Genomic DNA, 144179 nt, shown 5'->3' with positions numbered 1-144179 from the left:
AGGCCGATAGAGAAGTCTCGTCATTGTTTCAAACCGGTTTAAATTGGTTAATGACTTTAATTAATAACTTAAAAATAATAATGTTCTCACGTGATAACTTGAAATTTGCGATCGTAGATTTCATTTAAATTTTTTTTCTGAATTGTTTATTTATTTATTTTGTCTAGTGTCAATTTAACATTCATGTGAAACAAAGTTATACATTTTTTTAATGTTTCAGTTATAAATTTCTTTCAGAAATGCATTGACCATTTTAAATGTAAGTTTTAGATTTAGAGTGCTCGGTGCGAAAGACTAAAATCAAGATTTTTTTGCTTGTATGTTTTTAAATAACAATTAAGATTTCATTTTGCTGAATAAAACGTTTTGATGTTGACAATTGTTTTTCACTTCGCCACTTCAATAATTTAATTAGAATAAGAAATATACAAATTTCAATTCCCATTTACTACCTAATCTTGCCTAACCCACCTATATAGTTGCTTTTGTGGCAGTCGTAAACTGATGAGCAATGAAAATGAACATGAATTACTCACCTCGCCTGCGATCGCTCTTTCGCGCTGAAATGTAATCACATCGGAGGTACGAATCGACATTAATACGAGTTGCTATTAAATTAAATCAATCAGTCATCAACGCTGAAGAGAGCCAATCTAAAAAAATACTAAGACATTTAATTAGTTGAAATTATTTTCAGAATTATATACAGGATTTTTAGTATAAACATATGCGGTGGAGCTGTAACACCACACATTGCAAAGTTTCCGAAGAAAGTTTCGATTTTGTTTTTAGGAATTCCAGGAGTTGAGTTGTCTCAGAAGAAGTGGAAGTGCTTTTCGTGACAGCTATTACAGTAGCATGGCTCTGGTCTGTGTAAAGAAATGGACATGTCACGAACTCATATTCAAGATCAATTATTGCAAGATAAACAAGTAGAAATACTTGCATGCTAGCACAAAGATGGCTACTACAGCTATTTTATAAAGTCTTCCTAAGGCAAACTTATACGCTTTTAGTAGATAATACAGTAGTAGTAGATAATACACAGAATCTATTGTGGGCGTATATAAGTGACTGGTAGTTAAAGGTTAGCACGTGTAGGAAATGAAAAATTACTTTCAAGAAGAGAAAATTCATGGGAAATATGGAATTTAGCTAAACTGCACCACCCTATTCATTGGAGGTTTGAAGGGATATTTACTACAAGTGTTGAAGGGAATGCATTAGAACGAAATTTAATTGCATTTTCCCTTTATGAGAAAATATACTAATGTTCCTAAATTAAGATGCAAAAACCTAGAAGAACCTAGACAAAAAAGAAAGAAATTGTATGTTAACAAGGTATAAATATTAAACTACGAACAAACCTTAAGTAAATGCACAAGAAAAAACAGTAATAAATTTTTGGAATATACAAGAAATCTATTTATGGATTTTGAAGACATAGATAAAATCTTTCCAAGAATTTGATATCACTTTCTTTTCACTTTTTGTGCATTGTCTTCCCCTCATTGCAATGCAAGCGTAGCATCGATTGCACATTCTCCGTACCAGATTATCCTTGACAGATCGAAGTGATTTCTTCCTTTTCTACTTAATTTCTAAACAAAGCTTTCGATGGATTATACTCGGCCATGCATTTCCTTAGGATATCTCATATACATTCTAAGAGATTAAGATTAGTTGAGAACTCAATCCACTCTATTCAATGTATTACTTCACTTTCAGTAAGATCGTAAAAAAAAAAAAAAAAAAAAAAAAAATGGCTGGTCAATGATGTTAGGTATTATTATCAATGAAGATAAAATTATTTCTGATAACACAGTAAGAGTTGTATATGTAAGGCAACATAATATACTGACAAAAAGTTTTTAAATTCACAGTTAATGCTTTTTAAAGTTTAAAATTGCGTATCCCCTTGAAACATTATACTTTTTCAGAAGGTAATACATCACCATTTGCAGTACTCAACTGCCGGCGTCCTGGCATAGGGGTAGCATGTCTTCCCCGTGCTTCCTTGATCTGGGCGTCTCGGTTCGGGCATGGTTGTTTTTTGTTTTGTTTTTTCCATCTGTGAGGTGTGTGAATGTGCCCTCCTGTAAAAAGGGGTTGTGCCACCGAATGTGATGCATAAAATAGCTAAGTCGCACTTCTGGCCTCAATTAGCGCTACTGAGAAAACAAGAGGCGCTCACTCGGTTTAAATCGCTGACAGATAATTTTGCCAGCGGGCTTTTAAAGTGCCATAACTTGCAAAACTACAACAACAAGTACTCAACTTGTAAGGTGTTGACAGAAAACTAGTCTCTTCTGAATTCACTCCAGATGTACTTGAATTTTGTATCGGGGAGATAAACAAAATCTGCTTTGATCTTTGAACTATGCATTTCTTTAGAATTTAGCCCAATCCACGTGTCCTGAAACCATTCATATCTCTTCTTTCTTTCATTCTTTTTATAGAAATATAGACAAAATAATGCAGTTTCATCTTTGGGTCAACATCTAACTTGGTAATTGAATGACCATATAAATTCGTATTCCTTGCATTAATTTGAAGCAATTATTCTGCAATTTACTTTAGCTCTTGCCATATATAACAATATTCATTTTCAATAGTTCTTTTTAGCAATACAATAGTACATAACGATATTCATTTGCAATAGTTTGAGTTGGTGGTCTGGAATTATATCTTGTTGTTGCTCAAGTTTCATAAAATCTTTTCTATAACTGCCCAATAACACTTTTAACAATTTCGAATTCATTAGCAACACGTTTGATTGAACAGGTTTCATCTAATTTATTCTCAATTCTTCCGAATGTCTTTGATGCATATCTTATCATTCTTTTGTGAAATTTCAACTTTGATCACATCACTCAAATTATTTACATATATTCATTGACCCATCAGTGACATATATTTTGTAGATTTTTGTAATTATGTCAGATTATTTCATTTAGAAATTATGCCAGATTGTTTCGGCCACTCACAACTTTTCTTTGTTTACAAAAATTAGAATTTTGCATTTGCCCTTAGTATAGAGACATCAGTCTATTATTAAGAATATATTTCATAATTATAGAGAATATATTAGAATTATAGAGAATGTATTTCATAATATTAAAAGAAGTTTAAACAAATGCTTGCATTTTCAATACTAACAGTCTGAAATGTTTATATTTATATATTCCAGGGATATAAGGATTATTTGTTTTAAAACAAAATTCGAAAAAAGTTATCCTATGTATTATTTCTGCAATCAACCTCCATTTTTCTCAATAAATACCAAGCTTATACCGCCGAATAAGTCATCAGTAGATAGGAATTTTCTATCGATTTTGATATATACGTTGCTTGTTTAAAATTTAAATGAAACATAAAATTAAAACAATGACAATAAAATTATGTGATCAAAATAAGTTACTTTATCAGCACAACCATATTAAGTTTGAAAAATGAAGGTTGATAAAAAAAATCAATGGCATTGTGCAATTGTAGAAGGTGACTACAAAATTTATTATATTTGTGATTTCTTACAATCCGATATAGGGACATTATATAGAGACAGAACGCCGTCTCAAACCCGATATCCGTGACCATTCTGGTCACTGAACGGTTTGGTGGGCATGTTACGGGAATTTTATATAATTATCATAACATTTACAGTAGGAAAACGAAACAAAAATAACTATTTACAGAATTTACAATTATATAAGAAATTATATTATGATGAGACCGTTTACATAATTTTTCAACTTAGAAATACAATTTGTAGTAATAAACTTAGAAATATAGTGCTGAGAGATAAAATGTGTAAAAATATACATATAATCTGTATTCAATTATTTTTTTATGATATAGTAGATCAGGATGCAGTTAAAAAAATCAGATGGAAAATAATTTGAGAAATGGAAATGAAGACAATCTCAGATTGATTGTAATATGTGACAGGAGACTGCAGTGCTTGTTTTTTCCCTTAGTCTTTTTTGGTATGAGACTTGATGTTGAGAGCTATGGGGACATTATATAGAACCAATGTATCCTCTAGAATTATTTTAATAGTTTTAACCCATCAGGCTTTCAAACGCATGATTTAATTTTGAAGGAAAAACATTGTTATTATGTTGATCAGAAGTTTAAATGCTTAACCCTTTAACTGTTTTGTCCGAATGCCGTGCATCGATTTATTGAATTTTGATAATTGTAAGCAAAAAATAAACTACTCATAACGATTATAATTCAATATTAAAATTACTTCGAATACATAGGTAAGTCAAGTATTCAATTGATTTGCATTTGAATCAAAATAAGAAAATATTCCTAAAATAGAAGGTGTCCTCTTATTAGATAGTAAAGAAAATAAAACAGTTAAGTGGTTAAGGCGCTTAATCAGTGACGAAAGAATAGCTGTCACGCTTCTCCATTTGTTATATTCTCACTACACATTAAAATAGAAACATAGTTACATATGGAAGACGTATTGCCATACCACAAATTAACCTCGCCCCTATCCCATCGATCCATGCCTTTCTAGATGTCAAGATGTCACTTCCCACTGAAAGTTGGTTTAGGATGATTATGAATAAGACTTAAGGAGAAATGAATAGCTAAATTATATTTGGCAAAGTTGCATTTACTTATATAAAATTCTATTCAGTTCTTTCAAAAATCATTATATCAGAAAATACTTTTTCGTTTCAGTTACTGAAAATGAGTAAAAAAAACTCATGATTGCATTCTGATATCAAATCTACGTATCTTTACACAAAATAAAAGCAAATGTGCATCCAAGTCTTGGCTCTTTACAAAGCAAATTATTAAATGAAGAGATAGATATTGGGACTATCATAGATCAAATTTTGGGAGATGGAGATTGATCACAAAATATCTCACTGAGAACAAGAAATTATTGTAAAAAAAACTATTATAAATTGGTATATTATTTTTTTAAATTTTTAATAAAATTTTTAAATACAGTGCACAATCTATAACTATGCTAAATTGCTAAATGGAGATTACGTTTTCCCGGCTTCTGCAGTTTTCAAAACAAGACTTTGTCATAATTCTTTAAACTTAGTCATTAGGAAATCTTGTTTTCAATGTATTCATCCATCATCATACTATTTGAACAAAACATTAAACATAGAAGTCAAGAGCATCTGTAACTATGTTTTTAATTTTATGAGGAAATTCAAATCCATTCACCACTGCATTCAATCGTGTGCTTTTGCTAACGTTGAAAATTCTGATTTAAAAAAACTGCTTCCTTTGGACATTAATTCCGAAACAGGCTTTTCATTTCCGCTTTTATTTAGTAATATATACACTCTTTAATTTGCACTCACAGTAGGATCGCAATTGATTGAATTAAATACATTTTTTCAGATACATTAATAACACGATAACTTGACAATACATTAATAACAACGTGAAATTTAAAAAAAAAAATATTTCTTATTTATGGTTTAACAATTTAAAAATTCAATCATCCGAGCGAATAAAGTGGTCACAAAAAGCGGCTAATATATTACAAAGCTGAAAATATCATTTATCTGTCTGTTTGTCTATTACAAGATCCCTTCTGAAACGTTGAACAGTAAATACATGTAATCTTCTTATGGCATTTCCGAGTGAACAAGACAATTTCAACTTTCGAAATTAATAAATGATTATTTAATTAAAAAGTAAAAATTAAGCTAAATTCCGAACCTTTGTGTTAAGTGTTTCGTCAAAATTTTCTAAAATTAATTATCGCAAGAAAATTATTTCTATACCATCTTGAAATACCATTTTATCTTCCTTATTAAGAGCAAATAGTTATTTTACTAGTGACATTAATTTAATATTCGATGTTTATTCAAAATCTCAGAAATTTCTGGAAGTACAGACATGGGGGAGGAGGAAAAAACAACATTATACGGTGTTTCTTCGGTCAGGCACATAGAAACAAAAGGAAGACAATTGAATCCTGGCAATGAAAGCAATCGTTTAAAGGGATTTTGTTTTTTTCTTAACAATGATCATACGGAGGGATTCTGTTTAACAAAGATGAGGTGAAAAAAAAAATGAACTACAAAGTGTTGTTAGATTCGTTGGTTCCAATTAGGCTAAAAATATAAGACAGAAAGGAAAAAGAGGTTTATCTGCTGGCCGAGGATTCAGCAGATGCATTAGAACGAACGTAAATCAACAAAAGACGAAGCAACAAAAATGTATTTTATTAAATTTATATTAATAATATGATTTATAGTTTATTTAACAAGATTTATATTTAAAAAGTGTTGTATTAACAATATTTTAAAATACTTCTATTATAACATATCAGGTGTAACGTCTTCTTACTGCATACGTTATATTAAAGTCAAAAGCAACTCTCTTCTTTGGGGAATTAAGTTTCCTTGTTTGGGGAAATCCGCGATGAAAGGGAAAAAAAAAAAAAAAAAGTATTTGCTGGAAGCAAGAGTATCACTTCCATATTGGCCGCGACTCTTTCCGGATTAAACGGAAGAACCAATGACAAGGATTAATTACGCATTTTTTATGATCATTGTATAGCGATGAACAATTAGATTTCTCGTTTAAATATGTATGTATACTGTTAATAATCAAGAAATTAAAAGTGTTAGACATTAACTGTCTGAGATTGTCACATATAGAATACAAACCAATGGAGTGGTCCCCAAAAACTTTCTTGCATATTCTCTAATAAACTTATCATGATAGAGAACGCATAACATGGCACTGACATTCAATAGTTACGAAATATTAACTATGGACATGAATATAGTATTTTTACTGAATCTATCGTATCATCCTTGGCGAGTTATTTGGCTATTAATTCCTGGCGTGCTTTAATGATATCCAAAAATTGAATTTGTTATTTAGGTATGTTTTCTCAACCGATTAAAGCAAAAGTTTGATACAAAAATGCACTTGCAATTATAAATTCCATACTTAAGTCGTTGCATTTTTGAATGATCGCATTTACTTATTTATGAAAGTGCAGACAGACAGGCAATCAACCCGTAGGTAGATTTGGCTCACAATTGGACAGGTATCTGCACTATAGATATTAAATCTTGGTACCGAATTTTTTCTATATAGCTCTCTTCGTTTTGTAATTATGTGTAAATATATATTCGAACAGCCGGATAGACGGACTTCCACTTTTAACAGATTTTACACAAAATTTGACAGAAATCTGCAAATTTGGTGTTAAGACGGTGTACCAGATTTCAATCGTCTAGCTCAAATCGTTACACAGTTATTTTGTCACAGACAGACATATACAAAACCGTATTGCTGACTATTTAATTTAACAACTCAATAAAAGTCTAAATGTTTTGTGAAGAATAAGGCATAGATTGAAAGTTTAAAAAACTTTGCACAGGTAATCAATCAGAATATAATTCTAAAAATTCGGAAATTTCATTTTGATAAAATAAAATTTCCGAAATCATATCAAAAACACTATTATTCCTACAGTTTAATGAAAAGAATTTTGAAACGATAATCACTTACTCGCAGAATTATTCTTTATCTATTGAAGACGAACTTCATTACAATCACTGAAGTCAACTTTGTTATCATTCAGCCAATAAAAACGTTTAAAGTGCCAATGCATCAATAAAGCTTTATTGTAACGTATGAGTTATTATTTCAAACATGATAAACTTCCTCAGAGTAGCGCTATTTCCACCTCTGTCACGCGTCTAGTTTTAATTGCTACAATTCACTTCACATTATACGTCGCTTACTATCGTTTGGCGCGCTTTTCGAACATCTATCGAACTGCAAGGCCACGGGACCGAAATGTCCGGAAACTTCCACTCAATGAGGGACATCCTTTCCCATATCGAAGGGTAGATGGAAGACGCACTCACACATTTTTAGTTTTATTTATTTATTTATTTCTCCTTTCCTTATTCCAGTAATTTATCGTTTGCATTATAATAAAATGTGTCGTCGTTTGTTCGGTGACGATTGTAGCAAGGAATTTAATTTGATTTTTTAAATTTTGAAACTTTTTTTTTTATTATTATTATTATTTTGTTTTGTTTTGTTTCTTTCCGTTTGCAAAATGAAGAATCCGAAGGTTCCTTTTCGCAGCAATTTATCGTTTGCATTGAAATAAAATGTAGATCGTCTTTATTGGAGACGATACACAAAATACAGCAAGGAATTTACTTTATGCTCTTTTAAATTTTGGAACTTTTTGTTCTTTTCTTTTTATTTATTTATTTTTGTTTCTTATCAATTGCGTATTAAATTATATAAATTTAACAAAATTTGCCATTTTTATAAAATTATAGATTTTCCAAATCCAGAATAATTTAGATATTCAGATGTGGTTGAAAGGATGAATCAAGAGAAAGAAATAATAAATTTAATTTAAAAACAATTTTTTTAAATCACTGTTATTAGAATAATAATTTCAAATTATTTTTTCCGTCAGAAGCCTTCTGCCTCATGGTTTAAATAACATATTTTTGAAATTTCATTTGGATCTGTTCAATAGAAACGGACTTAAGGGTCTTTGAGTACCGTCAGTTTAATTTTAACCACCCTGCATGTAAAAGAGAGATAAACAGGGTTTATTTTATCTGAAAATTAATTTCTGAAGAAAATACGTCTCAAATTTTAGTTGACTAAGAATAGTGTCATCCTATGGATGATAACAAATACGGATGAATAAAGCTGAAAGAGAAAGAAAAAAAAAAACAGCAAGAGTAATAAGAAATGCATTTATATTTCATTTTCCCCTTTTGTAGTTGTTAATTAATTCATTCCTATCGAAGTTTTGTTTAATTTTTTTTACATATTTGTTGGATTTGTTTCAATAATAAACACACCTGCCTTGTGACACCTTCCCAGATTAAAGTTCAAACAATGTGGCCATATTAAAATTAAAAATTAAAAGAAATCAATAAACATTCGAAGTAATTATGAAACTAACAATAAAGGATCTCTATATTCTACATATAGAATGGTTCAAAAGTCCTTTAAATTGTGCTTTATTATCGACACACTTTTTTGAATTCTGACTCTTCTACTTAATGAGTAAAACTTCCTTGACTAAAAGATATAGATTACAGGAAATGACATGAAGTTTTTGTTGGAAACTTGAAAGTTTGTAATTAAAATCTCAAGAACATCAATATTGCACTCAGATATTTAAAAAAAATTAGATCGAAAGTGGTGCAATTGACATCGACAGCTTGTGTATGCAAGAAAATAGCACACATCAAAAAATTTTTGTTTCCTTATTTCAGCGTCAAATGTGAACTACGAATAAGAATTCAAAGTTTTGATTCCATCTTTATTTTCAAAAGCAGTTTGAACACTAGTTTATGCTACATGAAAATACTGTGTGAAATAATGAATACTACATGAAATAATTAGTGAATACCCCTTCCAAAGGCAATTTCTCTCAGAAAATAAATTGTTGGCTCACTTCAGTTTTTCTAATTGCTCATAGATGGCGTAGTTGTAATTGCTCATAGTTCACTCTTCGGTTTTACTTTACACCTCCCTTTTAGATAAATCTCTTACCAACGATGGCAATTTATTTACCAGAGTAAATTTACTAAATAAAATCGATAAAAAAAAGAGAATTAAATCTACGACTGTGTAATTAAAGAACTAGCAGAGACGCTCTTTGGGTATGATCTAATTTGTCTTGCTTGTGCATGTTGTTATGTTGTTAGAGAAAGTAAAACTTGGAAAGAAAGAAGTGAGTTTAACTAAAATGTTTTGATATTGTAATGATTCAGCTTCTTCCCTGCTTGACCATGGTGACGTTTCTTTTTCCCACGCTCCATAATTAGCATCCAGACAGCAGTATCAGCAATGGCGACGCCCTACCGCAGTGTAAGTGCTTCCAGAAGTGGCAGGTGGTCAATCCCTTTAAAGGACATCTGAGCAATTAGTGTGAGTCTAGATAAGGGACCCCACCTGCATTGTATTTGAAACAGATGTAAACCTGCATTCCTTACATTGTGAAGGGTGTCTCTTCAACGGATTCCCACGGTCGATGGTAGACCAGTGAAGTTGTTGCTGAACGACTATTGGATAACCGGCAAAAATGGTCCGATGTGAATGAGGATGGGGACAAAATAAAAGTGCGAGGAGATTAGAAGATAGAGAAGAATTGTGGAGAAGGAGGCAGAGAGCAGAGTGTCCGACGAGAATTCCACCCGAGAAGATTCGGTGGATCCCTGGAGCTACGCCTCTGTTTGCGAGAACGCTAAGAGTCGGCTAGCAGTTCCCTAGGGAGGTTTCTCCGAAAGTATTCGAGGAACTCTCCTTGTTGTGTCGAATAAGAATACTAATCACTCATTTAACCTAGATGATGAACTGTAATTTTATATAAATAAAGCTGTAAATAAAGAATTTGATCATAACGCTACCTTTTATTGGATCGAGACTTTACAATATTAAAATTCAAGTACAAAAAAGCAGTATCAATTGACAGAAACTTTAATTTTATGCATTCGTTAAATTGGGTTAAAAAAATTGTGTGTGGGTTAATATTTGAGAAATTTTTTTGTTAAAAATAAACGTGTCCTTTTTTCCCCTCCCTTTTATTTCTGATGCGAGTTCTTTCATAAATCGTTCGAAAAGTGAAATCCAGCAAAATTATTTCAATACCGCTATCATGTATCGTTGAAGTCTAAAATTTTGTCAGAATGTCCAGCAGCTTACTGCAATGATCGTGTAAATTCCCAAAATCTTCAAAATGTAATTGATATTTTTAAAAAATTCTTAAAACCACAATATTCAGTAGTTTCAAATGCGCTTTTATAGAATAGCGCCATCTATTTGCAATCGTATTTCTGACTAAAGATAGGCGGCACCCTATGTACATATTTCATATGATCTGAAAGATAATATTGGAGGATTCAATTCCAATCATAACAAATGACCATTTCTTATCAAACATAAACATATTGTTACGAATCTGTAATGCTGCTTCCCAGCATAGTTGGTTCCACCATCGGAAAGATTGTTTTACAGTCATCTGTATTGGACGGAGTCCGTGTGTCGCGTCGGAGGTCCCGGAGCTTGGCGACCATTTGGCGACTTTGGTGCCAAAATAGATTATACCCGAAACATCGAGAATGTTCCCGATCCTTACAGTAGGAACCGAGATACGCCTCAAACGTCCCTGATTGCTTGAGAAGCTTCTAGTCCCTCCCCCTGAGACCTATAAAAGGAGGCGGCCGCGGCTGCCAGGGTCGTCGTAGTCGGGATCGACGATAAAGAACTGGCCTTCCAGGGATAAGCGGAGCAGCGACGGAGTGAAGCTAGTGCTGCACTAAGCTGTGCGCTACTGTCTACAGTAGAGATTTGCTGTATGCTGCTGTTTATGCTGTTTTGTATGCTGCACGTCTCGGCTGAAGATAATCGTCTTTTGTGCTGTATATAGTTGTCGTCTTTGTGCTGTCCTGTGTGTCCTCGTGTAAATAAACGCCGTTGTTTTATTTTCTACTGCCGACTGCTGATTGAGCGTTCTCCACATCATATAATTCCCACTATCCAAACGAACCCCGGAAATTTCGGAACAATATATAACCGTTTTATAAACGGACTTCATAAACGAGGGGGGGGAATGTTTTGAGATTGCGCTTATGTATAAGTAAGAAATCAGTTCCAGAACTCTTTATATACAAACTAATCTTCCTGATAAACAAATTAGCCTTCTGATAGATATTTTTCATATGATATATTTAAAATATTCAGTAATCTTCTGTCTCAAAACTTCTTTTAATAATGGGTATGATGATATTGTTCAAGAAAATTTAAATATTTTTCTCAGTACTTTTACGGCATGTCTCCGAAATAGTAAATGATTCTCTAAATTTCTTTACCTTATTTATTTACTAGTCAGAAATAATGGCAAACCAGCTAGCACCCCAAAATTTTCAATGAAATATTTATGTACCTTCATAGTCACATAACTCATATGTGACTAGTAGTCTCATAGTCACATAACTCATAACTCATATGTGACTAGTAGTCTCATAGTCACATATAACTCATAACTCATATGTGACTAGTAGTCTCATAGTCACATAACTCATACTATTATAGAAGCCTTAGATATTCCATATATTGTACTATATATTTCTCTAATCTTCTGCCATCTGCCTAAGATTTCAATTTCAGTTTGAAATGGAAGAGATAAAACTTTAGTAAACACGAAAATTTTTTTTACTGAAACCAAACATTTTTTTTTTTTTAATGTGACTACAGAAAGTCGAATCCTTCAACTTTGTAATCTTATGTATACTATAGAATATTTTTAATGATAATTTGCAACATTTCAAAGAACTAACTAATAAGGATCTAAGCACTCGTAGGATAGTTTCGGGTGAAATTGAAGTAGAAAACATTTTGGTAAACTCTGTAGAAATTTTACAGTTCTCAAAAGTGGATTTTTCAAAAAAATTTCTCTAAACATTCTGTTTTTGCGGTGAGTTTTATTTTCTGGACAGCTTTTTCTTACTTTATTTTGGATTAGACTTTTAAAACGTTTTATCAAATAGTGCTCTATGTAATGGGATAAACTTACTGACTTTTAATGGTCCGAATCATTTTAACCGTTGAACTGTTTTGTCCGAATGCCATACGTGCATCGATTTATCGAATTTTGATAGTTGTAAGCAAAAAATAAACCATTCATAACGATTATAATTCAATATTAAAATTAATTCGAATGCATAGATAAGTCAAGTATTCAATGGATTTCCATTTGAATCAAAATAAGAAAATACCCCCAAAATAGAAGGTGACATCTTATTAGACAGTAAAAAAATAAAACAGTTTAGGGGTTAACAGCCTGCCTCCTGGCATAGGGGTAGCGCTTCTTCCTCGTGATCTGGGCGTCATAAGTTCGATTCCCAGTTTGTGCATGGTTGTTCTATCTGTGAGATGTGTGAATGTGCCCTCCTGTAAAAAGGGGTTGTGCAAGCGAATGAGTGATGCGTGAGTAGCAAAGTCGAACACTTGGCCCTAGTTTGCGCTACTATAAATACGCTTCCCCTCCGGCTTAAATCGTTGTCTTCGTAACAGCGGGCTTGTCCGTGGCAAGTGCCGTAACAAACAACAATAATAGGGGTTAACACCTCTGTGATGAAAAATATTCACTTTCTGTACCAGTTGTGGTAGTTCTAGATCTAACGTTCTATCCTGTAGATCACCAACACGCCCTCGCACGTTCTGCTTTATTATTAATAGAAATTTAAAAGCTGCTTAAATAGATATTAACTTTAAATAAAAAGGGTTGTCTTTAGTACTTTGAAAAATAGAAAATGGCCGACGTAATTTGCATTACTTAGGCTCCTCAATAGAGCTAAATTCTCTCCTGCTTAAAATAAGTTTCCACGCGTGTATAATTAGACATGCAAATTTGTCAGTTTGCCGTCAAATATTAAGCCAAAAATTTCAGTTTTCATATAGACCTATACAGTGGTGTATCAAGAGTAAATGATGCGAGAGTGGTGGGAAGTATTTATTTATTCTGTTTATAAAATTTGCTTTAAAATGAGAAATAAATACGTTAATGCCAGCGTCCTTGCATAGGGGTAGCGCATCTTCCTCGTTTTCTGGACGTCCCGGGTTCGAATCTCGGTTCAAGCATGGTTGTTCTTCATCTGTGTTCTATCTGTGAGGTCCGTGAATGCGCCCTCCCGTAAAACGGGGTTGTGCAAGTGAATGTGTGAGTTTCATCTTCATACGAACTAGAAGTCAGACTTCTACCCTCGGGTGCACAGGGGTCTTTACCCTCAGAAGCTACTGCACCCCCTTTCCGTGGTAACGCGGACACGACATCATCAAGTGCTTTAATATTTTGCCTACGACATTCCCTTTCTTCAATTAACTTTCTAGACAAACTTAAAAATTATGCAATTTTAAATTTTACGATATTATAACTATGTAGTGAGGTAAAGGAAAATTGCGAATGAGAGACTTGATTTAAACTAAAAATAACAAATTCTTGAATAACAAGCTACTTATCAAATATAACTAAATATGTTATAAAATAAAAAAAAAACAAGTACCAATAAAATCAACTGTGCATTTTATTTTACATGAAAAGAATAAGGTTATAATATATATTTAAATCATTTGTCTAAAAAAAATATTTTTATTTATATTAAATGCTGTAAAAGATAAATAATAAAACAATAAAAAGGAAAATTTACTTGTTTAAAATTATTTTGGAGTTTTCAAAAGAAGAATTTTATTTATAGAAATACAGAAATAAAATGTCAAAAACTGAGTCTTAACAATTGGGACAACGAAATAGACCTCGATATAATTTGTCGAATATTAAAATAGGAAAACTGTTTAATAAAATGCATAGATTCAATTTGAAAACTTAAGCAAACTCAAATGCTTTAGAAAAAAAGAATGTTAAATATTTCTCATCTCCAAGTTATGATTTCATCAAAGTATATTTAACTCTTTTTAACAAAAATTTTAAGTTAATTACTAATTTTGAAAATATTTTTCTTAAAAATTTATCACAATGAATGAAATGTTATGAGAATTGACATCTTATTAGACTATATAAGGAGTGCATTTTTTGATAAACACTGTAAAATAGTTTTATTTTTGAATTTTTTTCTATAAAGTAGATTAAAAAACATCTCTAAAACAAAAATATACCCGTTAAATGCCTATTTTTTTATGAAAAGGGATATAAAGCAACAACTTTCTAGTTCAAAAGTGTATCAAAATGATTTGTTCAAAATCTTGCAAAGAAATAGTACAATTCGAGCAAAAAAAAATTTCTTTCCTCGCATTTGTGTATGCGATATTAAACTTTCCTGAAAAAGAACACATTTCTGTTTGAAAAATTTAAACTTTTTTTAAAAAAGAACACATTTCTGTTTGAAAACTTTAAACTTTTTTTTAAAAAAAAGAACACATTTCAATAACAAGGAATGTTTTGAAAAGCTATAAGCTTTCTTAAAAAAGAAAACATTTCAGCAACAAGGAACTTTTGAAAAGCTTTAAGCTTTCCTAAAAAAGAACGCATTTAAATTGCAAGGAACGTTTTGAAATGCTGGAAATTTATGCTGTATGTGATTGTAATGCAGCGGCTTGTATACACAAGTATTGATAAAAAAAAATTTAATTTATATGGGTGTCGGAAAAGCTTATTTGGGATACCTTTTTTAAATACTTCAATCAATGTAGTATTGGATCTTTCTGCCGACGTCCTAGCCTAGGGGTAGCGCGTCTTCCCCGCGATGTAGACGTCCCGGATTCGGGCATGGTTGTTCTCTTCCTTCTGTTCTTTCTGTGAGGTGCGTGAATGACCCCCCCCCTTCTAAAAAGGGGTTGTGTAAGCGAATGTGTGTGTGCTATCTTCATATGAGCTAGAAGTCAGACTTCTGCCCTCGGGTGCTCAGGGATCCTTACCCTCAGAAGCTACTGCGCAATATTTGGTTTAAATAATCATACGACAAAGAAAAAATGGATCTTTAAAAAATATTTTAATAAGTGCTTATAAGTGTATTATTATTTTCTGATTCCAATCTTTTAATAGCTTATTATTATATGTTATCATCCATAATTCATGCAATGGATAAACTCTTTCAAGAGCCATCCGGAAGTGAGTTATCTAAGTAAATAAACTTGCCTTTACTTATCTCTGCAAATTTCATAGATGAATAGAAGTGTGAAAATGTCTGTGTGCATACATGAATGAAAAGAACATATTTTACAAATTGGTATTTTTGTACTGTAAAGGCAGTATAAAAATTCATGAATTTTTTTATTATCAATCTCCCTAGAAGATGAAACATAATTTTGTTATTTACTTTATTCAAAAAAAAAAAAAAAAAAAAAAACCTTCTAGTTGGAAGTATAAGTGCACTTTCTCTCAAGAAATAAACGCTTTTCCCACTTTTTTGATGCATTCTATATATATTCATTATATTAAAAGGAAAAAATAGAAAATTAAAATGACATTTTTCTTTATTTTAAATTTTTTGAAGTTATTTACGTAGACTTAATAAGACCTTGAACATTTTAATTGTGATTGAAATAACTATTATTTGGAAACAACAGTAAAAAATAAGAATAGCAAAAATCTTTGCAATGAGTAACGAAGTGTCAAAGTTATATGCACCAAGATTCGATGAGAATCTTGCACCATATATCAGAATCAAGTGAATTTAAATAAGGTTGTTAATTTAAAGTAATTTTTTTTCTTTTTTGTTTGTTTATTTTGAATGAGATAGCATTGCCTTATAAAAAGAAATTTGTTGAAAAGAGAAAATATTTCGCAAGAGAAATTTCACAAAAAAGAAAAGGTTTTAATTCCATGAAAGAAAACGATCTGGTCCGCAAAAGAACGTGTTCTTAATTTGAGAATAAAATTGACAGAGGATTGATAATAATCTGGAATCATGTGAGGAAATGTAATAAAATTTTATTTACTTACTTTTGGAAGACTTTTTAATATGCTTCCATTCTTAAATATTACTACTCTTTCCTGTGATAAAATTGGATATATGAAGATATATGCAGAAAATTGGGGAAATGTCAAGTACAGGACGATGTAAGGCATCTTAAATAGTATTAGATATACGTCTATCAAAATTGGAAGAAAATTATTTTGCTGAGGAAACCATTAAGACCTAAATCAAAAAATATTTAATTGAAAGTTTTAACAACCATTAATCCATATGAAAAATATTATAAGCCAAAGGTAGCTAGCTTACAATATTTTTGCAGCATTGAATATGAAACCGAAGTTTTCAATATTATAACATACCATTTCGTTATATTTGATAATGGTGACAAACGCAGAATTTATAATATTGTTCTTGTTATATCGCCTAATGTGATATAATTTTCAGCATTTAAGAAATATTTATCGAAATGATTTATTTAAAAATAACTACTCATGCCAAATGATATCTAGAATTAAAATTAATATTTTTACATTAAAGTTTACTTTTATAATATTTTTAAAATTTAGAGTCGCATAAGCTATATTACATAATCTACAATGTTTCAATACAGTTATTCGGTTTTCTTTGGTATTCCTAATATTATATGTGCTTGTAGTGAATAGAATATAAGTCAGTTAATAACTACGCTACCCGAGCAATTGCTATGGTATCATGGTCATGTTACTGGATTGCGAAGGTCCCAGGTTCTATCCTCGCTCATTCTAATTCGCCACATTGTTGACCTCAGTCGATGAACTTGCAACCTTCGTACAGCTGTTGTGGCACCATCTACCCGCAGCAAACCAAAGTCGTCAGACTCACTTGACGCAGCAACAGCAACCACACACGCTCGCCATAACGCTTGGCGCTACTCCAAGGGGTACAGGCGCATTAGACTCAACGGCTACATCAACAGTCGTATCGTTCGCCTCACCTTCGACTCACTGGAGGAAGAGTCATTAGTGAATAGCATATAAGCCAGTTAACAAATACGCTACCCGAGCAATTGCTTTGGTGTCATGGTCATGTTACTGGACTTGTAACCATACGGTCTCAGGTTCTATCCTCGCACATCCCAATTCACCACATACTATCATAATATTCTTGTATTCTTTATAAAATATACAAGTTTCTCGTTTGATCAATACAGTCGCTTGCACGTAATGATACATAAATATCAATTTAGGGCTTAATTATACCAGTTTTTCATTTTGCTGTTTCTTTCCGTCATTTTTTAAAAGAAAAAGTAATGAGAGGAAAATTTTTTGAGAGAAATGGATTTATCATGCATCTAAAGCTGCAATGTCATAAAATAGCAGTCGGCTTAGCACCACATTGTACATCAACTACATTTTGATGCCGTCGCGCGTCTTTAGGCACGTGTAGATAGCCTCTGACGTTTGTGCTCACAGTTGGTCACCGTCTGTGGAAGAAAATGATTCTTTCCTTGAAGATTTTTCATGGGAAATCGACTTTTATTTTAACGCATGAAATAAAAAATCTCTTCCCAGTTTATCCAACCGTTAGCTTTAATTCAGAACAATGAAAATTGTAGAGATTTTATCATCTTGGGGAAGCTGAAGATTGAAACCAACATATTGATGCTGTCAGAGAAAAATTTAACTTTACCTTTCAGGTTTCGGTTTCGTTTTTGGCATCAAATCTGTTCCGTGTAACTGTGACATTGATTGGAACCGTGAGGTGGATGGTCTCTGTTGTTTAGGTTTATAATCGATATTTTGATTTGAGAAGATATGGCTACCAAACATTACTTAAATCACAGCGACCGCAATGAATCTGAATCTTTTGAAGATGCCGATGAAAAATCTTACAGAAAAACTCAATGGGTAAAATTAAATGTCGGCGGGACTTATTTCTTGACAACTAAAACTACGCTCTGCCGTGACCCCAACTCCTTTTTATACCGGTTATGCCAAGAGGACCCAGACTTAAACTCTGATAAGGTGATTGTTGTTATTTTGTCTTGTTTTGGAATTTGTCATTTTCGCCCATTTCGCTGGTAATTCGCTATATGTTTAATGAAATATGGAAGTGTTAAGAGAAATATAACGAAGTTTTATTTTCATTAATATATTTTTCCCCTGTTAACCTTTGTTTATTAGTTGAACTTGGAAAACGTGATCATATGCATATTTCTACAATCACGAAAGCATGTGGTTTTTTTAAAGATCAAATCTTAAATTGTTCATTATATTATTTAGCTACTCATTTGGCGAAAAAAAAAACTAATTATAAGTGGAATTAGTAAGTTATACTACTTTAAATTGGTTATAATTTAAATGACGATCTGTAGTTTTAAGAATTATAGCAAGAATGGCTGAAAAGTCTAAGAAATGCTTGTAAATTTAGTTCTTAAAGGAATTAAAAGTAATAATTAAGAAAAAAATCTAGAAATCAGAACTGTCATTAGATTAATGTATTCCACTTGATATAATATTAAAATCAGTCCTATTTTGTGTGATACAAAATGTTGGATATATTTTGAACAGAAGTTTCATAACTAACTTTACATATAAAAAGCTAATTCCATCAGCTGACTTATCTGGTATAATAAGGAATTTGTCAAAAATTGCTAATTCCTTTAGAATATTGTAATCTAATATCATTATGGAATCTCATCTCATTTATGGAATTGTAAGATTTAATCTTATATATATGTGAATTGGTTCAATGAAATGTAACATGTGTTACAAATTTCTTCATAGAACGAAGCATTTCATAGAAGTAATGAATTGTTCTGTTGTCCTGATAATTTATGAAAAAAATTCTTATGATGTTCATGTAAATAATACATCATAAATCCCATTTTTACTGATATTTTATGAAATATTTTATTAAAGTTAAGAAATGAATGATAAATTTATAAAAGTAAAGATTTCATAAACATTGACCAATTAGTTTATTTAATTTTGTTTCTTTGCAATTCAGAAACTTTTTTAAATTTGTGCTAATGTATAGGAATTCATGTTTTAACTGAATATATATACATCTGAATATTATCACATAATTTTTACATATTTCATGTCCATACTTAAAGGCAAGGTAATGTGTACAAATATCAAAAGCTGGCTACACAGTTCTAATCAAAACTGAATGAGGCATTTTTTTAGTAGGTCCAAAATTTATTGCAAGCATAACATATCATATGTAATTTGAATAATATTTATAGATTGACTGAGAACAATCGTATGCATGCAATCTGAACGCAATGCTAATACACACACAAAATTAAAAGTGACGTTGTGTGATAATATTGACTTACTTGTTTACTAAAGTCAAAATTTTCCATCGCTTTGTCTTAGAAATACAAATATCATAACATCTGTTTAAAAATAATTTATTTAATATAAATTGTATTACTTTTTTAAGATTGGCCATATCATTTAAGTTTGCATTTTCATTAAGATCTTTCACAATTATATGTGTTTAATTCAACTGAGCTAAAAGTTAATTTATTATGTTATCAGAGAATTTTTTATAAAATATGCAAGAAAATGAAACAAAAATCATGTATTGCAATTATATTTTAATAATTCATATACACAGTTATATTTTATAAATTTATGAAGCAATTATTTTTGTTATTTGAATTATTGTTAATAAATTAAATAGAATATTAGTAATAATTGAAATAACATAAATCATTTATTTTATGTTAGTAATATAAATTTTGCATCAAGCTGGCCCTGATTTGAGAATGAGGATTTCTGTAATTCTATTTTAATAATTTTGGTCAAAAACTGAATCTTGTTTAAAATTTGAGAAATTCTATTTATTCCCCTTATGTTAAGAATTTATCTACTGATATTATGTAAAATTATTTGCGGATAATACAACATTAGATGTTTTTGAAAATATAATGTCAATTTATTGAAAATATTGAATAATTAACATTGAAAAGTTCCAGATTTTTTTTATTTGATAAAATAAATACATATAATTTTATATCTTACAAAGGAAGATTTAATTCTCTCATTCCTGAAAATTTTCAAAACTACTAATCATATCTGGATTGGGACAGGTTAGTAGTGAGAGGGTGAAAGAAGAATATAGAAATGATCCTTGAAGAATATTATGAATATCTGATTCTGTAAAAACACAACTTTCATGATTATAATTTATCAAATTAGATTAATTTCAACATACTTTGAATAATTATCTATTAAGTGGCATACATTGATTGGTAGGATTTCTTTTGTATTAAAATATTTACCCATATTCATAATTCCCCCCCCCCCTTTATTTTTATAGGATGAAACTGGTGCATATTTAATTGATAGAGATCCTTCATACTTTGGGCCCATTTTAAATTACCTTCGTCATGGAAAACTGGTTATAAATAAAAATTTAGCAGAGGAAGGTGAGTTGCTGATTTTGATATTATAGAGAAAGAAGATTCAAATTGATTATCTACAGAAAGCTACAAAAAAACCACATTACTTGTACGTCAAATAGTACTAATAGTACTTCTTTCCTAAGCACCTTAAGATTGCACAATTCTTATCTGTCAAGATTGAACGATAACCTTTTGTGACTTTCACCAAATATACTGAAAAGAGTCTCTCTTTAATTTAAAAAAAAAAAAAAATGGATATTTGAGGTGCTTGAAACCATGGCCTGGTGATGTTTCAAGTTTATTTGAATTAAAAGTTGTGAACACTTTCTTCATCAAATCAAAAGTTGAAATTTGAATCAAAAGCTGCATATACTTCTGTGTATAGCAGTTTTTGCATCATACTATTTGCAAGAAAATGCCAGGCTGAAAGAATTGTGTAAAAAAAAAAAAAAATTATATAAAAATACACTTTTTCTCTAAATTTTATTTTTGTAAAAAAAAAAAAAAAAAAAAAAAAAAAAGACCCATGTGAAATGGTTTGAAATATTGTAGTTTTTTTTACGACAAATTTTACACATTTAAGTACAGTTGCCATGGTGAAGTTGAAAGTCATCAAATGATAGTTTATTATTGATTGCACTACGGTTTTTGTTATTTGCTTCTAAAAGATCACAAACAGATTAATCTTTTCCTTTTGTTTAATTTTATATGTATTTTTAGGAGTGTTGGAAGAAGCAGAATTCTACAACATCACAGAATTAATCAGATTAATAAAAGAAAAGATTAAGGAGAAACATGTGAAAATGACGAAGGTTATTACATTTCATACTTTTTATCTAGATATTAGAGTATTAGTAGACTTTGAAGGGTTCATATTATGTGGATATCTTTAAATTAGTTTTTTTAAAAAATATTAATGTACTGAATAAGCAATTAGGATAATATACCCAAATTTTGACTAATTAATTCTAAAAGTAGTAACATGTTTGTAATAAGAATTCTGGGTATTAAATATTAAAACAGCACCCATATTTATTTTTGATAACCTTAAAATTATACTAAGTTTTGTTACATGATGCAACAATTTTGTCAATATATTTTGATTGCTTTTGGCGGCTGAATCTTGGAACTGCTATAATACATATCAAAATCTTACATATACACATTGTATGACTTTTATGGAAATTTTATTTATTTTGTTTATTAATAACTAAACATTTTTATTGCATTAGGCGTGGAGAGAAAATCTTTATTCCTTGATAGTTCTTAAAATAAAAAGGAAATGTGAATTATGATAATTTTTTATATGTTGTGTGATGCAGAATATTATCAACAAAATTTAAGGGTAAATCAATTGCTTTGTTAGAAGCAAAAGTAGAATAGCTATTTAAACTCATAAATATTATATAAAGGGGCAATAGGGAATTACTATGCGGGTCCTTATAAAAAATCATGTCTATTTCGGTTAAACCATTGATTACTTATGAATAACGTGCAATATTTCTTGTATTGCAAACATTAATATTTATTTTATGCATGGCACTTTAATAAGAAGATCCATAGTAGCAATGGAATATGTTCAGAATCTGCTTTGAAATTTTTGAAAAGATGCTTTATGGATGTTATTTGTATGTCAATGCTTTTGGTAAATACTTTGAACCTGTCTTATAAGATTATTTTAAATACATGATATGCACAGAAACAATGTGTAAATCAAATATATAAATTTGTCATAAAGTCTTTGCAGCCTAGTAAACATAACAGTATATACTAAACTATGGGGTAATTATGTAATAATTTTGTAATTTTAATGTTCTTTTTAAATTGTCTTAATTATATGTAAGTATCAATAAAAAAAACATAAAGATAAATTTCTAGTCATGTTACTTCAACACACTATTTCCCACATCATTATTGGAGAATTTTTCAGGAGCCAATAATAAACACATTCCTATTATGCCATTAGTATACTATTGCTTTTGTTGGGGATGCTTGAAATCCTTTGCATATCTCAAGATTAGAAAGTAAAATTTCATGATGCCTAAATTTTGCAAATATTTGTCAGCCAGGTTTGAAGACACTCAAAGATTGGCATATGAAATTTCCATGTTTGGAAGTATATATTATTGCTCATAAATAGTTTATTCTTATAGAAATAAATAAATGTAGATTAAAATTGCTGACATTCACCTTGGGTCAGTTGATGAAGATAATCAATGCATATTAGATATTTCCTGAAGCAGGAAAGAAGGTAGCAAAAAGGTGCCAAGCATAAGGAAGAAAGCATTTTGTCAGTATCTTATTCATTTTTATATTTTGTTTTCAAAATAAGCCTTTGTTGTTATAAAATCTGAAGGTTTTTATTTTGGTACCCAATATACATATAATTAGATTTTATTTAGTTGTGGTTGCTAGTATTTAAGTTAGACATCCTTAGTGTAAAAGAAAATCTGTTAATTGATTTTTGTTTGTCATTTTATTCTGCATTACTTTTAAAACATTTAGCATCTACTGAAAATATTTGCAACCTCTATGCTTCTTTTATGATCTTATATTTAAAGTCATAGCTCTTTCAAGTTTTCCATTTAAGTTTATAATGTTGATAACTTTCACAATTTTGATTATTATAATATTTAACAAAATTTTCTTTTATTAGAATGATTCAAGGAAGCATGTATACAGAGTTCTGCAATGTCATGAAGATGAGCTCACTCAGATGGTTTCAACAATGTCTGACGGTTGGAAATTTGAGCAGGTAAGATTTTATTATGTTATATATTTAAAAAAAATAGTTTGCAAATGTTTTTTTTTTTTTTTTTTTTTGTTAATGATTATGGGATTTTTGGTACAGCCAAAAGAGAACCGGTTTAATAAAATTGGAGCAATGTTAAAAGTGGTTTCTGATTTTTAGGTTTTTGTTTGTTTATATGTATATGTGTGCTGGATATTCACATTCTATATTATCATTGATTAGATTTAATAGATTTTAATATTATCATTGAGCAATTCCTAGATTATTTGCAAACTATTTTTTAAATTGACATCCTGATCGTTTTCTTACTAGTAAATTTATTAAAGAAATTTCCAAATCTAAGCAGATGAAATTCATAATATATACATTTAATTATTTTCACTTTTAAAGATGGTTTCAGCTAATTCAAGTAATTTTAGAATTTGAGATAATTTAAGTAGTTTTTGCAATAAGTGATATAACATTAATTACTAATATTTGTCTATATATGTATTGATTTCTAGGTAAATTGATTACCTAGAAATACTTCATTTTAAAAATAATAATTTCTCTGAAATAAAATAAATTTTAAATAGGGAGCTTTAAATGATTTTTAAAAATTTTTGGTGTTTATTTGAATATTCAGTACTTTCCAGAGTGGACATTTTTTTAAATTTGTTTCTTTCTGAGTTTTACAGTAAACAAATTAATTTGGTTGCCGCTTATGTTTGAACATGTCTATCTTTATAAGCTGATATCTGAATACCTTTTATTTTTATAATTGTTAAAGAATTATTTTAACTGAAAACTATCTTATTTAATTCAGTTATGCATTTAACACATTTCTTAAAGTATTCATAAAATTAGATTTTATTAAGATTACAAATTCTTTGAAGTGCAATGCATTAAAATAAAAAGTGTAATTTTACCATTTATTTAATGCTACAAAATTTTTGCAGATTTAACATTTATAAATTTGTTGAATATTGTTATAAATTCTTTGCTGACATTCAGATTAATCAAATATTTCAAAGTTGACAAATATTTCACTCATCTAAAAAATTGTATTTTTTTTTATTATTGAATGAGCATTAATATTTTCTTTGTTTAATTTTATCATTTTTATGAATTTTTTATTTGTTGTATGTAATAACCATTCTGGCTGTTAAGAAACATTATTAAAAATCAATGTGTGAAAAAATTAAAATAATTTATTAAAAGATTTTATGGAGAAGAAACAACTTTGGAATGTATAAAGGAGAGAGGTGAATCCTCAATAATTGCGTTAATTTGTGTTTAAATTGTGTAATTTGATTCTTTTAATGATAAGGGTTACATATAGAAAATATATATATATATATATATATATATATATATATATATATATATATATATATATATATCAATCTCCATTTTTGTCATTTAGTTTCAGATTTTCAATATACCATATTTTTATTTATTTATTTATTTTATTTTATTTTTTTGAAGCTCATTAACATTGGTTCTTCTTACAATTATGGGAATGAGGATCATGCTGAGTTTTTATGTGTTGTGTCTCGTGAATATCCTGGCACATCATCCATTTCTTCAGATTTTGAACCTACCGATAGAGCTAAGGTAAGAATCTTAGTTCCTTTTTATGAAGAGATATGCAAGGAAATGCATTAAGCAAGGAATATCATTAGCATGCTGTATATCAAGAAGAAAAGCAAACACCATCTTTAAAAAATAACCTGCTCTAAAATAAAACATTTAATATCACTTTACACATGTTTTTTTAAGACACTAATGACTCAGTAGGAATTGATGAGGGGAATATGCATTTAAGGAAAGCTTCATTGACTTTCTAGTAAGCGCAAGAGTCCATAAATATTTTTTTCCTAATTCCCCCCCCCCTGCCAAACATGGATTTTACATTGATATTATGTGTCTATGTGAAATGACATTGAAAGATAGTTTGATTTAGTTATGTTAGATAGTTAATTATATTTTTTCTATCTTTTTTCTACTAACATAGGGAAACTTTTATATTCATATTATGCATATAAGTAATGAGACAGTAAAATATTGACTAAGGTGCAGAAATTGTATGACATTATTTCTAGCCCTTTTTGACATTTTCTTTATTTTGCTTGCATATCACATTTCGCTTCTACTTTAATTTATGTCCTTATTAACTTTTCATATTTTTTTTCTGTATTAAATTAAAACTAGCTGCTAATAATTAGAAAATAATAACTAGCTCTAAAATAATTAGAAAAACTCAAAAACAAAATCGACCACACTTGCATAAATGCTTATGGTTTTTAAATATGTCTGCAGTTGTCCCCGGTATTCCATCACTGTCCATTTCCGAGAGAAATCTTGCAAACACTAACTAAGTGTACATCCATTCTGGGAAAAATTAATAATTGAATAATTGTATGAAATGATTCTGAACTTGCACATATAAATTTAATCTGCAAAAGAAATCTACTGTTTTATATAAATGGAAAAATATATCTTTTTTCATTAGACTAACAGTTTTAGTAGTTGCTGTTTGAAATATTATATATATATATATATATATACTTATATTTCAAATTTTTTAGTAGTTGTGATATTAAATCAAAATGTAAATTTCTATTGACCCTTATTATTTAGTTTCCATTGCTAATTAGTATATAAGTAAATCGGATGTAGAAACTATTCAAAAGATATCTTAATGCTGATAAAAATAATATTTTGAAAAAGACTATCAAATCATAATTTTTTTATGTAGTTCCTGATAAATATATAAAAAAATGTTAAAAAAACTTGTTAATCTAATAACATCTCTGTTTAATTTGAAAGTTAGTACATTATATTTAAAAATAATTTTGATTTAATTTTTTATTAAAACTGTTGAATGCTACAAAATTTTGTTTTAGGCTTATGTAAACCATGTATTTATAGTAGCATACTGTGGATTAAATTTCTAGTGGGTTTGCAATTTTGGTCACTATGCCAAATACTTAAGTTATCTAACATATAATGATTTCTGGAAGCATGTTTTAATAGCAAATTTTTGGATTTTGAGTAATAATTCTTTTAATTTATTTTTTTTAAAAAATTCCCCTTTATTTTTTAAAATTAGGTTATACAGCAGAAAGCCTCACGAATGTGAATACCATCCACCTCCCCTTACTAATGAAGAAACGATGTTGTTGATGTGTAGACATCTGTGATAATATATTTCTGTAAATCTTCTGTCTTGGTGTTTTGCTCTGATTTTTTGGAATGTTATACTTTGTGAGAGACCATTTTCTTCTATTTAAAAGAATATTAAAGGACATTGAACCTATTTTTTTTATTTGTTAATGGGTAGTAAAACCAACTGTTCATAACATTGTATTAATATTTATACATGTTTACATATATTTGATGTTAAATTAAAACATTCTACCTATAGTTGACTCTATGATATTGATGTGTTTCTAGATCTTACAGCTTTAAATTTTTATTGTTGCCTTTGCAATATTAAATGGCTTTTTACCAGATGAGGCAAAGTATTTATTGTATTTTCAAGAATGCATTAATATGAAAAACAAGATGTAATATTTATGAAATGTGTCCATGCACAAATTTGTTATTGTTAAAGAATGTAAATGATAAAAATAAAATGATTGTGTGTATTTTAATTATGTTTGCCTTTTCCTTGCCAAAGCTTAAAAATAATGTTGTTGATAAATTCAAACTTTTTATATTTTTTATCATAATTATTTTTATAAAAGTTGACCCAAAACCTGATTAAAACATACCTTTATTTTCATTGCCTAATTGATGATTCACTTAAAGCATGTTTTTAAGCTTTGATAATAACTTATTTAATTTAGATGTCTAATAAAAATAATATGGGAAACTTTTTTAAAATTAATTTATAAATTTGTAGAACTTTTTCTTTAAATGCATTATTTAATAACATTTAAGATGAAAGAAAAAATTGATTGAAATAATATCTTTTGATTAATATTTTAAAAGGATTTGGATGCATTTTTGAACCTAGAATACTTAAAAATGCTTTTCAAATGGAGATCTTATTTTTAGAAAGTTTTTACTGTGGTTTAAGAAAAATTAATCAAGTTGAAATTATTAAATTTATAATTTGAGATTAAACTGATTAGATTACTTTAAAAGATTTTAGCATAAACTAAAATAGCTTTATAAACATAATGATTTTGTAGCCACAATATTTACTAAAATTTTTTATATGCTTATTTTATCTTTAAAATATATATTATTACTCTGTACATATTATTGTGTAATATTTTAAAAGCCATTGAAATTCTTTATAGGATATTTTAAATTGTATATTTTTAAAGTATTATACTTGAGTGTCTTATTCCTTTAATTGATAAGTTAAGTTTAAAACAAAAATTTCAAGATTATGTTAGTCCTTTGTACAGTCCAGTTTCAAAATTTTATTTTTATTCTCATCTTTAATAGTGATTTTTTTTATGTATCTAATCACAGTGTTTTGTATTATTTAAGAAATTATACATATTAAAGACTACAAATTTTCTGCTAAATCATAAATTTTGTGTTTATTAGATAAAAAATTTTACTTAAAAATGAAATTTCTGTCCCACATTTTTGCAGAGAATATATGTGAAACCTAGGCCGCTAAACTTATTAAAAAAGTTTTTTTTATGTCTGTTTATTAAGGTTTGAGGCAAAAGAAAATTGTAAGGGAAGCTTGATAAAGTACAAAAGTATGTACATATTCTGTGCAAATGTTAATCATCTAGCAGATGCCAATTTAAGTGTATTTCACTGTGTGAGTAGTTTTAGATTTAAAAATTTCAAGATATCTACAAATTTTGCTGTTGTAGTACTTGTATGTGTACTGTACAGATTTTTCATTCCCAGTTGAATAATCTTTAACGACCAAATGAACAAAGTCCACTTAAAATTTTGTATACAGGGTAATTGAAAACTTTTCCAAACTCTAAGGGTTGGTAGACTACTATATGACAAACATATTTGGTAGAGAAATTTAGAATTAAAGAGAATTAGAAAATAAGAATCAGAACTAGATGATAAGAATAGCTTTATAAAAAGAAGAAGTGACCTGTTGTGGCACAAACATACAAAAAAAAATCAGAAGAAACAAATTATTGAATCATAGCATCATTCGTAAATGTTTTTTCGCAACAACACTTGCAAAAATTAATCAAAATTGTATCCACCACCATTAATCATGCTTGGAAATGTTGATGGAGATCTTGATATACATTTTTGAGCTAACATGGTTGAAACTGATTTCAAGAAATATCGGGCACTTTTAAAATTATATAGCACTGCCAAGCATATGTGGATGCAGTTTTCAACTATTTTAGAAATTTTAAATAATTGTCATTGCTATAATTAGTAAACAATTTATGTTCTTGTTCATATTTTTTATATATTTGTGCTTTAACAAGTAATTTAATCTATACATTTTTATACAAAAAATTGACTAAATAAAGATCTGTTATAGTGTACTTTACAACCTTTGCAAGTTTTGTCTGTAAATTCTAAATCACCCTGTACATGGAAAATGATAGCATTTTCTTCATTACACTCACAAACAATACTGAGTAATCTGAATATTTTCTTCTCTTGGTAAATGTGTGTAATAGTTTAGTTCTCTGTACAGTGTATTGTCTTTTTTAAATTATGTGACATCAAGCTTTTGTACTGTCTTTTATACTGTTTTATTCTGGTGTGTGGTTTGTTTTTCCACTTCAAGAAATTAAATTTTATTGGAATATTTATATTGTATATTTTTACCAAAATTATTTTTTTTATGTTTACAATTAGTATTATATTGATTTATCAGATTGTTTCATAATTGCATGAAAAGTATACAAATTTTCCACTATTTTTATGCAATATAGGTATTTAAGTTAACAAAATACATGGAAGGTTTGATGAAAAATGCAGTAATATGTTATATTTTGCCTTAACAATGAAATTCTGGATTATTGGAGTTGACCATGTTTTCAATACAGATTATTTTTGTGCAAATATGAAATTCAAAATATTATGCTGAATAGGCACTTAAAGATCATGTCAGAATTTTCATTAGAATACAAGTTTATGAAGTATAAATAGGAAGAAAATTTAGTTTCCTATATGTTTTAATAAATTTCAACAAAAATAATATGAAAAGTAATTAAAAAGGTATATCTATTTTAAAAGTTCTTATGCAATTAAATCTTCTTTATTGATATATGACTCCTTTAAATATTTTTACTGAATATTTTCCAAGAAACAATTTCAAATCATTTAGCTATTTAGCAAAAGTAATTTAGATTTTCTGAGAACAAAATATTTTAGTTGTATATAACTCAAATTTTCTATAGGATTCACAACGGATTATTTTCAATATCCAGTGTATTATTGAGATTTAAGATTCTCTTTCTAATTTGAAATCAAATATTGCTTCAATTTAAATGTAAGTGTAGATTTTATATGTCGTTCTGCACTAGAGCCTGTGTATTTATTAGTGTTAAGTGTTTAAATGTTTTTCTTTTTATATAAGTGTGTATTAAAACTTCGAATTATTGAAATGCATACTTTTATTTTGGCTCAATTTTTTTAATATTTAAGTACATGCATATTATGGCATAGCTTGAGTGAGTATGTTCATTGCTTTCTTTGATTTTTCCTTATTGTTTGCTTATAGACAAATATAATTTTTTTTTTTTTTTTTTTTTCATTTTCAAAGCTTATCATAAAAATATTTGTCTCATTATCTATCATATTATTGCAATGTACTTTTTATCATCTTGTGGTAACTATGGCAATACTTAGCTTGTTTTATGTAGCTAAGTTGTGAAGTTGATTTTATATAATAAAGTTTTACATATTGACAAACATTTATTGATTAAATTTGAAATTAGAAAAGTGCTTCAGAAATTTTGTTTATATATTCTTATTAGTAATTTTGAGATTTATATATATATATATAATTATATATATATATCTATTTAATGCATGTTTTTTTTTAAATCATAATAGAAAGTGGAAACTATGTAACAGAAGAAAAATTATAAGTAGTGTGAAATTAATTAAGTTTGTGTAAAAAAAAATGTTGCAAAAAAGTGCTATTTTATTTTAAGACACTCTCATGCATACACTGAGTTTTGCAAAAGCATCTATACAATATACTGCCCATTTATATGTAGATAGAATATATTTAAATAACTCTTCAAATGCATTTAAATTATTTATATACATAAATGTGGCTTTGCCATCTCATGTAAAAGAAATACTCATTGTCTGTGGCTAATGCAGTAACTCTGTGTTTGGAACTTGTTCTATTTATTTTAAATAAGAATTTTGTTTTTTTCTTCTATACTTTTTACTTCTTTTAGCTCTAAAGTTCCAATCATTGAGCTTTGATTGTAGGTGATAACTTCACCTGCTTCAAACTTTTTGTATAGAATAAAGTTTACTTTCTAGGGTGAATGACTTGTTCATTTAAAAAAAAAAAAAAGAAGATTGCATTAGTATTCAAAATTTGCCTACCGAACATAAAGCCTTTTTTTTTTTTTTAAATACTAGTTCTGGGTTTTTGCTTGTTTTATTTATAATATATAGAAACAAAGATACTACAAAATATTTAATAAGCCTTGAATATTTTAATGAAAGATATGTGAACAATAATTATTTTGATATTTTTATTTCATTATTCAGATACATTTATAACTGTTATATATCAATACTTAAACCAAACTTTTGATTTAATTAAATCATACTTAATATCTTTGTAATATAATTGTTAATATTCCATTTAAATTTATATAGAATAAGTAATTTTTTTATAATCAACATTTATTTCAGTAATTATATTTTTTTATGATTAATGTAAAAACGATTTAATGAAACCTAGCTAAAAATGCTAATTAAGATTAAATTAAATTCTGTTAAATATCTTTTACCATATTTTAATTGGTTCTTTGTATTTAAATAAAGATTAGAGTTGTTGAAATACGGTCCCAAATTATGGAAAATATTATTCGGCAGTGTATTTAAAAAAATAATTGCATAAAATTAAAAAAAAAAAAAAACTATTGATTTTAAAGAAATTTTGCAAATAATTTACTTCAAATGATCAGAATGGTTATTTTAGGTAAATTTATTTGAATTCTAAGTAACGCTGCTATGAAATTATTAATTATCTATATTCAGTTAATATAATTATTTTTAAACACCAGTTATATTCTTAGCTGTAAATACTTTTGTTAATGTCTGATTTGTAAAATGTTTTAAGCATTCAGTTGAATGCAATTATATTAACCTACTTTCCCTAGACTTGTTATTTCTTTTCCATGAAATAGTATTTTATAAAATACTTTCCCCTTTTTATTTGGTAACAGATACACTAAAAGTCTTAATTAACCCATCTTTTCTATCTATGCTTATGATTGACGAGAAAAAAAAAATCTCAAAAATATACTCTTATTTAAACGTTCTATATTTAAAAAAAAAAAAAAAAAATACCATGCTTAATCTAATTACAGCAGAGTTACCCTTGCCATGTTTGGAGTAATCTGAATAAAATTAAAATGCATGATGCTAACCTCATGCTTTACTTAAGAATGTTAAGTATGATATAAGCCAACAGGATATTATATTCACTATTAGCAAGAATTATGCATGTTTTTTTATTGCCCATAAAATCAGAAATATATATAAACTGGATAGTTGTTCATATTTATTTCTGTTTGCCACCATAATACATAAAAAAAGGTTCAAATCAAACAACTTGAAGGAACAATAATTTTCATCAACTAAATTCAAACATATCCATGCTTATTGTTTTCATATAAAATTGGGAAATACAGTATTTTTGGAAGCTGAACAAACTTAACGTGAAAATTTAAAGTATTAAAATAAATATATAACTCAAATCATCCTCATTATAAATGCATTTCAAGGATGATTTCCTTATCTTAAACTGGTTTAAAATTTTAGTTTATACAAATCTGAATTTTTCTAACAAAGAAATTTTGAATTAATATTTACAGAATAAGTCTTCATATAAAATTACATCAATTAAAAGGAATATTTGACACAGTGGCCTCATGTTTCAACTTGATAAGAAAAGAAATGATGATAAATCCCTCCACAATTTATTTATTTTTGTTGTAAATACCCTTGGTGAGCTTGTCTATAAAATAAGACATTGGATCCCCCCCCCTTCTTTTCAGACAAAAAGGGGTCCTAAGAGGCAAAAATTTTAAAAAGGTTTTTTATTTATTAATTCTACAGTAAATAACAAAATTTATCTTTATGGTTACTAACATATTAACATTATGAACATAAATTGGAAATTAGGAAGCATCTTAAAAAATAACTGGGTTAATTCTATAGTTTTCCAACTTAAATTGTGAAAAAAAAATGGTCAAAAATGTAAACTAATATATATACATAAAATTTATTGCAAAACATAAAATTCCTGAATAATCCAAATAACTGAAATCAGTAATTCATTTGATTTAAAACTATACAATATATGCTCCTTTGCATAATTTTTCTATTCATTTGTTCAAATAAAGTTTTAGGCACTTTATAAATACATATTTTAAATATTAAAAGTAAACTGCTGCAGGTCTTGAAAATTTTTAAATAATATAAATAATAATTCTGATGCAATCAATCATTCTTAATTTAAAATAAAAATATATCAATCATAATTAAAATTGATAACTGTATATTATTCCTGTAAAAAAAGTCTTTTAATAAATCTAAAGAATTTTAACTACAGAACAATAAAATAATTAACTGCTATGAGGCAAATCTGTTATTATTAATGAAATTATATAATATAGAAAACATGTATACCTTATTAAATAAAGGAACATATCACAAACTTCAATCAAATTCTTTTAAAACTTACATCTTGGAATAGTTGATACTTTTTAAAAAAATTATAGGTATATGCAATAAAAATAAAGAAACAAATATTAATATTGGGAAAATCTTTCACAAATGTTTAGAGCGAAATTTTTGAAAAAACCTTAACTAGATTCACAACAAAGACAAAACTAAATAAATAATATTTTATGTTATACTGTATCAACCATAAATCTGGAATTCATAGTACAATAAGAGGAATTTAAGAAATATTTAATAGACTACTACTATATCAAGAATTGAAAGCAAACCAATTCTTTCATCTTAAAAAGGAAGAATATAATATTAATTATAGAAATAAAATTTAGTTTGCACTTAATAAGCCCTAAAATATACAAACCAAATTTTAAAAGAAGTGTAATACCAGTAATTACTTTGCAACACAAAACAAAATGACAATTGCATATCTACTGCAGCAGTTACCTTTTTTTAAAAAAAAGAAATATGTGGAAATTCAGTAAAAATACAGAAAATCTTTTATTTTTAATAATTTTTGTTTGAAAGATCAAGCTCTTTGGCAAATGCTAGGCAACTGAATAGCAGGCGGAAGACTTCCTTCATTGATACTATTAACATGTATTTTCATATGAATCCATTTGATTTTCCAATTGTCATTATAAGCAGGATTTTTCACCAATCCAAAGAAACAATCAAACAAACCAATACAATTGGACATTTGATGGACCACACCACTTACTAATATTCTAACCAGTCCATGAGGGTCCTGTTCACTTGTTACAGAGTCCTGAGAAGTGTTGGCATCAAAATAAAATTTGTCATTCATAATTAAACTTCTCAGAAAATTAACGACTTCATTGGCTCCGACAACAGTAACCTCTTTTCTATCTCTGGCTGTTTTAAGTTCACCCATTAATTTACAATCCGCCCAAAAATGTTCAGGACCAAAATCTTGAAGTGTATTATAAATTGGAAAGAACCACATAGCAAACTGTGTTCCCATGGCTTTCAACATATCAAAACTGTTTTGCTGTGGAAGTTGTGACACTCTTGAATTAGTGACAGTGGAAGTATTTTCATTATTTTCATAGTCAGTGTTCTGAAAAATGAAAAAAAAAAATGACTTAATTAAAAAAATAATAATTTAAAGTTTTTGAAAAGATGAAGATTTTAACATATTAGTAGTATTTTAAAGGATCATTAACAGTAACATAAATCAAATACATGTACCAGTAGGTATAGTATCATGCATACGATTAATAAAAATATTACTAGTATTCAAGAAACAAAACAAAAATTAACTATAGATAACTGAATAAAACTTAACTGAATTAAATTTGATTAATAAAAAAAAAGCAATTTCTGTGTTTTCAACTGTAAAACAACTTGGTTGAAAAATGAAATCATTTATTCCTAAAATTGTAGATTTTGTTTAAATTTTACTCTATAACTGGTAAATAGTATATTATGATAACCAACCATATATACCTTATTTAAAGATAGCATAAATAACAGTGCGAGAATATATTTTCCTATCTGACTTCATTCCATCGTTAAATGCAAATATACTTGAAATAAGTATTCATTCATAATTTGTTTTAACTAAAAATAGTGAAACAAAATAAATTTCCTTAAATTTTGTAATAATAAAAATAAAATTTAACCACATGCTTTGCATACTTTTGAGATTATAAAAAATATTTCATTTTCCTGATTTGTGATCTATCAGTTCACATATATATTTTATAAACCAAATTATTCCTACACTATTATTAATCATGTTAACAAATTCAATTTAAATTTTAAAAAATATGTAAATTTAACACAGACATAACAAATACTTGCATCACATAAATATTGATTGATTTAGAAGCACTATATACCATACATACAGCATCATATTTTATACAAGCTACCTTTGGCAAATAGTTTGATTGCTGGAAATTATAGTTGTATTTGATGTGAATTAAATCTCTTATACATAATTCTATATTAAATCTCTTGATATTCATAGTTCTCTGATCAAAATACTATTAACTTCAAATTGTTATTGACATTTAAGTCTTCAATAACCATATACCTGTTCAATTCATTATGTACCTGAACCTCTATAGAGGACATAATACACATGATGTCAAAATCAAAAATGTTACTACTCCCCATATAATTTAACATCAAATTGCATGTTACCTTATATGCTGCTGCAAATTCACTTTTTTCACTTTACTTAGCAATTAAAATGGGAGTGCATTTTATTGGTATTATACGAGAACATCTAACAACATGATAATAAGTTGGAAACATTTTAATTAAAAAAAATTACAGAATTGTTAATATAATCATTCAATGCACTGGATACATGTTAATAACACTGAGGACTTTTGAGCTACATAGGTTTTTCATCCCTTATGGAAGCTAACAGCTGTAAATTCAACTAACTTAAGCTTTCAAATAGTTAATGTCTTACTTCAATGAGCAATGCTCACATTTTAATTCCACTTTCAGAGAGGTTATCCTTTCTGCTATTTGATTTTCCTTAATTTTTTTTTAAATTTTTTATCCCAGATGCATTTAAAATTTCAGAATGATCTCGCTTCATTTTCTTTATTTATTGTACATATGCTCTTAATAGTAAGTGAAAAATAGTTTTACTCCTTCAAATTAAAATTAATAGAAAATAAATAAAATGTAATACCTGAAAACAAAACAAAAATCATTTTCACTCATTAAGTTTCATTTTTGTGAATATTTTTCTTTACAAATATATTAATCAACAAATACAACACGAAAGAGGCGTGCTTATCTAGGTGAGCATTCACCTACCCAAGATGAATCATTCAGCAAATATTCATATTTATAAGCTTTTTGTTCCAGATTTACTAAAGATATAATACAATATCACATACATATTGGCAAAGTGTTTAAGAATGAAATGATCAACTATGTTTCTAGTGGGCTGTTTGTTATTCTTACTGTTTTTTCTTACTGTTTGTTATTCTTACTGTTTTTTCTTACTGTTTGTTATTCTTACTGTCCACATCCAACACAAATCTAAACAATAATACCACAAACAAAAAAGGAGAAAAACATTCACAAATACGATATATATATATATACCATTCATTTTTAAACTAAAAGAAATATAGTATCAAAATAAAATAAATTATTCAATGACAGCAACATTATCAATATATATGCCCATTAGCCATTAAGAAAAAATAATTAGTCATTGAGAAAAGTGAAAAATGACCCCTTTCACCTTATATTTTCTTTGTTGCAAAAAATTAAAATCTAAATTAAAGAAAAGGCAGTTAGCATAGATTAATTTTGTAAATTTTTGTTACAAAAATAATTTTCAGATATATCAAAACTTAAAAGAAAAATTGTACGTTTCTTTTCTTAATTACAGGAGAAATATGTAATGTAATGTAATAATTTTTTTAAAAATAGAATACAATATTTAATAACATATAATAAATGTAAAAATGTAACTATAATGTAACAAATTTTTTTAAAAATTTATGTGCTTAGTACTATTTTAAAATTTAGTTGCATTTTGTTCAACAGAGATGGACTTTTTGAAGATATACAGAATAAAAAAATGTTGAAAAAAATAGGGGCAATAATATTCATACAATACTTTGAAGATTCCATAATTTAGCAAAAGATCTATATTCAACTCCCAATATTCAGAGAGAAAAAAAAATGCATGTACAAAATAAGCAAAGAAAAAAAAAATGCTTTAAAATATTAGCAATAGCTAATATTTCTTAATCAATACTTCAAAACAATTTTTAATACAATCAGATACTTTATAATTTCACAAAAAGATATTAAAGAAAAAAAATCTAGTATCACATGCAGTAATAGACAATAAATTATTTCTGGATTACAAAATAAGATCAATATTTTACACCTAATTTAACTAGAATATTTAAAATTCACAACTATTCATATTTTTGTCTGTAACATGTAGTTTAATTGACTTAACTTTAAAAATAAATAGAATTGTCAATTTTTTTCTTTCTGAATTAAAAAAAAAATGTTTATTATAGTTGAAAACGTGAAAATCATATAAGCAACAGGAATTGAAGCTTAATTATATATTGCCTTTTCCATCAATACAAAAACCTTTTTTTCTTTAATTATAGACATTCTGAGAAAAAAAAGCAAAGACTTTCAGAGATTATGTATGAAATATAAGTTTGCATATAGTTGCAAATGACCGAAATAAAGACACTTTCGGAATCAATTTCAATATATTTTTTTAGGTAGTTATGGTTTGTACACAGGGCAGAACAAAAAGATGTGTTTGTTTACATTACAACATAAGAGGAAAGTGAAACAAATTTCTCCTTTAGCATAATTACTTAGGGGTTTTTTACAGATTTCCTTGACATGAGTCAATTCAAGAAAGGAAATTTTAGGTATCTTTGAAAGGAATGAGTAGGTGTTATTAATTTTCCCTCTTTCTCTTGTAGAATGAGAATTAAAGCATCAGCAATTTTTTACAGTACATTTAAAAAATATTTACATAAAATAGTGGGTTTTGTATAAGGAAATTAAAAAAAAAAAAAATTAGAATAAAACCACATGGACTAATTTAAGATAAAAATTATTCATGAAATCAAGATAAAATAGTAAATTTTTTAAACAGTATATTAGTAAATCTATATCATTTAAAAGTAAGAGAATTAATGGGCTGGTTAATTGATTCAAAATAGCCAGTATAATTTGAAGCAAAATCCTTTGTAAGTAGATACATGACAGCTGTATTTCAGAATTGAACATATTTCTCAAATGTGGAGTTACAATTTTATATAGCCACAATTTTGGCAACTTCAAAATTTAAATGCAAACATCTCACTGTCTGGTGGATGTACAGAAATGTGGATGGTCTCCATTTCTCACTGTCTTTAAATGATTGATTTTCATTGGTTGTCAACATTGCTTTATAAGAAAAAAGAGCAAGACACTGTTGAGTCAGATAAACATTATTTTTTTTAAAAAATCTAGTTTTAGAATAGGCTTTCCTAATTGTTCCCAATCTCTAAAAATTCCCTCGATATTCCTAGTTAGGTGGCCCTTCTGGGTTTCTACCTGAAATAGAGAATTCCCATTCTGAATTGTTAAAAGGTTACCTAATTACTTTGATATTCCTTTATTGTGTTTTGATCTTATGGTTCAGACTCACGGGCATTAATACTCAAAAACTATAATTAAAATTCAGCTTTAATCCTTCAAATAAAATGAGTAATGGTTTTATGTTATGACCGCATTTTCTTCAAGATTCTAGAGCACAACATCATTAAGCATTAATCATATATATATTTTTTAATATAATTGTACATTTTTTAAATCAAAGCTTTATTTTTTTTTTCTTCATTATTAGACAAAATGTTCATCTTTTAGCAATTTTTAAAAATTTCTTTGTTGAATAATTATCAAAAACCAGAATTGTGTTTTCTCAACACAGTGCTAAAGGCAGCAAGAAAGTATTTAGAGTTTGAGTATTTATAAGTAAGGGGCTTTACTAAAAAAATTGCTCAGCAATAATTTCAACAGCATGTGAAATTATTCCTCAGCAATAATTTCGCGTTGCAACTCAGTGTTAGGCAATTAAAGTTATAGAATTGGAGGATTCAGAAAAGAAGGAAAGTTAGAAATCTGCACAACTTAGAAATTAAAATCCTTTTTAACTTTGAATTTAACTAGTTTAAAAATAATTAATTTTAAGAATGAAAATATATTATTATATACATACAAGAACAAATATAAATATTCAGAATTCAGTTACAAAATCATGAATCTCTAATCTGACGGCAGAGACTGTCACCAGACCCTGCAACCCTATTAACTTGTAGAGTTTTGTCAGGATGTTTCCTCCAGGAATGCATGTTTTTAATATAATTAAAAATAATAAACATATTTCAGTCAAAAAATATCCAATACAACAATTATATTCAGACAGCTAAAATATTTACTAAATAAAAAATAATGAAAAAAAATTACTTTGCATTCTTCAATTGAATGCCATTCTTTAAGACACATCTTCACCAAATCGGATTTAGTAGATTCTGGGGAAACAAACGGCTTTATTTTAAGTAAATAACTGAAGATTATTTTCTTTGTTACTTTCTGTCGTTTTAAAAGATCTGATGGCTTTTCTAAACATGACAATATTGCTTGGATAGCAGCTAAAACAGAAATAGAAATAACATCAAAACCAAATTTATAGGGATAAATGTAAAAAAATAATAACAAATTTTATATACAACATATAACAGTTAAATAAAGAGTTTAAATACAATTTTAAAAAATGCAACTTCATGGGTTCCCTCCCCTCTTCTTTACAGAAAAGTTACTGTGTTTTTATATTTGTTGAAGATTTTTTTAATGAAATTCCAGTACACTAAATAAAGAAAAATAAGTAAATTTTTTATAAATTTTCAATAAATGAATAAAATTAAATGGAATAACTTCTTGATATTTACTTTTATGTCCAATAAAATTAATTAAAAGAAAAATATCCCTTTTATACCATTTACAAAAACTTAAAATGAAGTTTGATTTACAAAAATCTCAAATAATTTACTGTATTTCAAGTCATGAACATGGAAGCTATAGAAAATCAATATCATGAACATGTCAATACAAATTAAAATATATATACAAAATAAATGAGAAAAAAATGACATATATTGCAAACATGTTCTTCTAAATTTCACGTTTGATAACATGTCATCAGAGTAATATTTTAAAATTAAGATGAAACATACATATCACAACATTTTGTATTTTTTTTAATGAAGTAAAACCTTATTAGATATAAAGCAGATCTAGGTGGAAGGATATTAGATATAAAGCAGATTTAAAAAGAAAAGAATCAAATCGCAAAAAATATTTAACTTCTTCACCACCATTTTATTTATAATGTAAATTCTATTCTATAAAAACACTTGAAGAGTTTTCTTCTTTATTTAATCTACTCAATGTTTTGTGATCTTTTTTTTTTTGAAAGTATGCAATTAATTAAAAAAAATTCATGAGAAACCTATATATGGGACAGTTATTTTTTAAAAAGTGGTTCAGGAATATATTAATCCCCTTTGCATTAACTCAGGTGAAAAATTAATTTAATCTTATGTACTTTTTCAAATTTTCATGGACTGTATTAGTTCACAGAGAAACTTCATATTTCTGTACAAGAATAGTATTCCAGTATTATAACAACCAAATATATATATCTTCAGAAAAATCGCAGATAATAAATTAAATAAATAGATGACAACCTGTTATATAGATTTTAGATTTATTGAAGAGAAATTAATGAATGGTGAAAGATCTGGATCTTGTTATTTCTTTACTGTTAAAATAGTGTATGATTATCCATCAACTTTAATACAAAACAAATAATGGCTCAGTGTTTTAAAAGGTTGTTATGATTATTTTTATAAGAATGGAATGAAAACTAATAAAAATTTGTTTATAAGAATATAAATAGTTAATAAATTTTTCTTCACAACTCAAGAAAAACTTTAACATGATAAGTAGAACAACTTTTTACTTTACAAGCTTAATTTTATATCAAAGATAAAAACTTGCTCATAAATTAGTGCATGATTATATTATTTATCAACATGTACATATTACTTTTCAATCACTTAAATTTTCACTTCTAGCTAATAAACTGCTAAAACGGCAGCTTATATACTGTCAGAAGTGTGAAATTTTATGCCAATATTTGCATTTGTAAACTATTATTTCTTCGCTATTAGTGAAGAACTATATTATTTTTTTAAGTAAACTCATTAGTAAAGAATTATTTTTTAAAAATTTTAACACCATGATAAACAAGAAATTTTTTGATAAATTTCGATTAGATTTCATCATATGAAATATTGTTTTTAATTGTTAGCAGGGTATGAGACAAGTATGAATAATCACTGCATTTTCTAGATTCAATAAGTCTAACAATCGTCGAAAATATTGCAAACCATTTCTATCTGTTATATTTAAGAGTCTCTTCGTCACCGTGTCTGCCAAAGAAAATAAATCAGAATCTGAAAAGTCGTTTAAAATGGTTCGAAGTCCAGATTCTTCAGTAGGAGTTAACATTTTTTTAGAATAAATATCTGCTAACTTTCTTTGTCATATTAAAAACAGCAGCTTCAAGATTTCGAAGATTTATTTTGCAATTCCCTTATCAAACCTTGTTTCGTTTCATGTTCAGTTATATCAAAACAATGGCTGGTTTCATTTCACTTCATATACTAACACATGAAAATAACTCCTGGGCAAGAAATACAGAAATAAAATTAAGGTGTAAAATTTTAAAACTTAAATAGGTGTTAGTGTTATTTCACAGAATTGTAATTTTTGTCATCATCTCAAGCATAGCATCATTGCTAGTTCTTAGCGACCGGGTGCAAAGTAGAGATGCATAATCCACGATTTTTTGAATAATCAATAATATTGCTATTGTTCGTTTTAAATCTGCTTTCCAAATATCTGTTATTTCAATCATATTATTAATTAAAAATTATTACTTAATATTAAATATAAAATTTATTAATTGTAATTAATACTTAATTTACTAATTTAAGTAACGTGTGATTGAATTAATTTATCTGTTTCAGCTTACTTCTTAAATTTTTTTTTCTCAAAACTATTTATTTAATTTATTTATTAGAGTGAACCATTTTCTGGAAAAGATGAGTTAAAAATATATGTCATTTCTTTAAAATGTTTACTTTAGTCCTATATTCTACCAATAGATGGCGCCAGCAGTAAACAGAGTACATGTAATCAAAGTCAATCATGTCACGAGCAATTAAAAATGATCTGTATGGAATAGTGCATCATCAAATACGAATATCGGTCACTCCCGTATAGTGGAGCGGTGACTTCGCACTTTCCAGTGAAACCTCGCACTTTCCGGTGAAATCCCCGCTCCGATAAATTTCAGTGATATGCAATTCAATGATACGATACGATAATTCCAATAACCGGTCCATTCACTTTTCAATCCAATCACAGATTTCTTTCGAGCGCTTCCATTGGACAGATCGTATCGATTGCTACTTTCCAGTAAAGTCACCGCTCCGGCAAATTTTAATGATATCGTATCGATTGTTACTTTCTATCGTGATCCAAAACCTGTAATTGAAATATCATCAGTAAGATCGTATCAAGGATTTGAATCACACCCCTCTTTGAAAAGTATTGATCACTTGTATTTGTGACTTTTTGATATTGGTTACTTAATAACCGCTCTGAAAATATTCGGCATCCCTAGTGCATAGGTGTCAAATTCTGTCGATACTGCTACGTTCAGTGGTGGCGGGGTGGTCGGCTGTACGCAAGAACATGAAGGGTGCAAAGATGTATAAATATCTCGAACACAATGTCGTGGGGAACTCGTGAGATCGAGAATATTATCACGATGTAAAGAGAAAAATAACAGAATGTCCTGAACAATACTTACTCACACTACGCCATTGAAAAGAAGTGAAAGAAACTAACAGTTTTGCAATTAATCAGTCAATAAAAAATAGGGTGAAAAGAGCTCTTTTTCAGGAATTAACTAAAGAAAAAGTATAGCAACGTAAAAGAAAGACAATAATGAGGGCAAAATTTAAATTTGGTGAGTAGAGGGCAGAGTTAATAAGATGGTTGAAGAATTCTTGCAAGCTCTATACACTATGGATATCAATTTATTTAAGATTACCAGTTTAATTTAATTTTGATTATATGAACATCTCCTTTCGATGTAGCACGAAGAGTATTTGGGGAAAAATCACGTAATTTTGAACCCAAGTTTGATAACAATAACTTTACCTGAATTGGCTCTCCTTGATGAAGTCACCCACCAAACCAACTGAAAGTCGCTTAACCCACAATGTCAGATTTGACATGCACCGGACGCCACAATGAAACTTTAATGAAATCAGTTTTTGAATCCGTATCAGTCCCGAAGCGAGGCCCTCTCTATTACCAAGATATACTTTACGATATATTCAACGAATTTGTTCGATATTCTAAATACCGGACAATCTTGGGAAGATATTGTAATGATGTTATTAGCATTTTGTGCTAATAAAGTTACTAATAAGTCAATGTGTGTCTTAATTCTAAGTACTTAGTTTTTTTTTTTTTTACGAACTTTCCTATGAAATTTGTTTTCTATATAAAGCCTCTTTTCAATAAACTGCATTTCAGAAATTAATCGACAAGGATAATATGATAGATCCAGTAAAAATACTGGATTCACGACAAAGTTTTATAATTCGCAACTATTCTACGCCATTGCCCTGCCGTTCTCTTCATACCGCAGGAATCAATGCTCTCTAGTAACAGGTAATAATACCTTCACTAGAGAGTGTGCGAGAACGTTTCGGGTAGACCGTTCCCACTGGCTTGAATTAGCAATTTCAAACAAGATGCTGTGGCAGCCAGTTATTGCAATTGTTTCTCTCCTATCTAAACTACTCAAATAGTGAAATTTTGGTTCAAGTATAACTGAATCTTTCATTTAACAATCATTTTATGGAAGCACTTTTTTCTCCACCTCTCTAATCATTTGAATCAAACGTTGGTTCAAATGTTTGTTTCCATGTTCGATACAAACCTTTTTTTTTTTTTTTTCATAGGAATCAATGTAAAATAGGATGATGCGTTCCATTCCGGAAAGAAACACTCAAATTAATTTATTTAATTTCAAATTAATTTTATGCTTTTTTAAACAGAAAATAGTTTGACTTTCTTTTTTTGGATACAATTCAAAATATGGCGGAAATGAAACACAGTGTTATTGTTAAATGAATTTGCTATGTCCATAGCTACTTCCTCATCAGGGTGATGCTTCTCAATATACGATGCAATAATTTCCTATGCTTTGACATCTCCCTTATTTCACTGGAAAGTTGTTGCTCTGATAAATCTATTGTTTCTTCCTTTTCTGATAAAATCCCTGCAACTTCTTGTTTTGATACAGAATACAGTTAGTTCCATAAGCTATTCAGTAGTTCTGGGAGAATTCTTACACCAACTGATTGATGGCGTTGTTATCAACCTCCTACCCCATAATCTTCACCAGAGATCAAATCTTGTCTCTATAGGCACTACTTGCTCAAACTCTTCGGACTTGCTCTCCACAACGCTATGCGGCTAAAAAACTTCTTTCATGCAAATATAAGACTATTCTTCGAACAAACGCTCAACATAAACTAATAAAACCAGTCAAACATGTGACCTCACAGTATCTCTTAGTCACTCCATTTTTGAAACATCGCTCGTTAAGCGAGTCACAATTTTTCATCTCGGTTTTCTAGGCAAGATTTTTTTTTTTTTTTTTTTTTTTTACATTTTGTTTTGTTCGTTATGTTAGTCATTTTTCTACATTTGCTTGTTATGCAATGCTTCTTGTATAATGTATTTGAATTTTCCTTATAAAGGTAACGTTTCTGAGGATCAGCATCACTGGTTGATTTCGCAAAAAGAATACCTCTTTAAAATAATCAATTCGAATATACCTACATTTGAAAACTCTATTTTTATAAAAATTATTAAATTATTTATCATTTTTCATTTTTAAATTATGATGTGCTCTTTTAATCCTTATTACGTCAATTCGTACAATATAATAAATAGCGAAATGCAACAAATTATTCATTAACTAACTAAAGATTTATTAAAAATCCCTAATTCCACTTTCCACGAGCTTCGCCTTTTGTACAGAACAGCACTACACTCAATCACTATCCACTGATTACAAGTAGACGAGTCTTTCCGTAGTCTACTTTTTTTCAACAAAAGAGAGCTTTGTTTTTAATATGATGACACAAATCCCTTTCTTTCACTGGTTTAAAAAATTTACTTTTTGAATTTGATTGGTAAAATTTATGGTTAAATCTATCTTAATAAAAAGTTATTCCTCATAGCAAAAATTTATAAATTTCGTTTATTTTCCTTTGGTAAAATTAAAAATTACATTTAAAATTGTTTGATTCTGATATGATGGTGCAAAGTATTTATTGAATCTGTACACTACAACTCCACTGCACGCTGCTTGAATTTAAATTGTACTGACTGCAGAAAAATATTAAATTTTCAAGAAGACAGAGAGGTTACCAGAGTTCAAATCTAGAATTTTTATAAAGAGTAGAAGTTATGAATCTCAGAATCTTGGACAATTTAAAAGGAAGTGTGATATAGATTCTTATTTGAAATGATTAAAAATATATGTCCCCTCAGAGTGCATTTCATTGTTTGTTCCTACTTACTTTTAGCAATTGTTTTGTTTTTGCTATTTTTCAGCAAAAATATCGTATGTAAACTATCATAATTATTAAATACCAGCATTTTGGAGTATCTTATTATCTCCAATTTCGTTCGGAAAAGCTGAGGAATAAAATTTTGCAAAAACAAAAATGGCAGAACATTTAAGAGTTAGAAATAGAAATTCGAATTAATAAAAAGGCCAATAGTACAATTTAGCAGTAGAAAGTAGAGCTTCTATTTCTAATAGAGTGTTCATTCCATTATTTAACTCATTTTTCTTAGACACCAACACAACCTTTAAAGACAAACACTTTCCTTTCAATCATATACTTCAACAATAAAGCTTAAGAATATAATTTTTATTCCATTGACGGAAATTGTAAATTGGGCCATGAAAACAAACTTTGATTTGGCAAAACTGGCGCTTCTGAAATCTGTCATATCCACTTCAGCACTGTCAACTCCATCAATTACTACAAATACACGAATAATAAGTTCGCTTTTCGACATTTTAAATGTTATTGACCAGCCACGTACGACTTGCAATAGGTTACTACTTTATCTCTACTGCCTCCATTTCTTGTTGAAAAGAGCCAAATTCCTTATCTTCTGATACTTGTATTAATATAACTCTTTCCTTTTTTTTTTTTTTTTTTTTTTTTTTTTATCATTTTCGCTTTAAAGGCATTCTTTCATATTTGACGTCAAATGGCTTCAAATTATTATTTACAACTAATCTTTATAATTGAAAATAATAAGTATATATATTGTATATCAGATTTTTTTAAAATCTTTATTCTTAATTCGACATACAAAAATGAACATTGATGGAAAAACGGAAATGTATTAATACACGATATTGTGTAATATCTCCACGATGTTGGCCATTATTCCGAATAATAATAGCTAATATTAAACGCTGTTGATTTCCTAGATTTAAAATTACAGCCTAATAAACATATGCCTAATATATGTTTTACTGTTATTTCAAGCATCAAAGAAGTCATGTTTAATTGCAAGCTTTTGAGGATTAAGGATGGTTCCTTTCGGTTTAATCATGCTTTATTTATCTCCGCCCATTCAAAATTCTTTTATGACTGAAAAAAAAAATTCTGAACCTATCTGTGTCTAAAAAAGTACTTATTTGTGCATGGATATAAGGAAATAAAATAAGCAAATGAAATACTATTCTAAGATAAAAATAAATTTGACTAACTAATAATATCTATTTTATGAAAATTTTTAGTGAAGCATTCAAATTTGTTATAATTTCCTGACTAATATTTGACTATTGGAGATTTCAAATCGAACGTATACCTATTGTGTTATCATAATAACAAAATACATCTACGATACTCTGGAATTTAATTAGCCGTAATTAAATTTCTGCTAAAAATAAGAATCTTGTTTATTTTTTGAGTCATTCTTTTAATTTAGAAATTTAAGAAATTAAGTGTAAAAAAGGTAATTTTTACTGTTGCCAAAAGTTTAAAATAAATTAAAACTATCTTTCTTGTTTAAACCATTCAAATGTCTTTTTTCGAAACCATTGGATTTTATTTCAGAATCTTTACTTTTTTTATTTTAATATTATAGAAATCTTTTAACTCTTACTGCAAATATTTTCCAATAGTTTGTGTATGTTCCTTGAATTCTAAAACACTGAATCTAATTTGCGAAATGCGTTGGAAGTTAAATTTCTGCGAATGTCTTTAATATTTTTATTCTAGCTCTTCGACAGATAATTCAATTACAAGTTGAAATAAAAGTCGTTCGTACCTTAAACTTAATTAAACTGTAACCGAAGGGAACGAAAGCCATTACATTAATTTTCGTTCCACCATCGATTGAAAATGCTTTGAATTCAGTTTACAGATACATCTTTGGAGGAAGAATCAAGCGTCTGAATATTCTTTAGAAGTGATTGCTTTGGAGGAAGAAATCACTTCGCTGAATATTCAGCACTCTTTAAAATGTTTATAATTTTTTCCGATTTTTACGTGCCATAAATTATCTAAAAAGTAAAATTTATATTTATAGACTTCTTTTAGGGTTTAAAGAATGAATTATTTCACTATTTTGTTATTAATCTTATTATTCTTATAAAACAATATACTTCTTTGAAGTAAACTTTGAAATCTTAGAAACGGCATAAATTAATATTAATCATCTGAAAAATGTCATAAATGCATAAATTTATTAAAAACTTCTGAATACTCTAAGTTATGGCTTTTGCAAATATTATCTTTCTCTTCTTTTTTTTACAATACCTTTATCAAGAGAATGTACTTATTAGGTTTATGATATCTTAGAAACTGCTGGATTTATTTCTCGATATATATACTGACTAAACGTCAATGGTTCCTTTTACCTTCTTAAAATGATAATATAATAAAACTGTCAACTATAAAATCAATTATCTGTAATAATCTGCTTATGGTTAAATTACATGTACATTGACAATTTTGATTCAATCAAATCCCATTTGAAAATAAGGTTGAATGGCTATTGAAAAGCCATTTAGAAATCCCTGAAAGCGCAATTGAAACAAATTTTGCTTTAAATACCGAAGCCATTTTTTTTTCTGAATCTTTTTTGGGCTATAAAACATTTAGATAGGAGTTGAGAGAAAAATGAATTCAATTCCAAAAGTTATCTACAAACAAGGTTACTTTTCGACATAATTACAATGACGATTTTAACATTTATCAAATCAGTTTACTAGATTTTCGATCCCCTTTTCAAAGAACAATGCCCCAACAATGTCAGATGGGCCTTAACATTTCTAAGAAGCTCTTCACTATTCTGCAGGCATTTAAAATTTTCTTTTATGAAAAGAATATAGAGAAGGAATGTCTATTAGCACAAGATACTGTGCGATGTTTCTTAAATGTTGTTCGATATTGTGAATGCCGGGAAATGTCATGAAGTTATCATAATAATGTTGTTGAGCATTTTCTTCTCACAGGGTAAACATTCAAACTTGTAAATAGCAACTTTGATGTTATTTTCATCCAGTTCTTTGCTTGGATTTCAGATAACCAACTTTTATTTCGAACCATGTAATCAGCTGCTTGTTTCCTATCTTCTGTTGCGACAGAACGCGTTCTTATTACCTTTCATCGAGAATGTGACTTAGATCTGAGCGATTTTGATCCCTTTCATGAATTGAAGTGTTGGTTAGGGCTAGGTGACAAAGCCTTCAGACGAATGATGAGTTTCAAAGAAATATTAAGGTACATATCACAACGCTGGTAAACTTACTTCGAAAAAGTGATCGAACACCTTGTTCACCAAAGCGAGAAATGTCTGGAATTATGCCGGAAAGAAACCATGTTTGTATACAACTTTTGGTAAAAAAAAAAAAAAAAAAATCAATTTGCTCTTTGCTGTTTTTTTTTTTTTTTTTTTATTGCCCATTGGAACTTGAGGGAAAAAAATCATGATTTTCGTGTGAAAATTGTTTGCTAATTCTTGATTAACTCCTACAGAAAATGGATTTATTGGTGAATAATTAGCTAATGAAACTCTTATTTATTCCTCTGTTTCTGTTCAGGTGCAGATTTATTGGTATAATTTTTGGTTATTTCGTTTTACGATGTATATTATCTTCCATATTTTTTTAGCCTTATGACACATATCCATCTAAATATGCTCTATTTTATAAATTTGACTCTTCTTTTATTGAATCTTAAAACTCCAATTCTAACTTTTTTGTATTATTGATTTACCTTTAAGAAATTTTTAACATGTACCAGTATAGAGTTCTACTATTAACTTTTCTTTTCCTCTCAAAGTATATTCCTACAGGTTCGTAAATTTTCATTTTTTTTTCTCATTCTGTCGCAATAACGCGTTTTTTGTTATCGTGACGAATTATTTTAAATTTGAAATTCCTAGTCTAATTTCCAAATACAGTTTTAGTATAATATAATTCTATGATTTTTATTTATTTATTTATTTTTGCTTCAAAATACTAAGAAATAAAAAAGAAAAACCAAATAAAATACACACAGAAAACTTTTGTTCGAAAACAAAATTTTATTTGAGGATACCAGAGAGAGCTTGGACAACACACAACATTTTAAGCAAGGAGAGGATTAAAGTCTGGAACCTCTTCTATGTAAATATGGAAAATAGAACACGAATTCTCAAATCAGAGCAAACCTGTTCCGATGTTACCATGGCAACGTCTAACGATTCGCCAATAATACTCGATTTACATTCGTATTCTTCTTGAAACTTATATTTATTTTGGAGAGAGTAAATAGTCCTTGTTTTGTTTAACTTAGTTATGAGCAGGTGGGTTGTATTTTCTGTTTTTTCGCACTATTTCTGTTCGTTCCACTTGGGAAATGAATAGGATGGTAGAAGAAAAATGCTGATAAAATTCTTATTATTTCTTCATCACTCGAATTCATGGGAAAAAAAATCTTTTAAATCTTAAGTAAATGATTCCCAAATAAGAAAAAAAAAAAAAAAAAAAAAAAAAAAAATGGAACGATTTTATGAGCTTAGTGAGTTTGAGAAGGAACATTGCGAAAAAAAGATTTTATAATTGATTGGGAAGGGAATAATTGCTGCATGAATTTGTAAAAAAAGTACTTTTTTGAATAAATATACTATTTGGAACTATTGACTGGCATAAAATATCCTCTGAGTACTATGCTCATTTTCTAAGAATACGTTTTATTTAACTCTCACTTTTTATTTGAGAATATTTAGAAATAAAAATAGAAAAAAAAAACACTTAAAAAGTAATTTCATTTTTTTTTTGAAGATTAAATTTATCAAAGTAGAAGGACATTGCTTCTTGGAAACTATTAGCAAAAAGTGGTTATTTTTTCAAACAAATTGCTTTGTTTTATTTTTAATAAATTTCACATTCATAAATCCCTTCAGATATTAAGATGGCGGTTTCTTCAAAATCACCAAACATCTAAAAAATACAAGTTTATAAAATTTATATTTAAGATAATAAAATTAATATCTATTTTATGAACGTTTTTGTATGAGAACGTTCTTTTTCGGCAAAATTGATTTTAATTTCAAATCAGTCTATATTAAAATTTTCCATTAAGGTAATTATTATAGTTCAAAAAAGTAATCGATGAATCAAACCTTTTGTTTTCTTACTTTTACAAGAAAATGCATAAAGCCATTGTCTTAAACGTGCATATTTGAAAACAGAAATTTTCTGCAGAGACTGAGACCGGCTTTCAAACTGGAAAAAGAAACATTAAAGGGGATTTTACGTGTTAAAATATTCTTTATTGAATATTAAAGAATATTAAACGATTAGAATGAAATGAAATGGGAAAAAAGCCGAATTAAGATGGATTTTAAATAGTCACTTTTAATGTAATAATAATAATAATAATAAAGACATAAAATTTCAGAACTTCTAATGAAAAAATCATTTTGAATTCTATATATTCCATTACCTTATATTTTATATTATAAATAATAAAATATAATTCTATATTCTTCTGATATTCTAAATCATGATTAAATATAATTTTGTGTTAATTCAAAATATTAAATAATTTCTTGCGTGAAAACACAACTGCATGCTACTATGAATGATTTCAAATTTTATTGAAAAAATCATATTTTGAAACATCGTCTTACAATAAATTAAATTTTTCAAAGCACAAATTTCTGATTCCTAATTTAATTTCCAAAGACTATCCTTTGGCATTTGAAAGACAATTATTAATTTTCTGATGCTTGAGATTAAATCCTCAATAATCATTTACTTTTGTCTCCCGAAGGCAACGTTTTTTAATATGAAACTAATAAAAAAAATTTCGTTTTCATTTCAGTTAAAAAAGCATCACAAATAATTTTGGCTTCAAAATCGTGTGGCATTTTTATTCTACCATCAATTCAATTACGTCATATTTAATTTTAGAAATGAGAATCCTTCGCTGCTGGTGGCGGGGAATGTATGATGTGTTCATGTTGAGTTGAACTTTTTTCGCTAAATTAAAACTGTCATTCTGTATCCTAACTGGAGATTGCAACTAAGTTCTATTTATGTTTAATAGAATTTAGCATGAAATCGATTATTTCTCTCTATTTCCGTTTCCATTTTCATCGAATTTACTGTTGCGGTTACAAGTTAAACTAAAGATTAAAATTATCTTACTAGAAAAAATTGTAATTTTTACTTTAAAGAACAAAATTGCTAGAAAGAAAGGTTACATTTAAAGAGAAATGGATACAACACTGTCTGAAAAATATAATTTTTATAAAACAAATTTCTGAATATTTAAGAAGAACATCTTTTCGAAACACTTCTTTTCAAATAAAATTTCAAAATCTTTAGTTTTCAAATTTTGCTGACGAATATTACTTTTTCAATTTTAAATACATTTTTTTTTATTGTCGAAATGTGAATATTTTGTTTCAGTACAGAATTTGCCTTAAATAGATATGTTTCCATAATTATTTTAATATTTATAACTATTTTTCGCAGAATATATAATCAAATAACGACATATGGAGCTAATATTTTAATAATTTTGAAAATACAAATTCACGACAAAATTTTTTATTGAAGTGATAAAATGATTGTTATTTACGAATTATATTGTTATACTCTATGTATTATTTAAATTATTATTAATTTAAAGCTTTGTATTCATCTCCTGAATATGCGGCACAGATTATATTTTATAGATATATAAACCTGTTGGAAATCTAACTTCTATTCAGAGCAAAAAATGGAGGCACAACTTTCAACAAATCAATTAGAAAAGGATTTTTAACATTACTGTCACAGAAATACGGGTACAGTCATTCTGAATGTTTAAAATAAATATGTAAACAAAAAGAAGTGGAGTATGTTTCTTGAATTAGAAATTAATCAATCTAAATCACAGCTGAAATGATCCACATAATAGTCGTGTGATTTTCAGACCGTATGTATCAGTTAATAATATGCAATTGTTGATATGCAATTAGATTTAGTAAACTTTTTGCTTCTTTAACTCATTCCATGATAATTTGATTGCCTCTCGTGAACAAAAACATGATAGCCTTTTAAACCTATCTTATAGATTGTGTTATATAGACTGTGGAAAACAGATTTTCAAAACTAATTTTTTCTATAATTTATCTTATAATTTTAAACAAGCAATTCTTGTATATATATATTTATTTCGTGTATCTCTTTTTTTTCTAGACATTTTTATATTAAAAGTAATAAAATCCATGCCACGTCTATAAGTCCCTTTTCAGCTTTTTAAAAAAATTCATGTTAAATTTATTCATTCATTAACCTTTTAACAAAGATATGATGCATCTGATTGCCCATAACCGCACGAACCATCATTATGAAATCATCTTCCTTTTTATGAAATATTAACTGCTCATAAAATATATTGTAGTTTTCCTGTTAAAGAAAAACAAAGGTTTGTTGGCTTTTCCTACAGAGCACCAGATGTTCATCTTATTTACAGAGTCGAGGGATTCTCATTTCGGCAGGGGAGGGGGACAATGGTCAGAGTCTGCAGTGATCCAGGCTGAGCTCAGTCTCGTTGTTCGAGAGCGCGCTGAGATCCCTGGCAGGTTTCTTGCGGAAGGACCGCCGTAGAGATTGATGAGAATGCGACTCCTGCGTGTAGTCGTAGGTCACGCCTCCAATTATGCCACCGAGCACTGGTGCCACCCAGTAGATCTGAAAATTAAAAAATATATATTATTTGGTGATATTTTGGCAATAAAATAATTACCAAACCATCTTTATAACATAAAACATATAGGTATTTACACATATTCTTCCAATGCTGGAATTTTATTAAGAAAATAATTAATAAATATGTTTTTGTAAATTAATTATAAAGCTATTTAATATACCTGGTGTTTTTCAGAGTGATAATATGTTCAAGTATTTTTTATCAATAAATAAAATAAATTATTTATCATTAAACTATAACTAACAGTTTCCTTTTGTTTTATTATTTGGGAGCAAAGTGTTTATAGCATAGCAAAGACTCGCATAAAATCAGCTTTAACTGGATACATGGTATAAACGCCATAAGAGAGAACGTGAAACAATGTTTAGTAATAGCATACGAAGAGATACTAACATTAACGTAGTTAAATACTTTATTATATAGAGTGTCCAGTTTCTTCGTCACAGAAAAGACCCTTTTTATGTATATACAGTGTCTCACAAAAGTGATGGGACACTTGTGCTTTACAAAAGGAAATTGTAATAAAATAAATTAAAAAAACATGTACACATTTTTTGTGGGTGTGTTTCATACTTAAATTTAGTAACAATTATTACAGAACATAAATTTTGTCAAAATATTAAAATATTAATTTAATAAAAATACAATTGTTTAAAACGGAGCAAAAAATAGCTCACATAAGTGATGGGACACCATTAGATATGCAACAAAAATCGTCTGAAATAAGCAATAAAAATATATTTGGTGGTTTTATTTTTACTCAAAAGCAATTGGCAATAATTTATAAAATCGTCTGCAGTATTTCTCTCCAGTTTGTTTTGGAATTTTTGTGTTTTTTAGCTCTGTGCAGCCATGAATGCTAAACGAAAAGAAACTTCACCTGAAATTCGAAAATTATTTATTAATTTGCATATTGAACGTGGAAAATCTATTAGAAAAACTGCTGAAACAGTTAACTTGAGTTATTCAACAGTTTTCAATATCATTAAACGATATAAAAATAATCATATTATTCAGGATAAAAGAAGACCTAGCCGACCATCAAAGTTATCCAATGGAATAAAGCAAATTATCGTTCGAAATATTAAAAAAAATCCAAGAAAGAGTGCTCTTAAAGTTTCTGCTGATTTACAAGCATTATATGGAATAATTGTTAATCCTGAGACTATTAGAAGAGTAATTCGATCTGCTGGATATCACGGTAGAATAGCCAGGAAAAATTCTTCGTAAGTGAAAAGAATAGAAAACTCAGACTAGCTTTCGCAAAATCCAACATAAATAAGAATTCTGATTACTGGAATAAAGTTATATTTGCTGATGACAGTAAATTTAATATATTTGGTTCTGACGGTAGAATCTTGGTGTGTAGAAAACCCAGGGAAGAATTTCGCAAACAGAACGTGGTGCCAACAGTAAAACGTGGTGGAGGAGGAGTTATGGTATGGGGGTGTATGTCGTCTGCTGGAGTTGGTAATCTTGTTTTTATTGACAATATAATGGATCTGATTACACAGCACTAAATTTATGTCGATAGCTCTCACATTATTAAATAATCACAACACAAGAATAAATTTGGACTCTTTTTCCTTTTATTCTGGTCATCATTGCATAGCAGGCGCAGCCTTGCTAACGCACACACACACACTCGCTAACGCTACACTGAAGTGTTTTTCCCTTTGCCGCAAGAGGGCAGCACAGTGACAGGTCGGAACATACCGCCCGCCTTGACATAATGTTGTCAACACACACACAAGGAAAAACTATGAAATATCACAATTCAATGCACAATGCTGAATAAAAACATACAAATTCAGATTTTAAACACTACACATTACAAGGTAATAACATTAATCACACAATAAAGAACACTAATATAAAATTACACATCAATAGGTAAAATACAAATTTTTGAAATGGCTCTTTTATAAACTCCAGATTGAGTTTTAACTTTTACAACTCTGACCCTTTTATCTTCACCCAGATAACATTCAATTATTCTACCTAATGCCCATTTTTGAGGGGGTAGGTTTTCATCTTTAAGAAGCACTAACTCATTGATTTTTACATTATCTTTTTATACCTTCCACTTAGACCTCTGTTGCAAATTATTAAGATACTGTATATGCCATTTTCTCCAAAACATTTGAAATAATTTTGTCAGTTTTTTCCAATTGGATAATCGATTGTCTTTAACTTCGATTAAATTTGGCTCTACAACAGTATTTAAGGATCTGCCAATTAAGAAATGAGCAGGGGTTAACACGTCATACACATCGGTATCGGACGACAGAGGTGCAAGTGGTCTAGAATTTAGAATTCCTTCTATTTGCGTAATAACTGTTAGGAATTCTTCATAGCTCAGTTTGGAATTACCTAAAATGCGTTTGAAATGATATTTAAATGCTTTAACTCCACTTTCCCAGAGGCCACCAAAGTTAGGTGCTCTAGGTGGAATGAAGTTCCAATCAATTCCCTCTGTTGACAAATAACTAGCAAGACTATCGTCGGGTTTTACAACTAAATTGTATAACTTAGAAAGTTCCTTATTTGCTCCTATGAAGTTTGTGCCGTTATCTGAAAATAATTTCGAACATAAACCTCTTCGAGCCACAAATCTCTTTAAACACGCTATGAAGGCATCTGATGTCAAATCAGTGACCATCTCGAGGTGCACTGCCTTAGTAACTAAGCATACAAATAAACAGACATACACATTATGATAAGTGCCCTTTCTTTGATGTTTATATTTCACAAGAAATGGGCCACAAAAATCTACTCCAGAGCAATTAAATGGGAAGTCAGGAGTCACTCTCTCTTTCGGTAAATCGCCCATCAATTGTTTAACTCCTATGGGTTTAACTCTGAAACACTTAATACAATCATGCACTACTTTCCTACACGTTGCCTTACCTTGAACTGGCCAGAAACGTTGTCTGACATAATGTAGTAAAGCAGTAGGGCCTAAATGAAAATATCTTTTATGAAAGAATTCAATAATAAGCTTAGTTAATTTATGACCTTTAGGCAAAATAATTGGGAACTTACAGTTAAAATTTACATTACTATGTCTTATTCTGCCATTGACTCTTAGTACACCAACCTCATCTAAAAAGGGGTTTAAACATTTGATCTTACTTTTGTCAAGAACAGGTTTATTTTTATTTAAACACCTTAACTCTTCTGAAAATTCCCTACTCTGGATTTCCTTTATTATGAAGGTTTCAGCCTTCCTAATTTCCTCTGTTGTCAAGGGACCCAGTCTCCTTTCAGTTGGACTTCTCAAGTTGTGGAGAAATTTGAAAACATAACTTATTACATGCAATATTTTATTATAACTATTACTACAATTAAGAATATCAGTAACACATGAATTGTTCAATGTAGTAACTAAAACACTTTCACAGTCAACTTTTTTGAGTTCACAGTCTACATCGTCCTTTATCACAGAGTCAGAGATTTCTCTGCACGGATACTCACTGTTTTTTAGAAAGGCAGGGCCTTCCCACCACAAGTGACTCTCGAGCATTTTGGACGGATTTACACCACGACTGATAAGATCAGCTGGATTATCTCCTGACGAAACATGTCTCCACTGCTCCTGACACGAAAGGTCTTGAAGTGTGGCTACACGGTTTGCCACGAAGGTTTTTAACTGGGACGTCTCTTTTTTAATCCATGACAGCACAATCATACTATCGCTCCAGTAATAGGTATTGGACACTTTCAGTCGAAGAGCCGACTGGATACGCTGCATCAATTTCACCAGCAGCACAGCAGCGCAGAGCTCCAATCTCGGGATCGTGAGCTTCTTCAGTGGAGCCACTCTGGATTTACTGGCCACCATCTTGACAACAACCTCACCAGCAGGTGTTTGGGATTTGCAGTACACAACAGCTACAAAGGCAGCTTCAGAAGCGTCGCTGAAACCATGAAGCTCTATAGCCTCGACGTCGGAAAATGGAAGAATACATCTGCTCACCTTGATGTTGTTAATGCACTGTAACTCGGTTGAAACCTTCTCCCATTCACTATGATTTTCAGGAGGAAGCTGATCATCCCATTGAAGATTCAGAAGCCACAATTTTTGTAGAAAGATTTTCGCTAGTGAAATCACAGGACCAAGGAGGCCCAGAGGGTCAAACAACTTGGCTATTGTGGATAGAACTGTTCGTTTAGTATGAACATCCGTTGAACTTATGGACACCTTAAACCAAAAACAGTCATTAGTATGGTCCCACGTGACACCTAAAGTTTTGTTATCACAGTCTGCAAAGTCGTAGTTGCATCCAGAAGTGGTAGACAACTGAGGATGATTGCCTCGCCATTTATGCAAGTTCATGCCAGCTCGTTTTAACATGGAAGTGAGCTGCTGTTGCATCTCTATGCATACGGGTAAAGTCTTAGCACCAGATAGCACATCGTCCACATAAAAATCTTTCTCAACAACGGGTGCTGCAAGGGGAAAATTGTGTCCCTCATCCCTTGCAATTTGAATTAGCGTTCGAGTAGCTAAAAATGGGGCACTAGTAGTACCGTAAGTAATTGTCGACAGTTCAAACGTTTTCACTGAACCATACTCACTGTCCTTCCAAAGTATTCTTTGTAGGTTTCGCTGACTGGGATGAATGTAAATCATCCTATACATTTTCTCAATGTCCGCAATAAATGCATATGGATGTTTGCGGAATCGCATCATAATTGAAATTAAGTCCTCCTGCACAATTCCCCCATTAAATTGTAAGCTATTGAATGATGTTCCATTCGTGGTTTCACTAGAGGCATTAAATACTACACGAAGCTTAGTGGTCATTTTCTCTGGTCTATATACTCCATGATGGGGCATGTAATACACTGTTTCTGGTTCTGTCTCATGCGTCACGTCTCTCATATGTCCCAACTTTTCATACTCATTAATAAATTCTTCATACAATTTTAAATAAGTTTTATCACTAGATAGTTTACTCCAAAGTGTATTTAATCTTTTTAATGCTATACTTTTAGATTCGCCTAAACAACTAGGTTCCTCTTTAAGTGGGATTGTGACTACATATTTTCCACTAGGCTCTCTATAATGAGTTTTAACAAAATGTTCCTCAGCGATTTTTGCCTCATGGGATTTAGGGGTCTCTAACTCAACAGTTTCTAGTTCCCAGAATTTTTTCATGGTATTGTTTAAATCTTCATCAATAATTACCCCACAATGAATTTTTGGGGAATCAAATTGCATTACACTACCGCAAGCCAAAAATCCAAAAACACTATTTTGAAAAAACAACTCTGCATTTGATGAGTAGATCTTTTCTGGCCTCAACAAATGATAGAACGATTTAGCACCTAGGAGACAATCAACTTTTTGGGGAACCATAAAATTATCAGCCAAATTAATATTAGAAGGAATTTGTTCTTTAACACTTAAATATTTAATTGGGGTTAACTCAGTGATTTTATCTACAACAAGAAACTCAAAATTTTGCTTAAAGCTCTTATCAGCATTTGAAATTTCAGCTTTAATAAATTTGGTAACAGTCATTGAGGAATTATTTAAACATGAAATTGTTACATTTATTTTTTCTTGTTTTAACCCTAATCTGTTTGCACACTCCGAAGTCATAATATCGGACTGACTTCCTACATCCAGTAACCCTCTAACACATTGCAGATTCCCAAATTTATCTCGAATATAAAATTTAGCCGTGCTTAACAATACAGTTCTCATTTGTTTATTTTCAACCGTACTCGTAGCTGAAAATGTCGATTGCACATTTTCATTAGTTGCGCAAGAAGTTGGATAAAAGGAATTAACTTCCGGGTTTAAAGTTGAACTTTCCCCTTTATTAACTATGGTACTAGTTTCGTTTTTACCACTCCCACTGAAACGATCAAACTCTCTGGGATAATGAAGTAACCTATTACGAGGTTTATTACAAAAGCAATTTCTTGCAGAACACTTTTTCACATTGCACATTGGTGAGAGGCATTTAAAACATAAGTTTTGGGATTTCACAAATGCAACTCTATCACTAACAGAAAGTTTTTGAAATTCCTGACATTTAAATATTGAATGGTTGTTCTGGCACATAACGCATTTAGAATTAGTATTCGATAAGAACACTTTAGAAACATTTCTATTACGATTTTCAAAATTTCCTTTACCGAAATTCCTTTGCTCATTTCTATTCGTAACGAATGCGCGGGAAAACGAAACGCACTCAGTTTTGGTTTTGGTTTCGGTTTTAGAAGCCACAAATAAATCACATTCTCTACTTAATTCCTGCACATTGAAAACAGATTCTTCTTGTTTAATACTGATATGACTTTTTAAATCTTGAGGAAGAGTGCTAAAAATCTGATCAGAAACCATTAACTCACACAATTTAGAAAAATCATTCACATTACGAAGTTGAATGTAATACTCAAAAACAGATCTAACTCTTGAAGCAAATTGCACATAATTTTCTGTTGGCAATTTTACTGCACTTTTAAATTGTTTTAGACATTCTTGATAAGTTGGTTGAAATTGTTTTAAGACAATAGATTTAATTTTTTCATAGTCACTCAACTCTTCTTCTTTGATATAAACCATTAAATTGCCAATTCTATCCCCTAATAGATTTAATAGAATTTCTGCTTTAAATTTATCACTAACTACTTTTGTTTTGAAAGCTTTTTCGAGCGAATTGAAAAAGAGATTAAAACATTCAGCATTTTTGGGAACAGGAATCGTCAAAACTTTGATACTCTTAATTAAATTCTCTAAACTAAAACTCTGTTCATTATCATTAAGCTCACACGATGAGGATTTGAGCTTTAAAAGCTCTATTTCTTTCTCTAAACGCAAAAGCGAAAGCCTTTCAATCTCCAATTTTTGTCCTAATGAACGCCTTTCGTTTTCGGCTTGATCCGAATTTTTACTTCTTTCGTCTGAAATCTCTTTAATTAAATTTTTCACAACCTCAATTTTTTGCTTATAAATGTCACTATTCTCAATTATACTTATCAAATCTACAACTTTAGCGGAAGATGCAAATTTAATATTTAATTCCGTACACAAACTCTTTAATTCGTCTTTCTTCAAACTAGACAAAGACATAATGAAAATTTAAGTAATTGAACACTTACCCACAATAATTATCCTTGAGAATTGGGACGAGAGAATACGCGAAAACACAGAGAACAGAAACAGAAAACACCACTCAAGCACAAGTTTCGTTTCCTAAGCCTACGCTAATCCACTTCGCATATTTTCACACACACACACACAAACGTAATCCATCGCTGATCACTATTTCAACTCCGGCTCGACGGACCATATGATTACACAAGCACTAAATTTATGTCGATAGCTCTCACATTATTGAATAATCACAACACAAGAATAAATTTGGACTCTTTTTCCTTTTATTCTGGTCATCATTGCATAGCAGGCGCAGCCTTGCTAACGCACACACACACACTCGCTAACGCTACACTGAAGTGTTTTTCCCTTTGCCGCAAGAGGGCAGCACAGTGACAGGTCGGAACAGGATCAGTACAAGTATATTGACATTTTAAAGCAAAATTTGAAATCTTCAGCACGAAAATTGAACCTTCATAACAATTTTAAATTTTACCAGGACAATGACCCCAAGCACACTGCTTTGAACGTTAGACTCTGGCTGCTGTATAACTGTCCTGAAATAATAAAAACACCACCACAATCTCCAGACTTAAATCCCATAGAGAATATTTGGCAAGAATCGGAATCAAGAATTCGCAAACACACCATTTCTTCAAAACAACAATTAAAATCGGTGCTTCAAGAAGAATGGGGTAAAATCACTCCAAAAATCACAAAAAAAATTAATCGAATCCATCCCAAGAAGATTAAATCATGTTTTAAAAGTAAAAGGAAATCCAACAAAATATTAAAACCTTTTAAAAAGTAAAATTTTAGGATAAATATTTGATGGAAAAGTAAGTGTACCATCACTTATGTGAGCCACTTTTGGCTCCGTTCTAAACAATTGTATTTTTATTAAATTAATATTTTAATATTTTGACAAAATGTATGCAATGTAATAATTGGTACTAACTTTAAATATAAAACACACCCAAAAAATTTTTGTACATGTTTATTTATTTATTTTATTACAGTTTCCTTTTGTAAAGCACAAGTGTCCCATCACTTTTGTGAGACACTGTATGTATTGTGACAAGCATATCATTATAACAAGAAAAAAGCTCTAAAATAATATAAAGAACTATGATTTTATGTCCGAGTCAATAAATATACTACTGAAAAAAATTAGGAAATCTAAATTTTATGGTATTCTCCCTTTCTGTCAGTCATAATTATTATATAAATTAATAAAATATTCTTTAGCGAGTAAAACTTTGAAAAAAAATAGTCCCACTCTTCAAATTGATTAAATCACCAATCTTTGGATATCCCTACTTTAGATAATTTCAATAGACACTTTTAGTAAGATTTGCCAGTGAATGCACAGAATTTTCTTAACATGACGTTGACTGGCTTAAAATATTGAAATTCAAAGCTCCATAACTTGACCAGTTTTAGTCTTAGATAAATGAAACTTTTTATTGTTCAAAATAGTGTGACTCGGATATTTTAATAAGTATGACTAACAAAACCAGAGTATTACATAAAATTTTTTTCATACTTTTCTCTACAGTAAATTTATTAATTCAAATAAAATAAAATTTAATTGGAATCATCTACTTTTAACAATTTAGAAATTAGCTGCTGGGCCACCATGAGGCTGTATATCCTAAAAAAAAAAGTATTCCTAGAAAATAAAAATTAATCAACAGAACATTATCTTTTCGTCTGCAATTTTACATTTAATGGAAATGCGAAAAGCATTTGCACCAAACTAATTTAAATCTCACAGCTTGCATAAAAAACACAGATTATGCCAAACGATTTTAAGGAAAATTGAAAAATTACTTTTTAAATTAATCATTACTTATTAAAGAATATTACAAATTTTAATTAGACATTGGTGTCTCAACTCGTAGATATATAAATAAAATGATTTAAATAAATATATTATTATATTTAAATAGGAACGGAGTACTTAAGATAAACTAATTTTAATTTAGTAATAAAGAGCTAATTATTTCATTAATTATTCCAAACGCTTCACTTAAATTTCCTTTATACTTCATAGTATGTGTGGATAAAATGTGAAGAATTTTTTTTAATCTATAGTTTAGATTCCTACTGCATATAAATTACTTTTTCTTTTCACTTTTATTTATATAACAAGCAAAAGAAATGAAAGTTTCTGCCCCATTTAGTACACCTATATATAAGCAACAGTAATTGCACGAAATAACAAGATGGAGCTCGAATTAATAAACATCTAGACTTTAATTATGATCTGTTGAAGATTACTTAAATATGAAAAGAAAATTACTTATGTAATTTTTAGTAGTAGTATACAATTTTTTAGAAGTAGTTCTATGCAATTTTTTAGTAATAATAGTAATAGTTTTTTATTAGTAGTAATTAGTAGATTAGTGAAATGTGGAAAGGAAATTACAAATACTTTTTTTAGAAACATGATAAAATTGACACACTTACCCAATGTAATCTCCACGTGTTCGTGACGATTGCTGGACCGAATGACCTTGCTGGATTGAAACTGGCACCGGTATAAGGAAACTGAAAAAAAAATCATAATTTAATTTTTTTAGCAAATTAAAAGCAAAATATTGATAGCTGAGTTTTGATTCCAATAATACAAAAGATATAGGCAATAAGATATCGAATTTAAAATAGATGATAATTAATGAAACAAAAATGGTATTTTGTTAAACACTATTATAGCTAAAATGTACGCCGCATATTCCTTATTTTTTTTTAAGCAGTTGCGGGATTCTGTATAAAAAGTATAGAACATTATGTTAAAAATTATATATTGAGCTTAAAACAGGACAAAACTTGAGACCTTACCTCTTCCATAAATATTTACATTTTATCTAATACACATCTGCAGACACAAACTGGACTCATAATAGGTTTAATGTGAGTTCTTTAATAATGTTGTTTATTCAACTAAGGATAGAAATTCTAAAATAAAAACAATTTTTAATTTATCTTTAAACTAACAAAAATAAACTAGGACTACAGTATAGGGTTTTCACATTTTTAAACATTACGGTCATTTCATCCTCTGCTCATTGAATTTTTCAGAGATGTATAGCACACATTTTACGCGAAAGAGATTGTGTACTCCAAAAGGAAACTTTCTCGAAGAAAAAAAAATTATTTTTAAATATAATTTTACGAATGTGTGCTTTGATGAAGAATTTAAGCCCACAACACATTTTTGAAATTTATGGAAAGATGCACATGCATTCAAGATCTTGTCACAACCGAAATGAATTGGATTTGCGATCCACAGTTTGGAAATCCTTTCTACAGACGATATTTTTAATTTTTGATTGTGAAATTCAGAGATCAGAAAGATAATTCGAATTAACGCCGAAATAAATTAGAGTCGTTTATCTTAATGAAATTTAAATTAACCAAATTTACAAAAAATTAATCAATACTAGTGATAATGATTTATTTCTCAAATTATTTATTTCTTTTTCATGATTAAATTCCTTTTCTTCTTTAATGATTTATTTATCAATTAAGACATAACTAAGACCGTAAGAAAAACTATAATTTAACCCTAGAATGCATGACTTTATATATATATTTTACAAATAAATAAATGTCTTTTGAAAAGCTGTGTAATATTTAGGAAAATTATTTTACAAAAATTATTAAATTGTTTTTTTAGAACTTTTAAAAAATTAAAATGGATTAAATGGTTGCATTACGAATTAAACAATATCCCAATGCCATAAATAACAATATAACAATTTTACAATAAAAATAAATGTCAGTTTTTACCAATATATTTCTTACAATGCAAAAAAATTAATATTTCGATAGTATTTTTAATGACAGAACTATTGATGCAACAACCATCTTGGTATTTTTCCAGTTTTCCAGTTTTAATTTAATACTGCTATTGCCATATATCAGTCTTTTCTACAACTGTTTGTCAAAAAGCAATTTAAAGAGGTTTCCAAACACTCATTGTTGCCAATTGGAACAATCATATGTAGCTTATAAATGGAAATAAAAACTTGTAACCATTTGGCTACACGATGCTCTGTAGGGTTAAACATAAGCAATACCCTCTAGTATTGTGTCATATCTTATATCATTATAGTTTGTTTTTCTAATGATAATGGTTTCTACGTGTTTGGAATTTGAAGTTCTTCCCCATTCTATATTTTAATGATCTAAATTATGTTGATTTTATTATAAATTGATTCGAATGTTTTAGAAGCAATTATTTTGGATGGATTTTGTGGCAAAGAATAAAACAAACCTAAACTGAAACTCACGTCAACGTCATAACATTAAACATTTTTTTTCTTATAATATCTGTCGTTCAAATCACCATCCAAAAAAATCAAAAGGAATAAATCTCTTTATTAATGTGAAAAAAATTGGTTTACAAATTTCAAACACGTGCTTCGGAAAAATAAGAAACAAGATACTGTTTCATTTGCATTCACTGCAAAAAGCTTTGTTCTATTCAAAGTATTTCTTCTGAGTTGGAGGAATATTTTAATAAAATTCTAAAAGCTTTTCATTCTTTCTGTCGTCTGTATGCTTTCACAAGCGTTCAACAAATATCACAAAAGTGTAAGTAATATGTATTTGATAAGGAAAAAAAGATGCACCGGATGGCATTTTCTTTCAAAATATTCTGACACATCGATGGATTTATTTACTTTTTTCTCATAAAAAAAGAATGCAAATACCGTAGCATTGTGTCATTCTTTTTTCAAAAGCGTTTTCGGACAAATTCAAGGAAGATGTTTCTTTTTTTTTTTTTTTCAGAACGCTTGCCACATCGGAAAAATGCATTAATATATATTTCTATCTTTTATACGATATAAAGCGAAATAAATGTATTTATATATCTTGTGTATATAATTTTATTTTTGTTTAATAAGATGAAGGAAATTTTTGAATGAAAAAGTAACAATTCTATTATTTTTATTAGATCGTCTTTGTTAGTTGCTTGATGTGACATATCTGATACAAAAACCGTTTAAAGCTGTATACAGAACAGATAGTTTGAGCTAAAGATAACAAATTTGTCATAGTTACTTTTTATGTAATATATGTTTATTAAAAAAAAACTTTTCCAAAATTTTAATTAATTTTTAAATTAAAAAGCAATCGAAATATTAACATTTTCTTTCATATATGTGTAATCGTAACTGTTTTCCTTGGCCCTCTAGCGGCCGCTGCAATAAACAGTTAGTACAAGTCTTAGAAGCAAACGGCAAACATAATGTTGCCTCGAGTATAATTTTAATTTATATTTGTAATTAAATGTTATTGCCCCAAATAGTTTTGTCCCCTTGTAAATCATGCCCTTTTATTTCCTTAAATGCATTTTGCCTTAATTTGCATGATTTGCTGATTTTAATCGTCTTCCCTGACAGAATTTAAATTTTGGTGCCCTTACGGCCACATATGTTAATATGAAAGAGATAATAATAATATGATTTAAATATTCATACTAATGAAAGCCAGGGCTATTAACAAGGCTATATCGACTTATTATTTTATATCAGATTGATATAGTACCACTTGATCTGAAACGAATTATGTCGAGCACACTATAATCGAGACCAAAAACTGACACCAAATCTTCGTTGCTGAAATTTGGCCACTTGTATCACTTGTTATTATATACTGTCAACGCCTTACTATTTTTGGTTCATATCATATTCAATAATGTTCATCAAGTTTCAAGACAGAAAAGCAGATGCAAGTTTTATTAATGGGGTATATATATTTTTTAAACTTATAATTTTGCTAAAGTATCTTTTTAAATGACTTCAGTTCATTATGATTCTCAGCAATCCCTAATATATTTAAACACTGAAAGAGTGAAGTGAATGTTTTTTATGTTACGAGATCACCTGAATTGATTTTTTTCCATAAAACAGCTGTCATATCCTTATAATGTAAACAAAAAAAAATCAAAGTAAAATTTTACAGCATCCTTTTATTTACACATCAGACAACAAGATTTTGTAAAGGACGAAATATGCTATCTCGCAATGCTGACTGTATGGCTGGGGCTGAAACAAACAAACAAAATAACAACAACCCTCAAGTAATTTTTACAGTTACGGCTGCTTGCGAATAAGATAAAACAGAAATAACGAAAATAAAGATATTTAGTACACGATATTTTCATAAAAATTGAAACTCCTTATTATAAAGTAGTTATTCTAGCTCCGTCTTGGCATCCGAAGTAATTAGAATAATTGCCGTAGCGACAGCATGTGGGAAAATTGTGAGTGGAGGCCAGTGGATGCGACTTGAAACACAAGCCGCGTTCACTGGCCAAAATCGAACCCTCCCAAATTCCCAAAGTGCATTACGTCATCAAAGGAGAGATAGCACGTCCTCAAACTATTACTATATTCACCAAGGAAACGAGATCCTGTGCCTATCTCTATGAGGAGTTTCTCTGGTTGATTTGATCTGTATCAAACATTTAATAGAATTGGTCTAAGGGATGTCTGTTCGCTTGTCTGTCCATTCTTGTACATAAAAATACAGGAACGTGAAAAAGTAACTATTTAATTCGATGAAACTGCATATGGTTTTAACCACCAAACTTGTTGAAATGCCTGAAGCTTTGTCTATATAGTATTTATTTTTGTGAAAATATAAGCAGTTGCAATGGTCCTCATGACGCGATTTCGGGAAAATATCTGTATATCATCTACGATCATGGTCCTTAAAATTCAAAACCTTCAAAATTTAAAAGTTATGTAATATATATCGTAAATATTTGATAAAAGTGGAAATAAGTTGTAAAACAGTATTTCTTCGTAATATTCACTTTTTTGTAACATAGATTTCTTCGTTTCTTTTTTCAGTATGTCAGAATGCCTCCACTTTTGATTTATGTACTTTCGTCTATTATGTAAGATCCACAGATCTTTGTCTATTATGCAATTTTCTTTTAAATTATTTATTTTGTATCCCAGTTTTCATTGCTTTTTCAGTTTTTCCATATTGATCTGCTATAGAATTTGGGATGAATATAGAATTCTTTCATTTAATTTTTTTAATACTTTGTATTAGAAAATTAAGCTAAGATAATTGATGTATAAGTTAACAAAAAATGCCATAATTTCTTTTGCATTTCACATAGGTTTCATTTCTTGATAAGCAATTAATGTATCAATCGTCTTATTTCACATTCTTTTTTAAATTTTATTTCCACTTTTTCTGTAGATATAAAATTTGTTTCCACAATGCTCTTCCTTGACTTGAACTGAAGACTTTTCGTTTCGCATGTTTTCTCCCTTTATTTTTATATGCTGAAGGCACTTTTCTTTATGTATTCCGTTTTACTCTCGGTTTTTATTTTTGTCGTTATATTTTTACTTGTATTTTGTCTTTCGTCTATATCCTGATCTACTATACAATATAGATTCACTATTATTATATGCATGTATATTCAAAACAGTATTATAAAAAATATAAAGAAAAATGAATAAAATCTAAAACATTATCATGCTGCGATTATATAAACTTAATTGACCTTCCCCCCCTTTCTCTTTCTTCATCTTGGAACCAAAGCGTTTGAAATTGGTGGTAAAAAGAAGGGAGTTTCCTTTTCCCTTTTTTTAAAAATGATTTTATATCTTTAGGACAAAGGAATATACTTTCCAGCTTGCTGAGAGGTTTCACAGTTGATTTATTTTGGTTAATGAACATTCCTGCTAGTAACAAATTCTGTATTGTCTTTCATAGTATACAGAATTTTATTAAGCGGATTACTTTTATGACAATTATTGGTTTTAATATATGGCACATTAAAATACGAAATTAACCAAAAGACTACACTTTTTTCATTACATAAACTTAGTGGATGCTAAGATGCTATTCTATGAGGAAGGCATTACATTTTTTACTAAAGTAAAATTCAACAAAACTGTCTTTTTTAATTTGTCATTTAGAAATCAAAACATAAAAGGAATAAAACTAAATCACCATACTCAAAACAAAAATTTTCAGTGAATTTTTCTTTTTTCAAAGCTTCCTAAAGAATTTCTTTGTTGCTTGACAGCTACTGAAAAGGATATATTTATAATTTGGATATATATTTTTGTACTAAAATAATTGATAGAACTGCAATATTCATGTTACGATATTTCACGAAATATCTTCAATTTGGCGGATTAACATTCAATTCTTTGAATTATTTTTATTAGAAAATAAGTATACGCGATTGCATTTGTTAAAGTATCAATTATCACAACATTCTATTAGCGGCTTGCAAGAAAAATGGAACTATGTGTAACTATGATAAAATCATGCTATTAATTTTAGCTAATTTTTACCAAATTAGCACAGATCCAGTTAAAAACATCCAATTTTCAAACAGTTTCTATTAAGATTATGTGATGTAAATATATAAAGAGAAAGTGAAGTACAGCACATAATTTTTTAATCCAAAAACACCATAGAAACAACCTAACATCGTAACCTTTAACAAAGCAGATAGCGAACAAATCATAAACCTTAGTTATCGCTACCAGTATACTTAAAAGAACGTCCGCGAGGGTCCGGCGGAGTCATCCGGAAGCTAATTATCCGGCAAGAGCACACATCCGGGGTTTACAGAGCAGCCACTCGAGTCTTCTTGCGCTTTAGAATGCCCGGGCACCGGAATTGCCCATTAATCCAATTACCCATTAGGGACTATTAAATTGAACGGCTGTTCCCTACTCAAGGGACCACGTACTGCAAAAATGGCATAAAATTTAAATGGGACTTGTGTATTTAGTGTACATTAGAAGCTATTTCGGCTTTTTTCTTACTTGAGTTTGGATTTTATTTAGTATCAGCTTTATTTTATTTTGATGAAGTGGGACTTTTTTTAATGATGAATTTTTGTTTTCGAGGGTTATTTATTTTAATATTGCCGGTGCTATTTGGAGTGAAAATAAAGAGGATTCAATTGATCGAGTCATGGAAAACTCTGAACAAATTCACGACATGCGGAATTGGAAGCGGCAAAATTAAATTTGCTCGGTATGACAGTTCGGAACGAAAAATTCTAATTATTATTAGAATTTGTATATCATATTTTATTTGGTTTAGTAAAGAAATCGCATGATTCATCAACAGTAGATCAGTGAACGATGAAAAGTCCATTTATTATTTTAAACCCATAATGAATAACATCAGCTCTTAACAGAGACACAGAGGAGGTAAATAGTTCTCGGGGCATAAAATTGTTACGAAAAAAATTCAAAAATCTGTCTAATGGGTGAACGGTAAGAAATCCAAATCCATACTGACTCTGCAGAAAGGATAAAGGCGTTTTATCTTGGTTCGTCTCTGCTTGTTATAGCCCTCATGACTAGAATAATCTAGAACAAATACAAGAAATCGAGTCCCAATTGAACAATCGAAAAGATTATAGAATATTCTGTGTCATTCATTTTGTCACCAAGTTGCTAAATGGTCAGCAATTTATTGCCAAAGCCAAGGGGCATCCATTCAGTAACCATTACTATTCCTGTAAAACTATATTCTGAAAAATCACTGCGTTAGAGTAATAATATGATTTTTCCGCCCTCTGTCGTTAATAATGATTTAGTAAGGATAAACGACGCACACAGAAGGTATTTTTTTTTTACCCCTTCTTCTAATTAAACTTCAAAAACTGGAAAAATTGCACTAAAACTTGGTTTTTATATCGCCTTTTTAATACTGTACCGGGTATCCATGCCCCAACACATCTTTTTGGAATGTTTTATTGCCTCAATTATAAAGAGATAATAAAATATTTAGATGCCAAGTTGGAAGCCCTCTAAATATAATCCAACATGCCTCTTGTAGAAATTTTGCCCATAGTAATCATACCATTTACCCCCCCCCCTCCTCCTCAGTAGTTCTTACCACTCAATGCGATTCCAGTTAACAGCATTCACTTTTGGGATAAAGAGAGGGAACAAAGAAATGAAGAAATTTACTGGAATAGCTGTACGTCTTAGATTGTAATAATATTCATTATTATTTTCTCGTAATGCAGGAAATAAATATAATGGAGTAACATATTCTTAACTAATCCCAATAAAAGCATTTTTAAAAAAGATTTGGTCATATTTACATCCAAAATCAACTGATCATTTGATAGATGAATACGAAATATGCACAAAAACGAAATTTACTGACTTGCACGCTACAAAAGTCAGTGCAATTTTCACAGATGCCTGCATCTGAAATGTACACAATTCCAGACTTCTGCAAACCCTTTGCTTTAATGCATATCAAAACACACTCTAGAAATAAAAGCAATCCGAAGATGAAATTTTTTTTCCCTCCCGTGTCTCTCTCCATCCTGCAATCCGTCCGCTCGGCGAGGTTTTTAGCTGTGCGGAAAATATTTGCGCTTCACGCACCGTTTAATATCCGGTTGGGGCCAAGCGGAGTGGTTTCGGTTTCTCGCAATAAAGCGGCGAGGAATTGTAAATATTTCGCGGATCTGTCACGAGAGAGTTCGGATGGGCGGATTCCGGAGAGATGGAAACGAGAAAGGGAAAACAATCTGCTCTGATTTATAAAAGAAATACGCTCCGTGAATTGTAAAAGCTGAGGAAACGGAGATGTTTTTCTACGACATCAAGAAAGAATTTGCAATTTACAAGATAGGGTTTCAGATTTTTGGCAAAAGTGCTACAAAACCAGTATTTATGACCTTCCCCATACATAGATAGTAGGGTCCTACAAAGTAAACAATTAAACCGACATCTAAAAAACGGTTAAAGTCATGGATGCATTTGTTACCATTGTCACAAATATATGATGCCTTGCATAAATATTAATTATTAATAACCTTTTAAAACAATTTTGAGCTTTTTTTCTAGCCCGAGACAAAAATTCCGATAAATCAAACAGTTAAATTTAACACTTAAACTAAAAACAGGATACATACTTCTCACGAAATAGAAAATATGCACAACAAAGGGATTTACTGATTCTAAAACTCATTGAATATTGTCCGATTGGTTCAGAGTTCTGTAGAAACTACAGAGAAAAGAACCAAAATTCTATCTCGTGTGTCAAATTCCATTAGATTGTGCATATCCTGCCATATATGAAAGTCATTAATTGACATTTTTTATAAACAATTCTAAAAAAATTAGATATTTGTAATACATTTTTTTTCTCTTTTACATTTTGATACCAGTGGGATCTAATAATCCCAACTTGCTGTAACAATGAGATAAATATATCCTCCTTTTAAATTCTTCCTCTATCCTCACAATATATAAATCTAGTAAAACTAACTTTAATGGAGTGTACCTAGTACATTCTTGCTGAATAAAGGTTCAAATTTAAAGAGGTTTCCAAATTTAAAAAAAAAATAGTATTCTAAAGGTTAACCATCAATATTAAGTCCAATCTGAGAAATTTTTAAAAAAATAGTATTCTAAAGGTTAACCATCTATATTAAGTCCAATCTGAGAAAATTTTAGTCAGCAACAGGAAAAAAAATCACAGAACCATATTTTTCAACTATTTAAAAAAATAGTATAATAGATTGTAGCGTAGCAATTTTCTTTAATTACTTAACTGATTTAGCTATACGCTTTACATGGATTGAATTATTATATTTTGAAACTCTCAAATTAAATTTGTCATGCATAAATGTCAAAATTCAATAGAAAACTGAAATGATATTCCTAAATATTTCGTGTTCTACGAAATTGCATTTAAATGAAAACACATCCTCAAGTACTTTTTCTATTATTCGATAGAAATGAACTTGTTAAACATTTAAAATAACTTAAGGGTTATTAGTCTTTTGCTAAATTATTTAATTGATGATGTAAGCAGAGATTTTCTAACTGTAATTATATAGCTCTCATAGTTCTTACACTAAAAAAATTAGTTCATAAACTACAGTTACATATTGCAACAAGGTTGTCTATTTTTTGGCAAAAATAATAAAATTGAGATTTTGATACCAAAAGTCCAAATTCTTTCATTCTCCTCTATTGTGAAAAAAATATTAATATTTCATATTATTTCAAATTCTCTCATGTTCAGAATTTTGGCTGTGATTTTCAATTTTTGATCATTTTTTTCCACCTTCTAGTACTTAAATAAATGAGAGGTGAAAAGTTAACAGTGCTCTATTTTATAAAGTCTTAATTTTTGCTATTTACTTTAATAAATTAGTAACACAGGAAAAAAAATAAACGTTTTCCCATTTTTTTTTTTTTAATTTTTCTTCTGACTATTAAAGCTTGCTGCTTAGTTGTAACAAAATTTCCGTGTCTAGGATGAAAACATCGGATAATTTTTTATTCTACTTCTAATTTTTTTTACTTCTTACTGAGAGCAGAATTACATACTGGAATTTTTTTATTTTATCAATTTACGTCAATTTCGTCATTTTTTTATTTTATCAATCAATCGACATATAATTTTTTGAAATACTTTCAAATTACTATTAGTAATTTATATTAACACGGTTCAGTTATACTAAAGTGTCATTTCAAAACAACAGTGGGGCTATTTTGGGACTGATCTCACAATTTTGAATCGCCATCAAATGATGAGGGCGACATTTGAGCTGGCACCCCTCACTCCAGCCTTCCGCATCACATCAGCGAGAGGGCGTTTGGCTGCTGCGGATTTAACATGCACCAGACCAGCTTCCACGATGGTTCACCAGTGGAATCGGGTCTCGAGCCTAAAACCCTCCAGTTCCGAAGCCGAGATCTTACAATCAGGCCACCGCGGCCTATATTAACTCGATAAATAATTGAATTCAATAGTTAACCTCCAGTTAATTTACAGTAATAAAATGAACACATTGAGCTTCATGCATTTTTCTTAAAAATACACGAACTTAAAATTTTGTAGCATTTAATACTTTAAGAAGGTATGAAAAGAGTGAAAAAAAATGCTATATATTATTTGAAAGTGCTTCAAACAACAACAAATTACCGAAGTTTTATTCCAAATAATCTTAAACCAGGCACAGATGTTCAGTTCGAGATTACCTAATAGTATTAAATTTTCTCCATCTTATCCAGTTTCTGTGAAATAAATCTGCACTCCACTTTTGAAAATAACATGATTTGCTCGCCCAACCAGAAAAATTCTCCAGTTATCTAACGCAATTTCTACGAGAGAAACCAGACACCTCTAGATCAAAGATAAAAGCAGTTTCGTAGCGTTTTTCCGAGGGAAAAACATAATCGCTTTTAGGTACGATTGTTATTTTATACCTCCATTTGCCAGCTGTGCGCCCCAAAAAGTGGCCGGGGCGTTTTTCCTGTTATTACCGCCATCTGCAATAAGGGCCCAGCCTTTCTCAGATGTTCTTTGAGAAGAGCACTTTAACCTTTCGTATTCCTTTCATTAATCGGATACTACCTCAAAGGTAGAGAAAGAGTGATTGTTGGAGATGAATTTAAGGAAGGGGCAGAATTGGTTTAGATATAAGAAAAGAACACCTCGTATGTGAAGTTAGTATTTATTGAATAGCAAGCCATCTGATACTTCCGTACGGGGGCTGTTATAATCACTGAATGCCTGATACATTTATACTAAACTGAACAATTTTATATAGTCTATTAGACATATATGATTATTTTTTTTACCTTTGATTATTTTCCTTTTTCTTTTTATATGAGTAAGCATTAGCAATTTAATATAATAATAAAGTTGAATATATTTTTTATATTATTATGATTATACAGGGTGATTATAAAAAAAGCTACTCTAATATATGAGACAGTAACTATCTTACCGTTCGCAAGAATGGAATGAAATTTTGGTATTTTGAAGTATACACTCAAAAATCATATACAAAGGAACAGTTAAGGTTGCAATGACAAAATTTCAAAATTTCCAAGTGGTAACACCAACTTTCTTTTATTGGAATGTATTCTCCATAGCAAAGCATAATAAATAGCGTTGGGACGGTGCATATAGTACAGAAATCACCGCCGTTAGACAGAGTAAGAAGAAAGAGAAAATAACCAATAACAGCAGAGAAACAACAGAAAAAAGAACATTTCATTGTATTTCTCAAATTTTCTTCTTTGCCTACTTCAACCACGATGATACTTTGCATGCGGCAGATGATGTCTAGAACCAAAGCACGTGCCATGCCGGAAGGAATCTGTTGAATTTTACGTCTCTGTTAAGTATACCATAGTTGTTAAGCATACCATATGCTTTTTTTAATAATCACTTTTTTAATAATTTCTCCTTAGTCTGTCTAGCGCTGATGACTTTCGAGCTACAGATATCATTCCAATGCTATTTATTATTTTTGCTATGTGAACACATGCCATTAAAAAAAGTTGGTTGCCAATTGAAAATTTTGAAATTTTGTCATTGTAACCGTAACTGTTAGAGCTTAATTGTTGTTTTTCATTTAATTCTTAAGTACATGCCTCAAAATACTTTGAAACAAAATATCATTCCGTTCCCAAGAATGGTATGATAATTACTGTGTCTTATATAGGGATGGCTTTTTTTTAATAATCACTTTTTTAATAATTTCCATTTCTTTTTAGGACTTAATTAAAAATAAAAGGCAGAGAAAAATTACTCTGCATATGACTCAAGAATTTTCTGCTCTATAAATGCGAACATACAAATATTAGGGATAATAATAAAAGTAGTTAAATTAAAGTTAAAGATAGAAAGTAATAATAATAATTACAGAAGCAATAATTGCACGAATTTTCATAAAACGGAAAATTGTGAAGCAGCATAAAAAATATTGTAAATTAGAATAATAATTTGATTAATAATTTTAAAGAATAGAATTTTATCAAATGAATATATGTATATAAATTAAATTATATATTCTTTAGCTATGATGAACCTACGATGTCCTTCTCTTAATCATCGAACCCAAGACATTTGTGGTTGGATGTAGGCGCTACTCACAAACTGGTACATGCCTAATGATCTTTTGCACTTAACTCTTAGGAAGTCATTGTTTATACTATTTGCTTTCCGTCGATGCAATAATAGATATTGTTGTATACGTATGTATTAAATGTTTTTTCTCCACGCGTTTTGTAGTCTTACTAAATAACTTCAATTTTCTTAGCTTAATCAGCTATTCCGTGCAAATTACGCTTACCCCTTTAATATCCAGAAATACCAATTATTTAAATTATTGTACACTGCTTCTTAATTGCAGGTATTCTTGTTTTGTAACTGTTAAAAACTCCAATTACTAATGTAGAAGCTTTAACAACAATTTGGCGCTCAAATGAAATAAATTCAATTCGCGTTCCAAAAGCTTATGAATTGAAAGTATCTAATATTTCATCTAAAAATAATATTAATCTAATCTTTTATCTCTCTAATTGATACAAAAACCATTTGAAGATTATAATACAACTAATTAATAATTTATATGCCGATTTTACTTTTAATTAACAATTAATTTTACTTTTGAGAATGAACTAATCATTTTCAACTATGTCTGCAATCTTATTTTGAGATAAATATAATTGGAATTCCTGTTTTTACTTTTTCCAGATTCAGTAAATATAATTGATTATTACTTTCAAGTTTCGCTTCTGAGCCGATTATTTCATTCAGAGATCAATTAACTTGGATATATCAAAATATATTGTATATTTGTAGTCTAAAATCTGTTGTATATTTGTAGTAAAAGTATAGTGAACTTCTAGTTATCTGTGGAACTGCATGGCAAAGCAACTGTAGATAGGTGAATTATAAGGTTAATCCACGAAATGAACAGAAGACAACATAAATCGACACAAAAATAAGGGGGATTTTTGTCTCCCGAGTTCCGATGTACCATAAAAAAAAGACAAGAGTAGAGAATAAAATGAATTTATTACCAATATTACAAACAAAGTTACTTTTAGACAAAAATTTTGTGAAAATTCAGGAACTTGTCATATCGATCGCTAGGTTCCCGTTTTCGAAAAACGTTTCTGCCAGTAATGTGAAATGGGACTTAACGCTCCTTTGAACTTCTTATTAGCTTGGAATTATTATTTTGGATTCCTCTCTAATGCTACAATTCAAGAAAGAGACGAAAACCCATCGGTTTAAGGTCAGGAGATTTTCACCGAAAAATAGGGTGGAATATTCTCTATGAAGGGGGCAAAGATGTAACATTGTCGCAACTGAAGATTTTATTCAATAAGATGATCAAGTCTTTATAATGAAACTGAAGATGCTTTAACAAGATGGCTGACAAGCATGCCAAAATTGCAATTTTAGAGGGTGAAAATTTAGAATTCCTGGTGCATATATATTTTTTTCTTAATGAAAAATTTAAAGAACTTTCGGATTAATTAGGAACTTCAAAGTAACGTTAAAACCCATCCCACATCATTGGTGGTAAGATTTTATGAAGATAAGAATTCGAAATCTGATCTATTTCACAATGATCATGTTAAAAAATAGTTATGTTTGTTTATAGCCCTTGGTAAAAAAAATTTGTTTTGTTTTATATACTTGACTTTTTTCATTTATCATCAGAGCTTGAAAAAAAAAACCATTAGGAAATTTATTGTAGAAACTACATTTTTAATTCCGATTCAAGGAACTGTATATTGCTGTACTTACAAGGTTATTATAACATTAAGTACAGAGATAATCAGTATTCTTTTGTGCATATTCTTTTGTGCATATAAAGATTTGTTTGTGAAATATTTTTGATAACATCTTGAGTGAAATAACTATAGGTAATAGAACATTTTTACATTTTTTTAGCATTAAGTTTTAATTTCGTATAATTTCAGATTTGTTGCGCTGCAATTTAGTGCTACACTTAAAAGATTTAGCAGGAAGTGACGTCAATGAATAATCAGACACGCTTTTGATGGCTAACTATGTTTCGGAATATCGAAAATATTCTTTTACCCGTCCCAAATTCGGTGATCAACACAAATTTTCATTCAACCGTAAACTTTTCCGTATAAGAACACTTATTTATTTAATAAAAATTGTTATGAAGATAATAAGAACGAATTGTACATATAGCATTCATTGATTCGCTAGAGCAAACGACAATTCTTCAGAATATATATTGAATTGTATAATAAGATATAGATGTAATTCAGAATATAAATAAATAAGAATATGTTCTTATTTATTTCATTTTCTATTCTCTTCGTCTTCATGACTCATGGAGAGGTAGAATATTTTGACAATTCCAAAATGAAGCGAAATTTAAAAATTTAAAAAAGATCAATACATTTGTAAAGAAGATTCATATTAATGGATAAAATATATCTCATGCAACCTTAATATTACACTCATATATGAAAGATAATTCAGAAGTACAAGAAAGTCTCAAAAGAAATAAAAATTCGCAAACAGAGGATATAAATATATCATTTATAATATAAATGAAAGTGAATGCATTTTTTGTCATGAAATTAGAAAAATTATGTTCTAAAATCTTATTTTAACCATCAGATGTTCTAACCATCGAACTGGAAACCATTGCTACAAGGAATTAAACAGCGAATATAATAATCGTTTGCTTATATATTAGTATTTTGTTTTTTTTATTATGATTTACAGCTAGTATGGTTTTGATAAATAATTGTTTCATTTAAAGTGAATTAAGGGTTTTCTTGTATTTACTACTTTATTTATATAAATTTACTTAATTTCTACAAGTAAAACACTTATGTCGAAAGTTAGTAATAAACAAAAGATAACTCTATTTTTCTATCGATTTCTAACTGTCGCGAAAATTACCATCGTTATTCTTAAAAGAACTGGAATCACGACTCATTCTTTATTTCCAAACGAACATGGAAATATTTTAATTAAAAATGTCCTCCATCATTATTATAAGAAGATAGCATCAATTATTACTGCAGCCATTATCAAAGCGAGCAATATTCATTAAAAGAATGGCATTCTTAATGCACCTCATTTCAGGAGGATTCGAAACCTTTCTGAAATGGTTTCATTTGTAGAAGTAGAAAATTTTTACGTTTTCATTAAAAGAAGATTAACATTGGTCGTAGTGAAGTAAAAGGTTATGTACCCAGCAATTTTCCGGTTATGCCTTCTAATGTGTGTTTTAAAATCCTTGTCTTTAAATCTAATGATTTTTAAAAGTAAAACGCAACTTTTCAAAGTACGGAACTCATTATTCACAGAATAGTAAACAACTTTAATTATAGCTACTTAGGATTTTATTGAAGATTAAGACACATTTACATTCGGCGGATAAAGTTTGATGCTTTAGTAAAATAAAGACTGGGATTTTTGTCCTTTTTTAATAAATATTTACATCATAAAAAGGTTAATCACACTCAATAACGAAAATAACCAAATTACTGCCAACAACAACAAAAATAAACTTTCCAAGTTTAGTCAGAAATCAACTCAAAATTCCACCAAAATGGATTTTAACATCTTAAATGATTGCTTTCTATACCATTTTACTTGATGTAGGCTTTCATAATTTTGGAACTGCGTTGTACTTATTCAACATTAATTTTATAAATGATTTATTTTTAGCTAAATAGTGTAAGTATAATGCACGGATACCACATTAGTATTCTTACGCTTCATTATGGAGTGATACCAGGGTTATTTTGGGACTGATATAATAATTTTTAATCGCAGACAGATGATGAGGGCGACCTCTGAGCAGGTATTACCTTCTCTAAAAGCAGGAGGTTGATCCTCAACGGATTTCATGTGTACGAACCCAACTCATTCGTGGCAACGAAATTTCGTTTCCGAGGTCCAAGCTCTACCATGAAGCCAGCACGCCACTTCGAATATGGAGGAAATTAAGAAGTAGAACTTGGTTTAGATATATTTATATCCAATTTTGAAAAAATCAAGGATTATTTGGAATGAAGCTTGAAATGTTGAACCGTTGTCAAATCATGAGGACAATACATTAACCATCTGCTCCAAATTGCTTTAATCGACAAGATTGTGTCGCTAGTGAAGATTTTGAGGTTAGAAGGGCATAGCAATGACACTAATAAACTAGTGGAAGAACATAGTTCAGAATTATCGAAGGACTTATAGAGATGCATTCTGTGTCACAACAAAAAGTTGCGTAGGAGATTTGCTTAGAAGAAGATGATATAACAGTTTTAACAGAACAACAAAATTCCAGCGAAATAAAGGAGACTATTACGTCGTACATTAAGAAGCATATCTAATAAGACAGTGGATGTGAGTGTTAAAACTTCATATAAATATAATGCCGAGTTTTATTTCCACCAAATTTTAAAGCATACCTAAAGACAAATGAATTCAAACAACTTTCTTGTAAATAATAATAATAATAAAATATACTGCAAATAAAAAATAATAAATTTGTTTGATTATTTCTTTTTGGAATGAAACGCATTGTGATGTTTCACGTGGACTCCTATGGAAACAAAAATGGTTTCGGTTAACGAATGTTTCGAAAAACAAGTGAAATTCGAGAACGAATTTTGCTCTTTAAATCAGGTTCCACTGTACACCATTTTGAACACGTCATTCGAACAGCATATTGTTTGACAACGGATTATAAAACCCTCCACGCTTTTGCGCATGCGTTAGGATGGATTTAATTCGTCAAAATAGGGGTGAGAGGAAAGATGAAAGGAGGAGATGTTTACATTTAACAATGCAGTCCAAGGTCAAACGTGAATACCGAAAATGCTCTCATTGTTCCGCGTCTCACTCCTTAATGAGATGGGAGCGTCGAAATGTGCTCGTCTCAGAATCCGTTGTCAAACAGTCTTTATTGAAGGGGTTCTACAGTATGTGTTTGTAATTAAAACCAGAATCTTGTGCTGTGTCTGCATGTTAACGAAAACAGGATTTCAACAGATCCAAACCTAGAATAATTTTTGTCTCTTCGACTTCTTCAATTAAGCTCTTCTCCAAGTAATATTTACTTTTCGTCAGTTTTCCCAAGCTCATATTCCTCTTTAAACACTTTTTTTTTATCTTTCTCGAATACGAAGTGTAGAGAAAGTATAGTAATCGGCGAAAAATTCAAACTCGAGATTTTGGAGAATCTCCACGTTTTAGAATTCCCTGATTCGGAAAACGCATTTTTGGAAAATGTCCGTCCGTGCGTCTGTCTATGGCAAAGATACTAAAAAACTCTTTGATCTAGACGGATAAAATTTCGCATGCGGTCTTAATACCAAATTTGTAAATTTATATCAAGTTTTAAGCAAAATCTTCTCAGAGGATGTCTGTCTGTCCAGTTGTTCGAATGTAATTTGACACAATATTTATTAAAACGCAGAGAGCTAAATAAATAAAATTTGATACACAGAATTAGCATCCATAGTCTAGACACCTATCAAATTTTCAGCCAAATACAACGATGGATTGACCGTTTATTGGTCTATACTTTTGGAACCATGTAAACACGACGACTCAAAATCGCAATTGTTGAAATATATCAAATCTGATATATGATTTTGTGACTGCAAGTGTAGTTTTGTATCAAATTTTTATTTCAGTCGGTTGGGAAAAATGCGCCAGTAACATAAATTCGATTTTCGGATATTATTACATATGTCAGGAATTAATCGCCAAATAACTCGCCAAGGGAAAGACCATAGCTTCAATAAAATGCTAAATTTACGTTACGGGCTAATATTTCGTTACTATGCAACTTGTTTTCTAGGATAACACCTTGATTATAGAGTATGCTCTACTCCCGCTTGTTTCATAGTTGCATTATCTTGAGTATAGTTGTTATGTTGTTACTTTGCGTACTGTATGTACACTTAAACACTTTTTTTCCGTGATAAATCTTTCAATGTATATCCATTCAACTGATAGAGAATTCCAAGAGATTTCAAATTCGGAGTATTCTGGGGCAAAAAGAAAATCAAACGAATGATCAATCATCGAATGATTATAACCCTTTCACTACTGATCCGTCCCAACCGGCCGTGCAAATTTTATCCTGGGAGGTCGGTTTCTATTTCAAACGAAAGGTGCAGGATGTAAAACGAGAACATGCTTAATGATACCTTTTATCGTTTTCCACCCTGCACTCCACATCTGAAACAGAAACTGGCTACCAGAATGGAATTTGTCTGGCCAGTTGGGCCGGATCAGTAATGAAAGAGTTAAAACTCTTATGCGAGATAGTTTCGGCTCTTTTACCTGAAAGGTATGATGATCCCTCCACTGAAGAATCCGAAGTTCGTATATCCGTGACTAATAGTACATCCTAACTATAAGCTTTTGAAATTCGTCTTCTGAAAGACGGCTAATTGCCGTCCGGAACCGAGCTGCAGAAGCTAATCGTGAATAATCGCTTTTACCGAGAGGGAAATCCCATTCGATCGCAGCGTGGCAGGCCAGATAAGGCCCCCCTCTTTCATCGGATTCTCATTTCGTCGCCATTCATCTCTTCTGGGACAATGGAAAGGAATTATAAGCGAACCTGACGGCCCACCATGGTCCGGGACGATAAACCGGAAATAATTATTATTTGTCCCGCTTTTGTGTGGATCGTGGATGCGATGCAATGAATGGTTTTTCTTGATCGTTAAATGATTATGCGATGAAAGAATAGCAAATTATTATAACGATCGAAACAGGTGTTTAAGAGAAGGTGGTTAATTCGTCTGGAAACTTTTATTATAGCATTAATTATGTTCAGGATAAGATTGATATGATGACCGGAATGGTTAGTTTAAAATTCTGTTATCAAAATGGGGCATTACTTAATACTCCCTGAAGATCACGGAATAATTTGTGCTTTCTAGTTCACCCCCTTTAAAAGCATCTTGTTATGATCTACAATTATTAGCCGTGCATTCAGGTTTATGAGTCAGTAATTATTGTATTAAACATGGTTCCTATCTAATTCGTCTTTTTCTTTCTTTGGCTTATTTTCCCTTTCTTTCTTTCTTCTTTTAACATATTTTGATGTCCCGAAAGTCACAATTGCTCTGCTACTGTCCAAAGTTGGGAGAAAAATGTTTGCCATTAATGTATTAATAAACATCAAATTTTTTTATATTAATCTTTAATCAATTTACTGCACGTTTCCATCGAAGCTTAATTAGTTCGTATTTGAAACTATTCAATGAACAAAAAATTTAATTCTTTGAAATAGTAGCCGTATATGCTTATGCAACAATTAATGCAATTAATATTTTAGTTGGAAATACTTACAGTATAATAGTGATAAGATAGATTCATGTCAAAATATTTAAGCATACACATTTAAAACCTAATGGTATCATGTCAGTAAAATGTCTAAAGCGCGCAAATAAGCTTTACTTTGAAAAAATGTTTCAAAATTATCAATTTAATTTCTTCAAAATTCTTTCAAAATATCTCAGGGTCAACAACAATCCTAGAACAACCAACTTTGGCATGTAGTTACTTCTTAGGCAGGGATGGCCTTTAAGAAAATTAACTTGAACTTTAAATCAGATTTTTATTTAAAAAGTATTTGATAATTAATAATTAAATCCGATAACTTCAAAGCATATTTCGAGCAAGAGAAAGTGCATCATTTAAAAAAATTTAATTATATTTTCAGTGAACCAATTCTAATTCTGTACAATTATTTTCTTTAATTTTGACAATATCTCTTATTGTTTTAGTCACTGCGTTTTTACACATACGCATTATTTAATACATTTTTTGTCCATATCATTGCTGCTATATAAATGAAATTAATTTCTAAAATAAAATAAAGACAGATAAATCAAGATAATAACATTATCATGCTATAGTAATTCGGGCTATAAATTCTAATCATTTTTAAAAATATTTTTAGCTAGTTGATAAAAGCTCTTTAGTTAATATTAAATTTTTTAGGTTAATGTAGACATCAAAAGCTTTATCCTGCTGCAAATGTTTCGGACTAGTTTGTAATGTACTTCAATTTTTCTACTTAATTCTAATCTTCTAGAAGATGTGCCCCTCTAGATGGCCTGTTATTCTATTAAAAACATCTCAGATCCGAGTATGATAGATTAATTAATGAAAATCGTGGTTGAAAATCTTATACACATAGATAGAAATGCGTAGCCGGCGTCCTGGCATACGGGTAGCGCGTCTTCCCCGTGATCTGGGTGTCCTGGGTTCGAGTCCCGGTTCGGGCATGGTTGTTCTTCCGTTGTTCTATCTGTGAGATGTGTGAATGTACCCTCCTGTAAATAGGGGTTGTGCAAGCGAATGAGTGATGCGTGAGTCGCAAAGCCGTACTCTTGACCCTAGTTGCTGCTACTATAAAAACACGAGACGCTTCCCTACAGGCTTAAATCGTTGTCTTCGTAACAGCGGGCTTGTCCATGGCAAGTGCCATAAGAAACAACAACAACAGAAATGCGTAAGAATTTTTAAAATTAAATATTATTTTGAGTACGATTTAGATGTAAATATATAGAATTTTTATTTCTTTGCATTGCGATTTATTTTACTTATAAAGTTCATGAAAACTAGAATCAAAACTAATTACTAATACCGAATTGAAGCAAATTATGCTTCACTAACAAAAAAAGTAATACAATAAATAGAACAAAATGTTTAAAAAAATGAAAGAAAATATTAGAAATAACCTTTAATTTGGTTCGTAAAGGGAGAATACAGTGAACCAACATAAACATTATATATCCATGCTTCGGTTATTCGTATGCCGATAGATCAGTCGCTTTACAGAAAAAAATCCTCTCTAAGTTGCTTATCGACAAAATAAAAGAAATTTACAAATCCAATAATGTCGAAGATGAAAAGAGTGGGAATACTTTTAAACTCCGGCCAGTGATACAGATGGCGGTGGACGATTATATATATCTGCTGACATTCTTTGACAGCCTTCTTCCTCTTCAAGGAAATGGCAGGAGGAAGGGATGGTGTTCCTTATCGTCGACCTGGGGACAATGGAGTCATTCTTTTGGCTCACGGAAGAATTTTTTAAACTATCCGATTCCTTCACTAAGCAATATATATATATTTAAAAAAGAGACCAGGAAAAGTTTCTGAAACTAGTTTCTCATCTAATTTGTAGGATGGAAATGAACTCAAACTTTTCTTACATAATCTACTTAAATAAATATAGAAAGAGAAAGAAAAAGAACATAAAACTAAACGGTGTATTTTCTACAAAGTTATGAACGAAAGGAAATGAAACTGTGGTGAAAGTTACCATCCAGAAGAAGGGAAATAAGAAAGAAAGGAAATGAATATGAATTCATTCTTCTCGATGAAAAAAGTGAATGAATGTTCAAAGAGGAAAAAGAATAGATAATTAAGTTAAGAGAGAACTCATAAAAATGGAAATGAGAACTTCCCCTAATCTTGAGAGATTCAGAAAAAAAAACCTAAACTTTCATTTACGCGTTCTTAAAGTAACTAAAGTAAAGTAAGTAAAGATTCCAGTAACTTCCATGGGATGGATATTTCACAAACTGCTTGGAATTCACAGAAACATTTTTCCAATTTACATATTTGTGATCGGAGTTCAAAGTTTCAGAAGTTATATAAAATTGCTAAAAAAGTTTTTTTCATTCAAAACGATTTTTTTTATTTTAAAAAAATCCATTTTAATTTTCTCATTTTATTTCAATGTTTATTTGTAAATTAATTTAAATTTAAGAAACACAAATATATTAAAATACAAATCGAGGCAATTAGATAGTAATTAAAATTTTTAATATTAATCTTCGGACTGTTTGATTCCTTTCTTTAGCTATTTAATTAGATAACATATCCTGTTCGGAAATTATCATATTATATACTTTGAGTATAACCACACAATTAGAGTTGCTTTCTAGGGACGAGACCAGGACTTTTCAGATTACCCTCATAGACATTTATTTTAGGTAACTACTCATAAGTGTATATGTCCTGTAAACTTTGAACAAAGCTTGTTATTTTCTTACTATGGGGCATATTTACTTTGGCATTTAACCCATTGAACTCGAGTATTTCCTCTCAGACAACATTCAATACGGTGCATTATATCAACGTGTTATTTATTTTGTTTGTTTGTTAAAAATACCTATAGAGGAATAAAAAGAAGAGATAGAATAATAGAGGAGAAATTCAGCTTAAAACCATTATGTATATTTATTTTTTCTGAGCAATAAACAAGTCCTTGCATTAGGCGAATAATTGTATACTGAATTACTCTCCGAGGGGTTAAGTGTTAAAACTAGATTAATTTTAGCGATGTGGCCGAGAGGAGTAGGGATATAGAGTTCTCTTGTACTTGTAGCTTGCATTCGGCAAAAAGATTTAAAGATAATATTTTTGTATTTATTTGCGTTTTAAAAGTCAGAACTTGATTGAGAAGACTAGAAAATGTATATGGAGAGATAAATAAGCCGCGAGTACCATTTAATTTTACTAAACCATTGCTATCTCCTTGAAAAAAACATTAAAAGAATTAATGAATTCATATATTATTTAGTTTCATTGATGTTGAATGAAATCAATGAAAATAAATTGACGCTCATTCTTACAACATACATCAATCACTGATGTTCATCGTCGCGAATTTTATATCGCCGTCACTTATAAAAAGCAAACATAATAAACAGGAAATTATGTCATAACTCGCACGTGACAATATTCATTTAAAATATTTCCGACATATTTAACCTGGGGCCGCAGGTAATTTAATCCTTTTCACTTAGAAAAGTAATTCGATGCATAGTTATTCACCTAATGCAAGGATTAGTTTATTACTTATAAAAATAAATATATATAGTTGCTTTAACCCTTTAAAGGGCCATTTTTTTTCAAGTCATATTATGTTAAAATATTTTTAGGCTTGAAATTAGAATAAGAAAATAATAATTTGGTGCATTAATAATTAAGTAACAAATCAAGATACATCATTTTGATTGAGATAAAGAACTGAAGTCTCTAAATTTCTGTCTTTCTAAAAAAATGTGTCAGAACTTATGCCAACCTACAAATTTCATACAAAGATTGATAAATTTGGTGGGAAGCATACTTCCCACGGCCCTAGAAAGGGTTAAGCTAGATTTCCGCGAAAAATTAATCCATCTGCTTACCCCTCTATAGGTATTTTTAGCACTAAAAACTGAATAAATAAAACGTCAAAATGATGCACCGACTTGAATGATGCATGAAAGAAGATCTCCGAGTGCAAATTGCTATAAAAGTGTTTCACTGTATAGGATATACACAACATTATTATTGAAATATTACTGTTACTTTGACATCTTATCTACAGCATTATTATATTGACATCTTGTCGTCACCTAACCAAAATAATGGAGTCATAAACAGTCGGCTGAAATTCGGATTATCATTGAATGTAAGAAGGCATTTTCTTTTTAGTTCCATCTAAAATTTTGCAGGAAGATAATAATGAATAAATATGTCCCCATTTGTATTAAAAATCAAATAGAGTCTAGTATATACAAAATGTCTAGTAAATATAAATGGAGAAGCTTTATTTCAATCAACAGAAACAAAACAAAAAAGATAATTACTAAAATTTCAAATGCTTGCAACAAATATCAGAAGAACTAATTTTAAAATAAATTGATCATGGAAAAGATTATCTTTTATTTTTAAATTGCGATGTAAAAAAGTTTATACTACCTTTTCCATTCCAATTTTATTTATTTTATTTTAAAAAAAAAGGTTCATTGGAAGAATGTTTATTCAAAAAAAAAGATTTTTTTTTGTAAAAAAATTAGCAATTTTTATGTATTCCAAAATGCAACAAAAGGTTTTAAATTAAATCTTTTGACCTTCACTCATTCTTTTAAAATATGAAAAACATCAGCAGTTTTGTATTTTTGTCAGCATTTGTGTGAAAATTTATTTATTGTGTCAAATGATTTAATAAGTAAGGAATTGTATTTCACATCTTACTCAAATTTTTATATGATAATAAACAAAATCTCTTAGAATACAGTAGATACTACCTCTTATATAAGATTTCCTTATCAGTCGTTAATTTAATGAAATAAATAGAATAAATGCAAAATATTTTCGAACACGTTTTCAATGTCTTTGAAATCCCATCACGAAAGAATCTAGAATTCAAAACTTTCTAACTAATGTATCATTTCAGTCTATATTCGTTGTTCCTAAATGAGACATAAAATTGTTTATACGCGCTAAGTATTAGAAATACATTTCTCCATTAGAAAATTAAATATTAAAAAGAGGCTCAAATCGAAAATTCCACTTGGACGGAAAAATGTCTCAATTTACATGAAATGAAAAATGGTCCATTAACTTCAACCGAGACGCGAAGTCCTAGAATCATCCCATTTCATACAAGGACATTTTTCCAATTCCCTCGCTCGAGAATTATATATCGAAAATGGATGTCGCTCTACGAGGTAAGCGCAGAACATCTTTCGTAGTCGTGGATTGCTGGAGAAGAATACAAATTGGAATATAATCTTTTAGATCGCATCTCGTTACCTAGCGACCGCTAAGTGTCGTCCATCACATGCATCCACGATCAGTCCCGTTATAAGTACTCGCCCACCCCCTCCTATCGTATTACCTGAAAATTCTTTCTTTTGAGGAAGGAGAGTAGAGAAAGAAAGGAAAGGAAGGGGGAGGGGGAGGGAATTTCGAAAATCTTTTAAAATTCAGTATTTTCCTTTCATTTTTTTTCTATTGGAAATTTGGAGAATTTATAAATAAAAACATTGTTGCAAATTGTTATAAAATATTTGTAGTAAATATAATTTTCAACTGTTCTTAAAACATCAAATAAAACATCATAGCAAATTGTTATGAAATATTTGCTCTTAATTGTAATAATTATAATTTTCAACGGTCTTAAAACATCAACAAAAACATTGTTGCAAATTGTTATGAAATATTTGTAGTAAATATAATTTTCAACTGTTCTTAAAACATCAAATAAAACATCGTTGCAAATTGTTATGAAATATTTGTTTTTAATTGTAATAATTATAATTTTCAATGGTCTTAAAACATCAACAAAAACATTGTTGCAAATTGTTATGAAATATTTGTATAAATATAATTTTCAACTCTTCTTAAAACATCAAATAAGACATCGTTGCAAATTGTTATGAAATATTTGTATAAATATAATTTTCAACTGTTCTTAAAACATCAAATAAGACATCGTTGCAAATTGTTATGAAATATTTGTTTTTAATTGTAATAATTATAATTTTCAACGGTCTTAAAACATCAACAAAAACATTGTTGCAAATTGTTATGAAATATTTGTATAAATATAATTTTCAACTGTTCTTAAAACCTCAAATAAAACATCGTTGCAAATTGTTATGAAATATTTGTATAAATATAATTTTCACCTGTTCTTAAAACATCAAATAAGACATCGTTGCAAATTGTTATGAAATATTTGTTTTTAATTGTAATAATTATAATTTTCAACGGTCTTAAAACATCAACAAAAACATTGTTGCAAATTGTTATGAAATATTTGTAGTAAATATAATTTTCAACTGTTCTTAAAACATCAAATAAAACATCGTTGCAAATTGTTATGAAATATTTGTTCTTAATTGTAATAATTATAATTTTCAACGGTCTTAAAACATCAACAAAAACATTGTTGCAAATTGTTATGAAATATTTGTAGTAAATATAATTTTCAACTGTTCTTAAAAAATCGTTGCAAATTGTTATGAAATATTTGTTCTTAATTGTAATAATTATAATTTTCAACTGTCTTAAAACATCAATAAAAATATTGTTGCAAATTGTTGTGAAATATTTGTTCCAATTTGTAATAAATATAATTTTCAATTATCAAATTTTGATTCCTTTTTAATTGTACTGCAGCCACTATGAAACAATGCTGCATGAAACACTGTTTGAACTCTTAACTGGGGACGTGCGGTAGCGATGGATTTTCGGTCACCCTTATTCTATTTTTAGCTCAATTGAATGGATTGACCCTGTAGCTTCCTGTTTTGTGAACTTCAATACACGTACACTTTTTCAACCGATTTCAGCGGATGCCTTTTAAAATAATTCAGTTATTTCTTTTAGCGCAGTCTCTAAGACCGCACCCCCCTATTAGTGTCCCAATGATAAACAAGGCTTAGAAGATGGCGCTAAAACTTGGGCCCCGAAATATCATCCAGTTTACTGATCCTATTATGAAGCAGTGATCCAGATATTTTTAAATGAAGCAGAAAGTGATTTTAGTGATAAGGATAATTGTACAGAAGAGTTTTTCGATAAAAGTTCGCATTCAACTGATTCTATGTTCAAACATAATTAATTTTTCTAGTGATAATGTATTTTCAAAAATTTATAAAATATATTAATATACTAAGAGATATATATACAGAATTTATAGGTTGAATTTTATACTTGTTCTTAACCCGTATGTTTAAAATGCCCTAGAAAACCGTGTTATGAAAGTCACACAAGCCGATAAAAAAAGGGCCAATTTTACCCAATGTCAATTTTTTTTATTTTTCATATAATTGTTGAATTTTAAATTATATTGTCTTCTATATACCTTCATATACTGTAAAAATCAATATGATTGAAAAAGTAAAAAGTAATACGTTTTTTCAATAATATTATTTATTTTAACATGTAATTTCGGAGAAAGACGCATCTTCCAACGCATTTACTTTTTTCAATGATAATATATTTTGAAAAATTTCTAAAACATATCAATATACCAAGAAAAATATCTGCAAAATATATTGGCAGTTTTTCATACTAATACATTCATTAGAAAAATTTTTTGAGTGTAAATGAAATGCGGTCTCGTAGACCGCACCTCCCCAGTTAAGGGTTAAAATTGCAAAGAGTAGCTACTGTAAAATGGATTATATTCTAGCTATATATTATCTATATATATAACTAGACTATATCTGTATTTTATACAATTGGATGCCATTATCTATACGGAAAATGTTATTATTTTGCTTCGATTAAGAATCAATACAATATTTATTATTTTTATAGACAACTCGTGACTTTAAAATTGAATTATAACATCAATGAATGAATTTTGACATATAAAAAGTCATTGCTATTTTAAATTATCGTGTTTACATGCTTCTGAAAGTATAGATCAACATGCGATCAATCACTTGTTGGATTTCGCTCACACTTTTATAGGTGTCTATACTATAGATGTTAAATCCGTGTACCAAATTTTATCTATCTAGCTCTCTTCGTTATCGTGCTTACACTCAAATAGCCCGGTAGACTTTCTCTGAATAGGCTTTACTCAAAATAAGATTGAACTATACACATTTGTTATAAAGACCGTATGCCAAATTTCAACCGTCTAGCTCAAACCATTTTTGAGTTATAGACGGATAGACAGACGGCAGTTTTCCAAAAAATGAGTTTTTCAAATTCAGGAAGGTCTGAAACGTGGAAATTCTTCAAAATATCGAATTCGAATTTTTTTGACTATTATTATACTTTCTCTATACAACGTATACGAGAAAGTAATATACGAGAATTTTATACATTTATAATAGTTGAGTGGTTTGTCTTCTTATTTCGATTACGAATGGAAAAATTCAAGATACCTCATAAAACTAAGAATTTAGTGAGAAAACCAGTAGATTCTCTACCTTTTATAAATCATTGATAAGATTTGCGATTAGTGTTGAATTCACGGAGTTAACAATTCTTGTCTTTCTCTTTTATTAATTACGCTAGTCAATGCACATGTGGCGATACAATGAGATACGGATGTAAAAAAAATCTATAGAATGTCTTGATTTACTTTCATCATGGGAGGAAAAAAGAGCCAATTGAATATTGGTATGTAACCGATTGACAAAGGGAAAAAATCTAAACTCTAATGCCCTGAAAGGTGCTTTCTGGTATAACAAAGATCGCCTAACTTTATTTGAGGGTATGCGAGAAAGTTTCAGGGAGACAACTCCAGTTGGTTTATACATAATTATCGGTGAGATATATGTTTGTGATTAACTGCTTATTTTGTTTCATGAATTTTGAAGGGAATAAAAACCATCTTTACGCCTCGTAGCATGTGAATTATAATTACTTATGATTTTTAAGATAATCCGTACGTACTGATACTTAAATTATCCAAAATAATTTAACTGAATTACAAAACGAGGGATTTTTCCTTTTTTGAGATAAATTATATTAATTTAAATGATCCAAATCTATTATTCAAGAAGCATTCACTCATTGCGATAAATGCAGAAATACAGAGCACAAAAAGACAACCTTTGCACCTGGTTGACAATTAATTATATTTAATGGATAAAAAATGATTTTTAAGAGCAGTGAAACAATCAAGCCTTCTTTTGTTCAAGCAACTTCTTTTTCAAAATGCAAGGAAATATATAAAACTTCCCAGTTGTGTTGTACTGGTCCTTTCTGCGTTAGTTAATGACTGCGTGTGGAGGTACGATTCACTTCCTGTCCTCAATTACTTTAATGGACAGCATGTAACTATTCGTAAAATGAATTTCCGACGAAAAACGTTACTTTATTACCTGGGACAGAGACTGACGATGAATGAAATGCAATTCAGATCTTTTTTTTTTCTTTACATGTCAAATGAAAGTTATCTTCTGCAGTGAAAGAAGATATAAATATAATTAATTTTTTTGTACTTTACATGAATTGGATACAAGTAATTTTTGCACTTTTCGAATGTTTTCTTCTTGGCTCATGGGATATGCTGGCTAAATGTACTTGCAATTGAGCTTAAAAGGTAAAACGATGTATTCAGTTTAAACCGGTGCTCATGTTTTACGCCCACTTTTTTTTCTCATTTTACACAACTAACTTTAATTTAAAAGTTTGAAATTTCAAAATTTTATAGCGCTTTAAAGTAATGAATAAGAAAAAAAGTTGTAATAGTAATTGCTTATTAAATGTAGAGTAAGAAATAAAACAATTATTTTAATTTAACAATTAATATTTTTTTAAGTTAACCCTTTCTAGGGCCGTGGGAAGTATGCTTGTCACCAAATTTATCAATCTTTGTATGAAATTATGTAAGTTGGCATCAGTTCTGACACATTTTTTTAGAAAGACAGAAACTTAGGTGCTTCAGTTCTTTATCTCAGACAAAATGATGTATCTTGATTTGTTACTTAATTATTAATGAACCAGATTAATTAATTAATCAGATTAAATTTATCTAATAAGCTAAATGAATCCCTTTTCTTATTTAATTTCAAGCCTAAAAATATTTTAACATAATACGACTAGAAAAAAATAGCCTTTTAAAGGGTTAAGTTAAAAGAATAGCAAAGCCTTCTAATCCAGCTACTGCATAGCTGAAGTTGGGACCTAGAGGAAATCAAAGAAGTCATTACACGTTGGAAATGTCACAGGAAAAGGCAGATGAAATTAAAATTTTGAAAATATCTTCATTGAATGACGATGTGTGTAAATAATTTTACCATCCTTTAATCATATTTTTGTATTTGCAAATTAATACGCGATAAAATTTAGCCAAAAATAAGCCTTTTCATCCCTATAAAATCAATTATGAGCGGACATCTTCAAGGTAATGTGTTATTGATAATTAACCCTCTTCATTTGCTTTTTCTTCCAAAATTTGAGAAATCTATAATTTTGGTGTAAAGGCCCCATACCAAACTTCCTGCCCATAATTTTAGAATTTTTGAGCTATTATTTTCATTTATTGACAAAGTTATAGTTTCTTTTTTTTGCATTGGGGTTGTCCCTGGAAAATGTAAGAATTTATTTAATCGCCAAGGTCACGATTACAATAATTTTGTATTTGACAAGAAACAGAGAAGGAAAAATGATTATTCATTTTTACTTTTTAAGAATATGGTGGCAAATATTTCCCTTTTTTTCCCTAGTTTTCCGACCTTTAATGTCATTCGTTTTCCTATGTTCAGTAAATGCATATCGCCTCGATTTATTCTCTTAAAAAGAACTAAGATTTTTTCGATAGCGCTTAAATATGAATATTTTATATATATCTAACAAAATCTAAATATATATGAATTTCATTTTGTTAGATCAACAGAAAAAGTATTAGATGTCTTCCTTATTGATCTATTAGAATGTTTTAAATAATGTTTAACATTTATTTCAAAATATAAAATATATACCTGCATTGGTTGAGGGCTGAAATCTGAGAATCATTAATGAATAATTTGATGCAAAATTATAACAATTTTTCAGTTATTTGTAGAAAACTTGTTATAGAAGATTTTATTCTTATTTATTCTTATTATAGTATTAGGTGTCGTTAATTGCAAGGATCAAACATCTGTTTCCTAACTACAACTTTACAAATTTCGTATCTCAAGGGTAGTTCACTTATGATTCTAAAAACAATTCTGACTTTAAATTCAAAACATTATAACATGTTAATATTTTAGACAAATCATCCACATGCGCATTATTTTACAGATTTACTCTTAACTATCACAGCGATGAAGCGTATACAAAAACACATTTGATGTCGTTGCATATAAACGCAGTAATAACTAAACAAAAGAAATATTTTTGTAAAAATTAAATAAATAATAAATAAAATAAATATGCTTTAAATATTTTGAAAAATTGATAAAAATTAGATAAAAAATGCTTTTTGCTCTGTTTGTCTGTATACATAATAAAAAAGCCTTAATCTAGCCATATAAAATTTGGTGTGTGGTCTTTATACCAAGTTTATAAATTTCAGTCCAATTTTGAATGAAATCCACCGAGAAGAAATATATTGGCATGGCTAACAGAGTACATTTACAAAACGCAAATACCTAAATAGATAAAATTTGGTACATAATTTTTACCATCTAAAGTACAGATACATATCATATTTTGAACCAAATCTGTTGAAATATGTCTATTCGTATACGTGTAAACATAAATGAAAAATGCAATGGCTTTGATAAATGAAATTTGCAGTGTGGCTTTTTGATAGCAATTGAAACTCTATTATAATTTTTGCTTTCATTCATTCTGATAAAAGACGTCCATAATATATTATAGATTTTCTAGTACTTGTGTATTAACAGTATACCAGCAATTTTTTTTTGCCAAACATCGAAGCTATATTCACGTTTAAGCCCGATATTTTGTAGCTATTATTCACAAATTCCATGTAATTCATGCCCAAATACTGGTTTTCTTTTCTAAATCAGGAAACTCATTACTTTCAAGAGATGGGTTTTGAAAATAAATATCATAACATTCATGCCTTCTCCAAAGACCTGGAGTTTTATTTGGGGGAGGGGGGTCAAAATCTTGAATAAAAAGATTAAATCCGTATACTTTGAAATTAAATTTATATAATAGTGAGTGGCAGATTAGATATATGATAATGCTTAATCTTGCAGACAAACAGGTTAGAAATATTTCTAAAATTAATTCTGTTTAAGAGGATTTACATTTTCAAATTCTTAATGAGTTCGATCGTGCCTTTATCTCTTAACTTTTAACCATTCATCTTTCAACATATTATTCTTTTCAGCAAACAAAATTAATCAATGAGTTAAGTATCTGAAATTAGTACCGGAATGAGTACAGATTAAAGTAAAGGGATTAATTTAAACTTTGAATAATAAATAGAGTGGGAAATGTTAAGCATTGTATTTGAAACTAATTTAAAATAAATTATTCATTTCAGGCACTGGAAGCTTAAGAAAAGAACATCTGATCAACATAAGAAAAAAATACTTTTAATTAACCTACTTTCTGAGAAATAAATTTTTATTCAGTTAATAGAATAAGTATCATCATCGTCACATTTCGAAAATAATTTTTAAAAATATAACAAATTTACAGAAAAATCCATTGACGTTTAAAATCAATTGAAAATTTTATATTTGCTTGTGAAAACGATTTTTTTTCGTCTCAAAAACAGAAACAAAAATAAAAAAGATTCGGACCTCTAATTCGAAACATCGAAGCTTGATAATGTTTAAAGTTTGATTTGTGTGGCCTTGTATTATTTTTTAAATACTTTTATTTATCGCAACTACAATATATACAAAAATGTATTTAATATCATAGCAACATATGTGTAGAATAGATGAAAAGTATTGCATCAAAATACATTTAGAAACATTATACATATTATGAAATATAATATTTATAATAACAGATAATAATATTTAAATATAAGAATCTATTAGAGAAATATTTTACAAAAATAAGATTAGTAGCAAAGTATTAAAATTCTAACTTTTGGAATTTTTAATTTTGGAATAATTAATTTCAAAATGATATTTTTGCAATAATATTCTTCAAAGTTAATGAAGAAAACCGTCAAAATTTCGGTTAATCTTTAATTAAAAACCTTATTAGAATTTTAAGAACTATTTCATAGTAAGGACTTAATCAAGTTCAAACTTTGATAATTCTTAATCCAAAGGTTTATCTTGCAGAACGTTTTGAACTATTTTTTCATTATGAATGGTACCTGATACTTCCGTAAATTTATAGATAGTATCATGTTATAGACATAATTGTGTTAAAATATAATTATATTTGTCAGATATATAACTTCGAAACACCAACCGAGATTATTTAGTTAAATTTCTTGTTTGCAAATGTTAATTTTAAAAAAGTAAGTTCTAATGCATTTTGTATTTGTCAGCTATAATGAATTTTAAATCTGGTATGCGTTTTTACTTGTATTTATTGTGGTATATTTTATTAAAAATTAAATTATTTTGTGTAATGTTTCTTTAAATCTATAGTTGTTTAAAGTTGTCTAAATTCTTTTTTAGTTGATAAAGTACACATTTTTGTTTTGTTTAATATTTGAGTAATTTTTTTATTCGTTATCAAAATAACATTCTTCCATTGAAGTATTTAATGTAGAATTGCTATGACATGGTTAGATCATTATTAAACGAAACTACGCCTATGCATCACATTAAAAATTTATCAAGGCATACTTAAGTTCGAGAAAGAAGCAGTCAAGAAACAAATTTCTTTAAAAAATACTCTTTGATAATTCCAAGTAATACTTTAAATAAATGAGATGGTATTTAAATCATTGTTTTGTTATGTTTTTCAGTAGCTAGAAAATAAAAATCTTAATGAAATACTTTTAAAAGTAAAACAAAAATAAACAAATTTTAAGGAAAAAGAATAACTTTTTATGGAAAAAAAAGATTTCAGAATTTTTCGAAGTCTTTATTTGATTACAAACTATTTAAAATAAAAACAAAATATTCTTTTGTTTTAATTCTTTCAAGCTTAGAGAAAAGTTTCAATGATTTAAATCTTTTTTCTGTTTAACTTACCTGGCATTTTTTTTCTAAGTTTTTACTTTCTTGTATGCGAAAACAAATCGCGAATAAGAAAGTACATAAAAATAAAGTATTGCTATTGTAAAAACATTCAACTTCGAGATTTGAATAAATCTGTATATTTCCAAATTCTACGAGTTCGAAATATTGTATTTTGGCGTTACATTCACTCACGAAAGAAAGTATAGATCCTATATTTGAAATCATAAGATCAATATTTCTGAAATTTAGAATTTATAATATATTTTTTATACCACGCAAAAATTATTTTGGAGAATGTCATTTATTTTATTGAACAACAACATTAATAATAGCTAGCCATTAATACAGTCCTTATTTCTTTTAATTTTAAAATGAATTTTTTTAGCATCAACATTTATATCACAATTGTATACATGTCGTAGATATATAACAAGTTATCTAAGTATATTATATATCACAATTATATAATATTAGTTGTATATAATATGCATATAATAAAATTTATCTAAGAGTTTGCAATATCATAGGCTTTTCAAAGGATTACACTTGATAGTTTATGCGTTTCTAATATTTTGAAGAAATTTTTGAAATTTTCACGCTAAATTCCGCAAATTGAGCGTTTAGATTTCAATTGAATCAACGGTAATCATGTGGAATGAACTAGCCAAAGACCTGAGTAATTTACATATGAAACTTTATAAAGTTAAACTTTAACAGCAAATTAAAAAAAAAAAAAATGGCGAACGAATTTCTGCAGCAAGGCAAGAAAATCACCGAAAAGCCGATGGAAGAATATGAATAAAAAAATCCAAGAACAGATATTAACGAAATAAAAAAAAAAGTGAATGGTTGTATGAAAAGTAAAAGAAAATCCACAAATTTGCAAGCCCAAATCCGATATGATGTAGACAACAAAATTATAAAATCATGCATTCTTAAGATAATACAAAATGTTTCGCGAAATGCTCAGAAGTGTGGCAAGAAAACTGAACTGGCAAGAAAAAGAATCCTAGAAAAGATGACTTTTCAAGAGAGAGAGAGAGAGAGACTGAAATTAAAACAAACATTTAATACAAACTCTCTTGCGGAATAGCAGCCATTGAAAAAAATCAAATTTGCCATTTAAAACCTAATGAATTTAATACTGTGAATGCAATTTTTATAAGACCAGAGATTCTGAGATAATCTATTGATTTCTGAACTGATTTCATACATTATACTCTAATTAATTAATTACTCTTGTAATTTAAATAATTTGATATAATTTTTCCGGGTCATTTGGTAATGCTGTACATGCCTTTTGCATAAAAGTATATAATATTTGGTATCTAAATCTGCATTCATGTCAAAATCACAATTAATTATTTAAAATACAAATCTTGATAAGTATAATTATTTTAGGAATCCTTCCCATTTTTATATGAATGAATGTAACAAATAACAAAAAATGTGGCATCTATTTAAGAATTACAATGAATTCGTGAATCAAGGAATCACGTTTCTTCCTTTCTCAATACAGCATTATATGCATAATTTTTCAATAAGAAATATTTACTATAGTCATTGGTATAACTAAATTCTATCGCCGTTATGTAATGTCTTAGATACAACAGCATCGAAAACTTTTTTTGGGGTGAATGTATGAATTAATACACATAAATATTGTAGCTTACACATATATAATTTGGTACAATTCTTCAATAACATATTTTTCATATAATAAAATTCTTACAGGTAGAATTTGAATCACTTCAATTTTCAAGAAACCCCAGTTTTAAACGAAAAATATAAAGATAAAATTCCTGATAACAATACTCTGTTCTGAGAAAAGGGATTTTATGTTCCCGGATATGTATTCTAAAGGATTCATTAATATTTTGATGCAAAACATTTTGAATATTATGACATTAAAATTTATAAACCATATTACCCAGCATCCATCTATATAAAGATTTAATAACATTATGCATTTTAAAGTAACGATTAATTGTCTAACTGCAAATCTTAATTTTATTTTTTCTTTTCTTAATGTTTCTAAAAATTTCCATTGAATGCCATGTGTTTGAATTAAAAGTGTAACTCTTCCGTAGTATCCAGAAAGCATAATAAAATCGAGAGCTTTTTCATTTTTAGTGCATCAAAACATCTGCTCTTGAAAATCGTAATAAAGCTATTAAATATTTATATTCAATTCAAATCAAACAAGGCCAAAAATCCTTTCATATCCCGTTTAAAAGTTGAATATGCAGTTTGACTATAGAAGAGGAACTCACGATTCAATTTTCAACTTTTTCGTAAATTATAATTAAATGGGGAAAAAACAACAAAAAAAAACAAGAAATTTAATTTAACTTCATTTTTTTAAAGAATTTTTTTGAAAACATTTATACCTTAGAATTTTACTTTATTCAGTTATTTGTACGTAATATTTACAAAGAAATGTATGTACTCGTGCTCTGGATGTTAAAGTGGGAAGAATTTGAGCAAATATGGAAAGTGAAAATGTGCACCTAGAGCTGATTTTTTTTTTGAAATATTAATAATTTGACGATATTTTAAGAGTTTTCCCACTATATCTTCCTAAAATATCATTGTGCTAAAAATTTTACGTCATTTTAAGTTTTAAAAAATCTTCTTTCTGGTGAGAATAATTTAATTGTCACGCAATTTATTCTGAATTTGACAGGATTTAAAAATATTTTTTGCATACTTTTCAACAATGACCTTTATTGTTACCTCAAATATTTAATCGTTTGATTCTCTAACATTTTTTGAAAAATGAAGGAAGAAAAATTGTTAACTTTCTGACAGTTAACATGGGAAATCAGAAAGGGAAATACAGTTTAAAAACATAATCATAAATTATCGCAATAGTTCTATTTTTGATGGCATTATAACATCCTGAAACTTGAATCCATCAGAGAGGTTCGTGCGTGCAAAACAGAAATAAGGGTTATTAAAATATCATAGCTTTAAAGTCTATCACCATTAGATGCTTAATAAATATTGTTAAGGAAATCAGGAAAACCAATGCAAAAGAGTGAATTGGGATTAAACAAGATTAATATTTCAAGCAAGCCATTTAATCACTAAGGGAATCTGGTCTGTAATAAATCACAATCCAGCAAAACATATTTTTTTATCATATTATAAAGTTGATTTTATTTATTTTAAACCTTTAATTTCGGAAACGAGTAGTTTCAAATTAGTTGTTCTGACGAATGTGAGAGAACTTCTACTTGTACAATTCTTGAAATGGAAGGTATGATAGATGTAAGCGGTCTATCTTCTAATCGTCAGCAAAAGTAGAATAGCTAATAATAAACCAATTAAACATTTATTGTAAGCATTAATTGGATTTTGGTTAATTTCAAAGAAGGAAAAAGAAGTGATTGTTTAAAATAAGAAATTGATTTTAATATCTTTATAAACAAATACATGCCGTTTCCATTATTTTCAAATTTTGTTTTAAGAGGATCCATTTACTGAAAATATTTGAAGTTCGAATACATTTTATCAATGTATTTTCTAGGACTTAATATAAAGCAACAGTCAAAATATTGGTCGTTTTCCTGATACTTCATATATGTAATTTTTTTACTTTTCCCCTGAATACTTTATAAAGAATCTATCCAATTAATACAAATACAAAAATATTAAACCTAAGATATAGTTAACTGATATAGATAACTACTCTGACAATTGGATGCGTTAAAACTGTTCATATCGTATCGTTAGGAAATAAGATATTTGAACATTTATTACTTCGTACACTAGAAAGTAAAAATGTATACTCCAGTTTCTTGAGTATTTGCTGATTCATTGCAAATCCTTCCAAATCCTTTTCAAAAGTAAAAACTGGATACCAAATGCATGATTTGTTTGATTCTTCATATTTAGAAAAACGTTACCGACCATTAAACAATCGCATTTATTATAGAAAAAAGTAATCTGTAAAATATCTATTTTTAGCTACTTATAATTTATAATTACAAAAATAATCATAAGTGTACTGTTCACAATTTATCCTTTTGATTAACAGCTTGAAGTATTACTTACAATTGTATAATTATTTTTATTATGTCGATGCATATTTAATCAAGTAACAAATTTGAATCTGCTTCTAACAAAGTATTTTTCTGCGACTCAAACAAAAAATAAATTAGTCTAAAACTGAAGAACATGAATTTAATTTTAAGGGAAATAAGCCATGAAATGATTTTTAGAATTTCATCAATTTTATTAGCAGAATGTAATGTTGATGTATTAGTTATGGTTTATACCATATGGTCAAATTTTCTCACTATTTAACCAGTTGACGAGTAACCAGTAACGAATTCTCACTATTAAACCAGTGACAAAATGTTGTACTCATCACGGAAAAAGTACAACATTTTGAATTATGGCGAGTTTATTCGTCATGAGTAATAACAATTTAAATACGCATTTAGATTAAAGACACAATTTAGATAAAACTGTTTAAATAATTTTGATTAAACAAGTCGAAGCAGTCAACTGGTTAAAACAAGACAACAAACTAAAGAAAGTAGAAAATAACTAGTTTAAACATAAAACGCTTTTAGTTAATTAAAATTTAATTAAAAAATGTAATTGTAATGCCGTCATTTGTGATAATTTTTTCAGATCAGAAAAGCCTTTGATCCTCTATGAATTTAATTGAAAGTATATTAAATATGATATGTATGCAAAGAATTATTTTCCTTTACAAATCAGTGATAAATAAACTGCTCATATATCTGAAAACAATGAATTCCACAAAGAGATACAATGTTAAATTCTACTTAACAAAAAATTCAACCACGTAGAAATTACTTTGTTATAATTCTAAACCATATTTTTTGTAGACATTTTACTAAAAAAAAAGAGAGAATTGATATAACATTTACTAATATTACAAGAAAAAATAAAAACTTAAATAGTTAAATAAAAATTTAAGCCTTTTTTTCTCTCGATCTAATGAGTATTAATAAGTTATAGCTTTATGTCTATCAGTAAATTAACAAATTAATCAAATGAATGTCAAAATTTCATAAATTTTAGAAGCAATTATTCATGATTGCAAATGAAGCTATTATCATCAAAACGTTGATTTTTAATTAAACGTAATATTTATACACAGATAAAAATGGAATTAAAAATTTCTCAAACTTAGACAAAGAAACAACAACAAAAAAAAAATATTATATTTATCAATATTCGAGTCTAATTACCTATATCGGAAAGGCTATTTGTCATTTGGCCATTTTTGCTTCAATCAAGTCTAAATGCATAATAATATTTACCTCAGCAGTTGCAAATATTACCTACATCAGAAGATTTATTACCTTGATTTAAAATTATTTGGAGTTTGTATGAAAGTAAATGAAAATTACTTACCGCCAGCAGATGTCCTACCACATACGAAAACCCAATTGATAACGACTTGCAGCCCATCTCAGTTCTCTGAGGATCCATGTTAGATAGCACCGTGATAACCACTACAACAGAAGCCATGAACTCTATGCCGAACGCTTCAGAAGCTGCCACGCCATCCGCCGGCTCGGTGGCCCCTAGGCCAGCGCTCAGTCTTTGACCCTGAGGTGTCAGACCATACAGAATTCCAGCCCCAGCAAGACCACCCAGACACTGGGCCAGCACGTACGCAGCACTCCTGGCCAAACTGATGTGCCTGGTCACAAGCAGGGCCACTGTCACAGCCGGGTTCATGTGACCACCGCTCACCTGGCCTACACACTGGACCAAAGTGGCCACACCGAGTCCAAAAGCCAGGGCCACTCTCAGTTCGACGGCCGAGGCAGTCATCTGGTCAGAAGGAGGTGCCTTCCATCGCAAGCAGGACCCACAACCCAACACTGTGAGTAACAGAGTAGCCAAGAATTCTGTCCGTACAGCCTTCCAGAAATGCTGGTCTGTAAGTTCTTCTTTGAGGGTGAGGTCCTGCGGGAGACTTTCCATATAACGCCGCATGGTCTCGACCGGAGAGTAGACGTTGTTTGGGTTGGTCAGTTTGCCTGTCTCGGGGATGGAGTAGAGATCAGTGGAGCTGGCCATAGCGGCCGGCCGCCGTCTGTAAACAGAAGCTGCAGCGGCGATTCGGGTGTTCCGTGCTAGGTGGAATCCTGGAGCCTTTTGCGACGTGGATCCAGGATTTCTCCGGGAGCTGCCGTTTCCCCGGTTGGCGGGGAAAAATTCTCACTTTTCCCCCCGCGTCGCTATTAAAAGTACCTACGCCGAAAAACAGACTTGTTGAAGTGGTTTGGATTTCGTAGGTGGTAAACGAGATTACATGGGATTAGGATACTATACAATTTACACAGATTTGTTGATAAATATTTAAAGAATGGAGCATTTATGATAAAAATTTTCAGGCATTAAAATATAAACATACAAATTCAAGACATGTAACTTAAAAATTGATAAAATTTAAAATTTTACTTTTTGAATAGATAGTTAAGTTAGATTTAAAATAAAAATATTCAGAAATACGCAAAATCTGAAAGCTTTAAAGAGTATTTTTTGAAAAATAATCCTTAAATCAGTTGTATCTGCTATTGAATTAAAAATTATATTATGGTATAAATTATATTAAATAAGACTTTTGCTTTAATACTTATTTACTAGAAAGAAAATTTTTGTAGTTTATAATTTTTTTTCTTTAATTTTTACATTCTTGAATCTGAAATAAATTTTTTCAGATTAACTTTTCACATATCACAAAAAATTTCAATTAATTGATTAGCAGGAAAAATGAACGACTTGTTAAATTAAAAAAAGAAATGTAACAATGCCATTTCATATGCGTTCGAAGCATTCCTTCCATTTCCTTATTAGTACCGATTTATCGGATTTAATTATGGAGTGCAATTGCATTAATCAATTTTTTCAAATGCTCTGTTTTAAAATTAAAGTAAAATTTTTCTGTAATATTCTAATTCCATTTTACCAAGTACATTTTTTTCTATTAAAATTGTGTCTGCATCTTTATATTCTATTCATGCTATTAAAGTAACTTTCGTTAGATGAAATGGAATAGTGTTTTTTTTTTTCGAGTAATTATAAAAATATTTATTTTACTTAAAAATAATGCCAGCAAGTTTAATTATTTTATGCGTTTTTGTTAAAGAAAAGAGCAACTTTTCGCTCATTACGTGGCTGAAGTATAAAAGACTTCTTTGTTTTTAGTCATGAATTCAATGTTTTGAACTCATGATTTTTCTTTTTACCAAGGAAGTTTTTTTTAAGCTAGTCTCCTTTTCTTTTACTTTTGACTTTTTTTTTATGATATATTGTTATTTTTGATGCCTCATGCAAAAACAGGTTCAATTATTTCCATTTTCATTTATTTTAATAAATATTTTCATAGAAAAATATTTACAATCATAGTTGTTATTGATATATATTTGTTTGTTATTCTATCGAAATATTTGTTGTTTGTTATCCATATATGTCGATATATTTTTTTTTGTTTGGTATCGATATATATATTTTGTCTGTATTCGATATATATCGATATATATTTTGTTATCGATATATATTTTTGATGGTTATTGATATATATCTGTTTGTTATCGATATATATCGATATATTTGTTGTTTGTTACCGATATATATCGATGTTCATTTGTTTGTTGTTTTAGATATATTTACGCTCGTTCACATTATTCATGAATTTATTTAAGCACTTTTATCTCATTATTCAAATATATTTATATTTTTAAAACCAAAAAAAATTAGAAGTTAATGCAATTATAAATTTTATATAATTATAAAAAGTGAATAAAATGGAAATAATGCAAAAATTTGTAAAAAAATTTTATGATGATTTCCATCTAAAGTTCAAAATATTGGTAATTACGAAGCAACCCTTATCTATGTAACTATTATTCGATGCAAATTCTTTTTTCTTTTTGTTTTATGTGTTATTTAAAAGGTCGCAAGGAATGTTTCCTTCATAATTAATATACACATTGTAGCTCGGTTTTTTAGAAAAGTTAGTAGGAAAAGAAGGATTTTTATTTTGATCACATCACCTTTTATTTTAGTTTACCACGTAATATGTGAATGAAGTAGTGCACTTACAACAAAACACCTACCTATATCAAATACATATCTTTGACCTTGTTGTGGAAATAATAATAAGATTTAGACAATATTTTAAAAAAGACACCCTACTTTTTATCTGATTTCTAATACTTGTACCAATTTAAATTCGGAAGATTTCCCTTAATCTTTTCTTCAAGAGATTATTCTGTCACAGACCGCCAAAACTGATTGAGGTCAAAGGTATTATCACGCAGAGATAAAAGTTTTACAGCATCAAAGTGTATCCTTTAAAAACTAAGATGTATGCATTATATTCTTTTAACAAACAGCTCTCTTTACTTTCCCGGATACATAGTTCTAAGTAATGTAATCGTTGAAAAATTCGAACTTGAGATTTTGACGAATCTCTTATGTTTTAGACCACCCTCCCAAAAACACATTTTTGGAAAATGTCCGTCTGTCTGTCTATCTGTGACAAAGATAACAAAAAAAAAACGCTTTAAGCAAGATGGATGAAATTTGATAGATTGTCTTTACACCAAATTCCTAGATCTCTGTCAAATTTTGAGCAAAATCAGTTAAGAGGAAGTCTGTCTGTCCGGCTATTCGAATATAAATAAACACGATAATTAGAAAACAAAGAGAATTAATTATATGGATAAAATTCGATAAACATATTTAACTATAGCGTATATACCTATCGCATTTTGTGTCAAATCCACCAAGGGGGGGTGATCGACTGTTAGCCTATGCTTTCTCATTCATGCATTCATTTGACAATTCAAAAACGCAAAAATGTCCATATATCAAATTCGTTGTGTGGTTTTGTGACTACAAGTGCAGTTTTGAGTTAAATTGTTTGTTCCAGTCTATAGGGTAAAACACTGTTGTAAAGGAAATTCGATTTTCGGATTCTATTAACGGCATGCGAGGGAATTAATCGCTTAATAACTCATCAAGTATGGTAGGATAGATTCAGTAAAAATGCTAAATTCACGCCATAGGTTAATATTTCTTAAATATTTTACACCAATACCATGGAAGGCATTCTCTGGGATAACAGCTTTATTAGGGTGTATACAAGAAAGTTTTGGGGTGACTACGACAGCTGGTTTATATCTACATTTATTTTAGCCGTTTTTGTTAGTTGTTGCTATTTATATTATGTATATTATCCTAAGGAAAATGCAGATAAATTATCTTTCTTAAAATAGGTCGGTTAGTGTAGGCATGATGCTAACAAGTTGGAGAATAGACTTTAGTTTTTTCAATGCTACCTCATGCTGCTTGCAAGTGCAAGATCGTTTATGTTAGAGATAATCGAAAGCAAATAATTGTGATGCTGTAACTAATATCAGTGTTTTCTTTTTTGAAAATTCTATTGTGATTTATTAGGAAACAACACCTCCGTGATGAGGTGTTGTTTCCTAACCCCACACCCCTGAATTTGTAAAAAAATAAAATTTAAATAACTGTAAGAAATATTTTACAGTCATGCTCATTGATATGATTTCAAAAATAAAAAACTTAAGTAAATCAAGTAATCTAGATAGCTTTGATTCCATTTTAATTACCTGTTTCGTGGATTTCACGAAGGATAAGTGGTTGTTCTCAAAGCAAATCCAATGTTCTGTTGGAATTTGAGCAAGTACTTTGACCTGTAGCGGATTGTTATGAACGAGGATAAAACCTGGGACCTTGTGGTTCGCAGCCGAGTAACAAGACCACAAGACAAAAGCAATTGCCCGTGTTTCGTAGCTGTTAGCTGGCTTATAAGCTTCACCATAGTACTCACCCTCCAGTGAGTCGGAGGTGAGACGAACGATATGGCTGTTGAGTGGTGATGTATTAGATGTAGAATCCAATGTGACTGTACCCATTTGAGCATTTGAGAAGCGTCAAGCTTTATGGCGAGCGTGTGTGGGTGAGTGATTACTGTTGCTGATGCTGTTGCGCCTAGTTAGTCTGACGACTTTGAGTTGCTGCATCAAGTGAATCTCACGACTTTTGAGCTGCTGCGTCAAGTGAGTTTGCCGACTTTTGGGTTGCTGTGGGTAGATGGCGCCACAACAACTCTACGAAGGTTGAAGGTTCATCGTCCGAGGTCACCAATGTAGCGGATTGTTATGAGAAGAGATAGAACCTGGGACTTTGTGGTTCGCAGCCGAGTAACAGGATCACAAGACAAAAGCAAATGCCCGTGTTTCGTAACTGTTATCTGGCTTATAAGCTTTTACTACAGATCTATCATATACAGAATTCCAACATTTAATGCTTATTGTAATCTCTAAATTTATTTAATCCATGAATGAGGACTACATACATTGTTTGTGTTATAAACAAATCGTTATATCTGATTACACAGCTGAGTGTGCTTAGAGCTCTTCAAGTTAACTGAGTATACCATAATAAGCAGGCCCGTCGAACACCAAAAACTTTCATTTACTTTCAAATTTCAGTCTCATTAAATGAATAAACTTGTGCATATACAGATTTAAAAAGTATAGGGGAGAAGTCTTAGATGAAAGAGTTTTGCATAACACACACACACACACACAAAATATGGCAAAAAAAGACCAAAAATTTAAAAGCAATTTTTTAAATATATTTATTTAAATTTGCAAATCAAATAGGATTAACATAAATATGAATTGCTTTTGTAACACATTTAAATAAAACAAAAAAAAAATGACTTTTGTTCGATAATTAGTAAAAGAGTTAATGACTGTTCTATAAATATTGGTATTTCGAACTTTTGATGATGACTGCAAATGGGAGGAGTTTCAAAGAAATTTTTTGGAGAGTTTAGTAAAAATACACCTCTTGTATTGGTCTGTCAAAGAAGAGGGGGGGGGGGTAACATTTAGCTTCAATTTAATTATTTCTGAAGTTGGCATTTTGGATACAAGGAAATACAAAATTTCTTTTTACAGTGAAATAATAATTAAAATATCTTTATGTATTCAGATGTGCTCTTTTCTGTTTAGCTACAGGAAAATACATACCTTTACAATTATCTTGCGTACTCACTCGCATCAGTGAGAACATAAAATACATTTATTTGCGTTTACATTTTGCCGTGGTTAAAACTTAATTTTTTAAAACCTTCTAATATTGTTAAAATCAGAGAAGGCCCATGAACCACAATTAGTTATTTTGTGCCAAATATATAGAATAAACAAATGGAGTTAAAAATGCAAAATGTCTTGTAAATTTATGAGCAACTGTTAAAATTCCACTACGAGAACAAAGTCATTTTTAAATTGCATTGCCTGACATTTTCCAAAAACATCTTTAAAGCAATTTTTAAAAAATTATATGAAATAAACAATGATTTAAGTCCCTCAAAAAATTATGATGAGGTCTTAAGTTTTTGATTTTTGGTTGAGGTATTATACCTAAATACTTTGTCTTTTAATTTCTATGTATCAATCGTTATCTCGATGTTTTGTTCTAAGTAGGGCATCCTCATGAAGTTCACTAAAAAAAATTTAAAAAAAAACACACATTAGAATTCGGAATTTCTGATGAAATTTTAGTATTTTTTTTCGAAAGAAGCTCTTAGGATAAAAATCCATGGAAATGAAGACTGCAACTGCAACTGGGATGCTATTAAATGCTACATTTTTATGAGTCGAAGTAGAAATCTTCTTTAATGCAGAGTTAGAAATTTCACAAGTAAGGTCATTTCGATTTTTTTTTTTTTTTTTGGTCTTACTGCTACTAGTTTTCAAGCTTTTATTTGTTTCATTCTTCTTTCCTTGTTGTTACAGTTTTGAAAGCCGAAAAATTCTATTCATTAAAAACTAATTATTACCAAAATCTATCGTATATGCTAAATCTTCTTGATAGAATTGAATTATTTTTATTGAAAGTTGATTTTGAAGCAAAGTGGCATAAGTATTGTCCGAGTTATTGTGAAAAGAAAACTTGAGAGTGGCAAATATCAGTGAAACAGACAATTTCGGAAATTCTCTACGAAAGCCATTTCAACATGCGATTCCATATCGATATCCATATATTTCAATCGCATGTTGAAAGCCAACATGCGATTCCTTACTATACTGCCAATATTATATCGATTCCATATCGATATCCATATATTTCAATCGCATGCTGAAAGCCAACATGCGATTCCATACTATACTGCCAATATTATATCGATTCCATATCGATATCCATATATTTCAATCGCATGCTGAAAGCCAACATGCGATTCCATACTATACTGCCAATATTATATCGATTCCATATCGATATCCATATATTTCAATCGCATGCTGAAAGCCAACATGCGATTCCATACTATACTGCCAATATTATATCGATTCCATATCGATATCCATATATTTCAATCGCATGCTGAAAGCCAACATGCGATTCCATACTATACTGCCAATATTATATCGATTCCATATCGATATCCATATATTTCAATCGCATGCTGAAAGCCAACATGCGATTCCATACTATACTGCCAATATTATATCGATTCCATATCGATATCCATATATTTCAATCGCATGCTGAAAGCCAACATGCGATTCCATACTATACTGCCAATATTATATCGATTCCATATCGATATCCATATATTTCAATCGCATGCTGAAAGCCAACATGCGATTCCATACTATACTGCCAATATTATATCGATTCCATATCGATATCCATATATTTCAATCGCATGCTGAAAGCCAACATGCGATTCCATACTATACTGCCAATATTATATCGATTCCATATCGATATCCATATATTTCAATCGCATGCTGAAAGCCAACATGCGATTCCATACTATACTGCCAATATTATATCGATTCCATATCGATATCCATATATTTCAATCGCATGCTGAAAGCCAACATGCGATTCCATACTATACTGCCAATATTATATCGATTCCATATCGATATCCATATATTTCAATCGCATGCTGAAAGCCAACATGCGATTCCATACTATACTGCCAATATTATATCGATTCCATATCGATATCCATATATTTCAATCGCATGCTGAAAGCCAACATGCGATTCCATACTATACTGCCAATATTATTTTTGATCATAGATTATAAAGGGTATTTTAGTATGAAACTTCAAAGTCAGACCAAGAGGAATAAATTTTTATATTTGTTTTAGATTTGAATTTATATTTGCGTATCTTATATATTGTTAAAATCTTTCGATGGGTGTATGGCGCAAGAATTCTAACATGCTCGATGAAGCATGAAGCATAGACGGGGCCTATATATACAGACAGCACTTGCAGAAATGAACAACATTTAAGCAAACAGCTAATCGATAATTAAATAACAGCACAGTGCAGCAGTGCTTAGCTTACAACAAATGGAGAGATCTGCCATCGCACTCCAAAAAGAAAGAATATACTAGATTCACTTGCTTTAGTTTTCTCACTTTGTATAGTTTTTTTTGAGAGGTCAATGAATTTCTAAAAGAATCATTTGATTTGATATTGCCGTAATTTCTGCTTTTTCAAGAACCTTTATTTTTGTCACCAATGTAATGAAATGGTCACCAAGTTTATCGCCTAGGTCAGGATTCATTGACCTGACATTTATCATAAATATCTGTAAATCTCACTTCCTTACTCTCAGACAATTGAGTAGAAAAAGAAAATTATAGTTTTGTAACAGTATTATTTCAGCCATCGTCATGTTTTTTTTTTTTCAGCTGTCATAAAATTACAGTAATGAACTAGACATGACTTAATAGGTTTTTTTAAACCAACTTCTGATACAGTGTACCTCGAAGAGAATGTTGAATGTGTGAAAATTTCACGAATTTAATGTTTATATGTCAATATTACATCAGATTTAATAATTCCTTTTTTTTCAGCTAAAACAAAGCTGAAAGCTATGAATTGTTTATCGGGAGATTTTCGAAAGATCTTCTGACATTGTAAAGTACTTAGTTTATATTAAAACATATTGTTAAATTAAAATTTAAGCCCAAAGAAACGTCAAAACAATGGTAATTGAATTTCATCAACAACCTCAGTGACTTTATCAATTCAATCATATTATGTCCAAAGTAATGAAGATATCACAAAATTCAACGAACAACTGACTTATATAAAATATTTCAGAATGATATTACGAAGTTTACTATAATTGTGATTCTTACAATCTGACGAGGGGCTGACAACCCATTGCATATTCTAAAATCTTTAAATAGGATAAACTCCTCAAGTCTAATAATACATAAATCAATTCTGAAATACAAAGCTATTGTCATGCTGGTTAGAAATTGCAATGCAATGACTTAATCACTGAAGTCAATAGGATCGTCTTCCATATTTACATTGCTGTTGGTTCTAAAAACAAATGCCATACCACGAATAAACCTCTCTCCAACTGACCCAATCATGCCTTTTCAAGTGACCGGAAGATCTTTTCCACTGAGAATTATCCTTGCAATGGCAATCAATAAGTGCCAGGAACAAACGCTCCGAAGAGATAAATGTATACTTGCCAAATACTGCATTTATTCATAGACGATTCTTTGAAGTCTAACTACATTTTCATGTCAATTTCAGAAAATAGTAAAACTAAAAATTTAAGATGATTGCATATGACCATTCAATATTATTTACAAAGAAATACTATAAATACTTTCATAATAATAAAGAATTGATATTTTATTCATATATTTTATTGAGTCTAAGTTAAACAATCTAGCAAGTACCTGCATCGAATATTTTTTTTTTAAATCTTTCTTTTTTCGAGGGGGGGGGCGTTGAATGTAAGAAAGTTTCTCACATTCAACCGCCTGAGTTCGTTACCCGAATCACCACCCCACTTCTTACATGTGTGTTAAGATTAATTTTATTATAATATAAATCCTTTAAACTAATTTTAACGATTGAATGCTAAGCAGGGCTTAGAGAAATTCCATAATTGTGTAAATGTTTTTAAACAATTTTAATTACTGATTTAAAATTACTTCTTTCAAATGGAAAATTTTAACTGTAATTAGACAAAATTGTATAAATAAAAATATAAAATGTTCAATGTTGCCATTAATACATCTCTGCATTCTTATAAATAGCTAAGCTGTCATATTTATTTAATTTTTTAAAACTTTTTGCCATATGTTTTCAAATAGACTAATCTTTGATAGATATTTCTCTGATTCGAGATTCAGAATTACAGTCATATAAATTTATTTTATTTAAAAAGATGAGCTAAAAAATTTCTGTAGTAAGACTTATTGATATATTTATTTACTTATCTTCGTTTTCCTTTGAATTTCCTTTAGTTTTTCTTCTAAGGTATCCATGTTTAAATTCTGAATATAAAGAAACTAAAAGATTTAACCAAAACCTACAAAATTTGCATTTACAACTAGTACGAATAAATCATGATTTAAGAAGTAGCATTACTAATTTTGATTTTTAAAGTTCCGTTAAATGAAAAAGTAACAAAATTTTTCAAAACTAATAGCGAAAAAAAACATTTTTTTTTTTTTTTAATAATAACCATGAGCATATGATTTTAGATTTGAAAAGAAATTGGAACTATATGTTATTGGTTGTGGAAAAAAAATCTTATTTTTCCCTTCCTTTTGAAAAGAGGGAAGGGAAAAATTTATTTTTGGAGAATTAAGTTGGGGATGTTGCTTGTTAAGCTACAAAATACAATATCAGATAAAAGACGCGATGCCAAGTTCACTACAAGTATTTGTCAAAAATCAATGCAAAAGAAAACTCCGAGCTCACAATCAAGGTGATTGATTTATCAATTCACTCCCCCCCCCCCCCACCTTCCTAAGAATATTCATTTTTATAAACCCCAGACAGACAAAATTTAAACTCTTCAGACAACCGAATTAGGGAGAAAACGATAAAAATAAAAGCAAGACGTTAACTGCGAGGAGAAAATCCCTGCTGCTGTCAAGAAATTTCCCCATCTGCCGGTGCGAAATCCCTTATCGGGCTGTCACTAGATAAAGCCCTTATTTGTACGAGAAGGGGCTGTGGCAATGCGGGGGAGGATGTTAGTGGTTCTACTCCGTTTCATGTTGACGATGATGAGGGGTGGGGACGGACACCCTCCTTGGTTTGTTTTTCTCCTCCCCCTCCAGGGGGGAGTGCTCATTCGTGCAGAGGGTTTTTAGAACCGACCGTTCGCTTGGAATCGCAAAGCAGTCGGGAACGGGGGCTAATGCGTTTTCTGGTCTATTGTTGGTAAGTGAAATGTTGGGAGTTTTTTGATTTATGCGCTGGAAGGAAAATTTTGTGTTTGCTTTCTAGCAACATGAAAAATGAGCTACAGGAAGATGTACAAAATGTTTTTATCTTTCGTTTTTCGATGAAATTCAAAAGGAATGCATAGCGATATTTTGAGAGAGAAGTCTTCGACGTCTGCAATAAAAGTTTCCAGCTAACCCTGTACAAATGCACAGCAAAAACTGCCTTTGCATTTTGAAAACAGATTTTTGCACAACACAACAGAATAATTTTCATCTCTTTTAGTGAGATCAAAAGAGGAAAATTAGGATTATGATTTTCTCTCTTTACTGATGAGTTGATACGCTAATTATTGTTACAAAAAACATCCGATATTTATAATGCGAGGAGATAAACAAGCTCGATAGAGGATAATTAAGTTTTATTCAACACAAAAACGTGAAATACAGATGCAATTCTTGCCAAAAACAACGATATTCGTGAAAAAAGCAAATCTTTATTAAACCGTAGCAACATCTCGATAGCATTCAAACTGCAGCTAGAGAGCTCACTTTGCGCTCAACAACTTAAAGAGAGAATCCACAGTACTGGCTGTCTTTAATTTGCATTTTCTCATTTATATAGATTTTTATGATATTATATAAAATTTTATAGAAAAATTACTGATCTGGAATTCTGATAGAGACATCACCATAATTCTTGTATTTTCTACAACCTTTATTTTTGATGCCAAAATTCTTTTGATTTCTTACCTTGTCCGGGGAGGATCATTGGCTTAGTATCTATTTAGCATGTATTAAAAATATCTGTAAAACTATCTTCCTTACTATGAGTCTAACGGCACCTGAAAGTAATATTAGAGATTCATAATAACAGGAAGTGATTCCCAACAATCTTCAGTTGAAGGAAATCTGAAAAAAAAAAAAAATCATTGTCACTCAAACAGCAAGTAAAATCGGTTGAAGCGGAATTCTTAAATAGGAAGCGTCGTATTGAATGTCCGAATATCATTAAGCAATAGCATCCATGATGAGGATACTGTTATTGAAGAATGCCGCATAAAAAAAAATTGAGTCTTTATAATAATAGTCTGACTCTTTATTCATTTTTAAAAATTTTAGTATATTAAATAGAGAATTTTCAGTTGATAGTTTTTCTTTAACATAAAAACATAATATTTTCTTTAAATGTTTTCTTTTTTTGTATGCAATACACACAAAACTAGCAAGGGTGGTCTTCCCGAAACTTTATCGTACATTCTCTAGTAAATGAACTTATGTCTTTTTTTTAACTGTATAACAATGGGTAACAATAGATATGAGAAAGTCTATTAGAATGCAGTCTTTAGCGATTTTGCTTGCAAATAATAGCTGGAATGAGATTAATACAAAAGTTCCAGAAAACCGAATGCCTATTTTTGACGCTCTTTTTTTCGATTGATTTAAATCAAAATTTGTTGATATACTACAATTCTAATCACAAATTTAGGTGCAAAATTTCATATATTTAAACCATTGCATTTTTGAGCATCACGTTTATATGTTTATGAAAGTACAGATAGACAGATGGCCAAACTCTTGACAGGTTTAGTTCTAATTTTGGTAGATATCTATACTTTCCGAATTTTATCTACCTAATTCTCTTCATTTTGTAATTGTTGTGTGAACTTATTAAGACAGATTTCCTCTTAAAAGATTTCGTTCAAAATTCTACAAATTTAGATTGGAGACCCTGTACCAAATTTCAACTATATAGTTCAAGTGTTTTTGAGTTATGATGTTCAGAGATAGACATAATTACAAAAATGTGTTTTTGTGACTCAATGGAAACCTGAAACATGGAGATTCGTCACATCACCTGTCCGAATTTTTGATAACTACAATATTTTCTCTTTTTATTCTTCGTATACAAAAAAATAAAAAGTGTACACATAAATATTTACTAGAAACTTTAGTAACTAAAACAATAATAATTTCTACCTATAAACTTTAGTAAATATATAAAATAATAATTTCTGCCTATAAACTTTAGCAAATATATAAAATAATAATTTCTGCCTATAAACTTTAGCAAATATATAATATAATAATATCTACCTATAAGCTTTAATAGATACATAAAATAATAATATCTACCTATAAGCTTTAATAGATGCATAAAATAATAATGTCTACCTATAAGCTTTAATAGATACATAAAATAATATCTACCTATAAGCTTTAATAAATACATAAAATAATAATATCTACCTATAAGCTTTAATAAATACATAAAATAATAATATCTACCTATAAGCTTTAATAAATACATAAAATAATAATATCTACCTATAAGCTTTAATAAATACATAAAATAATAATATCTACCTATAAGCTTTAATAAATACATAAAATAATAATATCTACCTATAAGCTTTAATAAATATATAAAATAATAATATCTACCTATAAGCTTTAATAAATATATAAAATAATAATATCTACCTATAACCTTTAATAAATATATAAAATAATATCTACCTATAAGCTTTAATAAATACATAAAATAATAATATCTACCAATAAGCTTTAATACACACATAAAATAATAATATCTACCTATAAGCTTTAATACACACATAAAATAATAATTTCTACATATAAGCTTTAATAAATGCATATAATAATAGTTTCTACCTATAAGCTTTAATAAATACATAAAATAATAATTTATATCTATAATATTTAATAAATACATAAAATAATAATTTATATCTATAAGATTTAATAAATACATAAAATAATAATTTATATCTATAAGATTTAATAAATACATAGGTATTTACCTTTATTAAATACATTTAATTACATATCATGTATATTTAATAAATTTAGAAATTCTTTATTTGACTTTTAATATAAAGAATTTCTACCGAAATATTTTGTAACGGTTTAATGCACAAAATAGGCAACCTTTTAACGATATACTTTCTAAAAATTATAGCACATTTTCTTTTATTAATGACTATACCAATTTTAGTGACTCGAAAATTAGACAGAGAATTCATTTGTAAATCATCCTCCGCCATTATCGGCTATTTAACCATCTCCGGCTCCTTCATCATTGGTGAGTGACATGTTGATTGCCACTCACATCGCATAAATAATGCCAATCATAAATAACTACATTTTCACCATTTACTCTCTCTCTCTCTCTTCCGCCGAATATGATCTCCAGGATTAAATCCACGCCACATAAGCTCGGATATTATTTGCCCATGTCGACTATTCATAATCATAATCGTAATCGTAATCGATTTAAATGAATTAAAAAAAACCATGCTTGTTCACAAATCCACAAAAGGTTTAAATTAATTGCTCTTCTCTTCTTTTTTTTCCGTTTCTTTTTACTTTATTCTGTCTGCTCAAGGTCTTTTAGCCGAAATTATGCTTTTTTCGAACAATCGTTTGTGAAACACACTATTTGGATCGATGGCCAAAAAGCCCATCATTAAAAGAGCATCCATTCTGAAGAACTTTTTTTTTTCCTTTGTCCTCCAGCTCCTTTTGTACTTAATGAGCTGGGCTATTATTTAGAAACTATTATGTGAAATCAATCGCTTGTAAGGATGTAATGGTGGTCGGAATATTATAATGCTACTTTTTTTTAAATTTTTCATTAGCCTTTTGTGATCAACATAATGGAGTCGCACTGCAGTGTATGGAATATTCGAAAAAATGCTTAAGGCTAAAAGCTGTTTCGACGCTAATTGAATAATCGTATAATAAGATTTTTTTAATTAAAATTGTTATTTTTTGTACTATATTTAATTTTTTTAGTTACTGGATTCGCGATTTTTGAGATGAAAAACCAAAATCCTAGCGCTTATATACATATAAATATACATGCAAAAAGAAAAAAAAAATAGTTTTCCTACTTGCAAAACTTAAATATTTTCTAATGTTTTTCATTTGAAGTGTGATTTAGACGGCTTGGTAAAAGTGCCATGTTGTCTGTTTTGTCAATTGGTCTATTTCTAAGTTGCATTCGTGGGACTATGAGAAACTATGTTAATTGATTTGAATTTTAATACAAAAAATAAAACTTGCTGAAAATTTAAGGAAAAAACTCCATAACTTAATTGGTATTAATGAAAAGGTAATTATATGAAATTCAAAATGATGCTAAAATCAGTTTAGTGCAATAATATTTTTGGGTGTTCTAGCAGAAAAATATCAAACTCCCACATAATTTCAGTTAGTTATAGTTTTAAGAAACCTCTCAAAAGCGTACATTTTTACTCTCCAATGCATATCTCAAACTTTAGCGCTGTTGAGAATGAACACACGCACAAAGAGAAAAGTACGTAAGCATGCATACATACATGTACACACCTTTATTCGTACAGATATCTCTGATGCTAAAAAAGATGCTGACTGGAGAATTATCGCTTCAGCTACACATGCCAATTCATACACTACATTCATGCCACACACTACATTAATACATTCATTCTACATTCACACTACATTCATACATTCACACTACATTCATACATTCATTCTACATTCACACTACATTCATACATTCATTCTACATTCATGCCAATTCATATACATTGTGCCCAATCCATTATTTCCAGATTCCAAGCTTCTTTTCTAAATAGAATATAAATTCGATAACTTTGTGACTTTATTTTACTTTAAAATGGGAATTTTCAAACAGTGTTAGAAAAACATTTCGAATATCTACTCTTTTCAGAAAACGCTGTAAAATTAAAGAGATATTCGTGTGATCCTCCATTTTCAAGAGGTACATTATCTAGGCTGTTTCAGCTTCAGTTCCTTCTTTTCTTTACTTTGTACCTCCTTTTCAAAATGGAAAAAAAAAAGAGAGAAGATTTTTTCTTTTAATTCATTTCTTCTTTTGAAAGTGCGATTTCGCGTGTTCAGATTTTTCTGCTTTCAACACCAAATTTCTTGGGAGCAAAACAGTTCTTTTCATATGACTTCTGAAGATGTATCGTGCCGTGCGTTGAAAAGAACATTTGTGGAATTTCTCTAGCATCTTAAGGGGACCATAAATATGATATAAAGTAGCCCTTGCATTATAATTCTTTTTTGCATTGTCTTATTCTTTTATTTGACTTGAGAAAATAACTTCCATGTCGTTCGATTCGTTACACCAAGGTTAAAGTTTTAAAAATGGGCTTGTAAATTGATTGAGCTGTTAGTTCAGCACAAAGTTTTTTTAATTTAGATCACAGATCCTTTTTTTTTAAAAATGATATTCGAAGCACATTTTTTTTTTCCATTTTCAGATGATATTTATACAAAAACTTAATATATCGTAGAAGAAAAGTTTAAAATTTAAATATTTTTTCAAATATTTGAGAAAACATCTATTTATTTTTCACTAAAATAGGCCTTTTTTAAAAACCTTCTCGATTAAACACAAATAATCAGATTAGCGCATCATGCACTGCATAAATTTATTGACGTATTAGCTGAGAAAATTTTTTATTATGACACAAAATATTTGCAAAGTAATTTTAGAGTGAAGTCATAGATTTTTTTTGGGGGGGGGAATTTAGGTTTTTTTTATGAGAACTTCAGGACTGCATATTTTTAGAAAGCTTTATTGTTGCCATTATATTTTGGTTCAATCCCAAGATAGTATTAAAAAAAATATACACTGCATTTCTGGCAGATATCATAAAAAGCATCTTAGTAATTTTGTTTTGAAAAAAGGATATTCATAGAAAAACCACATTTCGAAAAAAGATTTAAATTAATGTTAAAATTTTCAATGAGATAAGAAAGGGTTTTTTTTTCTTCAAAACTCCTTCAGTTTGTAAGCAATGATTCTAAATTATTGCAAAGCTTAAAGAGTTGCCACTTTTCGAATGATAAAATATTTTGTTTCTATACTAAGGACAGCAATAATGCTTTTTTAACATTAAGAAACATTTTTTTTTAAACAATGCAATGCTTGTAATTTCATTACTGTTTCAGTTTTACTTAATTCTTCTCCGTATATTTATAATTATTATTTATAATTATATTATATTATATTATATTTTATTATATATATATTATAATTATAATAATATAATATAATATATTATTATATTAATTTTTTATATTATTTATAATTAATTATTATTTATATTTATAATTATTATGCATTACTAGCATGCATTTCAATCAGCGACATCTGTTGGTGGATATGCGAAGTATCTAAATAAACGACAATGGTTTTGGGTTTTACCAATTTATTATAACTTTATTGTTATCATTTGGAAAGTTTTCCCATTATTGAGTTATTGAGTGTATAAAGACCTCAATTGTGGAACGATCCAAATTGCATTTTCGACATTCATTGCTTTTTTTTATTTGAAGAAATCTGCTGCCGAAGCCCATCAGACACTTTTTGAAACTTATAATGATGCTGCTCCGTCATATTTCAATTGTCGGTTTTGGTTCCAACGATTTACGAGTGGTGATTTCGATGTCAATGGCAAAAAACGGCCTGGAGGACCAAAAAAATTCGAAGACAATCAGTTGCAAGACTTATTGGACGAAAATGGGGAAAAAGTTGTAGTTTTTTTTAATGATGGAAAATATTTTAATTGATAATATATTACACCAATTTTTCTCAATAAATGTCTTTTTAAAGTGAAAAAGAAATGATCTAAATAGATGAAAGCACCAAATAATTCAGCATTTTTGGTATATATTCGTTTTTTCAACTCTGAAATGATTGAAAGGGTGTGGAATTTTCTCGCATTCATCATCTTTAACAAAATTATATTTTTTCATCTGAATGCTTTTATTTTGTAATCATAAAAACAATGACAGAACGAAATTTATAGAGATCTCAATTAGAATAAGTAATCTAAAAACTCTGTTTCTACGAAAATATTTTGCTTAGTAATGAAATTATAATAGCATATGCTTATTTTTATTTTCTAAATTCATGCATTTTTCTTTCATTTCCATAATTAGAATTATTAAAATCAACAATTTTAAACAATTTATTTACCATGTTAAACATAAAAGATATTTGTGCATGATATTTCTGGAAATAAATTCGTGAACTAACGATAGCGGAGCAAGATTACATGCAATTTCAAATAGATATATCCAATACTGGGAATGTATCTCGTTATATCGCGCAATCAGAATCGTCTCTAGTTAACGAATAACCAGAGGCTATGTAGCCTTAGGGTCAGCAGTGAATGCTATCTTTCAGTTCAAGTGCTGATTGTCACGAGATGTGTTCTTCTCTGAAACTAATCCGGAAGTTTAATTATAATAATTAATTCTCACACATTAGTTTCTAATAAATAATTTTAATTTCTTTAGAATCTTGTGACCAAGACGTAATTTTGGAATAAAAGTTTAGCTCATTATGCAAAAAATTCTTCTATAAATGCATGCATAATACGATTTCTGTCGCCAAGAAACTTAATCTCGAGATTAATGTATCTACATTTTCTCATCTACTTGAAAACGATATCCAGCAGGAGTCATCTTCCTAAATCAGATTCTCAGATACTCTCTAATAATGATGTTACCCCAGAGAACGCCTTCCATGACATTGGCGTAGAATATTTAGGAAATATTAACTTTTGGTGTGGATTTAGCATTTTTTCTAAATTTATTGTGTGATCCTTGGCGAGTTTTTTTGGCAATTAATCCCTGGCATGCGATTAGCACTATCAGAAACTCGAATTTGGATTTTAGATGCATTTTTCCAAAATGATTGAAAAAATTTGACATGAAATTACAGTTGTAGTTACAAATTAGACACCAAATTTGATACATTTAAATCATTGGGTGTTTGGATTAACATGTTTAAATGTTTCTGAAAGTACGGACCAATAGGCGGTCAACTCTTTGTTTGGTTTGGCTAAAAATTTGCGAGTATCTAGACTATAGATAGACTATATATATAATAGACTTCTGTGTATCGAATTTTGTCTATTTAGCTTTCTTAGTTTTATAGTTATCGTGTTATATTCGAATAGCTTGAAAAACTGACTTCCTCAGCAAGTTTTGTACAAAATTTGACAGAAATCTACAAATTTAGTGTATAGAAAATCAAATTTATTCGTAAGACGTCTTTGAACTATCTTTGTCACAGACAGACGGACATTTTCCAAAAATGCGTTTTTCACACTCGGGGTGATCTGAAACGTGGAGTTTCTTCAAAATCTCGAAGTCGAAGTTTTGGACGATTATTATAATTTCTCGATACTACGTATACGAAAAAGTAAAACAAGACAAAATAAAATTCTTCTTGAACACTATGTTTTTCTGTGAAAGCGATAGTTCTAAAAAAGCAGCAAGGGAGGAATTTGTCTGATTTTTTTATAACTCAGCACAGAAGAAATTTTTTTCTCAGAAATTCTTCTAGAGAGATATTTTTCCTCATAAATATGTTTAGAGACTACTTAGAAGCAAATTTTCTTATATTACAATTGTCCGTATGCCCCGGAGCTCTAAAGATAACTATACATTTCCAATCCTGCATGGTAATCTGATGAGGTTAACTTTGTCCACTTGAATAGTTAGTCCATTCTTGTAACTTAGTCTATATTAAGCGTATCTTAGATTGCTTGTTGGCGCAGCATAATCAAGTATGGTTCTTGCGCCAGGAAACCCTAACCAACCAACCTTAGATTGCTTGATCTAGTTTAGATTTAATTCCTTTTAGAAGCTGTATAGTAGCTTCACTGGAAAGAAGAGTGGCTATTTTGATCCGTACACCTATGAACAGGACGAACATATGTATAAAATGATTTTTAACTTTCCAAACTTCAATCTCACACTATTAAGCAGTGTTCTCACGAGGCCAATTATTGAGCGCAAAAGAAGGCTACGCCTACCTCAGAAAGTTCACATGATCCAAAAAGGACAATGATAAATAGTTGTCCTGATGAGGCAACCATTCGCTATTGTCCCATTGGGATCATGCGATTGAGATAGGCGTGGTATTCTCTTGCGCGCAATAGTTGGTCTCGTGTGAACTCTGCTTTAAGACAATTGGTACAAGGTTGGTTTACACAGTCAGTCCAGTAAAATCAAATCTCCGTACTCTTATCCTCAAAGTAGGCTTGGAATTCTGCCTTAAGTGGTCCTCGCTAACTAAAATTCATAAGAAACTTTACAAAGGTAACAAAATTATTTTATATCTATTTCTAAAATTTTATATACAGTAAACTCCCGAGTATCCGGCTTAATGTGGCGGAAGGGGGGGGGGGCGGATAACAAAAAAGCCGGATAGGCCGGATTTCTATGAGCTCATTTTTTTGTCCACGGATACCAGAAGACAAGGTTTTTATATCAAAAGACGTTGTTATTATGCTTATTTTCTCACTTCTTATTGAGTACTAAGCCCTCCATTTATCTCAAGCTATGTAGATTATGAATGGTTTTTCTTTTATTCCACTTCCAGTAGCTTGTGCAACACGCCGCTTTTCAATTTCTGCCAATTTTTTACCAGTCCCCCACTGTACTTACTCTACTTATAACTCCAAAGTTATATTTTGTGCTATTGCACCAGAGTCTAGTCGCTGTATAGAGCATAATTTTACCTCCATAGTCGTTACAACTTTTTTTTTTTTTCGTTTATCACCCATTTCGAAATCTTCACTGTGGTACACTTAAAAAACATTAAGTGTACCCCCCCTCCCCAAGAACAATTTACGAATCTTGTACGTATTGTGCAGTTTTAATCAGGGACAACAACAACAATTGAGGTCTATTACACACTGACGAAACAATGAACAGCGAGCAGAACGCTACTCTTTTCCTGTCACATCTGTTATTTTGCACACGACACCTAGGAGGATCGTAGCAGACGCCGGCTTCCAATGTCTTGGTAATGTTGTTAATGCAATGCCTTGGCTTCATTATTTAATTATGATAAAAGAAAACTAGGATAGTATAGAAGCCGGATAATCTCCGAGTCGAATACTCGGGAGTGTACTGTATTTTGTTGAAAACTTTCTATTAAGGTGCATCTAAAACAATAAATAGAAATGAATTTTCTGGTAACTTTTGAAAAACTTCCAAGCAATACAAGGAAAAAACCGTATTCCAAACAACAGAATTAAATTAAATATTGTCTAATTTACTGAGAAATTTTTTATTCTTTCATATCTATGAGAAGAATTCCTTCATCGCTAGGAGATGAAGCTAGTGAATTACTTTTAATTAAAAAGCTCGCAAATGCGCGACTAAATCACAAAACCCTGTTGTCTTGCATCTTATTAAAACAGGACCAGGACTCTTTCAGCAAAACTAATTAGACCTGGGGGGAGACTCCGTTCTTTTCCAGCGGTAAGGAATGCTAGGAATGCGGATACATGAATGGAAATTGGGATCTAGTTTATTGTCTTGCTCTAATTAGTTCAGCCAGTACTAATTAAAGGATGGGGAGGGTACCGAAGGAGAAAGTACTTTAAGGGTTGTGCAGTATTTTATAATATCCGTACTTTTGCAATAAAAAAATTGTATATAAGGTTAGAAATGCCTCCAATGCTAATCTTAAGAAATTCTTTGGTGAATTTCATTAGAATCAAGTCATAATAAAGTCAATTTGATATGAAAAAAAAGCAAAATTTATGAAAATTCACTTTATTGTGACTGTGGAAAATATACTGTTGATATATCGTACTAGATGTTTCGTTTTCCAAAGAACTTTAGTATTTTTATTACGCTAAATTTGGTCTAAATATGTTAGCTAAAACTGGTATGTGGAACACGCTTCAGAATGGGTCGTAGAATCTGCTGTATTTAAGTGAATGATTTATATGAAAAAATGTTTATCTGGATTTATCGCTTAGCAGCCAGCTCTGAGTCTGAAATAATGTTTATTATTTATTATAATATTAGTTGCATTTGAAGATCAATTTGCCCGCCAAGTCTATTGACTTTTAGATTACTGAATGTTAACAACACAAAGCTACTTCTTCCCGCTTAATTAAAGGCATTCGAATTAATTTTGAAGGACCGAACCACCACGGCAGCATTGGTGGAAACTAAGGTTAGGTAATCCTAAGGACCATCACCGGCCACGCACGTCCCATCATCGGAAGGAGGTTGCTGATCTTCACCCAATTCTGTACCCTCTCGGGGGGGGGGGAGAGTCAACCACTAGGCAGGAAACGTCTGAGCCTCTTATGAGGTGCCTCCCAAGTGGGAATTATTAAACGGTAATGGGGGAATACATTAAAAAAAATTCATATTATTTGATGCGACTGCAAAACACGAACTTAATTCAATTAATTTACTGAAAGTTAAAAATGTACATACTATGAAATAAAAGCTGAAGAGAAAATCCTACTACAGATTTATTAATTGGCAAAAGAACTCGATTCATTCTCTTGATGGATAAATTTGAATTCTATCATAACATTTAAAAACTTTATTCAGATTGTACATCCAATTAAATTTAAAAATATTATTAAAATTACGGGGGCAATTATAAGAAATGAAATCGATATTATTAGAAAGGTAACATGTGAATTCTAAGATAATAAAGAGATTATTTTTGTGTTTGTGATGATAGTTTTACAAAACGTGAACATTAATTTCTAAAAGACAAGTCATTGTAATTACCCATCTGTGGAAGGTTAAGCTATTTTTGCTCTCAAGTAAACTTTCTGTTTGAAGCTTGTTTCTGGATATCTGTTATATCCATATTACAAAAATAAGTCCATTCCTCTGGACTTTTTGGCAATATGGCGAACCATCTCCAGAACATTTTTAATAATAATATTTTGCAGTTGTATTTGATTTGGATTTAGTGTCTCTGGAAAAATATCTCTCGAAGCAGTCTGAAATTCGAAGGATGGTTTGTTTACATTTCACTATTGTCATACGGTAATAAATAACGAGAGTGGTTCTGTATCACATACGAAGGAGTTTTATATCTGTAGCTGGGTGTGTGTATTTAATCCAAGGAAAGATGCTTTCTTGTCTTTTTCTTACTCATTTTCGCACACACACACATATAACAACACACACGGACGATGATCACACATATATAAGGAAACACATACTATATACATTTAAAAGTAGAAATTACCGCTAACAAAGAGCGAACGAATAATTCCTTTTGCCACTAACAAAAGAGCGAGCGGTGCCAGTTTGCACCAGTTTCACACCAACTCTCAGATTGAAGTGTTTACAACAAAAAGCTTAAGTGCGTTTCCCTTGTCGCTACTGTTTCCCTTGTCACATACTATATACATTTAAAAGTAGAAATTGCCGCTAACAAAGAGCGAACGAATAATTCCTTTTGCCACTAACAAAAGAGCGAACAAATAATTCATTTTGCCACTAACAAAAGAGCGAGCGGTGCCAGTTTGCACCAGTTTCACACCAACTCTCAGATTGAAGTATTTACAACAAAAAGCTTAAGTGCGTTTCCCTTGTCGCTACTGTTTCCCTTGTCACATACTATATACATTTAAAAGTAGAAATTACCGCTAACAAAGAGCGAACGAATTGCCACTAACAAAAGAGCGAGCGGTGCCAGTTTGCACCAGTTTCACACCAACTCTCATATTGAAGTGTTTACAACAAAAAGCTTAAGTGCGTTTCCCTTGTCGCTACTGTTTCCCTTGTCACATACTATATACATTTAAAAGTAGAAATTGCCGCTAACAAAGAGCGAACGAATAATTCCTTTTGCCACTAACAAAAGAGCGAACGAATAATTGATTTTGCCACTAACAAAAGAGCGAGCGGTGCCAGTTTGCACCAGTTTCACACCAACTCTCATATTGAAGTGTTTACAACAAAAAGCTTAAGTGCGTTTCCCTTGTCGCTACTGTTTCCCTTGTCACATACTATATACATTTAAAAGTAGAAATTGCCGCTAACAAAGAGCGAACAAATAATTCCTTTTGCCACTAACAAAAGAGCGAGCGGTGCCAGTTTGCACCAGCTTCACACCAACTCTCAGATTGAAGTGTTTACAACAAAAAGCTTAAAGTGCGCTTCCCTCTTATCCAAACATACATATGGTTTAGAGCATACTGCGCCATCTATGTTCAGCATTAATTTTTACTACATGAATAAGTATACAAAGAATAAAAAATACAAATAAAATAATTAAATGAAAAACAAAAATTACAAATAATGAAATTACATAAACAATGTATATAGGGAGATTATAAAAAAAACTATCCCAATATATAAGACCATAACTATCATATCGTTCACAGAAACAGAATAAAATTTTGATTCTTGGTATTTTGAGGAATCATAAGAAACAAGGAATCAAGAATCATAAGAAACAAAAAGTTAAGATTAACAGTTATGGTTACAGCGACAAAATTTTCAAATGGCAACAACAATTTTTTTAAAATTGGAATGTGTCCTCCATAGTAAAAAGCAATAAATTACTTTGGAACGGTACCTGAAGCACAAAAATCACCAGGGTTAGACAGACTAAGTACAGAAGAGAAAATAACCAATAACAGAGAAACAACAGAAAAAAGCATTTTATTGTATTCCTAAAATTTTCTACTTGATCTACTTCAACCACGGGGCACTTTGCATGCGGCAAAGGATGATGCCTAGAACCAAAACATGTGCCATACCGAAAGGAATCTGTTGAAATTCACGTTTTTGGGTAGCACACCACAGTTGTTTTCTCTTTTCTTCTTAATCTGTCCAGCGCTGATGATTTCCGTGCTTCAAGTACCGTTCCAACGCTATTTATTGTTTTGTGCTATGGAGAACATAATTAAAAAAAATTGATGTTGACATTTGAAATTTTGTCACTGTAACCGTAACTGTTAGAGCTCAATTGTTGTTTTTCCCATATGATTCTTGAGCGCATACCTCAAAATACCTTTAACCAAAATTTTATTCCGTTTCTGTGAGCGGTATGATAGTTACGATCTCATATACAGGGATAATTTTTTTTTAAATCACCCGATATATAGATAATTGTAATTTGAATCGTTTCATTTCTACTAAATTCATAAGTGTTATATTTCTATATGTATTTAGATTATACTCTTTTGCTATTTATTACCACAGTAATCCTCAGGCTAATTTCATGTTTATGTAAATAAAATAGTGAAATCATCCATTTTTCTAAAACATCTTCTAGCGAAATCATAACAAAATATTAACATTATTAAAAAAAATTCTAAATTAGGTAGACGTAGTTGTAGTTTAAAACACTTTTTAACCTCTCAGAAATATTCCAATGGAAAATAAAAGATTTCTTCTTTCAACGGCAGCGGCTATAAATTTCCAACCTCTGTATTCTCTCCTCGCTTTTTTCTCCTCCACTAACCTCTACAAGAAGCATTTTCGTGCCATTGGAAGGCGGGACGACGAGATTACTTTTAATTAAAAGGCTCGCAAATGCGCGACTAAATCACAAAAGCCCGCTGACGTGCATCTTATTAAAACAGAAGCGGAGGCTCTCTCCTACTAAACTAATTAAATCCACGCCGCCCTCATTCTTTTTCAGTGGGCAAGGAATGTCAGGACAAATGAATGGAAATTGGGATCTAGTTTATTGTCCTGCTCTAATTAGTTCAGCAAGTACCAATCAAGAAGGGGAGGGGTGCTGAAAGGGAAAGCATGTGAGAACTGACATTTCTGTATTTTATAGCGTCGGCACGTTATCAGTAAAAAAGGAGTACGAGAATCGTTAATGTCATCTCGAGTTCTCGGATTTTCGGTATTTTAGAGATACAGTTTTGTTATATTAACGCCCTGGTTTTTAAAGCAATACTACAGCTATTTTGGGATGGACCACGTAATTTTGAACTGCGGTCTGATGACAGGGAAGACACCCAATCTGACACCCCCTTTACTAACTTCTGCACCACTCTAGTGAAAGGACATTTGGCCCCGACGGATTTAACGTGCACCAGACCCGCTTACATAATGGTTCTTCGGTGAAATCCGGTCTTAAACCTGGATCCCTCCACTCTCCAAGACAGACATTATAGCCAGGCCATCGCAGCTCTGGTGTAGTGGTACAATGCATACTAATGAATAGCTGTAACAGTTTATTGTTTATCTATGCCAACAAATATGCAAAACTTATTTATTTCTTTCTAGAGAATTACTTTCATTTCACATTTTGTATAAAATAAGATATGAAAAATAAAGTTTAATTTACGGAACTTCAAGAATTCAATAATCATAGTCTGTAATAGATTATTAACAATTCAGCTTAGGAAGAGAAGATGATAGACAGGGTAGATAGGCGAAAAAAGGTTAAAGACATTTATAGACCTACGCTTACACCGGGATAATGACTGGTCGTCAGATAAAAATATTATCAGAGGTTGATTTTGTGATATAAAGGACCTAGAAGTCAAATGTAGAAAAAAAAAGTTAATATGCATAAAAAGTACTTATTCACTCAGCATTCTCCCTCTACGCATGCGCGTGAAATTGATTTCAGAGAGTCGATTGTCAAGGAAGCTCTGTTATATCATTACCAATTACTGTGCCAGTGTAGGAAAATGAAACAAATGTTTGCATTTCTTTACTACTAAGGTGGTAACTTATAAGTAATAAGAAACCTCTGAAGAAGAGAACATCGAAACAGATTCTGAGGATGAATACTGCGAACTAAATTTAGGCCATTCTCTTATGTTCTTGCATTATTTGACGCCTGTCATGCACTTGCTAACTCAAATTACTGGTGACGAGTCCACCAGGAAAATAGGAAATATTCAAATAGGAAAAAAAGCCTATACATTCTTACTCACGATAAGAGTGATTTGTATCAGTTTTAAAGGACGTTCCTTCACAATTCTATTTAATGTGTATATCATATTGTTCGAATTAATCAATTTTCACTCAAAAGTCTACTGCCTTTATATACTATATACGCTAAATTTAATATAAATAATTATAAACATTAATTACGCATCAGCAAATTAAATCCATTCTAAAAGTTAGAATGTTCTCAAATAATTCCGTACCCAACGGGTTAAAGCCCTACAGATCTGTAACCGAAAGATTAGCAAATTGTTCACGAGTAGATGCGTGAGTATAAAGGTATTTTTTGTCAAAATACATAAAAATCTGTGGCAACAACTTTATTTTTTACAGAAATAAAATTGTAATCACAGACGAGACAACTTTTCGAACTTTAAAGTGGGTAAAAATGGTTTTGGGCAATTTCGAGGTTATAATAAAACAACGCTCAAATTTTGAATAATATTTAATTGAAAAGGGAAGTATGTAGCACTTAAAACCAAAATGTGATAGTACTGGGTCAAGCAGTCAACCTGTAGAATGGTTTGAATAATTTTTTTCAATCACGTATATCGCATATAAAAATAATAATGTATCAGCCTATAAACATTATCATGTAAAAAATATTGAATGTTATTTGAAATAAAGAAGTTATCCACAGTTATTTATGATACATTCAGAGAGGATAAATATGTTTATACTGTTAGAATCTCTCTTTAAAAAAGTTTAAAGAAAAATTTACAATTTTAGAGATACTAGCCGCCTTCGGAAAGTAACTATTCATCCATTATAATAAAAGTGATAATTTAGTCAATAGCTTTAATGCAATTTATCTTATCACAGTAAAAGTAGATATTTCCTTAAATTATATTTGCGCCTTAAATATAAAGCATTCTGATTGGTTAGTTTGCTTAAAAATAGCGAAATTAATTGGCGAAATGAGTATAACTGTTGAGGCTGGGGACTTTGCCTAAGGTTCATTTTACGATATCTCTGTAAAATAAAGGGAGATGGGGCAGGAGTGTAAGCGTTCCTTGACGACGTATCTATGTTATTTTTATTTATTTATTATAAACATTCATAATAAATAAATAAAAATTGCCAAAATCAGTACACTGTTTGGGGCTGGAGAAGCTGTCAAGATTTAGAACCATAAAGAACATACAATGATTTTTTCTTGAAATTAGTAAAAGCTGGTAGGTGTGTAAGTGGTAGGTTGTTAACATATTTGGAAGTCATGAACTTTTATATCAAATAAAAACTATGAAAATCGGACTAATGGTTGGGCCTGGGGGCTGATTCTTAGGAATGTTTTCTTTTTTATTTTAAATACATAAATAATTCTGAACAGCTTTGTAGATTTCAGGTGCAGATATAGAATATATAATTTTGTTTAGTTATTTACACTGTCTGTTTAATTGACTAAAATTTCTTACTAGAAATATGTAAATAAATATTTTTAATATCTCATATAGCACTATTTTTTTTAAAAAAATTCTAAATTATTTCTAAAATAATGAAAGAAAATCTTCCTGTATCAATCCTAATGATATCATTTAATGCGCCAGCACTCACAACAACAAAAATTAGTTTCAAAAATGAAATAGAAGTAACAAACCCATGTATTTTGTGAAATCAGCTGATCTTCCAATACGGTATCGTAAAAAAACGGAAAATAGTGCTTTAACGACCGCCTACGGTGAATGGATCGTCATTAAGTGAACGGGTTCTTCCCCGAAGATTTCCAGTCTGCAGCAGAAAAAGTTCCGGATCCGGTAATGACCCAGAGACTCGCTTTTAACGAGGCAATTCGTCGACATTAGTTGGAAGACGCCGTAAAACGTGATTCTGGCGAGTTCAAAAGTTTGGAAAGGAGAACCTATTTCGTTCCGAGTAAGACTGCGATAACCATCAGAGCCTTAGATAGGACATCCACTGCGAGGGGTTTTATAGTCAAAAAAGAAATTCTTGTCGTTAAAAAACTATGGACCTATCCGCAAACGATGTAGACAGTAAAAGTTTATGATAGTTATCTTTTGTAAGGCTTATGAATGGAATGAAAATTGTCAATACGGTGATATATTATTTTTTGGTAGAAATACCTAATTAAAACGGGAATTATTAATTTCTCAAACACTGTACATTAAATATAATCAGATATGCATAATAAAAAGAATAAGAATAGGCGAAAAAATAAAAATATACATAAAATTTCGCCAAATCATACATTTCAAATCATTACATTGTCGTCTCTTCTTGAAACAACACAAGGATTATTTGGGTTAATTCAGCGGGAGTACATTGTTACGGACTTGCTACTTCCGTTGGGGTTCTTTTAAGATTTGATGGTCGATGCAGAAATAAACAGTCCTTTATTTGGCGACGACGTTTATTAAGCATGAAGACACTAACACAGAGACGACGAATACACATATGACAAATATATACAACTGAGACGAACACAGGACAGCACACTACAGCGAACAGTTGCTTACAAGTCGTAAACGGCATTAATAACAGCCACAGCACACAAAGCGGTCTGACAGAATTTAGCAGGAGAGGGAATCTTCGTAGATTTACTCTACGCTCACGTAGGTCTCTCCAAACGGCTGAAATTCTCCACTGTCTCCTCGTTTTAGCTGTATCCAGCTGCCAACGCACTACTACACAACTGGCTACTCCTTAGACGACACGACGCTGCTTTCACAATAAACACAAGGACTCCGCACAGTTCAGCACTCGCTTGAACTGCACACAAAGCTGGCACTTGGCCGGACTATACCGCCGTTGCTTCGCTATCCTGTCGACGACACGTTACTTGTTTAAGACCGCAACTCCAACTCCGGTTCCAATTCCAATTCATTCCGGCTTGAGACTGCCGGCCTTTTATAGTTCCCGGTGTGGGATGAGAAGGTTTTCGGACCAATCAAGCGTATCTCAGTTGCTATTGGATGGATCGATAAAATTCTCGAAGTTTCCAGCAAAATCCATTTTGTCGCCAAAGTCACCACATTCGTCGTGAAGTCGCCAAATGATCGCCAAGTTTGACGTCAAGTTGAAATCACTGACGCGGCTCCCGATTAGACCCAACAGGGCTCACCGTAAAACGGTCTTTCTTACGATGACACTATTCATGCTGGGAAGCAAAATTACAGGTTTGTAACAATATTGTAGTTCCGAAATAAGGGCTTGATGACGATGTTGACTTCCGAGATGGCACTCCTTTCTCTAAACTCAGGTACCACACAACCTGAAGGAATCAATAAAGGATCAATGGAAGACATTGGATTCTCGGCGTAAAATTTAACGTATACTTATACTAAAGCCAAAACTTCAGTGGAATTTTTAGTTAAATAAAGTTACGAAATTGAAGCATTTTATCTGATCAGGCTAATTCGAAGTTTAAAGTAAAAACTGCTGAAAATTGCACTCATTTCTTAATTGTTTTTGTTGATTGAATACGTCTGTACCTTAAATCGATCTTATCTTTTATTTAATTTAAGAGGTGATTTTTAAATAACTAGGAAATTTCGAGAATAGATAGTTGCCTTCCGAGAGAAAATCTCACAGGTTTCTTCTCATTATTTATTTATTAAAATTATTTTTAATTTTGTTATTATCACTTTACTCATAAAAATTAATCACATTCTTTTGATTAAAATTGTCAAATAAAGTTTAATAATTCTATAAACAGTGCACCTCGTAACTATAAAGCTAATTTTCATTTCAATTTTACATATTAAGTCAATATTGACTGCAATGTTTTCAGAAACACCGAGACCTTTAATTTGTCACACACCTTTTAGTCTTCATGTATTCTAGTTTATAAATATATTTACACTTAGCATGTGATATTTCACTTTCTTATGATATACAGATTTTATTCATAAACAAATACAAAAATTTTAGAAAGAAAACAACTTTTTTATTCAAATGCAAATTAGTTACGCAAGTTTCGATTTTCATCAGTATCCACAAACTTGTAATTAAATGTCTGCTTCTATCAATATTTACAGATTTACAATTAAACGCCTGTTTTTACAAGTATTAATTAAATTATATAGTTGAGAATTTGCTTTTATTTATCTGTATTAACAAATTGCAATTAAATATCTCGCCATTATCAAAATAACTCATATGTTTTAAATGTTCCAACTCTCCAAAACCATTACTTTGAAATGAAAATATGGAAAAAAAACCTTACATATATGATTTTTTATACAATTTCAAAGCACATTCGTGCCAAATTTTTTAAAAAATCGAACGCCTTTAATTATGGATGCATAACAAACACATTTACAGTCAAACAGTTTAGTTAATTTAGTTTAGTTTAGTTATATTAACGTCCCGTTGTAAAGCAACACTAGGGCTATTTTGGGACGGACCTCGTCATTTTGAATCGTGGTCAGATGACGAGGCAGACACCTAAGCTGGCACCACCCTCTCCACATCACACCACACCAGCCTGAGGACGTTTGGCATGACGGATTTAACGTGCAACAGACCCCCTTACACGACGGTTCTTCGGTGGAATTGGGCCCCGAACCTGAAACCCTACAGCTCACAAGCCGAGACCTTACCACCAGGCCACCGCAGCCCTTAAAGTCAAACAGACGAAATGTCGAATGATCTAGTTGTAATAGGACCTCTCCTGGATCCAATCACCAGCGAAATATATCTCCTCAAAACTTTCTCATATTCTTCCTAATAAAGTGCCCCGTCCCAAGTGGATGCCATGTATACTAAGATTTCTGTTATTAAAGTCCTGCTCATGAGAGTTGTATGCTTCATACTATAATAATAATAATTATAATAAAAATCGGTGCTTGTGTACCAATCACATACCACTAGTGAAAAAAAAATTATTAAAGACACTATTAGTGAGGAATTTTTGGCGATTTTTCTTCCTTTTTTGGCGATTAATGGCTGGCATGCAGTTAAGAAATACTAGGAAGTTGAATACGTATTTCAAAGACTTCTTTACAACAAATTAAAGCTAAAATTCAACACATAACTACAACTGCAGTCAGAAGATCACATACAGAATTTCATTTATTTAAGTCAATGCGTTTTTGAATTATCGCGTTTACATTGCTCACAAATATATAGACCGACATACGGTCAACCCCTTGATGCATATTGTTCCAAATTTACATCTACATTTTAGACTACACATCTCTGTTCCTAACTTTCTTTAGCTCTATGCATGTTGTAGTTATAGTGTTTACTTATATTTAAACAGCTGTGCAAACAGAATTTTTCTAAAGAAATTAGGTTAAAATTTATAGAAATCTGCAAATTTGGCGTAGAAGCTCTATATCGAATTCCATTCTTATAACTCAAAGCGTTTTTGTGTTATTGAGCTTACAGAAAGACAGGGTTGAACCGGAGTTTAACCCCCTTCTTCGCCAAGTTATAATAACGTGCCAAAACTGGCAACTTCGAGACTGGCAACCCTATTATCTTTCGCCTTTATTATGTGCTATGATTGGACATCTGCTCCCTTGCTTTTGAACATTTCGCAAAACACGGCGCAAGACCGTTGTTCGCGAGTTGGTGATTTTTGAAAATTGCGCCAAGCAGGGAGTTAAACTCCGGTCGTACCAAAGACAGACATAACGCCAAAAATGTTTTTTTTTTTTTCCTTAGGGAACTCTGAAACGTGGAGACGCGTCAAAATCTCGAATTTGAATTTCTTTGACGATTGCAATACTTTCTCTTTGTAATGCTATGCAGTAAGTAAAAAAGTGCTATTTTTCAGCTTAGAAAGAATCGATTTCTTTTGTTATTTGTAGTACCAGAATTTCTTAAATGTTTCGATTAATCGATTGTTATTGTGATTATGTTTACTTCGAATTAACCAAGTTATACTATATTATAAATACAGAACAGAACGCCGTCTCATACCCCCGTATCCGTGACCATTCTGGTCACTGAACGGTTTGGTAGGCATGTTACGGGAATTTTATTTAATTAACAAAATATTTACAGTAGGAAAACGAAACAAAAATAACTATTTACAAAATTTACAATTATATAAGAAATTATATTATGATGAGACCGTTTACATAATTTTTCAACTTAGAAATATAATTTGTAGTAATTAGCTTAGAAATATAATGCAGATTGAGAGATAAAATTTGTAAAAATATACATATAATCTGTGTTCACATTTTTTATGTTATAGTAGATCAGGATGCAGTTAAAAAAAAATCAGATGGAAAATGATTTGAGAAATGGAAATGAAGACAATCTCTGTTTGATTGAAATGTGTGACAGGAGACTGCAGTGCTTGTTTTTTCCCTTAGTCTTTTTTGGTATGAGACTTGATGTTGAGTGCTATGGAGGCGAGAATAGGTCTCTATTTCCACTTATAAATTTAATTATACTGTGGATTTTTTGTCTGGAAAGGAAGTTGCCGGCGACTCTTTTCAGCCATTCCTGTTCATGGCTTGGTGATGGTTTTTTCATGTGCCAGGAGATTGTAAGGATGCATTCCGTAGCATAATGAAGTGCGGTGCCTATCCCACCACAACTGCACTGGTCACTCTCAGACAGGTTGAACCTTTTGAGGTAGGCAGGAAAAGGGCCGTGTTCTGAGAAGAAAATAATTTCCTCTCTGTTCCAGTTAGTGGGATTAAGGTTAACTGAAGGTAAGATATTAAAAATTTTTCTGCCTGTGACACCATTGCTCCAATATCCTTGCCATTCCTCAAGCATGTCTTTCCGGAGGAGGGCTTTTATATGTGGTTTTGGTATCTTTGTTTGCATGTAGAATTGCCCATTTTGCGTTGCGTCCTTTGCCAGTTGATCTGCTTTTTCGTTGCCTATATTGCCCGAGTGTGCTTTAACCCATGAAATTTTTATTGTTTGTTTTGAAAGCAGGACACCAAAAATGTCTCTTGCTTTTTGGTTTGTGCTCTTTGGATTTGAAGATACCATGATACTAGCTCTATTGTCAACATGTATTTTAAAAGTATTGTTGTTTGAAAACTGAGATGTATATTTTACTGCTTCATGAAGTGCAGTGAGTTCAGCTTGGAAAACGGTATTATTGTCATTCAATTTGGCAGACCAGTGGTAGGACCAGGAATCATTGAACAGAACACAAAACGCAGCTCCAACTCCATGTTCTGTTTTTGAGCCATCTGTGAAGATATTGATATTATTTATTTCAGATAAATTTATTCCTTCATCTTCCAATGAAATTTGGTTGGGATTGAGATGCTGTGAAGGGTGAGTAGACCAACCAGTTGCTTTCTTCTCTAGATCTTCTGGTTGTATCTCTGTTATATTATGAGGAAGAGGGATTCTTAGGCGATATATTGTCGTTAGTCTGGCTTCAAACTGTAATTGCAGGTGCAGGGGTGGAATGCCGAGAATGGTTTGTAGCGCTGCTGTTGGAGTTGTGCGGTAAGCACCTGAAATGTAGAGAAGAATTGGTCTCTGAATGGTGGAGAGCTTCCTCTTCATTCTATATGTTGGGTTTAGACACCACGCTGATGAACCATGGGCGAGCATTCTCTCAACTACTGTCTTGTAAAGAACTCTTTTGTGTTTCTGAGAGATTCCCCATGTGCTTCCAGCGATTCTTTTGAGGTTTTGGTGCATTTTAATGGCCCTTTCTCCTTGTTTTTCTATGTATTCTAGCCAGTTTAATTGGTCATCAATGTGGACTCCTAGATATTTAATAGATTTATTTCTCTTAATGATGTCTCCATTCCACATGATTCTGGGGCCTCTCGCCATTTTGCTGAATAAAATATGGGTTGTTTTTTCCGTGGAGATGGAAAGTTTATTATTTGAGCACCAGGAATTAAATTTGGCTATTGCAAGTTCAGTTTCTCTTTCCAGGCTATTTTTAGTGTCAGCTTCGATAACCAGTACAAAATCATCTGCAAAGGCTTGGATGTGTACATTTTCTGGCCAGACCTGCTTGAGAATTTCGTTGGCTACGAGATTCCAGAGAGCGGGACCACTGCATGATCCTTGAGGGCAGCCTTGTTTCTGATCTTTCATGACCCTACCTTCTGGAGTCATTAGGGTCACTTTCCTGTTTTGGAGAAGACTGTGAAAGAGGCGATTGATGTTTAAAGGACAGGGACTTTCATCCAGACTTTTGAGAATTTCTTTGTGTTGCAATTCCTAATTTATAATAAAATAATTTTTCATAAAATATTTTGTAGATACTCCTAATGAGACATTTATTGTAATTAACGTTTGATTCTTATGTATATTGTTAGTATTCGTTACATTTTCTTCAGAGAGTGAACATGAACTACTTTACTGGCTGGTTTATATTGCATTTCAATTCCCATTTTACTAAATCTGTCTAAAATAATAAAAAAAAACTATATATATTTTACCATAAAAGCCTTTTTTGCTGAGTCATTAATTAATTGGTCGGCGATCCACTTGAGTTCTTTTGTAATGAGACAAAATGTTTTGCTCAAAAGCAACTTTCTCAGAATTGTGCAAGTGTCGGTGATAGTTTATACACAGAAGATGCTACGGATCTAACACACTTTGCTAACTTTGATAAAAACAATAAAAACTTTGCAAATCTCGTTTTTCTGTCATACATTTGAACAAATTAGGTGCAATAGGTTTATAAACATTCAGACAATAATTACGACCTTGAACTATTTTCCCTTTTTGTTGCACTGAGCTTTCTAATAACATGCCAAATGAGACTTTAATTGAGTGAACGAGATGTCAGTGTGTAGTGGACCTGCTTTCATCAAAGTTTAAGTTGCATGATCTTGCAAGTGGAATTATTATACGTGCACGAGATATTATTCTACTGCACTTGTATCTTTTTTCTTAATGTTTCCGTTAAATAAAGATGTTATTTTTTTATGTCGTCAATGAATTAAATATTATATAGACAACATCCATATTGGTGACCCAGATGCGAATTTGACGACTTCGGTTTGCTGTGGGTAGATGGCGCCACAACAGCTGTACGAAGGTTGAAGGTCCAAGGTCACCAATGTTGGTGAATTGCGATGAGCGAGGATAGAACCTGGGACCTTGTGGTCTGCCCAGTAACATGACCACGATACAAAAGCAATTGCTCGGGTAGCGTAGCTATTAACTGGCTTATAAGCTTTCACCACAAGTGAATTATTTAGTAAAAGATCAAAAAGTTTATATGATTTGTGGGAATGAATAGTAACAGCAGTACAATATGAAAACGAACGAAATATAGAATTTTCTATCACTTGTTTCATTTTGTTTTAGTTTTTTTTAAATAAAATCGCATTCACCGTTATTTTTCTATTTGTCACAATTCTAACCACAAATCGAAATTTAGCAGAATTTAACAAACTAATAATTTTCAAAATGACACGAGTCCTTAAATTGTTGAAATTTCCCGAGTCCAGTTTGATTCAAATCCGGCATTTCATACTTGAAAGAATGTTTCTTGAATACCCAAACAGAACCACATTTCACCTTTAGATTCAATACTTATACTACTCTGAGAAATTCTTTGAGACTTCATTTAACTCGAATCGAACTAAAGATTTCAGAAGTTTCCAACTGAGTCTGTCTTCGTTTGCCTGGATTTAAAATATTCAAGGCTTCTATTCCCGTTAGAATAACCAATTTAAATAGAGAAGTAGTCTTCTCCGTTTAACGTATTTGATGACAATTAGAAATTCGTGGAAATATTTTGATAAACTATATATATATTAGGTTTACTTCTTGTTCTATGAATATAATAGTTAAGTATAAAACATGAAGTAGCTTTTTTTCCAAAAAATAAATATTCTTCATCACAAAATATAATAAAAAAAATTAGGAAAAATAGAGGAATGTTTATAAAAAAGCGAACTAATTTTTTAATAAGGTTTTTTATAACTGGACTCATTTCAGATTATTAAATATGGAATTATATAATTGATTTTTGCCCCACTTTCTTTTATGCTAGAGAATTGATATTTTTGGTACGTGCGTATTCTTGATGCCAAAACACAATTTCTAAGTTTCAGAACTTAGTTACTAAAAAAAAGGATTGATTAATTTGATTCTTTATTGACGCCATCAGGTTACAGTTTGAGAAATAATAAATTCCAATATTAAAGAAAAGTAAAATGTTTGAAATGTAACTTATCTGCTACCTAGTACTCTTATAATTTGTGTATTTATGTATGTATTATAATTTGTAAGTGTATTTCCAAAAACTTTTTTTATCAGATTTATTTGATTGATGTGCATGTATCATTCAGCGTAATAGAGATAATTATAGAATTGAAAGCAAAGAAGTTAGCCCAAACACTTTATTGTTAAAAAGTGTACCAGAAAATTCAGGCTTCAAAAATAAAACTTTTTGTTACTATGAATTTAATTTCCTTTGTGGAAATGTAGTAATTAAATTTCAACTAAAAGATTTATCATTAACGAAGTTAAATTACTTTTCACACTAATTGTTTTAATTTATATTTCTTTTTTACATAAAAAAAAATCTATGTAAATATTACGTTTTTATTCGCTTTGTGATAGTAGATAGCGAGTCAACTGACCCATGACATTTGAGGTTTGTTTTCTCAAAATATTGTTTGAAATCTTTAATAAAAATAATTATTACGACGCAGTTAGTATTTATATTGCACTTGACGGTGAAATGGTAACAAAAAAAGGAAAATAAAGTTTTAATTAACACCAAATGAGTTTAAAACAATATTTTTAAATTCTACTTTTAGACACTCTGTTTGTGGCAACACTAATAAATATCTTTCCGTTTGTTTTTCTAATCTTATTCGAATACGGGAAATTCTCGTCTCTTGCTCGAAATCGTCTGAAATCTAAGCAATATTCACTTTAAACGTGAATTGTTTTCTTAAATAGTAATGGAGCATCCAGCGGTTTCAGATGAAGAAAAAATGTGAAGTAAGATTAAGCGAAAATCTGCCAATTTGAAAAGAAAGGCTTAAAAATGAGACCAACTTTCTGAATGAAGGCTGAATTTCCAGAGAGACTAGCTTTCGCCTTGACTATCAATAAGTCACAAAGTCAGAGTTTCGACAAAGTTACTTTGATTATTAATGATGAAAGTACAATATTTTCATATGGTCAAATGAATGTAGCCATTGTCCATAGTGAAATTTAGAACTGGAATTAGAATCCAAGCTAATGTAGGTAGCATTAAATATATTGTTTTTAAAGAGGCTCTCAGTTTGTAAAAATCAAAAAATATGAAAATTAGTAAATATCTTTTAACGGTTTTAATGAGAAAACTTTATTTTTAATTTCACGTTTTAATTCTTCATTCTAGCGGAAAATGGTAAAATCATGATGAGATTTCTTCTGAATTTTAATATTATTTCTTCTTTTTTTATTTGGAATTGAGATTTCTTTAGTTCATGACATTTTAAAAACAGTTTGTATCCATTTACTTTTGTTGTCTAGAAGAAAGAAATCAATCCCTCAGGAGACCCACCCCACTCACCTGAGTGCATGCATAATTCGAGGGCAACATCGAGGGATTGACAAATGAAAGCGAACAAGGAATGAAGCTACATAGTTTGAAATAAAAATATATCATTTAGATCCTTCCTATAATGGATATTCCGTGCTAGCAAATGAAAACGTCATTTGCTAGGACAGAACAAATAGAAATGTTAATAGCAAGACAAAAATTATTCAAAAGAGATTTTCAAAATGAAGCATGCAATTAATATTAAGAATTCTCAAACCATGCCAAGCATTCATTCACCGCTTATCTGCGAAGAATTTTACAGCCTCTGACACTTTTGTTGAAAAGGAACTGATTGCAAAACACTTTTCTTTGTTGCAATTCCGTCATCTCAAATCTCGGATCTAATTATACGCTGCGTGACTCCTTTCCATTGAAGATGCCGCGATTCGAAGATTCTTTCGAGATCCGAGCGATATTAAGTTTTCGTATTGATAATCGATTCTAGAGGAGAAGTTCTCTAAAGTAATTTTTGAATTCTTTTTTAAAAAAAGTAGAGACGCAATAAAGCTTTATTGAAAATCAATGCCCTGTTTATTTGAATGCACGTTCCGGCTAGGGACTCATGGGAAAAACCGTCGATGAAAAATAAGTTCGGTATTGTCTTATCACTGAAGGAGATATCTCGTTCTTTTAGTTATTAATGATAACTAGAAGATGAACAAAAGTTTTAATTGCATTTCTGAAACTATTAAATATTTGTTTTCTGAATAATATTTAATATTAAATGAAGTTTCTTTCAACTGAATGCATAAAGAGATATCAAAGTAAGATAAATAATTTTGAATGCTATTTTCTCAATTTTCTTCTGTAATTTCGCGCTTCAACCCTTTCTAGGGCCATGGAAAGTATGCTTCCCACCAAATTCATCAACCTTTGTATGAATTTATGTAAGTTGGCATAAGTTCTGACAAACTTTTGAATAAGATAGAAGCTTAGAGGCTTCAGTTCCTTATCTTAAACAAAATGGCGGCATTGTTTTTTTTCGTTTAATTATTAATCAACCAAATTTATTAATTAATCAAATTAAATTGGTCTAATAAGCTAAATGATTCACTCTTCTTAAACCAATCTCAATCTTAAGAATATTTTAATATACCATGGCTAGAAAAAAAATGTCTATTTAAAAGCTTAAGGTATTTTTTCTCTTTAAATGTTTTCTTAATGGCGGCGATATAGAATCTATATCATAATATTATCCCTCGCCTTATTACATATGGTCTGGTACAAATTATTTGTTTATTTATCGAACTCTGATCGGCTCTAAATGCAAAAAAGTATAAATTTTTGTATAAGATTAACAAAAGCATTTAATGTATAATAGAATTAAGATTAGAATTTAAAATAACAACTACTAAGCTAAAGAACAAAGCAAAAGCTAAAAAACAAAATGGTACAATTCTGTTTCAACGGCCACAAAAAAGCGCCAAGAAAAAATTTCGCCCCATTATAATAATAATAATAATAATTTAATAAATATTTGAAACTGCTATTCCGATGTTGGCAGTTGCATTAATTTTATCGATTCACTAAGTTCGATATCGAAGAAAGAACAAAGTTCCATTCTCTTTTAACCCTTTCTAGGGCCATGGGAAAAATGAGTCCCACCAAAGTCATCAATCGTTGTATGAAAATATGTAGGTTGGCATAAATTCTGAAAAATCTTTCAATAAGACAGAAATTTAGATGATTCACTTCCTTAACTCACACAAAATGATGTATCTCGTTTTGTTAATTATTAATTAACCGAATTTACTAATTATTCAAATTAAATTTATCGAATTAGCAAATGAACCACTCTTCTTAAGCCAATTTCAATCCTAAAAATATTTTAATATTCCATCACTGGAAAAAAATGGTCTTTTAAAATGTTAAATAATATAAGAAAAATTGTTTTCATTTTTCCTCAATATGCTTTTTAAAAATAATAACGCGAATGTATAGAATTTTCAAAGCATAATAATGTTAGAAAATTTTAAAAATACTAAACATAAAAAAAGAATACTTTCTTTTCATAGAAAAACTCCTGTTTCATTATTTTCAACAATTCTACAATCGAAGATTTCTTTTTCAATAGCTTTCGCCTAATTTAGAAAAACAATTCCATGAATAATATTCTGATAGCTTAAACAAGCAAACTGTGGAGAACGCTGAAACTCCCAAGGCTAAAATTCTTTTTCGAAAAAAGAAAAAAGAAAAAAAAAGCGGTAAACAGTATTATACAGTCCCTGTATACCACAATCGCTATTGATTTTAACGATTACCGATAATTTTTTTTCCTCTTGCGCTGCAAAACATTTGAAGTTCCAAATCTGGAATGAAAAGAGAAACTGCCAATATTTATTCAGTGTAAATGCAACGCTGAAAATCGTGCTCTTCGCATAGAATGAACTCCTTCAGGAAGTTCTTTTCTGTTCTCAGACAGTGCATTTTGTTTGTTTTAACTGAGAAAAGAAATTCTAGAACAAAACTGTTAAGATAAGACTTATCGATGTGATGTCTTTCTTAAGGCCAAAATTACTCTCGGTAAATATTTGCAATATCTTTCTGCAAATAGAAAAGAATACCAATGCTTAAAACATAGCAATATTTCTTTGAACATGAAATTTATTTTGGGAAGAATAAAACTTCTTTAATTACGTATTCAATGAATTATCGATTACCCACAGTTGTTAATTCAGCATATTATCTTACCATAAACTTGCTATTTCGATCCGCCGGAAGGCACGCGAAAAATCTGAATGACCGAGTAACAGCAACAATGGTGGGAACTGTGATTGAGTCCTAAGGCCCATCACCGGCCGCGGTACAACCCTTCCGTTGGGAAGTACATCCCGTCATCGTTGGAAGGAACCAGACCCCCCTCCCATCTTTTTCTGTACCCACCAGGGTGACGAGAACCAACCACCATGCCGGAAGCTTTTCATTGTCACTTACGAGGTGCCCTCCTTCCGTGGACCCAGTATATTATTAAAAATCTTTATTTTTTGGGGGGGCTATGACCAGTCTATAAATTGACCCCTACAAGCTATTTATTGATTATAAGAACAGGCCAATTTTATATATATTTAAGTGTGATGTTATTTAATCAATTCCATGTTATTTTAATCAATACAATCGTTTAATCGTTACATTCTTGATCCCAACAAGCGGCAGCTACTGCATAATTTATTAAAATATAATGTAAAGTTACTATACCCTTCCGAGGTAACTCCGATAGCCCAATACTAGAGGCTTAGCATTAATTTTTATTTATTTTATGGATTTCATTAATCTATAGATTTAACATAATAAGATTTATGGTAGATACTATCTGTATATTACATAATTCGAATTTGCTAAAAGCAAAGATTATCCAAAACTATCTACAGAATATATTGTTAAATCTGGAACCAGCAGATTCAGTGTGTAAATTTCATTGGGAATAATTCATTTTCTTAAAAATCAACTTTTGTTTTATATGCCATCCTAGGATTACGCAGGGTGCATCTGCACGATAGTCTATTTCTCTGCAGAATATGTGTCATTATTACACTTCTTGATTTAATATACTAAATATTTATGAAACGATTTTATTTGAAATTGGCGGAAGAATAATATATCATAGTGATTGCTTTTGAATTTGTACCAAACAATGTCTATATCCATTATATTTTGCGAAGATTTGGTTTTCATGGACTTTTTCCTTAAGATTCTGTCAGTGTTCTGTAATTGGGGGAGACAATGCAGGATCTCCGGAATTTTTAAGCATATCTATTCCAATTTCTTCAGAATGGTCTGTAATGTCCTGATCTAGACTGATCAAATAACGAAGCAGAATTTCCAGACAATTCTTTATTTTACAGCCCTATATATACAAAAGAACAACTTGTTCTAATCTTGGTTAAATAAATAGTTATTTACACCTGTAGTAGGAGATACAACAGTCAAAGTCGAACGCTTTCTTGAAACTC

The 144179-nt window shown here is 29.9% G+C and overlaps 3 protein-coding genes across 3 annotated transcripts; 1 reads left to right on the top strand and 2 right to left on the bottom strand.

Moving 5' to 3' along the window:
• Positions 1–18140: 18140 nt before the first annotated feature.
• Positions 18141–27353, top strand: LOC129966513 (BTB/POZ domain-containing protein KCTD5-like). The gene is made up of 6 exons (XM_056080947.1): positions 18141–18433; positions 20742–20850; positions 21547–21638; positions 23483–23581; positions 25046–25174; positions 26673–27353. Exons 1-6 carry the CDS (start codon positions 18224–18226, stop codon positions 26700–26702), a joined length of 669 nt encoding a protein of 222 aa, XP_055936922.1. The 5' UTR covers positions 18141–18223; the 3' UTR covers positions 26703–27353.
• A 5991-nt stretch (positions 27354–33344) lies between these two features.
• On the bottom strand, positions 33345–41756 carry LOC129967013 (uncharacterized protein C3orf38 homolog). The gene is made up of 3 exons (XM_056081643.1): positions 41437–41756; positions 39452–39636; positions 33345–34538 (listed from the first exon to the last, which is right to left on the bottom strand). The coding sequence occupies exons 1-3, from the start codon at positions 41555–41557 to the stop codon at positions 33987–33989; spliced, it is 858 nt and encodes a 285-aa protein (XP_055937618.1). The 5' UTR covers positions 41558–41756; the 3' UTR covers positions 33345–33986.
• A 10500-nt stretch (positions 41757–52256) lies between these two features.
• LOC129966913 (lens fiber major intrinsic protein-like) lies at positions 52257–102875 on the bottom strand. The gene is made up of 3 exons (XM_056081528.1): positions 102130–102875; positions 63011–63091; positions 52257–53405 (listed from the first exon to the last, which is right to left on the bottom strand). The coding sequence occupies exons 1-3, from the start codon at positions 102802–102804 to the stop codon at positions 53229–53231; spliced, it is 933 nt and encodes a 310-aa protein (XP_055937503.1). The 5' UTR covers positions 102805–102875; the 3' UTR covers positions 52257–53228.
• Between the last annotated feature and the right edge of the window lie 41304 nt (positions 102876–144179).

The sequence above is a fragment of the Argiope bruennichi genome, chromosome 4 (genome assembly GCF_947563725.1).
Source record: "Argiope bruennichi chromosome 4, qqArgBrue1.1, whole genome shotgun sequence".
Lineage (NCBI taxonomy): Eukaryota > Metazoa > Arthropoda > Arachnida > Araneae > Araneidae > Argiope > Argiope bruennichi.
This window is presented reverse-complemented; position numbering and strand designations above follow the sequence as displayed.

What these genes read in the sequence shown, in the direction of transcription:
- LOC129966513 (XM_056080947.1), top strand. Translation starts at nt 18,224, where the DNA reads ATGGCTACCAAACATTACTTAAATCACAGCGACCGCAATGAATCTGAA. An exon ending in ACGGTTGGAAATTTGAGCAG is followed by an intron (nt 23,582 to 25,045) that starts GTAAGATTTTAT and finishes ATTTTTTTGAAG; the next exon opens with CTCATTAACATTGGTTCTTC. An exon ending in AACCTACCGATAGAGCTAAG is followed by an intron (nt 25,175 to 26,672) that starts GTAAGAATCTTA and finishes TTTTAAAATTAG; the next exon opens with GTTATACAGCAGAAAGCCTC.
- LOC129967013 (XM_056081643.1), bottom strand. Translation starts at nt 41,557, where the DNA reads ATGTTAACTCCTACTGAAGAATCTGGACTTCGAACCATTTTAAACGAC. An exon ending in AAATATAACAGATAGAAATG is followed by an intron (nt 39,637 to 41,436) that starts GTTTGCAATATT and finishes TTTCTGTTTTAG; the next exon opens with CTGCTATCCAAGCAATATTG. An exon ending in ATTCAATTGAAGAATGCAAA is followed by an intron (nt 34,539 to 39,451) that starts GTAATTTTTTTT and finishes TTCATTTTTCAG; the next exon opens with AACACTGACTATGAAAATAA.
- LOC129966913 (XM_056081528.1), bottom strand. Translation starts at nt 102,804, where the DNA reads ATGGCCAGCTCCACTGATCTCTACTCCATCCCCGAGACAGGCAAACTG. An exon ending in TGGTAGGACATCTGCTGGCG is followed by an intron (nt 63,092 to 102,129) that starts GTAAGTAATTTT and finishes TTTTTTTTTCAG; the next exon opens with TTTCCTTATACCGGTGCCAG. An exon ending in ACACGTGGAGATTACATTGG is followed by an intron (nt 53,406 to 63,010) that starts GTAAGTGTGTCA and finishes TTTAATTTTCAG; the next exon opens with ATCTACTGGGTGGCACCAGT.